The sequence below is a fragment of the Phyllobates terribilis genome, unplaced genomic scaffold (assembly GCF_046119375.1).
Source record: "Phyllobates terribilis strain yellow unplaced genomic scaffold, ASM4611937v1 Scaffold_8__6_contigs__length_399053987, whole genome shotgun sequence".
NCBI lineage: Eukaryota > Metazoa > Chordata > Amphibia > Anura > Dendrobatidae > Phyllobates > Phyllobates terribilis.
In genome coordinates this window covers 180,354,145-180,498,323 of record NW_027362768.1, presented here as the reverse complement: position 1 = coordinate 180,498,323, position 144,179 = coordinate 180,354,145, and the positions used below count along the sequence as shown (strand labels likewise).

The following is a 144,179-nucleotide window of genomic DNA, read 5'->3' as shown; positions in this document are numbered from 1 at the left end:
GTTCATTTGTCGTTCTCGTCCGGATATCATCCTGAATCTAATGGCCAGACAGAAAGGAAAAAACAGGATGTTGAGCAGTTCTTGCGTTGTTTTGTGGCAGACAATCAAGAGGGGTGGTCTGAGTTTCTGCCACTTGCTGAATTTGCTCTGAACAATCATACATCTTCTTCTGCTGGTTGTTCGCCTTTTTTTTGTTGTTCTGGGAGACATCCGTCGTTTGGGTCGTTCTCCAAGTTGGGATCTGCCATGCCTGAGGAGGAGAATTTTTCCGGTGATTTGGAGAGAGTTTGGACGGATGTGCGTGGTAATCTTCAGGAGGCCAACAGAAAATCTAAAGACTAGTTTGATAGGAAACGACAGGAGGTTTTGTTCGCTGTTGGTGACATGGTTTGGTTGTCCTCTAGGAATCTGCGGTTGAGGATTCCTTCTAAGAAATTGGGTCCCAAGTTTGTAGGGCCCTTTAAGGTGCTTCAGGTTGTCAACCAATCTGCTGTTAGGTTGGAGGTTCCTACCTCCTGGAGAATTAATCCGGTATTTCATGTCTCTCTGTTGAAAAAAGCTGTTGTATCGGATTGTGACGCCTCTGCCTCTGTTCCTCCGGTGGTGGAGGACGGGGAATATGAAATTTCTCGCATCCTTAACTCTAGACAGTATAGAGGTAGTTTGCAGTATCTTGTGGCCTGGAAAGGTTTCGGACCCGAGGATAACTCTTGGGTGAGGTCGGATGATGTTTCCGCATCCAGACTTATCAGAGCGTTTCACAGGAGATTTCCTGATAAGCCTGGTCCTAGGGGATCCGGAGGATCCTCTTAGAAGGGGGGGTACTGTTAGAACCTTGCTCTTAGGTTTTTTCCTTTGCTGGTCACATGACCTTGTTGGCCTATTTAATCCTGCTCCGCCCTTCTGGCTTTGCTGGACTTCATTGTTTAACTACTTTCTAGCTAGCCTGTGCTCTGTATCTAACTCTGTTAGTTTGCTTGGTCTAAGGACCTCTATGTTCTATTTATTTTGTTTGTTCGTCTGTCTGCTACTATTTCTGTTAGGAGGTGTCCATTTTCCTCCCAGTCCTTAGTACTTGTAGGGATTCCTTCCCCACATCTATAGGTCTCCGTACAGACTAGTTTAGGACTTTAGCAGGTCTGATCGCAGGATCAGGTCCCCTGTTACATCGTAGGGATTAAGCTGAGTTCTATCGTAGGGACAGATCTCCTCTCTTTCCTTAGCTCTGGTAGCAGAACATAACAGCTGGGGGTTGTAGTCACTGTGGCGGTGACCCAGTCCGTGACCCAGGGCGGTCAATCCAAGGGTAATTTGTATATATGGATTTTATAATGTCTGACTACGCCACCTGTGGAGTGCGGCCAAAGGGGCCGTCGCTGCGGAACAGTCCTCTGAAGCTGGTGGTTTTGCAGCAACGGTATTATTACTCACCACAGGAAGAGTGTAGCTTCAGGGCAGTGTGGGTGGATGATGGTGGTTGTAGTGCAGGGAGTCAGTAATGAACACAGAGTCCGTGTGATGCCGTCTCAAGATATTACTCACAGTTGTTGTAGTCCAGATTACAGGTACCAGAGCAATCTCCCCCGTCATGCTGTGCATACTCAGTGAGGGGCTCAGTCCACCCCCAGATAGCTCCGGAGTACTTAGCAGGACCCCCTTCTGTGTGTCCTTTCTCTGGCCTTCTCCCTGCACCTCACACCCAGTGACACTTCTATCCGGTATCCTCGGGCCTTGGCGGGTGACGTGTGTTCCGTCCCCTGGGTCCTATGTGGCTACCTTCTTAGTGAGACTGGTGTGGACTTTGGCCTGCAGTACATGAAATGCAGCAGCCTCCGGTTTCTAGTTGAGCCTTGCTGTTTCTAGTTGAGGGACCGGTTCCCCTTATCTGGCCTGACCCCTCTACCTCCTGGTAGCAGCGGGAGTACGGGTGGCCTTCTGCACGGCCCGTAGCCGTAGGGTCCCTTCGGTTCCTGGAGCCTTCCAGCTCCCACTCCTCTCTTCTCTCCTTCAGTCCTGGGCCTCCCAGGCTAGGCCCGCCTCCGGAGCAGAGCTCATGCCTAGTCTCTGCTCCTGTCACTTTTCCTCCTCTGTCTGGCTTGCTCTTTCTAAGATGGCTTCCTATTTATACTCTCCTTGTCATGTGCTCCCCTAAGCTGCTCCCCTAAGCACCCACTACATAGGACCCTCAAACCAGCTAGGGACCTGGGACTGTGCTCTCCCTTAGGAGCAATCTCGCCCTACCCCCACTGCGGGTATGTGTTGGATGCAGGAGTCAGGGTCCCGAGCCATACGCCTTCCTTACCTGAGGCTGAGATACCTCACCTCTGGGTGAGATGCAGTTGACGCGCCCCTGGGCCTGTGTCGCGCTGCGTTGCGCACGCGGGAGCTTACCCGGAGCCGGATCTCTTGAGGGTTGTAGTCTCGTGGCGGTGACCCGGTCCGTGCCCAGGGAGTCAAACTGAGCGGCGAGGTAACAGCGGTAGATGCAGGACGACTACGCCACCCGTTGAATGCAGCTATGGAGCTGCCGCTGCAGGACAGTCCGCTGAGGCCGGTGGATGGATGGTGCAGCGTAGATGGTATAACCCCCAACGGGAGGGGTATGGCCTCAGGGCAGCAGATGTGGATGATGGGGGTAGCAGGAACCACTCAGAGACGGTGCGGTGTAATTCAGGGTCTTTACTGGTAACAACGATAGACCCTCCCGGAGTACTTGCTAGTGAACGGGGCCTGGTCAGTCCTTGAGCAGATGGGATCTCCCCTGGCCAGGCGGAGTTGTAGGCCTCCCAAACTGACTGTACTCTTCTGGCTACCTTGCTAGAAGCGGATATAAGTAGCCCACGTCCCTGAGTGTACCGTGTGGTGCTCACCCGTATGGCCGGTGACTCGGGGCCTTCTAATGGCTTCCGCTCCACGATGGCGGTGCTGGTCCCACGCGTGTGACCGTGCCTTCGGGTTTCTGGGCCTGAGGACCTGAAATCCCCTGCCGGTCGGCTTCTGCTGCTGGGTAAGAGTTAGTCCCCACAGCCTCGGACGCCGGGTCCGGTAAGAAAGCTTCTCAGTCAGGGCGAGCTCTGCAGCTGCCAGCCCCTGACTCGTAGTAGTATTGCTCCCACTGAGCTTCTGCTGTTTCTTCCTGTGACTGTTTCTTGTCTCTACTCTCCTTGACTGACTAACCCTGCCTCAGCCCAGGGTTTATACAGGGGAAGTTCTTCCCCTCCCAAGACTGGGCAGGAGGTGTGGCATGCACAGGATCCCTGACCAAAGGACCTCCCACCTGCTCTCAGACATAACATTACATTACTGTGGAAAACCAGACCCCTGGGGTGCCACATTCCCCCCTAGTGAAATTTAGTACTCCGGGACTAAACATATTTTAGAAAAAACATAACAAGATATAACAACAATAATAGTACAATAAGAAGAATCACATAAAGGTGGTCACGGCATGTCCGTAACCGGGTGCAGTCTTTGAAGAAAAGCAAGGTGTCCATTTCACCAAAACAGGGAGACGTAACCAGGTAGGGGTCTGTCCTACCCCGAGTCCTTAACAGTCTCTAGTCCATCCTGGGTTACGCTCCAACTATGTACAAGGATTCCCGGTAAATCCACCAAGGATTCCTAAAAATAACTGGAAACACAAAATTATACACAAGCAACAATACACAGATAAACATAAATAAAACAATTTATACACTTCAAATCCTCCAGCGTGCGGGTAACTGGCCTCTAGTGGCCCTAGTGGACCTACGGAGCTGACTGTCTGGCCCTGAACTACAGGGTGTAGGAGCTGTCAAGGGTAAACTGGGCAGCTGTCTACCGGCTCTTTGTCTCACTAGGGGTACGGCAGGCTCACTATAAGCAGAGGGTTGATCCTCCTGTTCTGCTTGTGTGGAGTCTTCTGCCTCCTGGACCGGCTGTTCTTCCAGCTCTACCTGTTGCTCCGTAGGTGCTTGGGATGCTGGTTGGAGGAAGGTGAGTACGGGTACCACAACTGCACCATTGACTTGAGTCCAAGACCGAGGGAAGTCCCCGAGCACAGTACTAACCATATCTTCCCTTTCCTCTACGGGTCGATGGTCTTCTTGTTCCTCTTCAGGGTTCCTCAGTTGTTCGGGACACTTCTTCAGGTGGTCCCGGGATACAATGGCTGTGGTTTCCCCTCCGTCTTTACTGATGGTACAAACCTTCGGGTTCTCGTGGCTTGAGGGCAGTACGGTGTACGGGTCCTTCTCCCACTGGTCATCCAACTTGTGGAGCCGTCTCTTCCTCTTCAAGACCTGCTCTCCGGGTACCAGGGGAACAGCGGGAGCATACTGGTTGTAAGTTTTCTCTTGTCTTTCCCTAGCCTGACAGAGACTTCGCTCCACGCTCTCCTGTACTCTCCGGTACTGCTGCTGCCTCTCTGTGTCCCAGTCTGTTTCTGGTGAAGTGTCCTCGGGTGTCAGGACTCCCATTTCCAGGTCAACAGGTAACTTACCAGGTCTTGCCCTCATTAGGTAAGCCGGGGTACAGTTGGTGGAACCTACCGGGATGTGGTTGTATAGGTCCACCAGATCGGGCAACTTCTCAGGCCACAGACTGCGTTCTTCCAGGGGCAACGTTTTTAGAAGATCCATTACCACCTGGTTCATTTTCTCACAAAGTCCATTAGTTTGCGGATGGTAGGGTGTCGTCCTTATCTTCCGGCAGCCATACAGATTGCAGAATTCCTGGAAGACCTCCGCTTCAAAGGCAGGTCCCTGGTCCGTCAGCACTTGGTCCGGGTACCCGTGTGGACGGCAAAAGTGCTGCTGGAAGGCTCTAGCTGCTGTTTGAGCCGTTAAGTCCTTGACGGGGACGACAACCAGAAACCGGGAGTAATGATCCACGATGGTTAACGCGTAGACGTAGCCACTTCTGCTTGGGGTCAGTTTTACATGATCCAAGGCTACCAGTTCCAACGGTTGCCGGGTGACGATGGACTGCAGGGGAGTCTTCTGGCTGGCACGGTCCTTCCTTCTCAGGCTGCACGGGCCACAGTCTCTGCACCACTTCTCGATGGTTCCCCTCATGCCTACCCAGTGGAACCGCTCGCGCAGCAGGAACTCCAGCTTCTTCCACCCGAAGTGTCCAGCTCCGTCGTGGTATGCCTCCATCACCATGGCTGCGTCTCTTCGTGGCACCACTACTTGCCAGAGTAATTCATGCGTCCGGGAGTTAACCATTCTGCGGCACAACTTCCCTTTGTAAAGGAACAGTCGACTCTTCTCTGCCCATAGTTGTTTGGCTTCCTCCGGAGCGTCTGGTTCAAGGCGAGCCTCCGGCCGAGTCAGCATCTCCTTCACCAGTCGGACGGCAGGGTCGCTGTCTTGCGTTTCCGCCCAGTTGTAGTGGGGTAAGGGGTTCAACGTAGCAGCCTGCTTACTCCTTACCCGGTGGGAATACTGGATAGTCCCATGACGGTGGAATGCAGGGAGTTCAACTTCTTCCAGTCCCTCCGGATCTTCTCCTCCGTCCAGCAGGTTGGGCATCCTGGACAGGGCGTCCGCGTTGGTATTGGAGCGTCCTGCCCGGTATTTGATTGTGAACTCGTAGTTGGACAGACGGGCCATCCACCTCTGCTCCAGGGCACCGAGTCTTGCCGTGTCCAGGTGTGTCAACGGGTTGTTATCCGTGTACACGGTGAACCGGGAAGAAGCGAGGTAATGCTTAAAGCGCTCGGTGACTGCCCATACTACGGCCAGGAACTCTAACTTAAATGAGCTGTAATTCTCGGGGTTCCTTTCGGTGGGTCGCAGTTTTCGGCTGGCGTAGGCAATTACTCGTTCCTTCCCCTGCTGGATCTGGGACAGTACGGCTCCTAGCCCGATGTTACTGGCGTCGGTGTAGAGGATAAAGGGCTGGCTATAATCCGGGTACGCCAGGATTTCGTCCCCCGTGAGGGCCATCTTCAGCTGGCGGAAGGACTCTTCTTCCAGCTCCTCCCATTTGAAGGGCGGCTTCTGGTTCTTGGCCTTCCGGGACTGGCCTATCAGGAGGTCCTGCATAGGTGCTGCCTTTTTGGTGAAACCGGGAATAAACCTTCGGTAGTAGCCTACCAACCAGAGGAACTGCCGCACTTCTTTTACGCTGGAGGGGCTTGGCCATTCCTTAATTGCGGTGATCTTATCAGGGTCGGGAGCCACTCCGTCAGCGCTCACCACATGTCCCAGGTACTGCACCTTTGGTTTCAGGAGGTGACACTTGGAGGGTTTCACCTTTAGGCCGTAACTTGCCAGAGCTTCGAACACTTCCGCCAGGTGTTTCAGGTGGTCCTCATACGTCTTGGAATATACGATGACATCGTCCAGGTACAACAGGACCGTCTCGAAGTTTCTGTGGCCCAGACAACACTCCATTAGTCGTTGGAAGGTTCCCGGTGCGTTGCAGAGTCCGAACGGCATGCAGGTGAACTCGCTAAGTCCCATCGGGGTGGTGAATGCGGTCTTCTCCCGGTCCGCCTCTGCTACAGGAACCTGCCAGTACCCGCTAGTGAGATCCAAGGTAGAGAAGAAGTTAGCAGATCTTAAAGCAGCCAATGACTCCTCTATCCTTGGTAAGGGGTACGCATCCTTGTGTGTGATACGATTGATTTTCCGGTAATCTACACACATCCTCATGGTGTTGTCTTTCTTTCGGACTAAGACTAGTGGAGCTGCCCAGGGGCTACAGCTATCCCTGATCACCCCAGCCTCCTTCATGTCTCTAAGCATCCCCTTGGCGTGTTGGTAGTGGGCAGGGGGTACGGGTCTATACCTCTCTTTTATAGGAGGATGGTCTCCCGTGGGGATGTGGTGTTCTACCCCCTTGACTCGCCCGAAGTCTAACGGGTGTTTACTGAACACTCTCTCGTACTCCTGAACCACCCGATAGACTCCTTGTTTCTGGTGTGAGGGAGTGGAGTCAGTACCCAGATGTAGTTGCTGACACCAGTCCTCCATGTTTTTCTTAGAGCCGTTACCTTCCTCCGGGTGAGATGGAGGCAAGGGTTCCACAGATTGTATAGAATTTTGGTTAATGGTATATAATTTGGCTAGCGTGGCATACCGGGGCAGGTACACTTCCCTCTCCCCGATATTTATTATGCGAACGGGCACCCTCCCATGGCGTACATCAACCACCCCCCGTGCTGTCAAAATGGTGGGCCTACTGTCCGAGTAAACTGGTTCTACCATTGCCTGGTAATCTCTACCTCTCAGACCAATAGCTGCCCGGCACCAAATCATCATTTCACTTTTTGGGGGCATGGCAATAGGAAAAGGGTCACACATTCTTACGCTACCAATCTCACCGCCGGAGAGTTCCACCTGTTGCCGTCGCATCAGTGCCCGGATCTCTTTCTGGAGCACCCGCTGCTCGCCGGAGCTGGCGTTCTTGGCAACCTGCTGTAAAAGGAAAATCACCTCTGCAAGACAATTTTCAATTACATTAGTTCCTAGAGTTATTTTTGGGTGACTCTCATGTTTGTCAATATCTACAATGATCAGTCCCTGTGCTGCCGTTCGACTCTACCTATTTTGATGGTCACCTCTTTAAATCCGATCTGTGGCACGGGCTGGCCATTGCTGGCGATGATACTCAAGTCGTCGTCAGGGTAGCGGGTAATATCCGAGTCATTCCAGTACTGCTTAAAGAGCACGTACGGGATGGTGGTGACCTGTGACCCGGTGTCCAGTAGGGCACTCATGGGAATGCCATCCAGTACCACAGGCAAGACTGAACGTCCTCCCACATATCTGTCGCGCCAGTTCGATGGGCCTGGTGATCTTTTTCCTGGGGGTTGGCCCTCTACCCCAGGTTGTGCCCGTTTAAAGAACAGTACCTTGCCATATGTCCAGGTTGATTGCAGCGGCGGCAGATGGGTCGCCCGTCCTCGCTGTATCGGTCACTGGGTCTTCCTCTGGCCGGTGGGGTCCTCCTTGGTCGACGCCACGGGATGTCCTCCGGTCCGGATGCCAGCTGGATCTTCCCTGGGGTGGAAGCCTGTAAAGACTGCACAGTTCGGGTTAGCACGGCAACGCTTTTAGCTAGCTCTTGGACCTGATGGTGCAGGTCTGGAGCCGGGTCATTGTTCAAAGCCTGCGCATCAGCTCCCACAGGCCCTGCCGACAAGGGCGCCGCCTCCTGGTGGTAAGTGATAGCAGGGCGCTTGTGGGTCACAACGCCACCCGGTGCCGGTTCTCGGAGCACCCGGATGGCTCTGTCCTTGAACTGTGCAAAGCCCAGATGGGGATCCTGTAAGGCCATTGCCCGCAACTGGGTTCGGTGGGTATTACAATACAGTCCCTCTAAAAACTGTTCGGTCAACAGCCTGTCCTCGTTTCCCACTCCATCAGGGTCGGTCTGCTTAATGGCCCTCAGGGCCTCTTGTAGGTTTAGTGCATAGTCCCTTATACTCTCATGCGCTCGCTGCTTGCACCCGTAGAATCTAAGCTTAATCTCGGCTGAGGTGCGGGTATCAAAGGTGTCCTTCAGCCGGGTTAGTATCCCTGCGACAGTCTTCCTCCCAGGTGGCCAGGATTTTACCTCCCTTTGGGCTGCCCCGGTTAATTGGGCCACCAGGATGCTCACTTTTTGCTCTTCTGTGAGGGGATACACCTGGAAGAGGCTATCCAGCTTTTCTCTAAAGTCATGCAGGGTATGTGACTCCCCTGAGTACTGGGGTAGCCAGGCCGCTCCCGGGATATAGGGCATGGTGAAAGGCATGACTGCAGCAGCGGTGGCGCTGGCGGGGGTTGAGGCAGTGAAGCTCTCCTCCGTATCCGACATCTTCCTCCCCCCTAGTGGACCGTGGCCTACCTTGCGATGATCCTCTTCCGTAGGCCGCGGCTCCGCAGTGGATCGTCAGGGTTGAGGACCTTCCGTCGCGCTCCTGTGACGTCGGCGTCTGTTGGGCTCCTTCCAGGACCTTACGCAACGTCCGGACGTGAGGCGGGGCTTCAGTTCTCGCGCGATTTCGGAGTCCACGCCCCTCTTCTTCCCGCGCGGCGTCTTCAAGATGGCGTCCAACGGCGGGAGAACTCCACGGATGGCGGGAAGAAGGCAGAAGATGGCGCCGGATGGCGGGAAAACATCGCGGATGGCGGGAAGAAGGTAGAAGATGGCGCCGGATGGCGGGAAACCTCCACGGATGGCGGGAATCTTCACCACTGGTAAGTTTGAACAGTCTTTTTCAGGCACGCAGTACCCGGTGGTTGCGGGCACGAGATCCTGCCGACTACGCCAAAAGTTGACGCGCCCCTGGGCCTGTGTCGCGCTGCGTTGCGCACGCAGGAGCTTACCCGGAGCCGGATCTCTTGAGGGTTGTAGTCTCGTGGCGGTGACCCGGTCCGTGCCCAGGGAGTCAAACTGAGCGGCGAGGTAACAGCGGTAGATGCAGGACGACTACGCCACCCGTTGAATGCAGCTATGGAGCTGCCGCTGCAGGACAGTCCGCTGAGGCCGGTGGATGGATGGTGCAGCGTAGATGGTATAACCCCCAACGGGAGGGGTATGGCCTCAGGGCAGCAGATGTGGATGATGGGGGTAGCAGGAACCACTCAGAGACGGTGCGGTGTAATTCAGGGTCTTTACTGGTAACAACGATAGACCCTCCCGGAGTACTTGCTAGTGAACGGGGCCTGGTCAGTCCTTGAGCAGATGGGATCTCCCCTGGCCAGGCGGAGTTGTAGGCCTCCCAAACTGACTGTACTCTTCTGGCTACCTTGCTAGAAGCGGATATAAGTAGCCCACGTCCCTGAGTGTACCGTGTGGTGCTCACCCGTATGGCCGGTGACTCGGGGCCTTCTAATGGCTTCCGCTCCACGATGGCGGTGCTGGTCCCACGCGTGTGACCGTGCCTTCGGGTTTCTGGGCCTGAGGACCTGAAATCCCCTGCCGGTCGGCTTCTGCTGCTGGGTAAGAGTTAGTCCCCACAGCCTCGGACGCCGGGTCCGGTAAGAAAGCTTCTCAGTCAGGGCGAGCTCTGCAGCTGCCAGCCCCTGACTCGTAGTAGTATTGCTCCCACTGAGCTTCTGCTGTTTCTTCCTGTGACTGTTTCTTGTCTCTACTCTCCTTGACTGACTAACCCTGCCTCAGCCCAGGGTTTATACAGGGGAAGTTCTTCCCCTCCCAAGACTGGGCAGGAGGTGTGGCATGCACAGGATCCCTGACCAAAGGACCTCCCACCTGCTCTCAGACATAACATTACATTACTGTGGAAAACCAGACCCCTGGGGTGCCACACAGTAACTCTGTGGCGACTGAACCCTCAGGGGCGCCACACACCCTTCTGCACAGTTTTGAAATGGTGACGAAGATGTTTAGTGCTGACGACGATGCCATTATCGGCATGACTATTCCGGTGATTTACATGCTGGAGCACACATTAAACAGAATTCAGAGTCAGGTGGTGGGACAAGAGGAGGTGGAGGAAGTAGAGGAGGAGTCGTATGCGGAAGGGATAACATCTCCAAGGTCCAGACGGTTGGCAGCACCAAGGCGGCAGGCATGGGAGGGTGGGGGAGAGGGATTAACCAGGGCGCATGGTAGCTGCCAAACTGTTGAGGAAGGTGCAGGAGCCGAGGAAGAAGTGGAGGACGAACTGGCGATGGGCATGGAAGACTCATCAGATGAGGGAGACCTTGATCACATTTCTGTTGTGCGAGGTTGGAGGGAGAGGGCAGAGGAAGGAAGCATGATTCTTACCTCGCTACCAACACAACAAGGACTTGGTACTTCTGGATGCGCAAGACACATGAGTGCCTTCTTGCTGCACTACCTGCAACATGACCCCCGGATTGTCAGAATTCGAAGTAATCCCGACTACTGGGTTGCCACACTCTTAGATCCCCGGTACAAAAGTATATTTGCCAAAATAATTCCTGCCATAAAAAGTTATTGACGAATGCAGGAGTATCTGCAGACGCTGTTGCAGAATCTTACATGTGCTTTTCCACAAAACACCAGTGGTGCACGTAGTGAATCTCACAGTTCTAACTTGCCAACGGTGGGACTGTCGAGTCTTCATCACTCAAACAGTAACAGTAACACAGTATCTGCTGGTAACAGCAATTTTGTGGAATCGTTTCACCACTTTTTTAGACCATCCTTTGCAAGGCCACAGGAGACAAGAAGTCTGACACATAGTCAATGCCTAGAGAGGATGGTACAGGAGAATCTCCAAGTGAACATCGAAGCCATGACTGTGTCACTGGACCCTTGCTCATTTTGGTATTCCAATCTGGAATAATCGCCGGAGCTCGCCACTCACGCCTTGGAGATCTTGTCATGCCCCGCAGCCAGCGTTCTGTCTGAACGTGTGTTCAGCGCTGCTGGTGGTGTGCTGACAGATAAGCGCACGCGGCTCTCCACTGATAATGTAGACAGACTCACGTTCATAAAGATGATCAAATCATGGATTCGCAAGGACATTTCTACCCCTGTGTCATCCTTGGGAGACTAAAAGCTTGGGGATTTGGTAATATCACCTCACCAACCGTTTTAAGCAACAGTGGGGCAATTGATGCCACTTAACCCTAGAACGCATGACCATAAAAATCTACACTTTCACATACCTGGGGCCCTTTAGGCCCGTGTGCAAATAACATGGAATAACTCAAACTCAAATGACAAACAACTATATACATGAAGAATACCTAGAGTTTCAAAATTCTAACTAAAGTAATCTTGCAGAAAATAGAAAACAATTAACTGGGCGGGCCTGCAAGGCCACAGGTATGCGTTCTAGGGTTAAGTGGTGTCTGTGCCACAATTTTGGGAGTCCCCTTGCTGTGTCTTACGTGACGTTGGCATCGTCAATTCCAGGTGGGTTGGGTCGCTCCCCCCCCCTTTTAACTGTAAGAAACTACATACACTATGGCTTGGGGTAACACAGATGGTTGAGTCTGAAGAGCTGTTTACTCAGAGGTCTGCTCCAAATCTTCAGTGTCTGCTAGTCAGCGTAGAATTTTTAACTGCATCTAGCCTAGGCAATACTTTGGGCGTAGTAGCCCAGCTGCGAAGCAAGCTGCACCGCCTGTGTATCTAATAAGAATTTTTAAATGAATCTAGCCTAGGCAGACTGTGGGGACCCCCAACCAAACCCAGACGCTCAGCCCCCCTACCGCCCCCCTTTCATGGACAATACAATAATGTAACTCTTACAACTGGATGGGTGAGGATCGGTCACAGCTTTATTAACTCTTTATACTCATTCCATTAGAAAGGCATTTTATTTCTAAAATAATTCAGCTTGTTGCAGCATGCCCTGGGTCCCCACTCCGGCAAGTTGGCCAACAAGTGTAACTCTCCAACATGTCCTTTCTATTTCCAGGCCACGGAGGATCCAGCGTACTCGTATGCAGGACTCTGACCCCCACCCATCACTCTTAACGCTTGTTCCACTCCGTCCTGGAGTCCTGACAGGAATATGTCCAGTCCAATATCTATTAAGTGAACACCGTTGGGCCGTATGAGGCCTGCTTTATCTCCTTCCAGTTGTCGGTGTCGTATCACTACACCGCCTCTGTCTCTTCTAAATTTTGCCATCCGAATATTTATTACCCGCCTTGTCCATTCGATGGCCGTGATGTCTCGCGCACCTTGCCATACCGCTATCGGCACAATCTCTGACCATACTATAGCTAATTTTGTGAAAAATTCTCTGAAGCGCTCAGTGTCTAGTTTCATTATTGCCATTAGTTATGCGCTCTTGTGATGACCTAGGTTGTTTCCCCCGGCCTGTATAACTAAGATGACCGGACCTCTTGCCTCTCTCCCTACCTTGATTACCTCCATTAGTACCTGTGGCCATAGCAGGCCTCTAATACCTCTCCAGTTGAAATATGTGTTATGAAACTCTAATTTCCTCCTGCCTGGGCGGACTTTCACCCTTTTTTGTGCCCAATATATATACGAGTGGCCTATCACTCACACTGTTGGCTTAGCGTCACCTGTAAAAGAAACAAACCACGTTAGGATAACAAGTCCGGTCTTATGTATCTCGCCAAACACGTGGATCGCCATCTCCCTATCCTCTGAACTTCCGTTTCTGACAGTCCTGCTCTTGCTGCTTCCGTGGCCGCACCTATGCGGAATGAGTGTGTCCCGTAATCTTTGGGGTGGTTCCCTGCCGATGTTATGCATTTATTAAATATAGCTTGGAACAGGTATCTTGATAATGGCGTTCCATCAATGTGTGATAGGAAGAAATTACTTTGTGATCTGATGGTTAGATATGTTTTTACTATTGTTACCCGACTCAGTGTACCGTTTGTGGGTTGTAGAAGTACCCAAGTGTCCCTGCCCGCTGGAACCGTTTTCGATTGGTGTATGCGTAGACGTATTGCATTATTGGCTATGACTACGTCCTGGTGTAATAAGCCTCCACTGGTGGTAATTTTGGATTGAGGGACTAATTCGCTTATACATAGCGCCCCGAAGCAGGCGATCACAAATGCAGTAGACATTAGTGTTGCTTCAAATTGTGAGTGTCATGTTAATGGTGTTAGGGATAAGATGTGAGAAATCAGTTTTAGTGACACGGGACGGGACGTCTACATTCCTGACTTGGCTGACCCCTTTTCCACCCTTTTATGGATTGTCTGATGATGAATCTTTGTCACATCTCCCCAATTCAGTAGTTGGAAGTGAAATGCTACTCCGGTCAGACACCGCTGCGCTGACGCCCCTGATATGCCCCTCATCATTAGCTGGTGGAGAAATTCTATGGTGACTTGTGATCTGGCTTGTTCACATTGGTCAACCCGTCTGCCTGCTACTAGTCGTGTCCACTCTTCCCATGCCTTACCGTATGCTTGCCACGTTGACGGGGCAACTGACGCTCTGATTAATGGCATCAACTATTCGCCACTAGATCCCATAGGGAGGGTGGGCAACTGTTGCCCGATGGGTGGGCATTGTGGAAGAGCTCTGTGAAAATCTGCCAATTGAATTGTTATAAAGCGTTAGCAGCAGCTTTATACCCCTCAGCATAGTGGCTAGCGCGGACCCATACATTGTGTTTTAGGCACAGGAATGCTAGCCTGGGTAGTAGGCCTAGCACTGGGAGAGACGATGATGCCATCTTATTAATGCAGTGCGCTAGGCTGGTGTTTTGTGTTATGAAGAGTATATTTTTGTTAGCCAGGCGCGCGCCCCATATTTCTATTGCTACCACTATTGGGAAAAATTATTTTCAGGGCTAGATGCAGCTAAAAATTATTATTAATTTCAAAGCTGGTGGAGCTTGGTATAGATGGCCTAATACAATGAGTCCCACACACTGCTAGAAGCCCAAATATTTTTTCAGAGCTAGATGCAGAAAAAAATTATATTCAATTTGCAACCTGCTGGAGGTCAGTATAGATGGACTAATAGAACAAGTCCCACACACTGCTAGAAGCCCAAATATTTTTTCAGAGGTAGATGCAGATAAAAATTATTTTTAATTTGCAGCCTGATGGGGTCAGTATAGATGGATTAATAGAACAAGTCCCACACACAGCTAGAAGCCCAAATATTTTTTCAGAGCTAGATGCAGAAAAAAATATATTCAGTTTGCAACCTGATGGAGGTCAGTATAGATGGACTAATAGAACAAGTCCCACACACTGCTAGAAGGCCAAATATTTTTTCAGAGGTAGATGCAGACAAAAAATTATTTTTAATTTGCAACCTGATGGAGGTCAGTATAGATGGACTAATAGAATGATGCTATGCCCAAAAGATTTTACTTCACTAGGTGCAGTAAAAAAATTGGCATTCTATACACAGGTGGTATATCTTGCAACACAGATAGGCTACTCCACTGACTAACACACTCTGCAATAGGCCAAAAAGGATTAGCTTTGCTAGATTCAGCCAAATGCTGTGAAAAAAACTTGCACAGCAGTGGCACAGACCTGCCTGGCAAAAACTGATAGGAACTGATGTAACCTAGTCCTGAAAAGGACTCCAATTACAATTAGTCTTTACTTCCACAATCTATCTATTTAAGAGCACAGACCTGCCTGATAAAAGTCGTAGGAAATGCTGTAACCTAGTCCTTAAAAGGACTGCAATCACAACTATTCCCTACTCCCAAGCTATCTGTAGATTTGTGCGAAAATTGGCTTGAAATTAACAAGGTATAGCGCACACAGCAACAGCGGTGCCGTCTAACACGCAGCTGCAGCAGTGAGAAAATGGTGGCGACAGGGAAAATGGCTTGGTCTTATAGGGCAAGGACATGTGACATACACTGCCAATGACACATGCCCTTGCTTGTGTGAAGAAAAGCACTTCGCTCCGTGTGTGCGCTGCTGATAGGCTGACAGATTGCACCTCCCCACTGCAAATGCGGGAAAGAGGAAAAAAAAATGGAGATCTTCATTGTTCCTGCAGAGATCCATCCCCTGCCCCTCCCCCCGCCCCGCTGTACACTCAAACTGCGTATTAACATTAATTTTCATCATTACTGAGAAAAAATCCAGTTATGATTTTGGTGCACGAACAGTTATCGAACATAACCTCGAACAGCCGAATTTTTCTCAAATCGTTCGTGTTTGCTGAACGGCTCGAACACCGCCCAAAACAGCTCGAATTTGAGATTGGCGAACAGTTCGAGTAGAACAACGCTCATCTCTACCCAGGACATGCAGTCCTTCCTGTAACAGTCACACGTCTCTGCTGGGAACGCTGCCCGCATTCTCCACCAATTGTAGGGGTTTTACTCGCTGGGGTGCGACGGGAGGAAAACAGGAGGCATGTTCCTTTAAAAGTTCATGTGGGTTTATTGCTTCATAAACCCAGAAGCAAAACAGAAAAGTAAATGTCCTTGAGTTCAGGCAAACAAAGAAAACGTCCTTAGCAAATCTCTGCTCACTCAGACCTGTGTGGCACACAAGCTGGGGTAGCGTCCAGTGTCCTGGCTCGGCCTGAAAACAAACACATACAGGAGGCCATCTCCCTCCAAGCACACAGACCATGTGCCAAACAACAGCCTCCATTTTATAGGCTGCCAACCACACCCAGAAGTGAGGTATGTGGGTTGCTGGACCCGCCCATTCTCTCCTACCAACCCGTACCCCGGCTCCCAGGTGCACCAATTAATCCTCTTAGTGCAGGATTGCACTAGAGAAAATACACCGGGTTACATCACAGAGACCAGCCATCAGTGTGATACATACCTCCCATCAACTACACGACCATTAGCCACCTTACAGTGCAAACAATTTTTGGGGGTTTTGTATGAAATTATGTCCAATTTGCCTTTTGGTCTCTGTTTTTTTTTTGTTCCAATACACACAAAGGGAATAAACATGTGTATAACAAAACATGTGAAATTTTCTTGGAGAAAGACTTCATTTTTCTGGAACAATTTCATGGGTTCCAACACTTTCGGCCATGACTGTATCTGCTGGTGGAAGACAAAGTGTATGGAGCAGCCGAAAGGAGTTTTAAAAAAACAAACAGAAATCCATAACAATGAGCATTATACAGAACATCAGGATTCTCTTCGCTGCCCTATAGGAGCAGGGGTCTAATTTACCAAAATTACTGAAACTTCTGTAATAAAAACTAAAATAAGCAGCGAATGTAAAAATATTGCGAGATTTATTCAAGTGAGGACATAAGACAATCCAGTGTACAGACACATTGGATTCGGCCAGGTGACAAGCCTTTACTACGTTCCCCGGGACATCCAACTCTTGTCCTAAGCAGCACTTTATAGGGAGATGAGAGATACAGAATATATTCTGTGCAACTATGAGAATCAGGACAATGGCTAATAATATAATGCCGAATATTAGACCCAGACCCCGGGTGGAAAGAATCATGTTATTGTGTCATTTCAAGTGTAACCTACATAAAAAGTTGAGTCATTTTGGAAATACTTTACTACCCTAAGTTACATCCTGTATTATACTCCAGAGCCGCACTCACTATTCTGCTGGTGCAGTCACTGTGTACATACAACACTGATCCTGAGTTACATCCTGTATTATACTCCAGAGCTGCACTCACTATTCTGCTGGTGCAGTCACTGTGTACATAGATTACATTACTGATCCTGAGTTACATCCTGTATTATACTCCAGAGCTGCACTCACTATTCTGCTGGTGCAGTCACTGTGTATATACATTACATTACTGATCCTGAGTTACATCCTGTATTATACTCCAGAGCTGCACTCACTGTTCTGCTGGAGAAGTCACTGTGTACATACATTACATTACTGATCCTGAGTTACATCCTGTATTATACTCCAGAGCTGCACTCACTATTCTGCTGGTGCAATCACTGTGTACATACATTACATTACTGATCCTGAGTTACATCCTGTATTATACTCCAGAGCTGCACTCACTGTTCTGCTGGAGAAGTCACTGTGTACATACATTACATTAGGAACAGTACATGAAATGTAGAGCATGTACACAGTGACTCCACCAGCAGAATAGTGAGTGCAGCTCTGGAGTAGAGCTAAGAATTTGTACTCAGTGACTCGTCTTTCTATGTAGATTGTTTCTGTATATTAAGTTGTGGGATAATAATTTAATGTTTAATTACAGCAGGAATCCAATGTATAATAATTACAAAGTGCCGTGTGCCTGGTGGGAGTTTTCACAGATTTGCTTTTCAGTGTCAGGTTTATTATTGGGGTCTCGGGTCGGGAATGGATGATGGAGGAATATTCAACAGTTGGACTTCAGATGCTGCAACAAATCCAGCACTTTGGTCGGGTTTGTAAGATCCGGGTGCTGCAAGAGAGGAGAGAAATGAGTTATTCACAAGTCTCCTCACTACGACGGGCAAAAAAATGCCAGAATTGCCGGTTAGGAGGAAAAAAAAAAAAAAATCTTGGCGCCTATTCAGACTGTCACTTTTGCACCAATGTAATCATTATCTACAGTGACTGGGGAGTGATTGGATTGCTGCAGGTCTCGCCCCTCTGGTATAACACTTCTTTAATAAAGGGGTAACTTTTTGTTTTTGGGTTGGAGGAGGTCAGCAGTACTCACCGCAGCCTGCAGTGCTTGGTCCAGGTCCTCTATGATGTCCTCCGCGTCCTCTAACCCTATGGAGAGGCGGATGAGCGTGTCGCTGATGTTCAGGACGGCCCGTTCCTCCTCTGGCACGGAGGCGTGGGTCATAATGGCACTAGAGGGGGAAACAGGCGAGAATTACACGGCCCATAAAGTGCTGGAAACAGACGAGGCACTTACAAGCCCATCTGTCCGCCCGCTCCGTGCACATTGTGCTGGAGGATCTGCGGATGGAGCATCAGGAGCCAAAGTCATAAACTGCTGGATAAGGGGGAAATAAAAGCCGAGCAAACGGGAGGGATAAAAAAAAGTCAACTAAAAACTCCACGAAAAGTTCTGCAAAAAGCTGAATGTAAAAGCAGCGATCAGATTCTGTTCAAAACTTTTCCTGGAGTTTTGATGGCATTTGTCTCTGTTCCTCAGCAGTTATTGCACACGTGTCTGATACAGTCACATCTGGGTGCTGGGGTCAGAGACCCCTCTACTGTATAAGAGGATACCGGCATTAGAAATGGCACATAATAAGCAGAGGCCCCGTTACAGATTTTGCACTGAATACTTACGGATGCTCGGCCAGACTTTCATATCCACCAAGACTTTCGGCAAGTGTAAGTAACTGTGGGGTCAGAAGTGAGAGGGGTTTACAATTAGAAATAATAAAACACAACAGAAGATGCCAAGTATTTCCAGATTAGAAGTCGCAGGGTCACATACTGGAGCAAAAGGCATGTGTATGGCATATAAATGGCGCCCCTCTGTGTCTATAGGTGGCGTCTGGTATTGCAGTTTAGACTCTTTCACGTGACCTCTGCAATTCCAGACGCAGCTGAGGATACCGGTGTCTGCTGATATTTTTTTTCTAGAAACGGCTCCGCTGTCATCTCATTCCGGACAATCGCTTTACTCTTTGGTGACATCCATCGTGCGCGCTCTGCCTGTAGGGGGGTGCCCTCTGCCTGTAGGGGGGGTGCCCTCTGCCTGTAGGGGGGGTGCCCTCTGCCTGTAGGGGGGGTGCTCTGCAGCTGTATTATACAGCCAGTATCCGAGACTCCGATCGCAGCAGTGTAACCGCTTAGATGCCGCTGTCTATCACGACCCTAGCATCTAAGAGGTTATGAATTGGGGTAGGAGAGCCGGGTGTCACTCTCTTCATGGACAGCAATATTAAAGTGATTGCAGGTTTACTTCCTCTATAGAGGATTTTTTATATATAAAACCTTTACAAATCATATACAAAATTCTAAAGGTTTACATCACTCCTATTGTCCAGAAATATAAAATTGGGAAACCAAAAAAAAAAAAAAAAGGATATTTGGTGTGGTCGCGTGCGTAATTGTGCAATGTAATAACATAGAAATATATGTATCCTATAAAGTAAATGCTGAAAAGGAGAGAAAAAAAAAAGGCAGAATTACTGTTTCGTTTTTTGGACATTTCACCTCCCAAAAGATGAAGAGGAAAAAAGAAATCTATAAGAAAGTCATGTGGACCTTAATATGGCGCCAATAAACTCTACAGCTTGTACAGAAAAAAAAAAAAAAAGTCCTGACTCTAGAAGAAAAAAAGAATAGTTAACACTTTGCAATATTTTTAGCTCTTAGAATAAGACGTTTGAAGACAAAGTTCTGAGGTCGTTTTTACTGCAAAGTGAATGTTGAAGAAAAAAAAAAAACAAAACACAAAACACAACCCTCAATAAATCCACCACTGGGTTTTTTTTTTTACCTCAATTTTAATTTCTTCCCACTTTTCTGTACATTATATAATAATAAAATGTATGGAGTCGCCCCCCCCCCCAAAAAAAAACAAAAAACCCTTATACGGATATATGATGGCAGAATATAAAAAAAAAAAAAAAAAAAAAAAAAAAAAAGATGGTGATAAAAAAAAATAACTAAAATAAAAAGTCTCCCCGGGTGGAGCGTCATGTAGGACCTCTATCACCACGTTTACCTTTATGCTCTTCAGGAAGGTCTTGGCGTGTTCCAGGCCGCCTTTAATGTAGAAGGTGATCATCCCCGGCACGCCGGTGCACTGACGCTTGGTGAGCTCGTACTGCGGGTGGGATGGAAGCCCTGAAAGAAAACCGGCGCAACATTAGTAGCCTAAAAGCCCGAGGTTTTGCTTAACAAAAAAAAAACGGAATGCCACAAAATCAGTGAACAGAGGATACGGTCTACGCCAAGTCCTCAGGCCCCATAATCCTCCCAACCCAGAGAGATCGATGGTCTCTATGCACCAAAACTTAGGCAGGGTCAGTCTTACTCCTGGCAGGAGCCACAGTTAGGGTGCAGGTGCTACAAAATAACAGGGCATGGATGTCATACCTGTCTGGTACAGACCTGTAGGGTCCGGGCGTCCTGCCGTGCAGGGTCTGGCCGTGCAGCTTAGCCGGGTATAGGGGGCCATAACATTTTGGAACTAAACTTACATGGAAAAAGTGTCATTACCGGAGTACTGCACTGATTGCTCCGTGGGAAGGAGTATGCACATGAGCTCTCCTGCAGCTAGAAGAAAGCGGTGTCTATAGTGCCCCCTATAGGTAACGTCTCTATAAAGACCCCCAGGAATATCAGCCAAACTAGACTCGGTGCTTTACCTGGAAACAAGACTTTCTCAACACGAGGATCTCTCTCCAGAAACATGGCCACAGCCATTGCATTGTGGAAATGCTGCTTCATCCTGAGGGGTAAAGTCTTCAGTCCGCGGTTACAGAGATAACAATCAAACGGGGAAGGAATGGCGCCAAGAGCTGCGAGAGACAACACCGCTCAGACACGGTCAAACATCTGACATTCGTAGCAAATGTGTGCAACGTCGGTTTGTTTTAGGAATCCACAAAATAAAGGAAAAATTGCAAATCCACAACGTGCACTGGAATCCCTACGGGCGCGTTCCCTCCACATGCGAAGTGGGTGAGGAAGACCCCAATCATTAGCAAAGCCCTGAAATCTGTTACAGAACAGTAGAGGAGCCCTGGGAGCAGGAGATTTATCAGCGGCAACTAGCAAAGAACTAAACGTTTGTAGCAAGACGCACGTTTAGTGCCAAATTTAAGAAATAAAAAATTACTGCATGCCCGAGTTTCATCCAATATTTGGCCATGCGAGTCAATGAGTGAATGGAAAACCTCGGACTGCACTCGGATGACATCTGAGTGCAGTCGGATTTCCATGTATTGACACAATGGAGAAATGGAGAATCGGATCAAACTAGGATCAGCGCGTGATCTGCATAATCGACCCGCTTCTCTTGAATAAGAGAGTACATGGTCACCTGTTCCCAGCATTAGAACTATTTGTACTGCAAAAAAAGGCGCAAAACAATAATAAATCTGCCCCATTGTGTACCTCTGTGCGAGGTGCTCCATTATATTCGGAGATCTTCCCCTACACACCCTGAGATCGCTCACTTCGTTAAACATTTGCTTCAATATCCCAGGACATATACATTATATATATATTTAAACAAGTTTTCCTGACACATATTTTGTGCTGTAGCTCGGTACTGCTCTGCGTTATTGGACGTTAATCTGAGAATATCCCAGTTTTCGGATCTCACAGCAGCTGTCTAATCGCATTGGAAAACTTTAGGAACTATTCCCCCTGCAATCAGAACTACTGTATAAAGTTTGCTTTTCATCTCTAGCTCCCCTAGTGGTGGATTATATGAACTTCAGAGAGTTATCAGAACCAGAAATAAAGTTTCCAATCCTAATTCTGGTAATTAAACTTCATTACATCTACACTCACCATTCTGAAGAAACTTTAACCTTTCATGTAATTTGTCGCAGTTCACAGAAACCAATCCCATGACAACATCACTGTGGCCTAAAATACCAAGAGATAAAAAATTATTAATGCCAATACAATTTCTTGATGAAAGTTAAAGAATATTCAGAATTACACTTTTTTTTCTTTTAAAAGACATTTTCTTTATAGCTTTGGAAAACTGATGAAATTGGTTCATCAAACACACACACTGCCCCCTGGTGGATAAAGCTGATACTCCCTCATAGTACAGCAGATTTGCTTACCATTCATGTATTTGGTTGCCGAGTACATACAGATATCCGCTCCTAGAGCCAATGGCCGCTGGCAAAAGAAAAAAAATGAGAAAGTAAAAAAAAAATGTAATTTGCAGTGTTTACTATACAAAATAAACCACATTAAGCTCTGTGTACAAGTTTTTGGAGCAGAAACTAAGCGGAGACTCTTAAAAATCTCAAAACCTTTGCATTTCCACTCAGTTTCTGCTCCGAAAACTCAGCAAGAAGACTCCATGTGCACACAGACTAAAACAGATAATATTTAGAAATCTTCCAGTAAAAGTTAGGAAACTTTTAAACTTTAGGATTTGCTCACAGTAAAATGCGGAGTTTTCCTTTGTATTTGCAAACATTGGGGAAAGTGCAAACTACGAAAAACTCGTGCTGATGTTTGAGGGACAGTCCGGATTTAGCACATTTGCCGCGCCATCACGTGTGCAGCGCTGTTTAGTCTCTTATCACATCTGACATTCCATGGATTCGATTCGCTACAAATGATTCTGTCTCCGCCCATTTGGAATGCAACTGTATCCACTTTAATTGTCCGGGCTGTTACTTAGCGACAATCACCTGGAAATAGGCGGACATGAAGGTGTTATCCACGGCCAGGATGGCGTCCTGGTGCTTGTGGATGATGTCCGCACAGCCTTGGATATCGATCACCGTTAGGGTCGGGTTCGTTGGGGTTTCAATCCAGACAAGCTTGGGTGCAAAAGAAAATACGTTATTGGGTAAATCCACGTTAATTAGTTCAGCTTTCGCTAATCTCTTCCCCTATGTGATCCGTCCATCAGGTCAGCTGCAATGTGACGCACTTGTCTGGGGTCCAGCAGCTCTGAAATGTCATTTATCAATACTTTACTTTAAACTACGCAATTTTGCCGTTAATTAAATAATAGGGCATTCATGTAAACTCTGGTTTCCCCAATAAAAATATTTTTATTAGTGGAAAGTCATGAGAAATCCAGAATAGAAGTCATATGCAAATTAAGCTAGAAGTGCACTGGGGGTGTGGTCATGCACTTCAGCTGTTTCTCCCAAGGGCGGGGTTCTGGCGGGCCATCATGTAAGGGTTTGCAAGCGGTTGGGTAAATGATGATTGGCTACTGCTAAAAATTTTGGAGGCTAGATTGTTTTCTTCTAAGACTAAGGGTTCAACATGTGCACTTCTTAAAGGGGATTTCCACCTTGTAAAAAAAAAAATAAACAAATTGCAGACCTTTAAAACAACAAACACGGATAGTACTCGCCCTCCCCAGGTCCAGTGCCAGCTCCCCTTCTCTGCTCTGGTCATAATGTATTGGCTACAGCACACATCACCGCTGCAGCCAATCGCCTGAGCTCAACAACTCGTGCTGGCTACATCCCTTTAAAGGGATTTTCCAGGAGAAATTTATAAGAAATATTTGGATGGTCTGGGGCTGACAAATGTCCACTGCCTATTGGTGAGATCAGTAATTGGACTCACGGGGGCAGCCGTCTACTCTGCTCCCGTTCCCTCATTCCTCTCCCTGGGCTCAGGACCGCTGCAGCCCATCGGTCCAGAGTGATTCCAGGTGTGACTACGAGTCACGGAGAGCCGTCCTGAGTCACCACATCTCTTACCTTGGTATCTGGGGTGATTGCTGCTTCCAAACATTTCAGATCAGAGCAGTCAACGAAAGCCACCTTCAGGCCCATTTCTGCCGCGATTCTCCTAAAATATCGGTTTGTTCCTGCAAAGGAAAACAAATTATCGGGTGACTAATCTAATGTTATCCGGATATAGCATCACCTGTAATCAGTGAAGGACCCCATAGTCTATAGACATCAGATAAATGTCGGCCAAAGCCATAAATTTCAGACTGAACTGCCACCATCTTATGCATATGGGGGTACCTCGACTCTTCCCTGGTGTCAAATGTTGGGAGTGAGAAGGATGGGGCATATTGGAAGTAAACATGCCTGATCCCTTGAGCTGTCAGGAGATAAGCTGCTGCCAGAGGTCGGGAAGCTGCTTATTCCCCTCTCCCCATTGGGAAAACATGCACGCTCAGCCAAGCTTAGCATGCATGTGTATGGAGAGGAGAAAAGGAAAAGTGTCGGCTGACAGCTTCCTAAAGTGTGCGGCCAGAAAATGATACGTCCTAGATAGTTCTTGTTTGGCAATCAGGAAACTTTTTCTGATTTTGGACATTAATGTTGGGTGAATAAAGCTGGAAAAGTCTGAAGATTTTACTGAGAACACGATATGCCCCGACTTTAGCAGATCTGACATATTCTGTGGATTTCTGCACCGGGTGTTGGATCTTGGGTCACTTTCGGCATCTCGTACATTATTGTGCTTTAATGAAAGTTGTCCTGAGCCGTTACCTCCGTACACGTCGCTGGTGCAGATGATCTGGTCTCCAGCTTTCAGAAGGTGGGCGACGTTCAGTGTCGCCGCCAACCCGGACGCATAGGCCAAACCTGGACAGAAAGAAACGTCATCGTAACGAAACACCGAGGACGAGACTGCAAAAATACATCCAATATAACATTTCCCCGTCTTGCAAAAAAAGAAGTTGTTAAACATTTTTACAACACGTTCAGAATGTAAAAAAAATAAATCTATAAAGCAGCAATGCTCGCTGATTCCACCGACAGCCTCTAATTCGTGCAGCAGTGATGACATCCTGTGACCACTGCAGCCAATCACAGTGATGCTCTAAAGCAAGTGATTGTTGCAGCGGTTTCAAAAACTCTATCCATGTGTAGTTTTATGTAATTTGAAGCAGATTTCTACTTCTGACACTTCATGTCTGAGCCGTTCCCCTGCACGCCGACATTCATGTGGATGAGGGCACAGAGCTGCACATGGAGCAGGTCACATCTGCAATTTGTAGACATGACGGGTGCGTGAGGTTCAGCATTCGCCGGAGTGTAAACCTTATCGGTGTGAACAGGACATGTGCTGCTGATAACTTGATGCTTGGAAAATGGAAAGACGACGATAGACAGTGCAGAAAGTATATAGAAATAGCAAATTTTATTGTTCAAATATAAATAAGGGGTGGAGAAATGGGGAGCAAACACATGTGTGGGGAAAACTGTGCAAAGGGGGCGCACAAACTGGGAGCAGTGTAATTATATAATTATACATGCATGTAAAAAATCTCATGTACTAATATTCACATATAGTATAATAAGGTATCCTGCCATTTATCTGTAAGAATATGATTGGAGTGACAGGGCAGCATATTGTCATTAACATAAGTCAAGGCAATTTTGGCCGGCAATATGGAATATGCAACATGTAAGTTACCTAAATCACTTTAACATAACTTACGTGTCCACCCCAACGCGCGTTTCGGTAAGGTTTTGTCAGGGGGGCGGGGCGGATGTGCAAACAGTTGGAGCTTCTGCACGTGAGGGTGATTTAGGTAACTTACATGTTGCATATTAGGTATTGCTGGACACAATTACCTTGGCTTATGTTGATGACAATATGCTGCCCTGTCACTCCACTTATATTCTTACAGATAAATGGCAGGATACCTTATTATACTACATGTGAATATTAGTACATGAGATTTTTTACATGCATGTATATTTATATACTTACACTGCTCCCAGTTTGTGCGCCCCCTTTGCACAGTTTTCCCCACACACGTGTCTCCACCCTGTATTTATATTTGAATAATAAAATTTGCTATTTCTATATACTTTCTGGACTGTCTATTGTCGTCTTTCCGTTTTCCATGTATCATATGACGAATAGTCCAATTAGTCCTATTAAATATTTGGCATGATAGATATGTGATACTATGATTGATATATATATATATATACGCAGATATTGAACATGCTGTTTTTCTCCATGAGTTATCTTGATAACATGATACTGCATGGGGAAACAGCACAAGTATCAGAGATGGTTGTGTCCCCTTCATTGTCCGCTGGCCGGTGTAAACAAAAGGTGGCAAACCAGCACCGAACGCACTTTATATAGCTGGTCGGTACCATGGCGAGTAAATGCAGCTTTCGTGTTGGTGCTGAGATTGACGGCACGAGGCGGCCGAGCCCAGTAGTTCGCTGCAGTCGTGTCAATGAAGAGGAGGGGGGCCGCGCTGGAGCCGCAGGGGATCACTGTTATTTTTACATCGAAAAAGACTAGAAAATAAATTATTACTGGAAACACAGTGGAGCCGCCATTATCAGGAGTCTTACAGTATTTGGCACCATCGAGGGTGGCGACAGCTTTCTCCAAACAGTTTCTTGTTGGGTTTCCGCTGCGGCTGTATTCGTAACCCTAAAAAATAATAGGAATACAAAGAAATATTTACTATTGTATTTTTTAGTTTTGTTCACTATAAGGAGCATTTATGCAAGGAATCCCTATTCTATAATGCTAGAGGGGGTCCCCTGCTCAGAGCCCCCCTATATGAGTCAGAATGGAGGATCACTGTGCATATGACTCCTATTCTGGTGGACTGGCCGCCGCCGATGTTCCCGAATGGCTTCTGTGTGATCCTACATTTTTCCTGGCAATATCATCCGTTATCTCGCGGTGTCGGGAACAGGACCATTTAGCTGATCACTCCCGGGGTGGCACTCTGGAAGGGGTGGTCTCCAATAAGAAAATCCCTTTAAATCAGGTAGTCTGAAATTCTTCATCATTAGTCACTGGTTTCCCAGGATTAGGATCCCAGCGGCAGTGTGTGACCTCTCGCTTTTGGGATAACCCCTTTGTCCTGGCGCAGGAAAGTTGGGTATTGATGTCTCTAGTTACTCATGTGCTGTGAAAGGCTTTGTGAATGGAGTGCCATCATCTTAAAGGGGGTGTTCAAGATTAGAAAAACATGTCTGCTGTCTTACAACCACCCCAAATGTCTACATGCCCCATTGCCACATGTAATAAATGTTGTGTGGCCGGAAGCAGTTTACCCTTTTAATACTAGTAGGGTGCAAGGAGCCTGAGCCTCAGGGATGGTCTGATCGCCGGCGAGGGCCTCATTCACTTCTGCATTGTTCTGCATTAAGGATTACTTTCACCTGGTCCCACCTCGTAATAAAACAGTTACCAATGTCAGTGGTAGAAGTTAAACTTTGACTTGTCAGAGCCTTGGTCAAATCTCCAAGTTAAGATAAAGCAAATAGTCAGCGTGTATGACGGTGAAGTATTTCATAACGGCTTATTTATCAGGAATGGCCGCCGCCGCCAAGTGAGAGCTGCGCTGTGATTGACAGCTGGGGGGTTGTGATAAGTGAGGCTGGAGGGGTCCGTCAGGGATGGAAATAGCGTAGGATTTAGTGTTGCACAATCGCTGTGTAAATGTTTAATAACGGACGGCTTCACATCCACAGATTGATGGATGGACGGACACCCTGCGGGGCTGCACATGGCGTCCCTGATCCTCCGGACATCTGCGTTCTCCCCCAGAAGAAAAGCTTCTTGCAGGGAAGGTGAAATCCATGTGTGATATTCACCCCACAATGTAATTTTCTGTCCGAATTTTGGGAGAAATATGAAATCGGAGTCTCGTTATTTGTGCCGTACTACAGCGCGGATCACTAATTTTCCCATGTGCACCAGGACTCGGTGTCTGTTCAATCGTCAGGAGGGAATGTATCGAAACTTTTGGAAAAGTGTTTTTTCTTTCTTTTTTTGCATAAAAATAGTCACATGTCATTTTTTTGTGCAAGAAGTGACTTTTGGATATTTTACAACACTCTCACCTCTTTTAAGAACAGGACGTATGCCAAATACCAGGTATGCCCATATAGTACCAACCGCTGACAAAATCCCAAATCCTGCCACTACTTCCCCACCACGAACTCCTGGAAAGTGCTGATACCCAGTGACTAAGCAGTATCCATGTAAAGTTACATCATCCGCACCCCCAGATCATGGATAAGAAAGCTCCTGAACCTCCCTGTGATCTCCACACAGGGACGCTGTACCCAAAGGAGTGAAGCAAAAGAATGGCAAGGCAGGACGCTGCTGCAGAACCTCTTGATCTCTTCATGGTCCTCTACAGGGAGCGATTCTAGGGCAATTTTATGAATTGTGGGATCACGGAACGTAAAATGAAAGTTTACAGCTTCACGTCACAACTTGTAGAAATTAGCAGCGACAATGAATGTGTAAATAAATGTATGTAGGAAATCCTGGAACAGTTTCCATTGTTATGAAACTCACCGCATGCTCTCCAGGACTATGCTGCTTGAAGGTGGTGGAAAGGGAGATGGGTGGCACCACGGCCATAGAGGTCCATTGCTCAGGCTCCTGCCCTGTGTGGATAGCCTCAGTGGCAAAGTGTTTAAATGCTCCCAGGTAGCCCTGTGTAAGGCACTGCTTGCCCTCCTGGTCCTGCATGCTGCTGGCTGTGGCAGTGGGCTCAGTGCTTACCCCTCCTTATGAGCCAGATCTGGTGACATGGCATTGGTGGAGGACGAAGGCGTTGTCAGCACCATCATCATTGGAGGAGGAGAGCAATGACCTTTTACCCTCTGATGTCACCAGCTTCACAATGGAGGGGTGCACAGTCTGTGATCACCTGTGGAAAAAGACAAGAGAAAGAAAGAAGAAATACACTGATACAATGTAACAATACAGCACTATTCACAAGAGATACAATGTAACAATATAACACTATTAAGAGATACAATGTAACAATAACACGAAGCCCGAGAGATACAATATAACAATAGAGCACTATTAACGAGAGATACCATGTAACAATACAGCACTATACACAAGAGATACAATGTAACAATAACGTGATGCACAAGAGATACAATGTAACAATACAACACTATTAGCAAGAGCTACAGTGTAACAATACAGCACTATACACAAGAGATACAATGTAACAATAACGTGATGCACAAGAGATACAATGTAACAATACAACACTATTAGCAAGAGCTACAGTGTAACAATACAGCACTATACACAAGAGATACAATGTAACAATATCACAGTTCACAAGAGATACAATGTAACAATATACATTTGTATTTCTTCAGATACTTTGTTATACCAGACCTGTTGAAAAGACCCAAAAAGTCTCAAAAGCTTGAATTGTAACATCATTTATTTTATTTTTCTTAGCCATTAAAAGGTATCATAACTACAAGATTATTATTTGGTTTTTCCCACTGAGAGTAATCTTTTTTCAACCGGCTAACACAGTGCCAAACCCCTTTTTTTTTTTTTTCAATAAAACATGATGCACAAGAGATACAATGTAACAATAACACAAGCGCACAATGAAACATGGAGCAGAAAAGGGCAACATGAAGGGACTCCAATATTTAGGATATGAACGTAGTAAGTAGTAAATCATTCTAGAAGGGGCAGCAACGATTGGAGATGCCTAAGTACTATGGGGGTTTGTCTTAAAATAAGCATTAATTACCTTTCTGCACGACCCCCATTAACCACTGGAACATGTCTCCTGAGCCCCCCTGTGTACAGGACAGATACAACCATGTACAAAGCTCGATCCTTTGTAACATCCTTACAAACACCGAATACAGCAAAAGGGCGACCACTGTAGACAAAGATTTGTGGGTCTGGTGACTATGTCATAAGCGGGTGGTTACCAGACCAGGATTCTGCAATGTTCCTCTGCCAGCACTCGAATGCCAGCGTCTTAGGCGCCTGTGGTCTTTACAAGACCCCCCAATAAATCATTATATGACGAGATCCTTGTAAACACCAGAGGCGCCCATGATTGTAGCATTGGAGAGGAAGTTCACAGGTTCTGGTCCGGCTTCCACAGAGAACAGACGTGGTCACTGGTCCAGTGACTCTAATTTGCTCATCTCTAGTGGTCGCCGTTCTGCTCCATTAGTGTTTGTAGGGATGCTGGAAACCGGCGAGCTTTCTACCTGACTTTCTCTGGCTGTCCTGTACACAGCGGAGCTCAGGAGCCCTTTCCAGTGGCTTAATGGGGTCCTGTGGATCGGTAATTAATATTTATTTTGGATTTCCACAAAGTACCAACTGGGTCCTACAAATTTTTTTTGCAACATCCCCACACCGTGCCCATATATACCGCTGTACAGGACCTGTATAATACCGCCATACAGGAAAAATAGAAGAGTTGCAAATTTACAAATACCAGAGTTGGTGTCATGACGGTGGGAGCCCCATGTTTCGGAGGGTCTGGGCAATAATGCAGCCTCATTTCATCAGATACATTTGGTGCCTGAGACAATTAGGGAAGGTCTATTTTACAACCAACAAGTCACCACAATTATAATGCTGATGCGGGGGGTTTACAGGCTTTATGCTGATTCATGAGCCTCCAGGAGAGCAGCGTCCAAAGTCTCCAACTGCATCACGTGGCACATAGCAATAATGCAATAAATGACAGTGAGTTATTCTGGATTATTAGAGACCTCCGGACTCGGCATCGGCTGCTCCTCATAGGGGCACATAAAAGGTGCCCAGATCAGCTGTGGTGGTCTACATGGTGCTGCCATGATGGAATATGTCAGCAGGATTTCACCTCAAACTATTTACATTCACATGTAGCTGTCAGAGACCAGTCCATTCCTGAGAAATCAGCATTTGAATTAATATGCAAAATCCTCCCTTTAGGCCAAGGGTGGGAAACCTGCCCGCAATGTTCTTTTCTGTGGCCCCTGGGCACATTCCTGGGGGCCGTAGTGCTCGGGCCAGTGGCTGCGTTTTGCTGGACGTGGGCTCTTTAATTGCTCTTTACATTGCGAGTACACACATGCAGGCAGGTACACGCATGCATGCATACAGAACGCTGCGGTGCATGCAATGCAAGATTACGTCCTGACGCTGGCCAGTGCCAGCATCAGCATGTACTTTGCGGGCATTGTCAGGGCACTCGGCGCTCCCGTCACACTGATGATGACAGCAGCGGCCTCAGCATCACATGTGATGTAAATATGCCCCCAGCCTGTCATGTGATGTATATATGCCCCCAGCCTGTCATGTGATGTATATATGCCCCCAGCCCTTCCTGTGATGTACAGTACAGACCAAAAGTTTGGACACACCTTCTCATTTAAAGATTTTTCTGTATTTTCATGACTATGGAAATTGTACATTCACACTGAAGGCATCAAAACTATGAATTAACACATGTGGAATTATATACTTTACAAAAAAGTGTGAAACAACTGGCCTGACATGCCGTTTCAAAAAGATGTATGTAGGGAGAACTAAAAGACCTATGAATGTCAGAATAAACGAACATCTAAGGAACATAAAAAATAAATATAAGGAACACCCGCTCTCCAAGCATTACATGGAAAAACATAATGGATGCATAAATGGGACTCAAGTCACAGGCATCCAGATTGTACCAACACACTGGAGAGCTGGTAATTTTATTAAAACTATGTCCAGAACAGAAAGTAAGTGGATATTCCAACTAAACACCCTTAAACCCAAAGGGTTAAATAGCGATATCGAGTTGTTTGCATTTAATGACTGACAGACCTGCGCATGTTCAGAAAACATACACATGACTGACAGGTAGTTATCAAGACCATTCCCGACTAGAGTATATAAAGGCACTATCGATGGGTAGGACTATCCCTGAGGAAGAAAGACGAGTCTTTCGAAACGCGTAGGAACTGCCCTCCCCTAGCTCACACTAGCGCTAATTGGCCTCTGTATCCTGTGTGTCACGTGTTAGCGCGTCACACAGGTCTCGCGCGCTTTCTGCAGGAAGTGCGCGCTTTCCCTATCCGAGATTACGCGAGAAGCGGAAGTCACCGGCCGGGACTCTGCTCTCGCTCCGGATAATAGCCACGGTACCTGCCGACAGGACGCCACCGACCCTGGGACGACTGTCCTATTAAGATTCACGTAAGACCTCTTCAACTGTAAGTAACCGGACGCTGCGCTGCTCCGCCAGCATAACACAGCTTTGCCCTCTATTGACTAACCGGCCGGTTCTCTCCTAGAACCAGGCCTATCTACACACAGAGGCTACCACTCTACCCCTACAATCCACTATTGTCCGCAATACTACTCCTATTTGGCACCCACCGGCTCAAGGACCTAGGGAGAACCACCGTGCCATAAACATCTTGCCTGACAAAGTATACTTATTAAGGCTTCTCATACCTCGACTCGGTTGACACCTTGCTTCACCTGACCCATGTGACTTACCTAATTACAGGTATATCTGTTACAACCACCAGGACGTACAGGGCCACCACTGTATGGTATCAACCAGACCTCCCCTTGACTGCAACAGGTCACCTACTGGACCACACCTGCATCATCAGGTAATTATACATATTAATAGCCCCTACCAGGGCAAAAAAATCGCTCTCTACCTACTCCCTACCTCTGCACCGCAGGTAGACTGAAGTGATAATCGAGGACACCAGATCTACGGGAAGCTTAGAGCCTCTGGACCTCTCCCTACCAGAAACTAATATCCACCCGGACCACAGTAGGTACATACAATCTATCAACTTTGCAGTACCTCTCTATTTAATTAATCCTCCAAACCTATCATCTTGCCCCGTAGGTTTTCCCACCACGGAGCAAGATCACCTACCTAGCAAACTAAAACCCCTGGCACTTGTCCACCAGTGCAGGAATAAGAACAAGGACCCTATAATAGGTACATCGGTTACCATCTATCTCATCTAGGCCTAATTAGATAATCCCATTAATCTAATCCCCTTTACCCTTTTCTATAGGTTTTACACCTCTGGACCACGTTAAGTAGCATCTTCTATCAAAATATATAATGCTACTCCTATCCTCTAAGATTTACTGGCCTTTGGTTCAGAGACTTCATCATCTTTTAACTGGTTTTAAATATTTTTTATCTATTTATTCTAAATAAAGCTTATATTTAATTTTTATCTAACCTACGACTAGTCCTTAGTAACGCCTTCATATTGGTATCTCCATATTTCCCTTCCCCCACTACCCAAGCGCGAATTATACACCTACTTACAACTGAAAATATGTCTTATATTCTAGGTTACTCAAAGTAGCCACTTTTTCCTTTGATGACTGTGACTCGCCCCCTGGGCTGTGGGGCACTTGGATCCGGGCAATAGGGAAACGGTGGGAGTAGTAGTGGCAACCCGGTTCCGTGGCTCAGGGTGGTCAGGCCAGTGGTAGTCCGTTATGTGCTGATGTTTATGTCCGACTACGCCACCCGTGGATTTGCGGTTATTAGGAACCGCCGCTGCAAGGCAGACCGCTGGGGCTAATGAGGTGTGCAGCTAGGGTAGTGTGACTCCCCACGGGAAGAGTGCGGCCCCAGGGCAGTATAGTGGATGGTGGGAGTGATGGTAGTGAGGGTCCCAGTGCCGGTAGTGCTGGAGACGCGAAGGAGCACACAGACAATAGGTTGCAGTCCAGGGTCTTTACTGAAACAGGTAAACTGACCCATAAACAGTCCCAGCTAGGAGGGGACCTGGATGTCTGAGAGCAACGGGGAAATTGGCCCTGGTCAGGGTGAGGGTGTAGGCCTACCGTGCTTTCTGCGCTCCTTCTGGCTATCTCCTCGTTATAGGGTAACAGCCCACGTTTCCAAGCTTTCCGTGTATTCTCGCCTGTATGGCCTGCGACGTGGGTTCCTTTCTGCTCCCAGCCTTGTACGGCTTTACTGGTCCCTTCGGTTGTGGCAGGGCCTCCAGGCTTCTTAGGCCAAGGAATATACAGTCCCTTGCGGACTGGTTATCTGCTGGAGGATGTAGAATCCTCTCAGCCTCAGACACCAAAGTCTGGTAAATTAAGTCCTCTTTCTGCCAAGACAGGCTCTCTTCGCCTCACGTCTCTGGCTGGTGGCTCTCCTCCTGCCACACTTCCTCTTAGGTGCAATCAACTTTCTGTCCCTGCTCTGCTCTGGGACAAGTCTCAATGCTGAGACAGGCCATCCAGTTCTCCCTAACCCTGCCCCCAGCACCAGCTTTTATAGGGGCAGCCTGCTCCCCCTACTGGCCTGAGACAGGAGGCATTGCATGCTAATGTTCCCCTGACTAGAGAACCTCCCCCTTGCTCTCAGACACAGCTTTAATTACACTTGTGGCATCCAGGCCAGGGTGACACAACTGCTTTGCACACTCTTGGCATTCTCTTGATGAGCTTCAAGAGGTGGTCACCGAAAATGGTCCTCCAACATTCTTGAAGGAGTTCCCAGAGATGCTTAGCGCTTGTTGGCCCTTTTGCCTTCACTCTGCGGTCCAGCTCACCCCAAACCATCTCGATTGGGTTCGGGTCTGGTGACTGTGGAGGCCAGGTCATCTGGCGTAGCACCCCATCACTCTCCTTCTTGGTCAAATAGCCCTTACACAGCCTGGAGGTGTGTTTGGGGTCACTGTCCTGTTGAAAAATAAATGATGGTCCAACTAAACGCAAACCGGATGGAATAGCATGCCGCTGCAAGATGCTGTGGTAGCCATGCTGGTTCAGTATGCCTTCAATTTTGAATAAATCCCCAACAGTGTCACCAGCAAAGCCCCCCCCACACCATCACACCTCCTCCTCCATGCTTCACGGGGGGAACCAGGCATGTAGAGTCCATCCGTTCACCTTTTCTGCGTCGCACAAAGACACGGTGGTTGGAACCAAAGATCTCAAATTTGGACTCATCAGACCAAAGCACAGATTTCCAGTGGTCTAATGTCCATTCCTTGTGTTCTTTAGCCCAAACAAGTCTCTTCTGCTTGTTGCCTGTCCTTAGCAGTGGTTTCCTAGCAGCTATTTTACCATGAAGACCTGCTGCACAAAGTCTCCTCTTAGTTGTTGTAGAGATGTGTCTGCTGCTAGAACTCTGTGTGGCATTGACCTGGTCTCTAATCTGAGCTGCTGTTAACCTGCGATTTCTGAGGCTGGTGACTCGGATAAACTTATCCTCAGAAGCAGAGGTGACTCTTGGTCTTCCTTTCCTTGGGCAGTCCTCATGTGAGCCAGTTTCTTTGTAGCGCTTGATGGTTTTTGCAACTGTACTTGGGGACACATTCAAAGTTTGCCCAAGTTTTCGGACTGACTGACCTTAATTTCTTAAAGTAATGATGGCCACTCGTTTTTTTTTACTTAGCTGCTTTTTTCTTGCCATAATACAAATTCTAACAGTCTATTCAGTAGGACTATCATCTGTGTATCCACCTGACTTCTGCACAACACAACTGATGGTCCCAACTCCATTTATAAGGCAAGAAATCCCACTTATTAAACCTGACAGGGCACACCTGTGAAGTGAAAACCACTTCCGGTGACTACCTCTTGAAGCTCATCAAGAGAATGCCAAGAGTGTGCAAAGCAGTCATCAAAGCAAAAGGTGGCTACTTTGAAGAACCTAGAATATTAGACATATTTTCAGTAGTTTCACACTTTTTTGTTAAGTATATAATTCCACATGTGTTAATTCATAGTTTTGATGCCTTCAGTGTGAATGTACAATCTTCAAAGTCATGAAAATACAGAAAAATCTTTAAATGAGAAGGTGTGTCCAAACTTTTGGTCTGTACTGTATATATTTTCCCCGGCATCTCCTGTGCTGTATTGATGCCCCAGCTTTTCTTGTGATATATACAGCAGTCTCAGTGTCTCCTGTGATGTGTATACAGCAGTCTCGGTGTCTCCTGTGTGATGTAAACAGTAGTCCCAGTGTCTTCTATGTGATGTATATACAGCAGTTTCGGTTTCTCCTACGTGATTTATATACAGCAGTCTCGATGTCTCCTATGTAATGTATATACAGCAGTCTCGATGTCTCCTATGTGATGTACATACAGCATAGTAACATAGTTTTTAAGTTTGAAGGAAGACTAAGTCCATCTAGTTCAACCCATAGCCTAACATGTTGATCCAGAGGAAGGCAAAAAAAAAACCATGTGGCAAACACTAAGCTCCACATTGGGGAAAAAAATTCCTTCCTGACTCCATATTGCAATCAGACTAGTTCCCTGAATCAACGCCCTATCAAAGAATCTAGTATATATAACCTGTAATATACTTTTCAAGAAAGGCATCCAGACCCTTCTTAAATTTTAGTAGTGAATCACTCATTACAACATCATGCGGCAGCGAGTTCTCGATGTCTCCTATGTGATGTGTATACAGCAGTCTCGGTGTCTCCTGTGTGATGTATACAGGGCCACCATTAGGGCATTACTGCCCTTACTGCTGTATGGGGCCCCGTGAGCAGCAGTACAGGGAGGGAGCCTGGGCCCAGTCAGGGCCCCCCCTCTTGTGCTTCTGCTCACGGGGCCCCATGCTGTAGCAAAGTGGCGATTGCCGGGGCGCCACCTTCCGCGGCGCACACCCCGTGCTGAGTACCTTACCAGAGCTGCGCCAGCAGCTCCCTCATATTTCTCCTGACTTCTGGTCAGGTAACATCGCGTACGTGCTGTCACCTGACCAGAAGTCAGGAGAACCCGGCTCGCGTACCTCTCCTGGTGCAGGGACCTCCCGGAGCGCTCATACCCTTCAACACCGAACAGATGTGCAGTAGCTCCAAGGGAGTCCCTCCTCCCCTGTGACGCGCTGGTGAAGGTGCGTATGAAATGACTCATCACATACGCGCCCGCAGAGAGCGGAGCGGGAGCCATGACAGGATGCCAGCACAGCTGCAGGGATCATATGAGAGGTAAGTATGAAAACTTTATTTTTTAAAAATTAATTAATAGTCTTGGGCATGAGCACATGGAGGGTGGGAAGAGCACATGGGGAATTTGGAGTAGAGGGTGGGAAGAGCGCATGGGGATTTGGGAGTGGAGGGTGGGAGACGCACATGGGGATTTTGGAGTGGAGGGAGGGTGGGAAGAGCACATGGGTAATTTTGAGTGGAGGGTGGGGAGAGCAAATGGGGAATTGGGAGTGGAGGAAGGGTGGGAAGAGAGCATGGGGAATTGGGAGTGGAGGGCGGGTGGGAAGACCACATGGGGAATTGGGAGTGGAGGGCGGGGAGAGCTCATGGGGAATTGGGAGTGGATGGAGGATGGGAAGAGCATGGGGAGTTTCGAGTGGAGGGAGGGTGGAAAGAGCGCATGGGGAATTTCAAGTGGAGGGAGGGTGGGAAGAGCACATGGGGAATTTCGAGAGGAGGGAGGGTGGGAAGAGCACATGGGGAATTTCAAGTGGAGGAAGGGTGGAAAGAGCACATGGGGAATTTCAAGTGGAGGGAGGGTGGGAAGAGCACATGGGGAATTTTGAGTGCAGGGAGGGTGGGAAGAGCAAAAGGGGAATTTCAAGTGGAGGGAGGGTGGATAGAGCACATGGGGAATTTCGAGTGGAGGGAGGGTGGGGAGAGAACATGGGGAATTGGGAGTGGAGGAAGGGTAGGAAGAGCGCATGAGGCATTGGGAGTGGAGGGAAGGTGGGAAGAAAACATGGGGAATTTCGAGTGGAGGGAGGGTGTGAAGAGCACATGGGGAATTTCGAGTGGAGGGAGGGTGGGAAGAACACATGGGGAATTTTGAGTGGAGGGAGGGTGGGAAGAGCACATGGGGAATTTCGAGTGGAGGGTTGGAAGAGCACATGGTGACTTTCAAGTGGAGGGAGGGTGGGAAGAACATATGAGGAATTTGGAGTGGAGGGAGGGTGGGAAGAGAACATGGGGACTTTCAAGTGGAGGGAGGGTGGGAAGAGCACATGGGGAATTTCGAGTGGAGGGAGAGTGGGAAGAGCGCATGGGGAATTTGGAGTGGAGGGAGGGTGGGAAGAGAACATGGGAATTGAGAGTGGAGGGAGGGTGGGAAGAGCACATGGGGAATTTTGAGTGGAGGGAGAGTGGGAAGAGCACATGAGGAATTTGGAGTGGAGGGAGGGTGGGAAGAGCACATGGGGAATTTCGAGTGTAGAGAGGGTGGAAAGAGCACATGGGGAATTTCAAGTGGAGGGAGGGTGGGAAGAGCACATGGGAAATTGAGAATGGAGAGTGGGAAGAGCACATGGGGAATTGGGAGTGGAGGGAGGGTGGGAAGAGCCCATGGGGAATTGAGAGTGGAGGGTGGGGAGAGCGCATGGGGAATTTCAAGTGGGGGGATGGTGTGAAGAGCACATGGGGAATTTCGAGTGGAGGGATGGTGGGAAGAGCACATGGGGAATTTCGAGTGGAGGGAGGGTGGGAAGGGCACATGGGGAATTTCGAGAGGAGGGAGGGTGGGAAGGGCACATGGGGAATTTGGAGTGGAGGGAGGGTGGGAAGGGCACATGGGGAGTTGAAAGTGGAGGGAGGGTGGGAAGAGCCCATGGGGAATTGAGAGTGGAGGGAGGGTGGGAAGAGCACAAGGGGAATTGGGAGTGGAGGGAGGGTGGGAAGAGCCCATGGGGAATTGAGAGTGGAGGGTGGGGAGAGCACATGGGGAATTTCAAGTGGGGGGGATGGTGTGAAGAGTACATGGGGAATTTCGAGTGGAGGGATGGTGGAAAGAGCACATGGGGAATTGAGAGTGGAGGGAGGGTGGGAAGAGCCCATGGGGAATTGAGAGTGGAGGGTGGGGAGAGCGCATGGGGAATTTCAAGTGGGGGGATGGTGTGAAGAGCACATGGGAAATTGAGAATGGAGAGTGGGGAGAGCACATGGGGAATTGGGAGTGGAGGGAGGGTGGGAAGAGCACATGGGGAATTGGGAGTGGAGGGAGGATGGGAAGAGCACATGGGGAATTGAGAGTGGAGGGTGGGGAGAGCGCATGGGGAATTTCAAGTGGGGGGATGGTGTGAAGAGCGCATGGGGAATTTCGAGTGGAGGGATGGTGGGAAGAGCGCATGGGGAATTGAGAGTGGAGGGAGGGTGGGAAGAGCCCATGGGGAATTGAGAGTGGAGGGTGGGGAGAGCGCATGGGGAATTTCAAGTGGGGGGATGGTGTGAAGAGCATATGGGGAATTTCGAGTGGAGGGATGGTGGGAAGAGAACATGGGGAATTGGGAGTGGAGGGAGGGTGGGAAGAGCCCATGGGGAATTGAGAGTGGAGGGTGGGGAGAGCGCATGGGGAATTTCAAGTGGGGGGATGGTGTGAACAGCACATGGGGAATTTCGAGTGGAGGGATGGTGGGAAGAGCACATGGGGAATTTCGAGTGGAGGGAGGGTGGGAAGGGCACATGGGGAATTGAGAGTGGAGGGAGGGTGGGAAGAGCCCATGGAGAATTGAGAGTGGAGGGAGGGTGGGAAGAGCACATGGGGAATTGGGAGTGGAGGGAGGGTGGGAAGAGCCCATGGGGAATTGAGAGTGGAGGGTGGGGAGAGCACATGGGGAATTTCAAGTGGGGGGATGGTGTGAAGAGCACATGGGGAATTTCGAGTGGAGGGATGGTGGGAAGAGCACATGGGGAATTGAGAGTGGAGGGAGGGTGGGAAGAGCCCATGGGGAATTGAGAGTGGAGGGTGGGGAGAGCGCATGGGGAATTTCAAGTGGGGGGATGGTGTGAAGAGCACATGGGAAATTGAGAATGGAGAGTGGGGAGAGCACATGGGGAATTGGGAGTGGAGGGTGGGGAGAGCGCATGGGGAATTTCAAGTGGGGGGATGGTGTGAAGAGCACATGGGGAATTTCGAGTGGAGGGAGGGTGGGAAGGGCACATGGGGAATTTCGAGAGGAGGGAGGGTGGGAAGGGCACATGGGGAATTTGGAGTGGAGGGAGGGTGGGAAGGGCACATGGGGAATTGAGAGTGGAGGGAGGGTGGGAAGAGCCCATGGGGAATTGAGAGTGGAGGGAGGGTGGGAAGAGCACATGGGGAATTGGGAGTGGAGGGAGGGTGGGAAGAGCCCATGGGGAATTGAGAGTGGAGGGTGGGGAGAGCGCATGGGGAATTTCAAGTGGGGGGATGGTGTGAAGAGCACATGGGGAATTTCGAGTGGAGGGATGGTGGGAAGAGCACATGGGGAATTGAGAGTGGAGGGAGGGTGGGAAGAGCACATGGGGAATTGAGAGTGGAGGGTGGGGAGAGCGCATGGGGAATTTCAAGTGGGGGGATGGTGTGAAGAGCACATGGGAAATTGAGAATGGAGAGTGGAGAGAGCACATGGGGAATTGGGAGTGGAGGGAGGGTGGGAAGAGCCCATGGGGAATTGGGAGTGGAGGGTGGGGAGAGCGCATGGGGAATTTCAAGTGGGGGGATGGTGTGAAGAGCACATGGGGAATTTCGAGTGGAGGGATGGTGGGAAGAGCACATGGGGAATTGAGAGTGGAGGGAGGGTGGGAAGAGCCCATGGGGAATTGAGAGTGCAGGGTGGGGAGAGCGCATGGGGAATTTCAAGTGGGGGGATGGTGTGAAGAGCACATGGGGAATTTCGAGTGGAGGGATGGTGGGAAGAGCACAAGGGGAATTTCGAGTGGAGGGAGGGTGGGAAGGGCACATGGGGAATTTCGAGAGGAGGGAGGGTGGGAAGGGCACATGGGGAATTTGGAGTGGAGGAAGGGTGGGAACAGAACATGGGGAATTGAGAGTGGAGGGAGGGTGGGAAGAGCGCATGGGGAATTGAGAGTGGAGGGAGGGTGGGAAGAGCGCATGGGGAATTGAGAGTGGAGGGAGGGTGGGAAGAGCGCATGGGGAATTGAGAGTGGAGGGAGGGTGGGAAGAGCGCATGGGGAATTGAGAGTGGAGGGAGGGTGGGAATAGAACATGCGGAATTTCGAGTGGAGGGAGGGTGGGAATAGAACATGGGGAATTTCGATTGGAGAGAGAGTGGGAAGAGCACATGAGAATTTTGGAGTGGAGGGAGGGTGGGAAGAGCATGGGGAATTTGGAGTGGAGGGAGGGTGGGAAGAGCGCATGGGGAATTTCGAGAGGAGGGAGGGTGGGAAGAGCACATGGGGAATTTGGAGTGGAGGGAGGATGGGGAAAGCAGATAGGGTATTTCGAGTGGGTGAAGGGTGGGGAGAGCACATGGGTAATTTGGAGTGGAGGCTGGGGAGAGCACATGGGGAATTTGGAGTGGAGGCTGGGGACAGCACATGGGAAATTTCGAGTGGAGGGTGGGAAGAGCAAATGGGGAATTTCGAGTGGCTGAAGGGTGGGGAGAGCACATAGGGTATTTTGAGTGGAGGGAGGGTGGAAAGAGCACATGGGGAATTTCGAGTGGAGGGAGGGTGGGAAGAGCACATGGGGAATTTTGAGTTTAGAGAGGGTGGAAAGAGGACATGGGGAATTTCAAGTGGAGGGAGGGTGGGAAGAGTACATGGGGAATTGGGAGTGGAGGGAGGGTGGGAAGAGCACATGGGGAATTGGGAGTGTAGGGAGGGTGGGAAGAGCCCATGGGGAATTGAGAGTGGAGGGTGGGGAGAGCGTCTGGGGAATTTCAAGTGGGGGGAGGGTGTGAAGAGAACATGGGGAATTTCGAGTGGAGGGATGGTGGGAAGAGCACATGGGGAATTTCGAGTGGAGGGATGGTGGGAAGAGCATATGGGGAATTTCGAGTGGAGGGAGGGTGGGAAGGGCACATGGGGAATTGAGAGTGGGTGAAGGGTGGGGAGAGCACATGGATAATTTGGAGTGGAGGCTGGGGTGAGCACATGGGGAATTTGGAGTGGAGGGTGGAAAGAGCACATGGGGAATTTGGAGTGGAGGGTGGGGGAAGCCCATGGGGAATTTGGAGTGGAGGGTGGGGAGAGAACATGAGGAATTTGGAGTGGAGGGTGGAGGGAGCCCATGGGGAATTTGGAGTGGAGGGTGGGGAGAGCACATGGGAAATTGGCAGTGGAGGGTGGGGAGAGCTCTTGGGGAATTGGGAGTGGAGGCTGGGGAGAGCACATGGAGAATTGAAAGTGGAGGTTTGGAAGAGCAAATGGTGAACTGGGGGTGGGGAGAGCAAATGGGGAATTGGGAGTGGAGGAGAGTAAATGAGGATGAATAGAGGGTGGGGGTGAGGAGAGCACGGACATGACATGATGAATTGGGGCAGAGAGTGCATGTAAAAATAATAAATCGGGGGATCAGGAGGTACAGAGTAGGGGGCATTGAGAATGCAGGAGTGTGACTGGTAATAAATTGGGTGAAAGAGTACAAGTTCTAATTTATATATTTATTAGATGGGGAAAGTGGCTATTTACAGTTAGTGGGGGCACAGTGGTGGATTACAATTTATATTTGGAATGGTGGGTTGCATAATAACTAATTATATAATAATGGTGGGTGCACGTCTGTATTCAGCTGCGGAGTGTAGAAGTTGGGGAATGTGCTCTAGATAACTGTGTGTTATTTTATGCAGACGAATCCTGGCTGGAAGAAGTGATGGCGGTCTGTGCTAGATGAAGGAGAAAAGCGAAGATGAAGGACTTCACCTAGAGACGTCACCGGTGAGTCAGTGTGTTATCTGTACACTAACACTATATACTATGTACAGGGCTCCTGTGTATAATGTCACTGGTGATCACTGTATTACCTGTACACTGAAACTATATACAGAGCTCCGGTGTATAATGTCACTGGTGATCACTATATTACCTGTACACTTACATTATACACTGTATACTATGTACAGAGCTCCCGTGTATAATGGCCCTTATGGTAATATTAGTATTGTGTTTTTTTATTAATGATCAGTATTGTAGTATTCGGTCACTATGTGGTGGTAATATGTGGTCTGGTCATGGTGTGGCTGTTTTTGTCCCTTGTATGTGGTATTATTCGGTCACTATGTGGTGGTAATATGTGGTCTGGTCATGGTGTGGTTGTATTTGATCCTTGTATGTTGTATTATTGGTTATTTAAAAAAATGTATATGACACCTTCCCCTAAAGAAAAATAAAGAAAAATATACCTAAAAAGAGTATTGGATATTTTAAGAAATTCTTAATAGCTTAGAGTAGAGTAGGATCTGGCCAGAAGAGTCTCCTTATCGTAGTGGCGGCTATAAAAATCTTTTAGTCAAAACAAAAGCTGATGGCTATGTGTGTGATCTAGTGTTCACTGGGAACTAGTAAAGTGTGATTGGTGAGGACTTGGTGCAGAAGTGGAGTTTTTCCAAGAGTGGGCGGTGGGAATGTAGAAGGTTTGAGGGATGGAGGCAGAGCTGGGGTGGAGCCTGGGCGGAATTTCAAGGGGGCCTGAAAATTTTGACAGTATGGTGCTCTGAAATTCCTGGTGGCAGCCCTGGATGTATACAGTAGTCCCAGTGTCTTCTATGTGATGTATATTCAGCAGTCTTGGTTTCTCCTATGTGAAGTATATACAGCAGTCTCGATGTCTCCTATGTGATGTGTATACAGCAGTCACGGTGTCTCCTGTGTGATGTAGACAGTAGTCCAAGTGTCTTCTATGTGATTTATATACAGCAGTCTCGATGTCTCCTATGTGGTGTATATACTGTAGACCTCCCACTGCTTGAGTACTATAAATGTAACGCGAGCAGTGATGAATTTTCCACTGTCAGGAGACCTGCAGTATAATATACCTGTGTTACTGTTAACTGTGTTACTATTACGAGTTCTTTTCAAAATTCATTGCAAAGAGTCACCTGTGCTCCAGACCGACACAAATCTGGAAAAGTAGTTGTAACAACATCATCACTACAACCTCACATCATCACACCAAAGAGAAGCAGCTCTGGCTGTTAAATTATGGCTGGGTTAATTAATTGTTTGACCAAATAGAGTAGAATGAATTTCAAGTATTTCCTGCTCTCCTGTCTCTATGTAGCACATGTTGAGAAGCAGCAGCAGCATGAAGGACAAAATACCTGTCCTCCTCACCTGTCACCCATGTCCAGCAACTAGCACACCCCCGCAGAAACCTTGCACATCTAGACACTCACACACTCTCTGACTCTGTTCTACCACTGACATCCATATCCTCACTCCATGACACAGACAGCGCCACTGCTTTCCACAATGCCACTCTCGCATCAACTATTGACTCGGTCGCCCCTCTTATGCATGGCAGAGAGCGACGAGTCAATAGGCAACCCTGGCACAACAACCTCACTAAACAGCTTCGACAAGCATCCAGGGTTGAAGAGCGGCGTTGGAAGCAAACACATTCACAAGATGACTTCACTACATTCAAACAAGCAACACTTGCATTCAAATCAGCACTCACCTCTGCTAAACAGGCCTACTTCACAACCCTCATATCTTCCCTATCCTACAACCCCAAACAGCTATTCAACACTTTTAACTCTCTCCTCCGCCCTCCACTGCCCCCTCCGACCACCGTCATCTCTGCTGAGGAGTTTGCCACACACTTCATAAACAAGACTGACCAAACACGGCAAGTCTTTACTGTCCGACCACCACAACCCCTTTGCTTTCCACACCATTGCCCTTCCCCCATAACCTCCCTTTCCAACATCACGGAAGGAGAACTCACTCATCTCCTCTCCAAATCACACCTCACCACATGTGCACTCGACCCCATCCCATCCTACCTCCTCCCCAACCTCACCCCCACACTCATCCTCTTCAACCTTTCACTAACTTCTGGTACCTTCCCCGCTGCCTTCAAACATTCCACAATCACGCCCATCCTCAAAAAGCCATCCCTCGACCCAACCGCCTTCTCCAGCTACCGTCCCATATCTCTGCTCCCATTTGCCTCCAAACCCCTTGAGCAACACGTTAATGGTGAACTTTCCTTTAACTTCTCATCTAACTCTCTCTTCGACAACCGACAATCCGGCTTCCGCCCCCACCATTCCACCGAAACTGCCCTTACCAAAATCACCAATGACTTACAGCCAAAGCTAACAGACAATTCTCTGTACTCCTTCTTCTTGACCTGTCCTCTGCCTTTGACAGTTGACCACTGCCTCCTACTACAGATCCTCTCCTCCTTTGGCGTCAAAGACCTTGCCCTATCTTGGCTTTCCTCATACCTTTCCAACAGCACATTTAGCATCTCCCACTCCCACACTACCTCCTCACCCCGCCCCCTCTCTGTTGGAGTCCCTTAAGGCTCTGTCCTAGGACCACTACTCTTCTCAATCTATATCCTTGGCCTGGGACAGCTCATAAAATCCCATGGCTTCCAATACCATCTGTACGCTGATGACACCCAGATCTGCCTCTCTCGCCCAGTTGTCACCTCTCTGCAGTCCATAATTCCAGCATGTCTATCAGCCATATCCTCCTTCTCCTCTCGCTTCCTCAAGCTCAATGTGGATAAAACTGAACTCATCATCTTTCCCCCATCTCGCGTCTTTCCCCCACCTGATCTTTCTATCACAATAAATGACAGACACCACACTTTTTCCAGTACCGGCAATCCGCTGCCTCGGAGTAACCCTTGACTCTGCCCTGTCCTTCAAACGCCACATCCAAGCTCTCACCACCTCCTGTCGTCTCCAACTCAAAAATATTTCCAAAATCCGTCCTTTCCTCAACCCTCAATCTGTCGGGGTAAAAGAGAATATATATTTTTGTAACTTTTATACTTTTGTAACTTTTATACGCTTTTTTGCTAATGTACTAACCACCATTTTGTGTCTTATAACAATAAGCTTTCCTTGCTACGTATTACTCAAATCGAAACTTAAACTAAGACAGTTCCAGTGTTGCCAAGACTTATTTCAGAGAAACGAAACAAGATTATAAGCTGACGGCTGCAATATCTGCCCAGAGACTGAGATAAGGAGATGTGGACCAATCAGGAGTGGCCAGACACTGGACTTTCATGGCTTACCCCGCTCCGGACAACCCCTATCCCCTCCCCATTATGTAGTGTATTTAGGTTTATGCATGTAAAAAATAAACTCAGAACATTGCTGAGAACGTTGTCTGTAGTAGTCTTTTGAGCGTGCTCTGAGTTTGAACCAGCTTGTTGTCTGACTCATTCTTTGAATGGTTGACCCATGCTCATAGTTTGAATTTGGAGTGACTGGAGGACGAGTGGAATGTCATCACGACCCTCACAAATGGCGCCCAACGTGCAGCGTGGCTAGCGGTACGCCGCCCTCCCGGACCCATATCGCTGATTTCCCTGGTGGTGACCGCGGTGGCTGAATTTGAGGCCTGATCAACCTCCATCGAACACGGTAAGTTGAGATATATATATTATATATGTTTCACTTGCCTGTGTGTCAGCCGCAGTGGTTTCTGTGGGGCTGTCAGGTTGGATCTGGGTGGGTGATCGGTCGAGTGGTGAGACCTCAGGCGTCCCGCACCACGTCCTGAACCAGCAAGTGTTAAAACGAGTGACGTCGCATGCCTGCGCGTGCTCGTGTGAACACCATCTCCTCCTCCTCCGGTCACTGAACTCTCTTTAGATAGCTGCCTCCCGTAACTGATAGTCGAGGTTTCAAAGCATTCCTGAATTGTAGTGTAATGGAGAAAGAATCTGTGACGAATTGAGGTGTACTCTTCGTCTTATACAGAGAAACCTCATAAGGAGGTGTTGTGCTGTCAGAATCTGTGACGAATTGAGGTGTACTCTTCGTCTAACACAGAGACTGCTGTAAAGTCAAGGTTAGGAAACAGTGTATTGAGGTGTCTCTACACTGTCGGGTGGTGCTGTGGTAGGAAAGGAGATAGATTGAGGTGTCTCTCTATCTCATCAGTGTATTGAGGTGTCTCTACACTGTCGGGTGGTGCTGTGGTAGGAAAGGAGATAGATTGAGGTGTCTCTCTATCTCATCAGTGTATTGAGGTGTCTCTACACTGTCGGGTGGTGCTGTGGTAGGAAAGGAGATAAATTGAGGTGTCTCTCTATCTCATCAGTGTATTGAGGTGTCTCTACACTGTCGGGTGGTGCCGTGGTAGGAAAGGAGATAGATTGAGGTGTCTCTCTATCTCATCAGTGTATTGAGGTGTCTCTACACTGTCGGGTGGTGCCGTGGTAGGAAAGGAGATAGATTGAGGTGTCTCTCTATCTCATCAGTGTATTGAGGTGTCTCTACACTGACAGGTGGTGACCTGTAGTCAGGGTGCCGTGGTGAGTCGCACTGTAAAGTCGCCATTCAAGGCTAGGAAAGGAGTTAGATTGAGGTGTCTCTCTATCTCATCAGTGTATTGAGGTGTGCTCTACACTGAGGAATGGCGACCTGTGGACTGCACCAGTGATCTGAGTCGCGACAGATCATTGCATTCTATAAGAAAATGTTGCGTATATTCAAATTTGAAAGATCTCGTAAGTTGCGGAATGCTGCTGTGGGAGTTAAGCCAATTAGTGGAGTTACGGGAAGGCAAGAAGGCAAGAAGAATGTTAGGAATTTGTATAACATGATAAGCTTATCCAGTACAGGCAGGCTTTAGTTTTCAGTGTAGAAAGAATATGTTACACAGAAATTGGGAAAGCTGGGTGAGGACTTCTGCACCAGGCTCAAGCACATCTTAGAGTAGCGAGTGATTTGAAGTCTGAAGGCTGGAAAGAAGTAGATAGTGTGGGGGGGACAGAGAATGCCGAGCCTTTGTTCGGATACATGAAAGCTGCAGATTGTGATTTGTTATGTGCCCCCAAAATGGCCGTTGCACCTTTGATGCCTGTCACTACACCGAGCCCTCAGCCACCGCCCTATAATGGTACCAACAACAAATCACCGGAGGGGTGGATGTGTCGGGTGTGTGGAGAGCAAAACCCACCCTGGGCGGAGTTCTGCTGTCTGTGGGGCGGGCCGCCCATGGCACGATGCCCAGCCTGCCTCCAAGAACAATCCCACTTCCACTCCACCTCCTCCCTCCAACGGCCATCTTACTACACCTTTTCCTGCCTCCAAGAACAATCCCACTTCCACTCTAACTCCTCCCTCCCACGGCCATCTTGCTACACCTCTTACTTGTTGTGAAAAGCCCCAATCCGGCCTATATCCACTACTAGATCCGTCCGGTGCATATTACCAGCCACCAGCACAGGTGGAAAAGCCCGCAGTCCCAGAGCACCCATCTGAAACTAATGTGACAACGCTTCCCCTGTTTCCTATGGGAGTCACCCACAACCCTGGGGATATCCTTCTCAACTCCCCAGAATTTCAGGCCAGACTGCTCTCCCTCCGCCAACATACTGTTACTCAAGACGATACGGAGCCAGATGAGGGATGGGCTCAAGATACTCCAGCCCCCCCCTCCTTTACCCCATACGTCTCCTATGGCATCCTTCACCCCACATCCATTACCCGTACTCCGGCCCTTGCTCCAAGCAACTGCTGAAAGAACACCACCCCCCAGCCCCTCAGAAGTCTGGGACCCCTGCCGCTCCCGGAATCTAGTAGACCCATCAGGACGCCCTGTCACTCTGTAAATAGGCTATGGTGACATCCTTACACATCGGGTGGGGGCCATAGTCAACCCTGCAAACACCTATATGAGCCATGTTGGAGGATTGGCTCGCAAAATTTCCCTTGCTGCTGGTTCTACTCTGGCTGCAGAATGCCAGGCTCACTTAGCCGAAAACGGAGAGCTTTCACAAGGCCAGACCTTAGTCACCCGTGCGGGTAAACTGCCCGCTGATGTCATCATACATGCAGTGGGTCCTGTTTATGACTCCCGGAACCCTGAAGAGTCACGTTCCACTCTCGCATCTACCATCCGTTCAGTACTCCTTCATGCAGGAAAATTGAGTCATCAGGATATGCCCAGACGCACTTTAGCGATACCACTCATATCTTCTGGAATTTTCAGCTACCCACTCGGGCCGTGCATGGAGGAACACGTACTGGCCCTCAAGGAAGGCATAGAGACCCTCCCTCATGGATTGGACTCGATACGCATTGTCTGTGTCCGTAGTCCTGCAGTTCATGTTGCTATGCCTTTGGCCCTTGAGCTACTAGTGGCAACCTCCTCCCCGACACCGATTCCCAATGCGGTTCTGTTGCCTGAAGAATCCTCCCTAACTGCCACCCCAAACACCACCAAGGAACATGCGACGCTGCCCGGTCCTCAACAAGTTCCTGGACCTTTAGGGATGATCAAATATCAACCCTTTACCCCAGTACAAGTAGACACTCTGGTCTCAAAGCTTCCTGATCCCGATAAATCTCCCATGCAGTATGCTAGACGCTTGGACACAACCAGAGCCATTTATGGTGCAACCTGGGCTGATTTGGCAGGTATCACATCTGTGAAGGCCAAGGAATATTTCTTGCCCACTATCGAAAAGGCCATGGATTCCACAAAAGCAGGATCTCTTAGTACGTATGAATCCGGCCTAGAATACGTGAAACAGTTAAAGGCCTGGGCTCAGGATCGCTTGTCAGATCAAGCTGGGTCTGTACAAGATGTTCAACAAGACCCTGATGAATCTGTGGAAAGATATGCTGCAAGACTCAGCATGCATTTTGAGGATCTCGGATACAGTCCTCACGTCAAGACGCAGGCCGCCCTGTTGGTTCAGGCCCTAGTAGATGGCCTACAAGACGCTCTCGGAGATGAAGTCCTGAGAGTACGGCCCGAGATTCGTTCTTCTTCTTTCAACGACGCGGTGGACATCGTTAAAGCTTTCCAAAAATCAATGCTAAAAATGGAAAAGGATACTAAGCCAAAGAAGAAAACCGCTCCTGCCATGGTATATCAAGCTTAAGAAAGCTACCCACCCCCTGGCAACCAACATGGAATCAAGTGGGTAATGGTTAAAGGCACAGGTGATGATACTCCTCCCACATATAGAAAACAAGACAGAAGAGATGACAAGGGACCATCTAGAAACAGAAGACAATCTCATGATTCTGGAGGACGAATGTTGTGTTGGGAGTGTGGTAGCCTTGACCACATCCTCAGAGACTGTCCAACCCGCAGACAGTACCATGACCGGTCGTTCCGTGACGGTCCACACAACCATGGACCTTCCCGTGAACCATCTTATCCACGCCAATGACGGCTCGGTCAACCAGTGTCCACTTTCCCGGCTACGCATCTCACGGCCGCCTGTGGGACTGTCACTTTACAGGTGGACCATCAACCACTGGAGTTCCTGGTGGACACTGGGGCGGCCACATCTGTCATTTCCTCTGCACAGCTCCCTCCTTCTATATCCCTATCACCGGATACCCTCACCTGTGTTGGGGTGGAAGGCCAACATATTTCCTCTCCACTCACAGTCCCTGTGTCTGCAGGACCGTTCACCGGAGTACTCACAAGATTCTTGGTCTCTGAAACTTGCTCTGTCAATCTGTTGGGAGCCGATCTCTTAGAGCGGATGAAGGCAACAATTACCTTCGGAAACCATGGTATGGAGCTTCTTTTGCGGGACCCTCATTCCGAACAAGGGACTAAAGACCGCTGTGTTCTTAAAGCCTTCCCTCTCATGATGATGACCATACAACCTCACACTCTTCTGGATATCTCACAGTTCCCTCACTCTCTGTGGTCCAGTGGGCCAGAGGACGTCGGCCTCCTACAGGTTCCCCCGGTCCGAGTACACCTCAAGCCTGGACACAGGTACTCACGGTTGCCACAATACCCCCTCAAGGCTGCACAAGAACAAAGCTTGGGTACCCAAATCGCTTCCCTCCTGGAATCAGGAGTCCTTGTCAGATGTGTATCTCCATGCAATACACCCCTCTTTCCTGTAAAAAAGAAAACCGCTCCGGGAGAGCCTCCAAGATACCGGTTGGTTCAGGATCTCAGAGCCGTCAATGCAGCTACCATTTTAGAAACTCCAGTGGTACCCAACCCAAACACCCTTTTGTCTCAGGTGCCTCCAACGGCTACCTTGTTTACGGTGTTAGATCTGGCCAACGCCTTCTTCAGTATACCCTTACATGAAGATTCGTGGTTTCTTTTTGCCTTCACCTTTCAAGGAGCACAGTTTACATGGACCAGGACTCCACAAGGAGCCCAGAACTCTCCTAACCAATTCACTCATTCTATGAAGTCTATTCTGGAGCCATGGGTTCAAGAGAACCCTCAGGTCACCCTTCTACAGTATGTGGATGATGTTTTACTCTGTGGCACTGAAGAAAATTTGCCAGAGATGTCAGCATCCCTTCTCTGGTTTCTTCACTCAGCTAACTGTAAAGTCTCGAAAGGCAAAGTCCAATGGTGTCTGCCCAAGGTCATTTTCCTCGGACATTGTATTTCACAAGGTGCTAGACATCTGACTGAAGAAAGAAAGCAAGCCATCATGGATATCACCTTCCCAACCACCTATTCCGCTATGCAGACTTTCCTTGGCCTCATCACTTACTGCAGGCAATGGATCCCTGATGCCTCAAAGCTCATGCAACCTCTGTACGACTGTCTCAAGAATGAAGGCTCAGTTTGGCTTCATGCTGAAGATCCACGTGTTTCTCATCAACACAGACTATGTTTTGACCGCCTTAAACAGGCTGTTGTCTCTGCCCCGGCCTTGGACTTACCAGACTATACTCAGCCATTTCACCTTTTTGTCTCGGAATCGGAAGGTCATGCCTCTGGAGTTCTAGCACAACGTTATGATCATAAGTATCGGCCTTTGGCTACTACTCAGCCCGCCTGGACCCTGTCGCCCGAACTGCCCCTACGTGCCTTAAGGCGGTCCACGCTGCTCACATTCTCCTTGACAAGTCAGCTGATATCGTCCTTGGACATGATCTAGTTATACAGGCTGGCCATGATCTCTCGGCTGTTCTGCAACAAACATCTCCGAAACATCTCACCAACCAAAGACACCTGCGGCTGCAGTGTTCCCTATTGTTGCCCTCCAATATAACATTTACCAGATGTCTGACTATCAACCCTGCCACTTTGCTTCCACCTTCTAGGGGGGAAGGTGAAGAGGGTGAAGGTCCATTGGTGGAACCTCATGATTGTATAAAAATTTTGCAGGAAGAGACTTCTGCTCCAGAGAATTGACTAACACCCGCTCTCCAGTATCTGCTTCTCTCCCAGAATCTACAGGTGATGCAGTACATGATTTCATCCCAGGCGATCTAGTGTATGTGAAGAAGTTTGTCCGGAAAGACTGCCTCCAGCCGCAGTTCGAGGGACCGTACACTGTGCTTCTCACCACCCCGACGGCTCTGAAGCTTGAGGGCAAGAGCACCTGGATTCACGCCTCCCACTGCAAGAGAGACAGAACGAGTCTATAAAAGATGACTACCTTCTTCTATATCCTTTCCATATGCTTACTGTCTGTCCCAGGGTGGACAGCTACCACACAGGGGTAGATACCTCCTTCTTCTCAGGTTGGTTGGGAGGGCTGAAGGGATTCCTCCAACAAGTTTGTCTAGTAATGGGAGGTCTACTAGTATTGGGCCTGGTGGTCCTGTGCTGCATAGTCCCCTTATACAGGAAAGCTATAACCAATGCTGTCCCAACCTCCGGGACCTTTCTGAATCAAGAGAAGATATGGAGAAATACACTCCTTTGAACAAGCCTGACCAGCCCCCCCATGACAAAGTTCAATTGAGAGATTTAGTTTAGGGACAGTTGGGAGAACTCCATGTGTCACCCAGGATAGGGCTCGATTGTCTGGGGGCGTCCCATGAGGGGGCAGCTTCTAAGATGATTGGGTGAAGAAATCCACCTCCCCTCTCCCCACACATGGACAGTCTCAAAGGCCCCGAAGCAAGGGAAAGCTTAGTGTTTAGGGGGGAATGTCGGGGTAAAAGAGAATATATATTTTTGTAACTTTTATACTTTTGTAACTTTTATACGCTTTTTTGCTAATGTACTAACCACCATTTTGTGTCTTATAACAATAAGCTTTCCTTGCTACGTATTACTCAAATCGAAACTTAAACTAAGACAGTTCCAGTGTTGCCAAGACTTATTTCAGAGAAACGAAACAAGATTATAAGCTGACGGCTGCAATATCTGCCCAGAGACTGAGATAAGGAGATGTGGACCAATCAGGAGTGGCCAGACACTGGACTTTCATGGCTTACCCCGCTCCGGACAACCCCTATCCCCTCCCCATTATGTAGTGTATTTAGGTTTATGCATGTAAAAAATAAACTCAGAACATTGCTGAGAACGTTGTCTGTAGTAGTCTTTTGAGCGTGCTCTGAGTTTGAACCAGCTTGTTGTCTGACTCATTCTTTGAATGGTTGACCCATGCTCATAGTTTTAATTTGGAGTGACTGGAGGACGAGTGGAATGTCATCACGACCCTCACAAATCTACTAAACTGCTTGTGCATGCCCTCATCATCTCCCGCCTCAACTACTGCAACATCCTCCTCTGTGGCCTACCTGCTAACACTCTCGCACCCCTCCAGTCCATCCTTAACTCTGCTGCATGACTTGTTCATCTCTCACCTCGCTACTCCTATGCTACCCCCCTTTGCAAATCCCTTCACTGGCTCCCAATTGCCCAGCGTATCCAGTTCAAGCTACTAACACTGACCTACAAAGCCATCCATAACCTCTCTCCTCCGTACATCTCTGAACTAATCTCCCGATATATTCCCTCACGTAATCTCTGGTCCTCCCAAGACCTCCTTCTCTCCTCCTTCGTTCCTCACCCAATCGCCTCCAAGACTTCTCCCGAATATCCCCCATCCTATGGGATTCTGTGCCCCAATACGTCCGATTATCCGCCACATTTGGATCCTTCAGACGGAACATGAAAACCCATCTCTTCAAACAAGCCTACAGCCTGCCATGACCTACCTTGCTGCCACCTCAACAACACTGGAGCTACTGCAACCCCCCAACCTACTGTCTCCTTCCCAATTCTTGTAGAATGTAAATCCGCAAGGGCAGCGTCCTCCTCCCTTTGTATCAGTCTATCATTGTTAGTTTTGTTTACTGTAAGTGATGTCTGTATCTGGTATGTAACCCCTTCTTATGTACAGCACCATGAAATCAATGGCGCCATATAAATAAATAATAATAATACTGAGTAGTACAGATGTGAATCCAGCTCTAGGGTGAAATAAACACTTACTAGAAAGTGTTACGCACACGCCCAGACAGACTGGCGTGAACGTGGTTAGTGATCCCACTGGACCATGAACTGAGGAGTGCCTGGAGGGGCGTGACTAAGTATCAACTCAGTCCGACCAAGGTCGCACGGTGGTTCAGTCGACTCCGTGAACCAGGGAGGAAAAGAGCAGAGGGACCAGGTGCTACTCCAGGTTAGAACCCGGTCACAGCTGTTGACCCACACCGGGGAATGCAGGAACAGGCAGGTTAGGCTGGCATACTGACAGGTGGGTACTGGCAGGCACGGCTGGTATGCAGACAGCTGGGTACTGGCAGGCACGGCTGGTATGCAGACAGGTGGATACTGGCAGGCACGGCTGGTATACAGACAGGTGGGTACTGGCAGGTAAGAACGCAGGCAGGATAGGGACCAGTACAGACTGGGATACAGGAACAGAGCCGCAAGTGCGGCAGATATGCAGGGCAGAGCAAAACCCGCAGGTGCGGTAGACAAGCAGAGCAGAGCAAAACCCGCTGGTGCGGTAGACAAGCAGAGCAGAGCAAAACCCGCAGGTGCGGTAGACAAGCAGAGCAGAGCAAAACACGCAGGTGCGGTAGACAAGCAGAGCAGAGAAAAACCCGCAGGTGCGGTAGACAAGCAGAGCAGAGAAAAACCCACAGGTGCGGTAGACAAGCAGAGCAGAGCAAAATCCGCAGGTGCGGTAGACAAGCAGAGCAGAGCAAAATCCGCAGGTGCGGTAGACAAGCAGAGCAGAGCAAAACCCGCAAGTGCGGTAGACAAGCAGAGCAGAGCAAAACCTGCAGGTGCGGTAGACAAGCAGAGCAGAGCAAAACCCGCAGGTGCGGTAGACAAGCAGAGCAGATACACACAAGGTACTTACAATGAAGTAGCGAGTGGACACTAAACTCACAAACAGAAGTACTGACACAACGAGTTGGAGTTAGGTGTAGGTTCAGACACTGCAGAAAAAAGAAAGATACGAACATAGAGACAAACAAGTAACGGGCTAGGACACTGTTCAGACAGGAACAAGATACAGAAACGAGCCTAGAAGTCACAGATACAGGTAACAGGCCTGGGTATACAGCCCCCAGGGTGGCGGAAACAGACAAGATACAGAACAGGACCTGGCAACTCAGTTGCACAGAACACACTGAAAGAAAGTGTTGCTCAGGCACCTCCTACTGGGTGGAGGGGGTTTAAGTATCCAGTGACTCACAGCAATAGGCTGGGGACGCATTAGGAGTGCGCACACTGTAACTTTAAGAATCAGGCAGTAACCGCGCCGCTGCCCTAAGCAATCAGACAAGAGACATGCACACAGCAGGTACTGGAGCCAAGTGTGCAGCCTGGACTGATAGGTAAGATGGCGGTCTTGCATGGTGGGAGGTGGTAAACCATGCCAGCACGCCGCCAGGGATGTTACAGAAAGCAGCAACATGTTGGACATTATACAGCAATACTGTGTAGTATAGCTATGAATATACCACTTACTTACTAGAATACAGTAGGATAGAGAATATTATTCAGCAGTACTGAACAGTGTAGCTGTGAATCCAGATATGGGATGGTGATAAACACTTGCTAGAAAACAGCAACATGGTGGACATTGAACAACAGTACTGAGCAGTGTAGCTATGGATCCATTTCTGGAGTCATATAAATTACTAGCATCATGGAGCACATTATACAGCAGTACTGAGCAGTGTAGATGTAATTACATCAATGGACTAAAATAAAACACTTATGAGAACATTATTCAGCAGTACTGAACAGTTAGCTGTTAATCCAGCTCTAGAGTGAGATAAAACACTTACTTAAGAACAGCAACAAATCTGTGTCTCTTTCACTCTGCTCATCCTTCATCCTCCTCCCTTCTCCATAGACTTCATTAGACAGCTGCAGTTTAACCCCTCGTGCTCCATCTTGCTTTGACCAAGACAAGTTTTAGCAGTTTTTCATAGTGGATGACGAGTTCAGGAGGCAGTGGGGAGAAAAGTGGCTCCTAAGTGTAGAAAGTAGATTTCTCTGATAAGATATTACAAAGAATTATTTATTTATGTAAAGTTGAATGAAATGTCTATCACCATTTAATGCATGTGGAGGTATTGCTTCATCCGAACCTTCCTGTGGGAATAACCGCTATGCCAGCAGGATTACCCACGGATATGATTTAGTCATTCGTGTATTGAGATGCATTAATCTGTAATGATTGTGGCACCAATGATAATAAAAGAGAATAAAGGGATTGGGCAGCCATCGCCATTATAACGTCAGACCTGATGGTTTTATATGGACAGTCCGAACTCTAACAAAGGATTGTCCAGTGAGATCGACGGTACAACGCACATCTGAGATACGGCCAAACGGACGCCGGTCAGGGTCTTGTACAGGGAATAATGCATGCTCATACTGAACCTCACTGTATATATAATGGAAAGCATCCATAGCATGTGAAAACAGCCGCAGGATCAATCATTAATCATCTTCATAATCTTTATGGCCATGGTACTTTGCAAGGTTTTCCAGGAATGCACATTGATAGCAGACACTTACATTGATTGGGTTCATCCCCCGGATCCCAGCGATTAACAGAACAGAGGTGATGCAGACCTTGGTTAGCGTGAATTATTTTTTCCTGGGTGATTATTTCACTGACTTCAGCCGCTCTGATTCATTTCACTTTAAGTTCTGAAGTTTATCTGCAGCACTTGTCACTTTATATCTCACAATATACTTTCTAATCAGTAATTTATTATTATTCAGCCCCATCCATTCTCACATCTATTTCCTGGACATTATTCATTTATAAATCAATTATCATTTATTACCCATTTTTTTTTGTATCACAAATATGTTGTGGCACAATTAATTATGGATACAGTATCATATTAACTGCCGGTGTTCATTATTTCTATTGAATTATGTTACCTTTAGTATAACTGACATCATTCTTGGCCTGTGTATCCTCCACCTGTTTTTAACTTTTTTCTTTCGGTGTCTAATATATATTTTTTTTATTGTGTAGCCGTATTGTGATAAATAAACTCAATCTTTTGTATTTGTTTTTTTTCTTCTTTTGGGCTATTATTGACATTTTGTAAATGTATTATTAGTTTTTGGTTTCATCATTTCAGTAACTAATGCAGTCCCTTTCTCTGACAAAGAAGGAGACTGGCTTGGCTATTGTAATGAGCATTCAGCCGGTCCCCTCAAACACTTCTCCAGTAGGCGTACACGCCCGAAAATGAGGCATGACAGAGTGCACGCTCACTCTGTCGGCATCATTATAGTCTATGGCCCCGTCTGCGCATATGCCCAAACCTCATTTTGCAGGGGGGTTCGGATGTAAGCCCCGAATGGACCACCGAGTGTGTGACAAAAAGCAATGTGAAAGCATCCTTAGTCATCACTGTCTTCTCCCGTTTCCAGCCTCTCATGTGATGTATATAGCAGTCTCGATGTATCCTCTGTGATATATACTACAGTCTCAGTGTCTCCTCTGTGATGTATACAGCAGTCTCGGTGTTTCCTCTGTGATGTATATAGCAGTCTCAGTGTATCCTATGTTATAATTACAGCAGTCTCGGTGTCTCTTATGTGATGTATACAGCAGTCTCCGTGTGTATCCTCTGTAATGTATACAGCTGTCTCAGTGTCTCCTATGTGATGTATACAGCAGTCTTGGTGTATCCTATGTGAAGTATACAGCAGTCTCGGTGTACCCTTTGTAAAATATACAGCTGTCTCAGTGTCTCATATGTGATGTATACAGCAGTTTTAGTGTATCCTCTGTGATGTATACCACCATCTCAATGTCTCCTATGCGACGTATACAGCTGTCTCTGTGTCTCCTATGTGATATATACAGCAGTCTCGGCGTCTCTTATGTGATGTATACAGCAGTCTCGGTGTCTCCTCTGTAATGTATACAGCTGCCTCAGTGTCTCCTATGTGATGTATAAAGCAGTATTGGTGTCTCCTATGTGATGTACAGTACAGACCAAAAGTTTGGACACACCTTCTCATTTAAAGATTTTTCTGTATTGTCATGACTATGAAAATTGTACATTCACACTGAAGGCATCAAAACTATGAATTAACACATGTGGAATTATATACTTAACAAAAAAGTGTGAAACAACTGAAAATATGTCTTATATTCTAGGTTCTTCAAAGCAGCCACCTTTTGCTTTGATGACTGCTTTGCACACTCTTGGCATTCTCTTGATGAGCTTCAAGAGGTAGTCACGGAAATAGTTTTCACTTCACAGGTGTGCCCTGTCAGGTTTAATAAGTGGGATTTCTTGCCTTATAAATGGGGTTGGGACCATCAGTTGTGTTGTGCAGAAGTCTGGTGGATACACAGCTGATAGTCCTACTGAATAGACTGTAAGAATTTGTATTATGGCAAGAAAAAAGCAGCTAAGTAAAGAAAAACGAGTGGCCATCATTACTTTAAGAAATTAAGGTCAGTCAGTGCGAAAAATTGGGAAAACTTTGAAAGTGTCCCCAAGTGCAGTTGCAAAAACCATCAAGCGCTACAAAGAAACTGGCTCATATGAGGACCGCCCCAGGAAAGGAAGGCCAAGAGTCACCTCTGCTTCTGAGGATAAGTTTATTTGAGTCACCAGCCTCAGAAATCGCAGGTTAACAGCAGCTCAGATTAGAGACCAGGTCAATGCCACACAGAGTTCTAGCAGCAGACACATCTCTACAACAACTGTTAAGAGGAGACTTTGTGCAGCAGGCCTTCATGGTAAAATAGCTGCTAGGAAACCACTGCTAAGGACAGGCAACAAGCAGAAGAGACTAGTTTGGGCTAAAGAACACAAGGAATGGACATTAGACCAGTGGAAATCTGTGCTTTGGTCTGATGAGTCCAAATTTGAGATCTTTGGTTCCAACCACCGTGTCTTTGTGCGACGCAGAAAAGGTGAACGGATGGACTCTACATGCCTGGTTCCCACCGTGAAGCATGGAGGAGAAGGTGTGATGGTGTGGGAGGGCTTTACTGGTGACACTGTTGGGGATTTATTCAACATTGAAGGCATACTGAACCAGCATGGCTACCACAGCATCTTGCAGCGGCATGCTATTCCATTCAGTTTGCGTTTAGTTGGACCATCATTTATTTTTCAACAGGACAATGACCCCAAACACACCTCCAGGCTGTGTAAGGGCTATTTGACCAAGAAGCAGAGTGATAGGGTGCTACGCCAGATGACCTGGCCTCCACAGTCACCAGACCTGAACCCAATCGAGATGGTTTGGGGTGAGCTGGACCGCAGAGTGAAGGCAAAAGGGCCAACAAGTGCTAAGCATCTCTGGGAACTCCTTCAAGATTGTTGGAAGACCATTTCCGGTGACTACCTCTTGAAGCTCATGAAGAGAATGCCAAGAGTGTGCAAAGCAGTCATCAAAGCAAAAGGTGGCTACTTTGAAGAACCTAGAATATAAGACATATTTTCAGTTGTTTCACACTTTTTTGTTAAGTATATAATTCCACATGTGTTAATTCATAGTTTTGATGCCTTCAGTGTGAATGTACAATTTTCATAGTCATGAAAATACAGAAAAATCTTTAAATGAGAAGGTGTGTCCAATCTTTTGGTCTGTACTGTATATAGCAGTCTCAGTGTATCTTATGTGAAGTATACAGCAGTCTCGGTGTATTCTCTAATGTATACAGCTGTCTCAGTGTCTCACATGTGATGTATACAGTAGTCTCGGTGTCTCCTATGTGATGTAAACAGCAGTCTTGGTATCTCCTATGTGATGTATATAGCAGTCTTGATGTATCCTCTGTGGCATATACAGCAGTCTCTGTCTCCTATGTGATGCATACAGCAGTCTCAGTGTCTCCTATGTGATGCATACAGCAGTCTCAGTGCCCCCTATGTGACGTATAAAGCAGTCTGTGTCTCCTATGTGATGTATACAGCAGTCTCAGTGTCTCCTATGTGATGTATACAGCAGTCTCTATGTCTCCTATGTGATGTATACAGCCGTCTCAGTGTCTCCTATGCAATATATATACAGCAGTCTCTGTGTCTCCTATGTGATGTATACAGCACCCTTACCCATCACTGTCTTCTCCCGTTTGCAGCGCTGCTCAGCTCCTCTATTGCATCATGTGACCACAGCTCTTGCTTATTGGATCTCACCACGGACTGTTAGTTCCTCGATGAGAGCTGGTCACACAAAGGACAATGGATGGGCCGGCTAGTCGCAACTGTGGTCATATAGTCCAGGAGTCGAATGGAGCGGCGCTGGAAACGGCAGAAGACATCAAGCAATAAGTATCTTAACGCAGGCACTGTACATACATTACTGCTATCTAACCGACAGAGAAATAAAACATAACGCTGGAGCAGTCCTGTAAATATTTTACATAGAAGAAAGTCGAAGATTATTAGTATTAAGCAGATAATCCTCAGAATTGTACATTGCTGCAGAATATGTTGGAGCTATGTAAAATTATTATTATAGAAGATAATATGATCTTAACATTTGCAGCAGCCTGGGCGATATCTGTATGGCATGGAATATACTACCACCGTTCACAATACAACGCGGTGACATTTGGTGCCCGTGTGCGTCACTACAGATGGCATTCTCTCTCTGATTCCAGGAGCCCGTGTATTCTTCTGCCTCAGTAAACTCCTCCGTCATCTTTTCATGCGGGCAGAATAAAAGGTTTGCGGAAGCTGCCGCCTGCTGCCATCTGCTGCTTACCCAGCGTTGCCACCTTCTCTTCTCGTGTCTCGTGCTATCTCACTAAATGTGTTTGCACATATATAACACTGACTCCTGCCCGCGCCCGCTGCCACATGCCTTTCTGAGTTGTTTGATTGCCCACATATTCTGGCTTCTTTTATGCCGATTTTCTTCTTGTCGTTATTTTCTCATTTTGCTGCCATATTGCACCCTAGGTAGTATCATTGTCCGACCTTATACCATTATCCCCTTAAGGACGCTGCCATTTTTCTTTTTTTTTTTATTTTTCTAAAAGCCATCACTTTTTTTAATTTTCCATCAACAGGCTTGGTTTTTTTTTGCCGGATGAGTAGTCGTTTTGATTAACATAATATATTTTACCATACAATGTACTGAAAAACGGGGGGGAAAATATGCAATTCCACTATTGTTTTAAGTTTTATTTGGGCAGAAAAAAAAAAAAATGACCTTGTAAAATGGTTTTCCAGGTCAATACGATTACAGCAATAGCAAATTGGTATATTTTTGTGTTTAGAAATGGCAGCCTATATCCGCTGTCACCCAGTTTTCCCAGTAATGAGGAAATGTTGGTAGTTTTCCCATGATCTGGAACTTTGGGAGGTCAACTATGGAGAAGCCTGGAAAGCTTCGGGGCATAGACCATGCATCCACCACAGGTGCCCCTGGCACAAAACGAAGGCGCCCCCCCAGACACATATCTAGCCTTCTCTTGTCAAGTCCACCCACCAAGCCCAAGGAAGGTCAGAAGCTGCAGATAATGGTGGGGTGCCCAAAGGGAAAGCACAGCTGATTTCGGCCGCTCAATATCAGACCCACCTGACGTAATACAATAAGGTCACCTGAGTGCCCCGCCATTCTGGCGTCAAAAGGGAGACTTCTAGGTGGAAAGCAGAAGTAATTAGGACGGCATGGTGGTGCAGTGGTTAGCACTGAAGCCTTGCAGCGCTGGGGTCCTGGGTTCAAATCCCACGAATGACAACATCTGCAAGGAGTTTGTATCTTCTCCCCATGTTTGCTGGGTTTCCTCCGGGTTCTCCGGTTTCCTCCCACACTCCAAAGACATACTGATAGGGAATCTAGATTGTGAGCCCCGATGGAGACAGTGACGATAATGTATCTAAAGCGCTGCGGAATATGTTAGCGCTATATAAAAAATAAAGATTATTATTATTAATCTTGACCCCAACAATCACTGTTATCACTCATCCTGTGAATAGGTGATAACTTTTCTTCACTGGATAATTCCTTTAACCTCTCCGTAGACTCTGAATTGATTGTATGTCACAATCAGGGTGTGCGTGTGTCAAAGCTGAGACCACCCCATACACATCAGGTGCGGACTGAGTTATACAGCCGCCACCTGCCTCTAACAGCAGCGACCCGAGGTAGCTTTGATCACTGCTTTTTAACAATTTAGATGCCACTTTTAAAAATACTAAAAAAAATATATATGTATATAAAAGTTTATATTACCCTCCATTTCTAAATCAAAACATTATTCGTTATCGCCGTGTCCGCAAAAGTCAGATCTATCAAAACTATAAAATGATTTAACCCCCATGGTAAACATTGACCAAGAAAATGAAACATAAAAATTGATTTTATTTTTGTTGCCAATGTTTCGACAAAAATGTACCCCAAAATTGTATCTATAAAAACCCACAAAAGTCCAGGCTCATACGACTCCAATTAGGAGAACAAAACAAATTAGTTATTTTTTTACCAAGTCCTATTTTTTTAACCTCTAAACTAATAAATAAGGGTGGTAGACAGAGATGAGGAGATAAAGCTCCTACAAAATGAAAGAGTCATGCATACACCAACTATATAAAATGACACATTTTATTAGAATAACAAAAAGATCAATAATAAGCAGAGTGGTAATAAAATCCGAAACAAAGGTGAAGACTCAACAATAAACACCACCGTAAAATGCACAATGTATGGAGGGGCAAAGGCAGCAGATAAACCGAATACAAATCAATTTCAGGGATTGAGCTCATAATAATAAACATAGTTGAAAAAGGAGCAAAAATGACCAACGATCAGTAAGTGATATGGTAAATAGTATAAAAATGTAAAGGATCAGTATATGGTCATTAAACTGTTGTTTGCCCCCATTACTCATTGTGCAAATACCACATGTGTACATTTTGATTCAGATTTTATTACTTTTTTATTATTGATCTTTTTGTTATTCAAATAAAAACTAGTAATTTTATATAGTTGGTGGATACACGACTCCTTGATTTTGTAGGAGCTATATTTGGAGTCCCTTCTAGTGTTGAGTGAGCATGCTCGACACTGCTCGGTACTCGCCCGAGCATCTCACTACTCGGGATGTTCGGCGAGCACCGAGCATTTTTGGGTTACTCGGGTGAGAGCTCGGGTCTCCGCCCTGCACGTTTGGCGCTCTTTACACAGTCAATGAACATGCAGGGATTGCCAGCCAGTCACTGTAATGCCGCAGCCATGTTGTTTGTGGGCATTACAGTGATTGGCTGGCCGCACAGAGTCACCTCGAGTATTTAAAACCGGGCGCCGCCATCTTGGACACAGTCGCTCCGGATCAGACAGTGTAGGGACAGCGCTGCTGATTTAGGGAGAGATATATCCTGCAAAATAGTTAGTGTAGGGTCTGTAAAGGCTGCCAGAACAAACAAACAGTCCTTCTCAGGACTAATATCCATCCCAGATACCAGGCAGGCAGGCTGTATAGGAGACGCAGTGGTTATACCAGCAAACGCTGCATTACAGTCCTGCGTGCTCCTGTTGCTGAAATTGCTGGACTTAGCTCCAGGTCTCAGGGGACAGGAAAAATCCTTTTTTTTTTTATCTAAATCCTATATTTTTTTTTTCCTCAGTCAGACTGTACAAATACGCATCTTATTAACCTTTTGGTATCCCCCCCCCCCCAAAAAAAAAAAAAAACTGAGTGTGTCTGTGACTGTTCAGACACCAATATATCTGTTTAAAAGAGTCTGGTGTAGGCCAGAAAAATAGAACTGTGGTTTTCCTCTTCCACGGTTCAAATCTCTGTATTATTCAGCTTTTTGCCTTTTTTACATAAAAAATAAAAAAATTGAGTGTCTGGCTGTGTGCCCACGTAGCGTTTTTCAAGCGTTTATGCTGCGGAATTTCCGCAGCGGAAACGCTTGTAAAACGCTAGGTAATCCGCACCCCATGGTCCCCAAGGGGATTCCGCATGTTCTATGCACATGCTGCGGATTTTTCCGCAGCGTTTATGCTACGTACAAAAATCCGCAGCATGTCATTTAATTTTGCGGAAGTGCAGCGGAACTCCCGCCATTGACTTGCATTGAGACGCACAGAAACCGCGACTGTACATTTTTACAAGCGGCTTCTATGCGTCTCTATGTGCGGATGGTACCCAGTTCTGGAGGAGAGGAGACTCTCATCCAGACCTGGGTACCATTCTACCTGTAAAAAAAGAATAAAATAACAAATAAAGTTTATACTCACCTGTCCGGCGTCTTCTCTCTGAATGCCAGCAGCGCTGAAGGACCTTCGGTGACGTCACAGTCATGTGACCGCAGGCCCTTCACCGCTCTGTCTCGCGATATGCCGGCAGCCGGGAACCAGCCAGGAAGCAGCGCTGCAGCCACGCCGGGGCCTCGGGGGTGAGTATAGCTTTATTTGTTTCAATTTTTACGGTTCACACTGTATCAATCCATGCTGTTTGCATGGATTTATACAGTGTGACCTAGTTGTCAAGCACTTTCCAAGTGATGCTATCGCCTGGAAAGTGCTTGTCAATCTGCATGCGGAAACGCATGTGAACCCGCATGTGGATCCGCATGTATTCTGCAGGAAAAACGCATGCACAATCTGCATGCGTTTTTTTCTGCCAGGGAGATGCAGAAATGCTGCAGAAATTTTCTACTTCATTTCTGCATCGTGGGCACATAGCCTCTCACTCGGTGTTCAGACACAAATATATCTGTTTAAAAGAGTCGGGTGTAGGCCAGAGAAATAGAACTGTGGTTTTCCTCTTCCACAGTTCTAATCTCCTTTTTATTACCCTTTTTCCATTGATAGTGCAAGTGTAAGCTATTTTACTTCCTTTACAATGGGCAAGGCGCGTGGCAAGGGACGTGGAACTGGACGTTCTGGTGATGGTGCGTGCAGAGGACGGGGCCGTGGCCAAGGTGAAAATGTGCCACAACCAACAGCCACATCTTCTCGCTCCCACTTCTTGACCGAATTACTAGGGAAGCACACTACAACACCAGTATTGAGAACTGATCAGTGTGAACAGGTTATTAATTGGATAGCAGATAATACTTCCAGTCACCTGGGCACCACCACCTCCGGTCTGTCTTCCACACGGTCAAGTTTTAGTAACCGTGAGTCTCGACTGCATACTCCTCCTCACCCTGATGCTCCTTCCTCCCACCATGCAGAGTGTCGTCAGACAGCAACTGATCCCACAGTTGGACACTCTGAAGAGCTGTTCACTGGTCCATTTCCATATTTGTGCCCCTCGCCCGCTCCGCTTGAAGTGGTGGAAGAGGAGATCCCATGTAGCGATGGCCAAATATTTAAACAGCCACGGCCAGAGGAAGTCGACGCTGGCAATTTGTCACAAGAGGTGGACGATGACGAGACACAAGTGCCACGAAGTGAGGAGGAGGATCGTGGTGCGCAAGTGGAAGAGGAGGAGGTGGTGGATGATCTAGTAACTGACCCAACGTGGCTGGAGGACACAGGGGGAGGGAGGCAGAGTACCCCAATAGGCAGGAAGAAGCAGTGTAGTGGCGGCACACAGAAGGTGGGCAACAGTTCCCCGTAACACCAACACGAGGGACGTTGCCAGTACAACCGGTAGGTCTTCCAGAGTCTGGAATTTTTTTAAGACTCTGCTGATAACCCCAAAAAGGTCATTTGTACTACGTGGCATGCCAGCATCAGCAGGGGTGACAAAACTACCAGCCTGACCACCATCAGCATGATCAGGCACATGTCAGCAAAGCACCCGACTTTGTGGGGCGAACCCCAGGGTCCACGACCAGTGTCAGCGGGTGTCACCACTGCTTCTTCCGCTGTTGTGCGTGCAAGGCAATCCCCTGTCCATACTGCATACAAAGATGCCCCCTCCTCTCAGTCTTCACTTGTTATGGCAGTTTCTCAAGAAACAGCATCAACGTCCATGCCCCACCGCAGCGTTCAATTGTCCATATCCCAGAGCTTTGAACGAAAGCGCAAATTTGCAGCCAACGCCCCACAGGCCACAGTCCTAAATTCGCACATTTCACGACTGCTTGCGTTGGAAATGCTGCCTTTAAGGCTGGTGGAGACGGAATCCTTCCGCAACCTTATGGCGGTGGCCGTCCCTCGGTACTCAGTCCCCAGCCGACACTATTTTGCCCGGTGTGCCATCCCCGCACTACACAAGCACGTGTCCCAAAACATCTGCCGTGCCCTCAACAACGCAGTTACTGGGAGAGTCCACCTGACAACGGAAATATGGACAAGTGCTTGTGGCCAGGGACGATACATCTCCCTGACGGCACACTGGGTAAACATAGTGGAAGCCGGGACCCAGTCGGACCTTGGGACGGAACACATCCTCCCCACACTGAGGATTGCGGGCCCTATGTCAGTCAGAGTTGCCCCCACAGTGTACAGCTCCTGCGCATCCTCCTCATGTTCAGCCTCCATCTCAGATATCACCACATCAGTTACAAGCTGGAAGCACTGCAGTACTGCCTCAGTCAAGCGGCAACAGGCTGTGCTGAAACTCATAAGCTTAGGTGATAAACCTCACACTGCTTGTGAGTTGTGGACAGCTGTGAAAGAGCAGGCAGATCTGTGGTTGAGACCACTGAACCTACATCCAAACATGGTCGTGTGTGACAATGGCCATAACCTGGTGGCGGCTCTGAGGCGAGATCACACACGTACCATGCCTGGCTCATGTGCTTAACCTCGTGGTTTAGCGGTTTCTTAAATCGTACCCCGAGTTGCCAGATCTGCTCATCAAAGTACGCCGCCTGTCAGCTCATTTTCGGAAGTCGGCTACAGCTTCCTCCGCCCTTGCTGTGTTGCAGCAGCGTTTGCAGCTTCCGGCACACCGACTGGTGTGTGATGTGCCCACACGTTGGAACTCTACCCTCCACATGTTGCAAAGGATTTGTGAGCAGAAGAGAGCAGTTGTGGAGTACCAGCTGCAACAAGGCCGTTGATATTCAGGACTCAACATATAAGACCTCAGGAGTGGACCTGGATGTCTGACATATGTACCATCCTGACAAACTTTGAGGAGTCCACCAAAATGGTGAGTGGCGATGACGCCATCATTAGCGTCAGCATTCCACTTGTCTGTCTTTTGCAACGCTCTCTGCAGAGAATTAAAGAGGAGGCATTGCAGCCAGAGTATGATGAGATGGATCAAGAAGCCGTAGCGGGCGATTACACACAGCCCAGCCTCATCTCATCCCAACGTGCATTCGGGACAATGAGGGAGAGGAGGAGGAGGAGGAAGAACAGGAGCTGGTATCATGCGCTGTAGACGGTAGTACCTGTACAACTGTCATACAGTCCGTTCAGCGTGGGTGGCCTGAGGACAGGGGGAGGAGGAAGAGGAGGAGGAGAGCATGGTCAGTCGTCATCTTGGTGAGGACACGGAAGTCTTGCCCATTACCAGTCTGGCACGCATGGCTGACTTTATGTTACGCTGCCTTAACCGTGACCCTCGCGTTGTCAAAATGTTGGGTGACAGTCATTACTGGTTGGTGACACTTTTAGACCCCCACTACAAGGAGAACTTTCACTCTCTTATTCCTGAGGTGGAGAGGTCTACAAAAATGTGGCAGTACCAGAAGGCCCTTGCTGCAGAACTGTTAAAAAAATTCCCATCTGAACACGCTAGAGGCAGAGGTCACAGTTTGTTGACCAACCAAGGCGTACAGGCGATAGAGACGCAACTCCAATCCAGCAGAGGCAGGGGAACACTGTCAACATTCTGGGACAGTTTTCTGAGACCCGCCCAGCTTACAGGCCCTGAGGCGTGGGGTACTCTCACAAGGAGTGGAAAGTTTCAAAAGATGGTGAGGGAGTACATTGCCGACCGTACCAGCGTCCTCAGTGATTCCTTGATTTCTCTGTGCCTTTTAATTATTGGGTATCCAAGCTGGACACTTGGAATGAACTCGCTCTGTAAGCCTTGGAGGTCCTGGCCTGCCCTGCCACTAGCGTGTTATCGGAGCGAGTTTTTAGTGCCGCTGGGGGAATTATAACTGATAAGCACACTCGCCTGTCAACTGACAATGCTGACAAGCTGACCCTTATCAAAATGAACAGTGTCCAACTGTGTCCCGGCTTCCACAATATTAACCCAGTGTGAAGGTGTCAGTCAGATGGACCATCCCTGGCCACATTCACTTGTCCACGTGTTTGTGGTTAGGCTGTCCTTCAAATAGGGGCGGCTGGGGACCGTTTATGGACACCCGACCGCCCCCAGGCAGCTGGGGACCGTGTGTGGGCACCCGGCCGCGGGGCGGCTGGGGACGGAGTATGGACACCCGGCCGCCCCCTGGTGGCTGGGGACCAAGCGTGGACACCCGGCCGCCGGGCAGCTGGGGACTGAGTATGGATACCAGGCCGCCGACGCAGCCATGACGTGGTGGCCAGATTCCGCCTCCAGATGCCTAAAAGGCCCAATTTCAAGTGCAAGCAAGCTAGCAGTATGGTATTGCAGCCTGGGGGTGGGTGGGTGGCAGGCTGCATACTTGCGCTTGCATTGCAAGGAATGGGGGAGGTACAATTGAACACTGCCCTGGGACAAGGATTTGCACGGGGATAGTTGCAAGTCTGCATCTTCTGATGCGGCAAGGATCACTTCTGATGGGCACACTTTTAGGCAGTGACCTGGGTGTCAGAGATGCTTCCAGGGGTCTTCCCCATGCTGTTCCCATGTCTTTTCAGCACTGTATGCATGTGTCACACAGCACATGGCCAGATAAAGTTGTAAAATGTTAAAATGGCATTTCCCGGTGAATGCATTTGTCACGGTTGAAAGCAATACAAAAGTGCAAAAACGCATAAAAAATGCTACTTGAGAACATAGCCAAAGGTGTGGAGGAGTATTTTTGTTTTTGGTTATTTATTTTACCTTATACACAAGTCTTTACCCTGGAAAGGATGTTCCTTAACATATTTCACAGGAAAACAGTTTCAGTTTAGCTTTTGAACGGTTTATTGTGAGTCCGTAAAAGTGGCTTAATACCTCTGACCACATTGTTGACAGCAGTGACCTGGGGGTCAGAAATGCTTCCTGGGGCAATCCCCATGCTGTCCCCATGTCATTTGAGCACTGTCACTATCGTTTTGGGCATTTTTTAGGCTTTCTACAGACTGCCAGGGGTGCCGCCGCAAAAATGCTCGGGTCTCCCATAGACTAACATTGGGCTCGTTGCTCGGGTCGAGCACCCGAGTATCACGGCGAGCTCGGCCCGAGTTTCGAGCACCCGAGCATTTTAGTGCTCGCTCAACACTAGACTCCCTTCCCTTTACATAATTGTGTTATATTATTTCATTTCAAGGTTTCCTTCACTTTTTCAGTTTTGATTAAATTGATTGAAGAGATGTAGGGCAGTGCAGCACTGTGGAGAGGTCATATAGGGTGGTACAGTAGCTTGCAAAAGTATTCACCCCCTTGGCATTTGTCGTGATTTGCTGCCTCACAACCTGGAATTTCACTGTTTTTTTGAGGGTTTGCATCGGTTCATGTAAAGAACATGCCGACAACTGTGAACATTTGCCTTTCTTTTTATTGTGAAGCAAAGAACTAGGACAAAATTACTGAACACTTCATTGTGCATAACTATTCACCCCCCCAAAGTCAGTACTTTCTAGAGCCAATGACAGCTGCAACTCGCTTTAGATAAGTCTATATGAGCTTTTCACATCTTGTCACTGGGATTCTTGCCCATTCCTCAAGGCAAAACTGCTCCAGCTCCTTCAAGTTAGATGGTTTCCTCTGGAGAACAGCAATCTTTAAGTCTGACCACAGATTCTCCATTGGATTAAGGTCTGGGCTGTGACTCGGCCGCTCCAGAACATTTACACGTTTCCCCTTAAACCACCTGAGCGTTGCTTTAGCAGTATGCTTTGGGTCATTGTCTTATTGGAAGGTGAACCTCAAGTCCCAGTCTCAAAGCACTTACAGACTGAAACTGGTTTTGCTCAAGAATATCCCTGTATTTCGCACCATTCATCCTCCCGTCGGACCATTTTCCCTGTCCCTGCTGCCGAAAAACATCCCACAGCATGATGCTGCCACCACAATGTTTCACTGTGGGGATGGTGCTCTTGGGGTGATGAGCCATGTTGCTTTGGCGCCAGATATAGCGTTTAAATTGGTGGCTAAAAAGTTCAGTTTTGGTCTCATCTGACCACAGCACCTTCCTCTATATATTTGGGGAGTCTCCCACATGTCTTTTGGCAAACTCGAAACAAGCCTTACAATTTTTTTGTGTATGTAAAGGCTTTTTTTCTGCTCACTCTTACATATAGGCCACCTCTATGGAGTGTATGGCTTATTGTGGTCGTATGGACAGATATCTCAGTTTCTGATTGGAAACTTTGCATCTCTGTCAGGGTTACCTTTGGTCTCTATGCTGCCTCTTTGATTAATGCCCTCCTTGCCCGGGCTGAGAGTTTTGGTGGTTGGCCCTCTCTTGACAGGTTTGTTGTGGTACCATGTACACTGCTCAAAAAAATAAAGGGAACACTCAAATAACACATCCTAGATCTGAATGAATGAAATATTATCATAGAATACTTTGTTCTTTACAAAGTTGAATGTGCTGACAACAAAATCACACAAAAATCATCAATGGAAATCAAATGTATTAACCAATGGAGGGCTGGATTTGGAGTCACCCCAAAATTAAAGTGGAAAAACACACTACAGGCTGATCCAACTTTGATGTAGTGTCCTTAAAACAAGTCAAAATGAGGTTCAGTATTGTGTGTGGCCTCCACGTGCCTGTATGACCTCCCTACAACGCCTGGGCATGCTCCTGATGAGGTTGCGGATGGTCTCCTGTGGGATCTCCTCCCAGACCTGGACTAAAGCATCCGCCAACTCCTGGACAGTCTGTGGTGCAACGTGACGTTGGTGGATGGAGCGAGACATGATGTCCCATTTGTGCTCAATCGGATTCAGGTCTGGGGAACGGGCGGGCCAGTCCATAGCTTCAATGCCTTCATCTTGCAGGAACTGCTGACACACTCCAGCCACATGAGGTCTAGCATTGTCCTGCATTAGGAGGAACCCAGGGCCAACCGCACCAGCATATGGTCTCACAAGGAGTCTGAGGATCTCATCTCGGTACCTAATGGCAGTCCGGCTACCTCTGGCGAGCACATGGAGGGCTGTGCGTCCCTCCAAAGAAATGCCACCCCACACCATTACTGACCCACTGCCAAACCGGTCATGCTGAAGGATGTTGCAGGCAGCAGATCACTCTCCACGGTGTCTCCAGACTCTGTCACGTCTGTCACATGTGCTCAGTGTGAACCTGCTTTCATCTGTGAAGAGCACAGGGCTCAGTGGCGACTTTGCCAATCCTGGTGTTCTGTGGCAAATGCCAAGTGTCCTTCACAGTGTTGGGCTGTGAGCACAACCCTCATCTGTGGATGTTGGGCCCTCATACCACCCTCATGGAGTCGGTTTCTAACCGTTTGTGCAGACATATGCACATTTGTGGCCTACTGGAGGTCATTTTGCAGGGCTCTGGCTGTGCAAGGAGGAACAGGAGGAGCACTAAGGCGGAGGTAGTGGTCCTGCTGCTGGGTTGTTGCCCTCCTATGGCCCCCTCTACGTCTCCTGGTGTACTGGCCTGTCTCCTGGTAGCGCCTCCAGCCTCTGGACACTACACTGACAGACACAGCAAATCTTCTTGCCACAACTCGCATTGATGTGCCATCCTGGATGAGCGGCACTATCTGAGCAACTTCTGTTGGTTGTAGAGTCCATCTCATGCTACCACGAGTGTGAAAGCACAACCAACATTCAAAAGTGACCAAAAGATCAGCCAGAAAGCATTGGTACTGAGATGTGGTCTGTGGTCCCCACCTGCAGAACCACTCCTTTATTGAGGGTGTCTTGATAATTGCCAATAATTTCCATCTATTGTCTATTCCATTTGCACAACAGCATGTGAAATTGATTGTCAATCAGTGTTGCTTCCTAAGTGGACAGTTTGATTTCACAGAAGTTGGATTTACTTGGAGTTATATTCTGTTGTTTAAGTGTTCCCTTTATTTTTTTGAGCAGTGTACTTTCCATTTGATGATCATGGATTTGATGGTCCTCTGGGGGATATTCAGAGATTGGGAGATTTTTTTCATTAACCCAACCCTGACTCCTGCTTCTTAACAACTTAGTCCCTGACTTGTTTGGAGATCTCCTTGGTCTTCATGGTGTTGTTTGGTTTGTGGTGCCTCTTGCTTAATGGTGTTGCAGCCTATGTGGCCTTTCAGAAAATGTAAAGTGTATAAAGTGACAGACATGTGACACTTAGATTGCACACAGGTGGACGTCCTGTCACTAAGCATGGGATTTATGATGGGAATTGCTTGCACCAGAAATTTTCAGGGGCTTCATAGCAAAAGAGGTGAATACATATGCACATGCCAATTTTTTACTTATTTGATTGTAGGGCGATAGACAGAGATGAGAGAGGAGATATAAGGTGGTGAAGAACTGTGGAGAGCTTTGTGGATGAGAGCGATGAGTTTATATTGGACCCTGTAGTGAATGGGTAACCAGTGCAATGACTGGCACAAGATGGAGGCATCGGTGAAGTGGCTGGACAGAAATACGACCCTGGCTGCCGCATTCAGGACGGATTGGAGAGGAGAAAGTTTGGTAAGAGGGAGACCGATCAGAAGAGAGTTACAGGAGTCCAGACGAGAACAGACGAGGAGTCCAGTGAGAACAGTGCGGATTCTGGAGACGGTTTTGAGGTGCAGGAACCTGTTACAAGTTTAGTATCGCTGTAATAGTTCTGATCTGGAGAATCGCGTTTTCAGGTAATTTTTACTGCACAATGAACGCTGTAATATCAAAACCCAATAAAAAAATGATGGAATTGCGTGTCTTTTTCACAATTGCGCCGCCCTTGGAATCCCCCCCCCCCCAGCTTTTTCAGTCCATCATGTAATACAATGAATAGTGTCACTCATAACTACAGCTCGCCCTGCAGTAAACAAGCCTCACACGGCTACAGGGACGGAAAAATAGGAGCGCAAAAAAATGAAAAGTCCCCAGATGCTAAGGGGGTGAAAGGGTCTGGTGTCGCCACGTCAGAGCCTGCAGCGACGTCCAGAGCAAGAGGCCCAGGAGCCACCATGTCCTGCGGGCTGAGCGTGTGGCTCCAGAACACGCAGGGGGCCCATGCATCTTATTCCAACCAATCACATCACTGCTCTTATTTTGAAAGATGCGTTAGAAATATAAGAGCTTGAATCTCATAGGTTGCTACAGTAACGTCTTGTTTAGGGCACATTATAATGGCCTCCTGTCTTTTTTTTGGCTCTAAGTAGTACTAAACGCCCAGCAGATCTGGTGAACACCGGAATATATACAGTACACAGCCTCAATAACCGCCAGTGACCATCATCACAACCTATGACGTCAGTAAATTGCGACCGCCCATCCCGGTAAGGAGAGAGCGCAGACTGCGCATGCCTATTACGTCACTAAAATGCGTTCGCCCCCTCGAGCTCGCTGTGGGAGAGGATTGCGCAGGCGCGGCCGCTCTCCTTACGTCACTGCGTGTAGTCCCCGCCCACTGATGTAGCAGAGTTGTCGGTGCCGCGGGTGTTGTGTCGCTGAGGAGGATGCGCGGTGTTCGCTGTCGGACATCCCGGGTGTGAGCCGCATGTTCGGGGCGGCCCGTGTTCTTGGCCCTTGGTTTTCCCCGTCCTCGCTGTTCCAATGACCGGGGAGAAGATCCGCTCCCTCCGCCGGGACCACAAGCCGAGCAAGGATGAGGAGCTGCTGGAGCCGGACGAGGAGGCGACGGCCGGGGGCACCTTCACCCGCAAGAACCGGAACAGCAGAAGCTTCAGCAACCACCGGCTGATCCGCGCCCCCTCCAACCCGGCCATAGCCCCCGGGGACGGCGAGGCCAAGCCAGGCACCTGCCACCCGGTGCACGAGTGCGTGTACAAGGCCGACATCCGCCGCCTGTCCTCCCTCATCCGGAGCCACAGCATCGGCCAGAAGGACAACCACGGTCAGTGCCGCCGCCGCTGCTGCAGAACCTCCGAGGGCGGGGAAGGGGAGGGGAGCTGTCAGTCACCGAGGGAGGGTGGAGGGGTAGGAGCTGTCAGTCACCGAGGGAGGGTGGAGGGGTAGGAGCTGTCAGTCACTGAGGAGGAAAGGGGGGTAGGAGCTGTCAGTCACTGAGGAGGAAAGGGGGGTAGGAGCTGTCAGTCACTGAGGAGGAAAGGGGGGGTAGGAGCTGTCAGTCACTGAGGAGGGAAGGGGGGTAGGAGCTGTCAGTCACTGAGGAGGAGGGGGGCTAGGAGCTGTCAGCTATGTACCTGAGGAAGTGGACAGGACGTCCACGAAACGCGTAGTAATCGTAGCTTTTAACAATAAACTACAAGATTGTTTAATTATACAATCTCTCGTCATATTTCTTCACTACGGAGGAGCGTGGATTTTTTACCAGCACCTACTTCATCCTACTACAGACTACCTACAAGATCCCTAGGGATTCTGTGCTGTCTGCAGCCCTTCGTCACTAATTCTTACATGAGTTGTGCATTTCACAACTCATAAAGGTGAGCACATTTTCTTTTTACCCACTTGGTTGTTGTTGGATAACAGCGCTATTGCGCCCCTATCTTTCTACTTATTTAAAGTCACTGAGGAGGGAAGGGGGGTAGGAGCTGTCAGTCACTGAGGAGGGAAGGGGGGTAGGAGCTGTCAGTCACTGAGGAGGGAAGGGGGGGTAGGAGCTGTCAGTCACTGAGGAGGGAAGGGGGGGTAGGAGCTGTCAGTCACTGAGGAGGGAAGGGGGGGTAGGAGCTGTCAGTCACTGAGGAGGGAAGGGGGGGTAGGAGCTGTCAGTCACTGAGGAGGGAAGGGGGGGTAGGAGCTGTCAGTCACTGAGGAGGGAAGGGGGGTAGGAGCTGTCAGTCACTGAGGAGGGAAGGGGGGTAGGAGCTGTCAGTCACTGAGGAGGGAAGGGGGGTAGGAGCTGTCAGTCACTGAGGAGGGAAGGGGGGTAGGAGCTGTCAGTCACTGAGGAGGAGGGGGGCTAGGAGCTGTCAGTCACTGAGGAGGAGGGGGGCTAGGAGCTGTCAGTCACTGAGGAGGAGGGGGGCTAGGAGCTGTCAGTCACTGAGGAGGAGGGGGGCTAGGAGCTGTCAGTCACTGAGGAGGGAAGGGGGGTAGGAGCTGTCAGTCACTGAGGAGGAGGGGGGCTAGGAGCTGTCAGTCACTGAGGAGGAGGGGGGCTAGGAGCGGTCAGTCACTGAGGAGGAGGGGGGCTAGGAGCGGTCAGTCACTGAGGAGGAGGGGGGCTAGGAGCGGTCAGTCACTGAGGAGGAGGGGGGCTAGGAGCTGTCAGTCACTGAGGAGGAGGGGGGCTAGGAGCTGTCAGTCACTGAGGAGGAGGGGGGCTAGGAGCTGTCAGTCACTGAGGAGGAGGGGGGCTAGGAGCTGTCAGTCACTGAGGAGGAGGGGGGTGGCAGCTGTCAGTCACTGAGGAGGAGGGACGGGGGGTGGGAGCTGTCAGTCACTGAGGAGGAGGGACGGGGGGTGGGAGCTGTCAGCCACTGAGGAGGGACGGGGGGTGGGAGCTGTCAGTCACTGAGGAGGGACGGGGGGTTGGAGCTGTCAGACACTGAGGAGGGACGGGGGTGGGAGCTGTCAGTCACTGAGGAGGAGGCGAGGTAGGAGCTGTCAGTCACTGAGGAGGAGGCGGGGTAGGAGCTGTCAGTCACTGAGGGATGCAAGGGTCGTAGCTGTCGTCACTTAGGGTTAGGATTGTCAGCGGCTGAAGCTGCTGCAAACCTCTTAGGACAGAGCAGTCAGTTGTGAGGGTTTGATCTGTCAATCATGGTGGTCAGGGGGGCAGAGCTGTCAGTCACTTAACGTTACAGATGTCAGTTAATAGAGGCAGCTGCGGAGCTGTCACAGCGGGGTATGAGCTGTCAATCATTCTGGGTTAGCGAAGTCGGATCGGCGCTGTTGAACAACCGGGCAATGCTGTCAGTTACGGGGTCTGATTTGTAAGTCACAGGAAGTTTGCCGGTCTGTCGTTCATCTTTGGGTGGTCAGCGCTGCCGGAAAGTCGATCATTTATGTCTGGGGGCGGAGCTGTCAGTCATATTGGCTGCAGAGCTGTTGGGTCAGTGATACCTGCCGCAGTTGCCGGAGCTGTCAGTAAATGTTGATAGTTTTACCTCTGTCGATTATGGCGGGACGTGGCTGATTTATTATGTCAGCTGCTCGTTACCTAGAGCCATGATCTCCACCCTGTGCTAATGACAACAGCTGGAGAGCCGCAGGTCAGAGGTCACTGAGACAGAGGATGATTGGAGTTGTTATCCCAGCATCACGTGATGTTTTCTGTAATGAGACACGGCCCCACATTTCTTCCGTCCTTCAGGTATTGATGTGTCCGTCGCTGTAGTAACCTCTAGGTCGTTTCCTGCCCCCATCATTGAGAGCAGCTGAGGATGATGGGGGTTGCTATACATGTCTCCTCCTTTCTCCGTTATGGTGTGATTAGTGCACAGTCCTTGGCTATTAGTACCGTGCAGATCAGTAATCGCAGGGACGTAGGATTGTATGGGGCCCATTATTTCACTAGTCTGTTAGCTGTGTGGTATTTTGTGGCGCTCATCACTAGCTGCAGCGTCCTTTAACCAATTTGTGGCAGAGGACGTCCATCCTACTTATCCTCTGGGTGTGGGGGTCTGGAGTGGGTGGTCTTACACAGCTAGCATCCGCCTCTGACAGCAGTGACCAGAGTTGGCTCTGATCGCTGCTACTTAACAGTTTAAATGCCGCTGTCAATATTTATGTGGTGCGATTCATGGAGCTGGATCCATTCTGTTGCTCTTCACCCCCTCTCTCTCTGCGACGCAATCATGGATCGCCATGGCAGCCGGAGGCTTTCTGTAGAAAGTTTTTAAAAATACTAGAAAAAAAATAAAGTGAAAGTTTTAATCAAACCCCTTTTCCCAATGCTAGAAAAAAAAAAAAAAAAAAAAAAAACTATTTGATTTCGCCAGATCCACAAAAGTCCAATCTAGCAAAATATAAAATTGTTTATGTAAATGTCATAAAAAAATCTAAGCTCCGCAATTGCAACGTATCCTCCACTCCACAGATATGTAATAAATAGTATCAGCAAAAACTCATCTCAGGCGGAGTCTTCCCAAATGTCAGGACACGTTCAGAGCTGGGTATGATCCTTAAAGGGATTGTCCAGCGCTTCTCTCTTCCCCATGGGGAGTGAAGAGCCACTGCTGATGGTGGCGTCCATCGCCAGGTGTAGGCAGGTATCATGCTGCCTGGGGGGCAGGTCACGGACACCACGTCTACGGTGTCTGCTGATGTGGAAGCAGGAGCTGCTGGGTAACCCATTTTCAAAAGGTTTTCTGGGTCTAAATATTCTATGCGCCCATACTCATTAAATATGATGTTCACATTCTGATTTTGCCAGGTCCTACCATTTACTGTATGTGGAATATGGCAGAAGTTGGGGGGAGAGAGAAGGGGATCAGGATGTCGTGTTCGATAAGCTCCTCTGCGTATGTACGGATGGGCGGCGCTGGGCCGTGAGCCGCTGGACGCGTTCTCTTAGTGACGGACCCCGATACAGCGGCGTTTCCTCTGTTGTGACCTGATGTGGAGCCGATCAGCGTCATTTTCTGACTTTGTACAGTTGATGCTTCTCCGTTTTGCGGCTCTCAGTGACCTGATCGCTCTGTGGGGTTTGGAGGTGGCAGCAAAGTCAGAGGGTAAAAAAAATCCAAGATGTCCAAATAAATGTACTGGTTATAGGGGGTCTCCTGGATTAGACAATTGATGGCCTACTCTTTGGAGTAGACTTTGATATTTGATTTTGCTCTAAATTATTTTGGCCTCCACTTCAGAGGATTTCTGTCCATCCCCCCGATATCGACCACACAAAGAGGAGCTGCAGCAGTTACAGCTGTATACGTATATATATATGCTGCAGCAGCTGTATACGTAGAAATAGTGGGAAGTGGCAGGAAAGCTTCCGGGGATGGGAAGCTCATCCGGCCCCCGCAGGTAAAAGTACAACCGCTGCCATGGGAATGGCCGCCTAACACCGAGTGCAGCAGCCTGAGCCCGGCACACCCATGTGTGCAGATATGTGACATGTAGAGGGACGGGGGGGCAGGGACTCAGTCGTTGCATTGATGGATGGCACAGTTATTCACTCCCTACTGAAGTGGCTGATAACAGAGAACAACAGAATACATAATTTCCATTTGCTTCAATGTTGAATGCAAAGTTTTGCTTTCATGTTAGCTATAGATTGGTGGGATTTGCTAATTTTTGGCTTAAATGTGTGACTAATGTGTATGGGGGTCTCGCGACTTTGCCCCTGTAGTAGATATCAGGGGAGATCACAGAGCAGCTGAGCTTGTCTTCGGTCACCTCTGGGCGCCGCTTATCTCGGTAGCAAACAACAAACTGGACATTTAACAGCCAATGATATCGGGGGAGAAAAGGATCTGGGATCTTGAATTATTGTAACATCAGATCCCTGTGGTTCTGCAGGAGATCAGCGGCCGTCTGGGGTGTCACTGATCCGAGATTAGTAGTATGCAAAGTGTCACTGTCCACGGAGCCCACCGGACGCACTACTGACCCTATAAGAAACTGTAGCATCTGTCATTTATTGAGACCCCCCTGGGCCTGAACAGAGACAGGAAGTGGAATAACAACTTCACAATCTGGCCACATACAAGTTTTGTTTGTTGTATGTAACCATGGAGTCGCATGGGTCTGCATAGGAGCTGTATACGCAACAGGTAGAGGAGGAACACCTGGCCGTCCTTCCCTTCCCCCAGCTGTTTGCAGGGTGCTGTAAGTGAGACTCGGGGCTATCATCTGCTATCATCAAAATCAACACTTGTTATATATCTGGGACATTTATGAGTTGTCGGCAGGCTTCATTGCATGATATTAGGAATGGCGAGATAGCCGCGCAGGTGCTGCCCTCCATTCATTTCATTAGAAGCTCACAAAACTGCCGACGGCTATTAGCTGCATGGAAATTGCTTCAATTTTTTTCCTATCTGATGCCACCACTAGGGGGAGCCGCACACTGTTATTGAATATGTGTATGTCCGGAGCTCCCTCTAGTGGTGGCCTCAGGATTTATCGTTTACGTGTGTGTTTGGGATCCGGAGCATCATGGGCACTTGTTATAAAGCTGCTGCCTTTGCTGTGGGGTCCGTCCATCGCTGGATTCCAGCCCCTTCCTATGAATAATGTATTTAATACATTATTTCTAGATGCCAGGATTAGTCACAGTCTTTTTATATCCTCTGCTGTCCGTCAAAACCTTCTGTTCATTCAAGGCTTTGCTCTCGAGGCCGCGCTCCCACGTTCCCATTGAATCCATGCCGCTAATTTTATCTGCTAGCCGCATTACAGAAAGTATTACAGAGGTTTATTTATTTATTGTTTCTGCTAATTAAGTTGTTGGGGGTTGTAGTACCCTCGAGAGAAGCCGGCCGTTAGCGCCTGCGAAATTCAATAGCTGCAAGTGTCCCATGGGGAATATTCCAGATTAAAACGTAATGGATGTACTGTCGCCCGCAGTGTTACACGAGCAACACAGGAAGGGAGCAGAGCGCGGTGCGGCCGAAGGCGCGCGTCAGGGGGTTCATAACCAGGAGTAAATGACGTCCAGATCAAGCCTTACGCCATAGAGCAGCAGTCTGTAATCAGGGCTCTCCAGCTGCTGCAGAGCTACAACTCCCAGCAGACGTGAGCATGCTAGCTGCTGTAGAGCTACAACTCCCAGCAGACGTGAGCATGCTAGCTTCTGCAGAGCAACAACTCCCAGCAGACGTGAGCATGCTAGCTTCTGCAGAGCTACAACTCCCAGCAGACGTGAGCATGCTAGCTGCTGCAGAGCTACAACTCCCAGCAGACGTGAGCATGCTAGCTGCTGCAGAGCTACAACTCCCAGCAGACGTGAGCATGCTAGCTGCTGCAGAGCTACAACTCCCAGCAGACGTGAGCATGCTAGCTGCTGCAGAGCTACAACTCCCAGCAGACGTGAGCATGCTAGCTGCTGCAGAGCTACAACTCCCAGCAGATGTGAGCATGCTAGCTGCTGCAGAGCTACAACTCCCAGCAGACGTGAGCATGCTAGCTGCTGTAGAGCTACAACTCCCAGCAGACGTGAGCATGCTAGCTGCTGCAGAGCTACAACTCCCAGCAGACGTGAGCATGCTAGCTGCTGCAGAGCTACAACTCCCAGCAGACGTGAGCATGCTAGCTGCTGCAGAGCTACAACTCCCAGCAGACGTGAGCATGCTAGCTGACCTTTACCTGTGGCTCTCCAGTTGTTGCAGAACTACAACTCTTGTCTGAGCATGCTGTGGGTTGTAGTTTTGCAATAGCCGCTGGTTTCAGACTGTCGCAGAGCTTTGTCCCCGGTCTCTGGTGATGAGAACCTTTTTGGGCTCTTACAGACACCGTATTCACAATACCGTAACTACCGCTACTTATTTGTCTGCTGGCGGTCAGCGCTCATCTTGTAAAGCTGTGTCCACGTGGGAGCAAGTCGTTGCACAATTTTCCACCAATAAAATCTGCCCGATTTGGTTGTGTATTTTGTCGTCCTCGGAGCGACTTTATACCTTAAAATTATGTCAATTTCTTCCTGTATTCTCCACTTCCCTCACTACATTTCCTCTGTGTTGTGTATTTTAGCTCTGAAATTTCAATTCGGGGCCCCCCGGGTGAGTTTGTCATCTTATCGATTGATTCAGATGATATCAGCTGCTCCTCTTCGGGGGTAACAGCTTGTGAACGCACCTGGGTTGGATTTTCTTTTTCGGATTACCGCTGCCGCCCCGTCCATACTCTGCACTTTTTTCCCACCACTCTCGGCCCCTTTATAATCTGTTGTACAGTAGTGCACCACCCCTTTAATGAGCCCTTTTTACCACCACATAAGGCCCCGTAGCGCGAGCTGATCGTACGTCTTGTTTTCGCCATTACGCCGGCGACGTCTTAATTTCCTGCACCTAAAATATTCATATAAAACACTGTTTAAAGTTTTATCACGGTAAGTTGCGCGTTTGCTGCCCCAGATCTGTCAGCCTCAATCTGCCGCTCGTCCTCGCCGGCTTTCATGATTCCTTCGATAACATTTTCTCGTTTTCTTTTTAAGTGGTGACCCATTAATGGGGATGTGCGCTCCTCACCGCTGACACGTCGGCATCACAGGAGATCAGAGAGCTTGTTATCCCATAATATACGATATCCACGTGACGGTGGAATGAGTTCATTCCTCTACAGCGGTGCTCTCCAAACTACAGCTCCCAACATCTCCTGTACAGGCTGCTCTCCAAACTACAACTCCCAACATGTCCTGCCGTCCCGTACAGGCTGCTCTCCAACTACAACTCCCAACATGTCCTGCCATCCCATACAGGCTGCTCTCCAACTACAACTCCCAACATGTCCTGCCGTCCCGTACAGGCTGCTCTCCAACTACAACTCCCAACATGTCCTGCCGTCCCGTACAGGCTGCTCTCCAACTACAACTCCCAACATGTCCTGCCGTCAAGTACAGGCTGCTCTCCAACTACAACTCCCAACATGTCCTGCCGTCAAGTACAGGCTGCTCTCCAACTACAACTCCCAACATGTTTTGTCCTGTGTAGGCTGCTTTCCAAACTACAACTCCCAACATGTAGTTCCATCCGGTAGATCCGTGATCTCCAACGACGGCTTCCAAGCACTGACAGCCCCGCATTGGGCATTGTAGCTGCGCTGTTGTGTCCAGGTCAGAGGCGATCTCTGCAGCAGCATATGGCGGCATTTTCAGACACTGACTGTGTTTTCAAAAACTCTGCTCATTGTGAAACTGAAACGCGATGTACATTGTACGATGATGAAATTTTAGGCTCCACTGTGTTTTCTTGCAATCGTCACACGTTGCCCAAATTACCCCGGAGAGAAACATTGTGTCCGCACAACGGTTGTGTGACCCTCAAATGTCGCCTTGAATCCACGGTCACATTCACATCGATACAAAGTCTCATTTATTGCAGCGGTTTCCTGCGAATTGCATTTATCACCTCGCGGTGGAATAGATTATCAGTGTCTGATCACCAATTGTGGAACCCCCTCCCTTGTGTGTTGTGGGACCCTCCATTGTGTGTTGTGGGACCCCCCCACCCTCCCTTGTGTGTTGTGGGACCCCCCCCCCCTTGTGTGCTGATGTGCGCCGTGGCTCCATTCACACAGGGAGGTTTCTCGGCCCAAAGGGGCATCATTGTTTGGTTTCCCCGTCTGCCTGCCCCACATGCTGCACAACTTTGTAAGGTTTCTCCCCTGCGGTGACTGCAGCTGACTCATCTCTTCTTTTCTCCTTCCAGGTAATACCCCGTTACACCTTGCCGTGATGTTGGGCCATAAAGGTATGTGCTGATATAGATAGATATATAGATATAGATATATATATATATATATATATATATATATATATATATATAATGCTAGACCATCTATCTCTGTCCTCTGTGGCTTTGTATGTGCTGTAGAACTATATATATATATATATATATATATATATATATATATATATATATATATATATATATATATATATATATATATATATATATATATATATATAATGCTAGACCATCTATCTCTGTCCTCTGTGGCTTTGTATGTGCTGTAGAACTACAACCCCCAGCCTCCATCTGTCAGGTCATGCAGGAAGCTGCTGTGGGAGAAGAAGCTTCTCAGGGATGTAGGAATATTCCTGGATTGTAAGGGACCGGATTTCTCCATTGTTGTTGATGCCAATCCTGAGGTGTGACACACTGGACATGGCTGCTTTCCACAGCAGCGCCACCCCTGCCTGCTGGTTGTGTCTGGTATTGCAGCTCAGATCTATTATAGTGAATGAAGCTGAGGTGCAGTACCAGACATGGACGGGGATGAGGAAGAGTTTGGAGGAAAGTAGTCGACTTATGTAATACCAGGTTCATATAAGGTCATGTGTGACCCCATCCTCCGGGCATGTGCGGCCGCAGGGTCTGCTGATTCAGCAGGAGGGTGGAGGTGGCGTCGTTGCTCTCAGGACGCTGGTTCCTCTCCAGTGACCGCAGACTTTACCCCTCCGGCCGTCTGATGTTCTGCGGTGGTCTCGTGTCCGGGGCGCTGCCGTCCAGGGATCATAGTGGTTTGTGAGCGAAGGATGAGCCCCGAGATAATGACATCTACCCCCAAAGTCTACACTGGGCAACAATAATCCCTTCTGTAAAAATCCCTATTCCAGACTGCAGCCAATGGCAGGATAACAGCAGCGTGCCCCTCACTACAGGTCCAAAGACCCTCTGTACACAGCCCACCACCATGTGGCAGAGGCGTTTTGTTCCCTTCAGCAGGGGGCGCACTATTCCACCCATTCAGCTTTTCACGCTGCCCATTCTTCATTCAGACACTACATTATCAGTAAATGGTCTCTAACGCTTCAATACTTTACATAAAGCAACAGTAAAACCAATGGAAATGGAAGAAGCTTTGTGATCAGAGAAATCTTCTTTCTCCACACATGAGCCACTTCTCCTTTCATCCCTCTCTCCTGAATTCATCATTCACTCTGAAAACCTAATAATTTCAGTTTTAGTCAAAACAAGAGGCGTTGGCAGCTTTCTGAGGGGTGAGAGTGCAGCTGCCCGCTGAAGTGTACGGAGAAGGGGTGTGGGGAGTAGAGAAGAGTAAATTGAGAGGCCGGCGCACACAGATCAGGCTACAGCTTTCTAGTAATTGTTTGTCTATACCCTTTGTCAGTTCGCAGCTACACTGCTCAGTACTGCTGTATTATGCCCTCCATGCTGCTGCTGTCTAGTAAGTGTATTATCTCACCCCAGTGCTGGATTCACAGCTACACTGCTCAGTACTGCTATATAATGTCCTCCATGCTGCGACTTTCTATTAAGTTTCTCACCCCCCGTGCTGGATTCACAGCTACACTGCTCAGTACTGCTGTATAATGTCCTCCATGCTGCGACTTTCTATTAAGTTTCTCACCCCCCGTGCTGGATTCACAGCTACACTGCTCAGTACTGCTGTATAATGTCCTCCATGCTGCTGCTGCTGTTTCCGAACATGTACTACATAGAGACAGGAGAGTAGGAAACTCATGTCTGTAAGCCGTGTAAGGGAGACGTCATCATTTACACCCACTAACTCAGAGACGACTGCAAGTTGGAGATAAAGCCTGTAGAGGGGAGAACTGGTGAAAATGGAGTGTAACAGGCATATAATAGTCACAAACAGTGTTATCCCCCATGTACACACACCTGACTAATCCAAGTATCCAAAATTCTTTGCTCTATTAGTCTATACGTGTTTTTTTTTTGTGATCTGCGCTTATTATTAAATGAATGCATTTCAATTATTAAAAAAAAAAGTAAAAGTGGACAATCCCTTTAAATCAGAAAAATCTGCCTGACCGCTGCAGCTTGATTTTTACTGTGCAGGGAAACAGTCTGCTGTGAGCTCCCCCTAGTGGCAGCCAGAATGTTATTGAACGATGAATATGAGTAGGTCAGCAGAGGGTTTGGAGCTGTGTCCTAGCGCAGCTCTGATCCATATAAAGAAATGTTCTGAAATTAATTTATGCAGAATTTTGTTGCATTTGGAGATTAATAATCTAGAGGCGAATAAGACGCGTAAGAGAAGAGGAAATGTCTAAATCAGCGTATCTTGTGCTTTTTGCAGAGTGCGCTCATCTGCTGCTGGCGCACAACGCTCCGGTGAAGGTGAAGAACGCGCAGGGCTGGAGCCCGCTGGCTGAGGCCATCAGCTATGGAGACAGACAGATGAGTAAGCGGCGCCTCCTATGTCTCATCCTCACAGGACACTCGTCCCCTCGCCTGTCGCATGAAATGCTGGCAGGTGGAGTCATGCCTCTGTCCACGGCCCCCGGGCACAGCTACACCGTGGAGATCACACACTGGGGATATAGCTATATACTGTCCACGTCCCCCAGGCACAGCTACACCCCGGAGATCACACACTGGGAATATAGCTATATACTGTCCACAGCCCCCGGGCACAGCTACACCCCGGAGTCACACACTGGGGATATAGCTATATACTGTTCACGGCCCCCGGGCACAGCTACACCGTGGAGATCACACACTGGGGATATAGCTATAAACTGTCCACGGCCCCCGGGCACAGCTACATCCCGGAGATCACACACTGGGGGATATAGCTATATACTGTCCACGGCCCCCGGGCTCAGCTACATCCCGGAGATCACACACTGGGGGATATAGCTATATACTGTCCACGGCCCCCGGGCTCAGCTACATCCCGGAGATCACACACTGGGGGATATAGCTATATACTGTCCACGGCCCCCGGGCTCAGCTACATCCCGGAGATCACACACTGGGGGATATAGCTATATACTGTCCACGGCCCCCGGGTACAGCTACACCGTGGAGATCACACACTGGGGATATAGCTATATACTGTCCACGGCCCCCGGGCACAGCTACATCCCGGAGATCACACACTGGGGGATATAGCTATATACTGTCCACGGCCCCCGGGCACAGCTACATCCCGGAGATCACACACTGGGGGATATAGCTATATACTGTCCACGGCCCCCGGGCACAGCTACACCGTGGAGATCACACACTGGGGATATAGCTATAAACTGTCCACAGCCCCCGGGCTCCGCTACATCCCGGAGATCACACACTGGGGATATAGCTATATACTGTCCACGGCCCCCGGGCACAGCTACACCGTGGAGATCACACACTGGGGATATAGCTATAAACTGTCCACAGCCCCCGGGCTCCGCTACATCCCGGAGATCACACACTGGGGGATATAGCTATATACTGTCCACGGCCCCCGGGCACAGCTACATCCCGGAGATCACACACTGGGGGATATAGCTATATACTGTCCTCGGCCCCCGGGCACAGCTACATCCCGGAGATCACACACTGGGGGATATAGCTATATACTGTCCACAGCCCCCGGGCACAGCTACATCCCGGAGATTACACACTGGGGATATAGCTATATACTGTCCACGGCCCCCGGGCACAGCTACACCCCGGAGATTACACACTGGGGATATAGCTATATACTGTCCACGGCCCCTGGGCACAGCTACATCCCGGAGATCACACACTGGGGGATATAGCTATATACTGTCCACAGCCCCCGGGCACAGCTACATCCCGGAGATCACACACTGGGGGATATAGCTATATACTGTCCACAGCCCCCGGGCACAGCTACACCCCGGAGATCACACACTGGGGGATATAGCTATATACTGTCCACAGCCCCCGGCCACAGCTACACCCCGGAGATCACACACTGGGGGATATAGCTATATACTGTCCACAGCCCCCGGGCACAGCTACACCCCGGAGATCACACACTGGGGGATATAGCTATATACTGTCCTCGGCCCCCGGGCACAGCTACACCGTGGAGATCACACACTGGGGATATAGCTATATACTGTCCTCGGCCCCCGGGCACAGCTACACCGTGGAGATCACACACTGGGGGATATAGCTATATACTGTCCACGGCCCCCGGGCACAGCTACACCCCGGAGATCACACACTGGGGGATATAGCTATATACTGTCCACAGCCCCCGGGCACAGCTACACCGTGGAGATCACACACTGGGGATATAGCTATATACTGTCCACAGCCCCCGGGCACAGCTACACCGTGGAGATCACACACTGGGGATATAGCTATATACTGTCCACGGCCCCCGGGCACAGCTACATCCCGGAGATCACACACTGGGGGATATAGCTATATACTGTCCACAGCCCCCGGGCACAGCTACACCCCGGAGATCACACACTGGGGGATATAGCTATATACTGTCCACAGCCCCCGGGCACAGCTACACCCCGGAGATCACACACTGGGGGATATACCTATATACTGTCCTCGGCTCCCGGGCACAGCTACACCGTGGAGATCACACACTGGGGGATATAGCTATATACTGTCCACGGCCCCCGGGCACAGCTACACCGTGGAGATCACACACTGGGGGATATAGCTATATACTGTCCACGGCCCCCGGGCACAGCTACACCGTGGAGATCACACACTGGGGGATATAGCTATATACTGTCCACGGCCCCCGGGCACAGCTACACCCCGGAGATCACACACTGGGGGGATATAGCTATATACTGTCCACGGCCCCCGGGCACAGCTACACCCCGGAGATCACACACTGGGGGATATAGCTATATACTGTCCACAGCCCCCGGGCACAGCTACATCCCGGAGATCACACACTGGGGGATATAGCTATATACTGTCCACGGCCCCCGGGCACAGCTACATCCCGGAGATCACACACTGGGGGGATATAGCTATATACTGTCCACGGCCCCCAGGCACAGCTACATCCCGGAGATCACACACTGGGGGATATAGCTATATACTGTCCACGGCCCCCGGGCACAGCTACATCCCGGAGATCACACACTGGGGGATATAGCTATATACTGTCCACAGCCCCCGGGCACAGCTACACCCCGGAGATCACACACTGGGGGATATAGCTATATACTGTCCTCGGCCCCCGGGCACAGCTACACCGTGGAGATCACACACTGGGGATATAGCTATATACTGTCCTCGGCCCCCGGGCACAGCTACACCGTGGAGATCACACACTGGGGGATATAGCTATATACTGTCCACGGCCCCCGGGCACAGCTACACCCCGGAGATCACACACTGGGGGATATAGCTATATACTGTCCACAGCCCCCGGGCACAGCTACACCGTGGAGATCACACACTGGGGATATAGCTATATACTGTCCACAGCCCCCGGGCACAGCTACACCGTGGAGATCACACACTGGGGATATAGCTATATACTGTCCACAGCCCCCGGGCACAGCTACACCGTGGAGATCACACACTGGGGATATAGCTATATACTGTCCACGGCCCCCGGGCACAGCTACATCCCGGAGATCACACACTGGGGGATATAGCTATATACTGTCCACAGCCCCCGGGCACAGCTACACCCCGGAGATCACACACTGGGGGATATAGCTATATACTGTCCACAGCCCCCGGGCACAGCTACACCCCGGAGATCACACACTGGGGGATATACCTATATACTGTCCTCGGCTCCCGGGCACAGCTACACCGTGGAGATCACACACTGGGGGATATAGCTATATACTGTCCACGGCCCCCGGGCACAGCTACACCGTGGAGATCACACACTGGGGGATATAGCTATATACTGTCCACGGCCCCCGGGCACAGCTACACCGTGGAGATCACACACTGGGGGATATAGCTATATACTGTCCACGGCCCCCGGGCACAGCTACACCCCGGAGATCACACACTGGGGGGATATAGCTATATACTGTCCACGGCCCCCGGGCACAGCTACACCCCGGAGATCACACACTGGGGGATATAGCTATATACTGTCCACAGCCCCCGGGCACAGCTACATCCCGGAGATCACACACTGGGGGATATAGCTATATACTGTCCACGGCCCCCGGGCACAGCTACATCCCGGAGATCACACACTGGGGGGATATAGCTATATACTGTCCACGGCCCCCAGGCACAGCTACATCCCGGAGATCACACACTGGGGGATATAGCTATATACTGTCCACAGCCCCCGGGCACAGCTACACCCCGGAGATCACACACTGGGGGATATAGCTATATACTGTCCACAGCCCCCGGGCACAGCTACACCCCGGAGATCACACACTGGGGGATATACCTATATACTGTCCTCGGACCCCGGGCACAGCTACACCGTGGAGATCACACACTGGGGGATATAGCTATATACTGTCCACCGCCCCCGGGCACAGCTACATCCCGGAGATCACACACTGGGGGATATAGCTATATACTGTCCACAGCCCCCGGGCACAGCTACACCGTGGAGATCACACACTGGGGATATAGCTATATACTGTCCACAGCCCCCGGGCACAGCTACACCGTGGAGATCACACACTGGGGGATATAGCTATATACTGTCCACGGCCCCCGGGCACAGCTACATCCCGGAGATCACACGCTGGGGGATATAGCTATATACTGTCCACGGCCCCCGGGCACAGCTACACCCCGGAGATCACACACTGGGGGATATAGCTATATACTGTCCACAGCCCCCGGGCACAGCTACACCGTGGAGATCACACACTGGGGATATAGCTATATACTGTCCACGGCCCCCGGGCACAACTACATCCCGGAGATCACACACTGGGGGATATAGCTATATACTGTCCACAGTCCCCGGGCACAGCTACACCCCAGAGATCACACACTGGGGGATATAGCTATATACTGTCCACGGCCCCCGGGCACAGCTACATCCCGGAGATCACACACTGGGGATATAGCTATATACTGTCCACGGCCCCCAGGCACAGCTACACCGTGGAGATCACAGGCTGGGGGATATAGCTATATACTGTCCACGGCCCCCGGGCACAGCTCCATCCCGGAGATCACACACTGGGGGATATAGCTATATACTGTCCACGGCCCCCGGGCACAGCTACACCGTGGAGATCACACACTGGGGGATATAGCTATATACTGTCCACGGCCCCCGGGCACAGCTACATCCCGGAGATCACACACTGGGGGATATAGCTATATACTGTCCACGGCCCCCGGGCACAGCTACACCCCGGAGATCACACATTGGAGGATATAGCTATATACTGTCCTCGGCCCCCGGGCACAGCTACACCGTGGAGATCAGACACTGGGGGATATAGCTATATACTGTCCACGGCCCCTGGGTACAGCTACATCCCGGAGATCACACACTGGGGGATATAGCTATATACTGTCCATGGCCCCCGGGTACAGCTACATCCCGGAGATCACACACTGAGGGATATAGCTATATACTGTTCACGGCCCCCGGGCACAGCTACATCCCGGAGATCACACACTGGGGGATATAGCTATATACTGTCCACGGCCTCCGGGTACAGCTACACCCCGGAGATCACACACTGGGGGATATAGCTATATACTGTCCACAGCCCCCGGGCACAGCTACATCCCGGAGATCACACACTGGGGATATAGCTATATACTGTCCACGACCCCCGGGCACAGCTACATCCCGGAGATCACACACTGGGGGATATAGCTATATACTGTCCACGGCCCCCAGGCACAGCTACACCGTGGAGATCACAGGCTGGGGGATATAGCTATATACTGTCCACGGCCCCCGGGCACAGCTCCATCCCGGAGATCACACACTGGGGGATATAGCTATATACTGTCCACGGCCCCCGGGCACAGCTACACCGTGGAGATCACACACTGGGGGATATAGCTATATACTGTCCACGGCCCCCGGGCACAGCTACATCCCGGAGATCACACACTGGGGGATATAGCTATATACTGTCCACGGCCCCCGGGCACAGCTACACCCCGGAGATCACACATTGGAGGATATAGCTATATACTGTCCTCGGCCCCCGGGCACAGCTACACCGTGGAGATCAGACACTGGGGGATATAGCTATATACTGTCCACGGCCCCTGGGTACAGCTACATCCCGGAGATCACACACTGGGGGATATAGCTATATACTGTCCATGGCCCCCGGGTACAGCTACATCCCGGAGATCACACACTGAGGGATATAGCTATATACTGTTCACGGCCCCCGGGCACAGCTACATCCCGGAGATCACACACTGGGGGATATAGCTATATACTGTCCACGGCCCCCGGGCACAGCTACATCCCGGAGATCACACACTGGGGATATAGCTGTATACTGTCCACGGCCCCCGGGCACAGCTACACCCCGGAGATCACACACTGGGGGATATAGCTATATACTGTCCACGGCCCCCGGGCACAGCTACATCCCGGAGATCACACACTGAGGGATATAGCTATATACTGTCCACGGCCCCCGGGCACAGCTACACCCCGGAGATCACACATTGGGGGATATAGCTATATACTGTCCTCGGCCCCCGGGTACAGCTACATCCCGGAGATCACACACTGGGGATATAGCTATATACTGTCCACGGCCCCCGGGCACAGCTACATCCCGGAGATCACACACTGGGGGATATAGCTATATACTGTCCACGGCCCCCGGGTACAGCTACATCCCGGAGATCACACACTGAGGGATATAGCTATATACTGTTCACAGCCCCCGGGCACAGCTACATCCCGGAGATCACACACTGGGGGATATAGCTATATACTGTCCACGGCCTCCGGGTACAGCTACACCCCGGAGATCACACACTGGGGGATATAGCTATATACTGTCCACAGCCCCCGGGCACAGCTACATCCCGGAGATCACACACTGGGGATATAGCTATATACTGTCCACGACCCCCGGGCACAGCTACATCCCGGAGATCACACACTGGGGGATATAGCTATATACTGTCCATGACCCCCGGGCACAGCTACATCCCGGAGATCACACACTGGGGGATATAGCTATATACTGTCCACGGCCCCCGGGCACAGCTACATCCCGGAGATCACACACTGGGGATATAGCTATATACTGTCCACGACCCCCGGGCACAGCTACATCCCGGAGATCACACACTGGGGGATATAGCTATATACTGTCCATGACCCCCGGGCACAGCTACATCCCGGAGATCACACACTGGGGGATATAGCTATATACTGTCCACGGCCCCCGGGCACAGCTACATCCCGGAGATCACACACTGGGGGATATAGCTATATACTGTCCACGGCCCCCGGGCACAGCTACATCCCGGAGATCACACACTGGGGATATAGCTATATACTGTCCACGGCCCCCGGGCACAGCTACACCCCGGAGATCACACACTGGGGATATAGCTATATACTGTCCACAGCCCCCAGGCACAGCTACATCCCGGAGATCACACACTGGGGGATATAGCTATATACTGTCCACGGCCCCCGGGCACAGCTACACCCCGGAGATCACACACTGGGGATATAGCTATATACTGTCCACGGCCCCCAGGCACAGCTACATCCCGGAGATCACACACTGGGGGATATAGCTATATACTGTCCACGGCCCCCAGGCACAGCTACATCCCGGAGATCACACACTGGGGGATATAGCTATATACTGTCCACAGCCCCCGGGCACAGCTACACCCCGGAGATCACACACTGGGGGATATAGCTATATACTGTCCACGGCCCCCGGGCACAGCTACATCCCGGAGATCACACACTGGGGGATATAGCTATATACTGTCCACAGCCCCCGGCCACAGCTACACCCCGGAGATCACACACTGGGGGATATAGCTATATACTGTCCACAGCCCCCGGGCACAGCTACACCCGGAGATCACACACTGGGGATATAGCTATATACTGTCCACGGCCCCCGGGCACAGCTACACCCCGGAGATCACACACTGGGGGATATAGCTATATACTGTCCACGGCCCCCGGGCACAGCTACACCCCGGAGATCACACACTGGGGGATATAGCTATATACTGTCCACGGCCCCCGGGTACAGCTACACCGTGGAGATCACACACTGGGGGATATAGCTATATACTGTCCACGGCCCCCGGGCACAGCTACACCCCGGAGATCACACACTGGGGGATATAGCTATATACTGTCCACGGCCCCCGGGCACAGCTACACCCCGGAGATCACACATTGGGGGATATAGCTATATACTGTCCTCGGCCCCCGGGCACAGCTACACCGTGGAGATCACACACTGGGGGATATAGCTATATACTGTCCACGGCCCCCGGGCACAGCTACATCCCGGAGATCACACACTGGGGGATATAGCTATATACTGTCCACGGCCCCCGGGCACAGCTACACCGTGGAGATCACACACTGGGGGATATAGCTATATACTGTCCACGGCCCCCGGGCACAGCTACATCCCGGAGATCACACACTGGGGGATATACCTATATACTGTCCTCGGCTCCCGGGCACAGCTACACCGTGGAGATCACACACTGGGGGATATACCTATATACTGTCCACAGCCCCCGGGCACAGCTACATCCCGGAGATTACACACTGGGGATATAGCTATATACTGTCCACGGCCCCCGGGCACAGCTACACCCCGGAGATTACACACTGGGGATATAGCTATATACTGTCCACGGCCCCTGGGCACAGCTACATCCCGGAGATCACACACTGGGGGATATAGCTATATACTGTCCACAGCCCCCGGGCACAGCTACATCCCGGAGATCACACACTGGGGGATATAGCTATATACTGTCCTCGGCCCCCGGGCACAGCTACACCGTGGAGATCACACACGTGTGTGTGTGTGTGTGTGTGTGTGTGTGTGTGTGTATGTCTCTAACGCCCGGTCCCCTTTTGCTTCTATTTCAGTCACTGCGCTATTGAGAAAACTAAAGCAGCAATCCAGGGAAAGTGTGGAGGAGAAGAGACCTCGTCTGCTAAATGCCCTTAAAGAGGTAACGTGCCCATATCACCCGGAGTGTAACCTACACTGTGTCTGCCGGCTGATATAACCTGCTATTCCTCTCTGCTTGCAGCTTGGAGACTTCTACTTGGAGCTTCACTGGGATTTTCAAAGTTGGGGTAAGTAGTCACCGACTTCATGAGAGCAGCCCCTGCCCCGAGCGTGAGACCCTCTCACCTGTTCTGCCTGGAGGACCCAACACTTTCATGCATTGCACATTGAAATATCCCTCGTTAAATTCTATGTAATTACCAGAAGTTTTCTCGCCTAATGACCGAAGTCCCTGAAGTGAAAGCATTATTGGGGGAGGATTGCGGGTGTATTTGCCCCTCAGAGGTCCGGACGTGTGGCCTGTCCGGACCCCGTATACAGTGTCCGTCTGTCTGTACCGTGCTGACGCCTTGTGTCTCTCTCCGTCCAGTGCCTTTACTGTCCCGTATCCTGCCTTCTGACGCTTGCAAGATCTACAAACAAGGTATTAATATCAGGTGGGTGCCATCGCTGCCGCTGCTGGATCCTGCAGGTATTTCCAGCATTGCAATAAGTGTTGTCCTGTGTATTGTAACATCCAGTTATTTCAACGGATATCCCAGCAAAATCCTGTATCAGCTATTCTAAGGATTGGAGGTCTGATGTCTCCCGTGTGCGTGACCACTGCTCCCTCACAGTCTATGGGAACGGTGGGCATACATAGACCATAAGAAGTAAATATCATGGAGGACACGCGTACCGTTGTCATCCTGGGGTCGGATCTGCAGCAATCACACATCGTGTAGATGGATAATAAATGTTTTTTCTTGGCCATCACCTGTAAGAAGGGTATGAGCGTGTCCATTCACGGTGGTAATGGTTACACATATGAAGGTGGCCAAAGTTAAAGGGAGGTTTCCCGGCACAAAGCCTTGTAAAGCCTACGAGAAATAAAGACAATTTATAATTTACTTTCTGTTAAAATTGTGCTCTGTTCCTGAGCTGCTGCTTGTCCTCACTGCCTGCGGCACGCTGTGCACCGCAGAGTACGGAGATCTCCTGTCTGTGCCCTGAATGCTCAGCCAGCAGCTCTGAGCGGTAAGGGCTTGGGGGCGTGGCCTATGGTTCTCAGCCAACAGCTGTGCAGTGATGTCATGGGGGCATGGCCTATGGTCCTCAGCCAGCAGCTGTGCAGTGATGTCATGGGGGCGTGGCCTATGGTTCTCAGCCAATAGCTGTGCAGTGATGTCATGGGGGCGTGGCCTATGGTCCTCAGCCAGCAGCTGTGCAGTGATGTCATGGGGGCGTGGCCTATGGTTCTCAGCAGCTGTGCAGTGATGTCATGGGGGCGTGGCCTGTGGTTCTCAGCCAGCAGCTGTGCAGTGATGTCATGGGGGCGTGGCCTGTGGTTCTCAGCCAGCAGCTGTGCAGTGATGTCATGGGGGCGTGGCCTGTGGTTCTCAGCCAGCAGCTGTGCAGTGATGTCATGGGGGCGTGGCCTGTGGTTCTCAGCCAGCAGCTGTGCAGTGATGTCATGGGGGCGTGGCCTGTGGTTCTCAGCCAGCAGCTGTGCAGTGATGTCATGGGGGCGTGGCCTGTGGTTCTCAGCCAGCAGCTGTGCAGTGATGTCATGGGGGCGTGGCCTGTGGTTCTCAGCCAGCAGCTGTGCAGTGATGTCATGGGGGCGTGGCCTGTGGTTCTCAGCCAGCAGCTGTGCAGTGATGTCATGGGGGCGTGGCCTGTGGTTCTCAGCCAGCAGCTGTGCAGTGATGTCATGGGGGCGTGGCCTGTGGTTCTCAGCCAGCAGCTGTGCAGTGATGTCATGGGGGCGTGGCCTGTGGTTCTCAGCCAGCAGCTGTGCAGTGATGTCATGGGGGCGTGGCCTGTGGTTCTCAGCCAGCAGCTGTGCAGTGATGTCATGGGGGCGTGGCCTGTGGTTCTCAGCCAGCAGCTGTGCAGTGATGTCATGGGGGTGTGGCCTGTGGTTCTCAGCCAGCAGCTGTGCAGTGATGTCATGGGGGCGTGGCCTATGGTTCTCAGCCAGCAGCAGTGCAGTGATGTCATGGGGCGTGGTCTGTGGTCCTCAGCCAGCAGCTGTGCAGTGATGTCATGGGGGCGTGGCCTGGGCAGTGATGTCATGCGGTGTGCTCCATGGTAATAGCTGCTGATTGCTGGGGGTTCAGGGAGCCTGACACCCGCTCCATGCTGACACCTTATGTAGGAGACTATTGCTGCTTATTGGGAATATTTGCTACACTGAGAACCTTTTAGCTCGGTTACTTTTTTTTATCTGAATATTTCTGTACTAAGTGCCGACTTCTCCTCCTCCTCCAGGCTCGACACTACTCTCATAGACTTCACAGACATGAAGTGCCAACGAGGGGACCTCAGCTTCATCTTCAATGGAGACGCCATCCCCTCGGAGTCATTTGTAGTCCTAGACAACGAGCAGAAGGTTTACCAGAGAATACACCACGAGGTGAGCAACGGCTCCGAGTACGGGGGGATCAGCGCTGCCCTGTGACCTGCGTAGTGTGGGGGCTATTGCAGGTTCCCAGGATATGTGATCTCTTTTATGCCCAATGGGGGTCCGACCTCTGGGACACCCCCCGATCCCCATAATGTGGTCACTGCCCTGAAGAAGCGCTGCTATCGCTTTTAAGTTGAATGGGACTGCGGTGCTGCATCGCCACCCGGTGCCTGTGCTGCAGGGGAGGTGGTGGGCAGCTGCGGGGTCGGACCTCCTAAATGCCACTTGATTTGATAGCAGCATGTAAGTGGTTAAACAGCAGTGACCAGATCTTGTTCTAGTCGCTGCTGATAGACCGGAGGGATCAGCAATATCTCTGTACGTGGACCGGGGTAGGACAGTACTAACCCTTGTGTGCTCATCTGGAGTCCACACATGGCGTCTCTCCCCGGGTTTATGGCGGACGCTGCACTCTCCCTCTTTGGTAACGAGCGCTCCGAATTTCTTGTATTGCAGGAGTCTGAGATGGAGACGGAGGAGGAGGTGGACATCCTGATGAGCAGCGATATCTATTCTGCAACCTTGTCGACGAAATCCATCACGTTCTCTCGCGCCCAAACCGGCTGGCTATTCAGGGAAGATAAAACGGTATGCGGGCGGACGGGCGCAGGAAAACTGAGTCACACAATGGGTTAATCGGTCAGAAGAAAGGACCCTCAGGATATTAATAAAATGCTTCCACTGATGACAGCGGAGCGCCCCCTAGTGGAGGGAATCCACAGGACTTCTGTGCTCCAGGAGGCGGCGGGAGATTTTAATATTTGGGGAGTATTTCTGCCATTTAGGGGGGAGGTTTTACTACATTAATGACCCTGCGCCTTGTCAGGACGGCGGTGACTCCTGGAGTCACCGTTCATATTTCTGGATTGAAGACATATTTGGTTGTTTGTTTTATTTTTTTTTTATTTTTATTTTTTTTTAGCAATGAACGTTAATATTTTTTGCACTATTTTCAAAATAGTGAAATATGATCTTTGTTCTGATGTCATAGTTCACAAATATAATTTCAATGGGCGTCCAACACCCGGCACCTCCACCGATCAGACGTCTGCAGCTCCTGCAGGGCTGCGTGTGCACAGGGTGCGGAGCCGCAACAGCACCGGAACCTCCGCCCGGCCGCCATCACTGACCTCAGCTAGAAATGAATGACTTTAATGTCAGGGAGGTCTGCAGAATATATATATATATATATATATATATATATATATATATATATCTCCTTCCTGGTACTGCTCATCGTCCGCAGAGGAAGCGTCAGAGGATGAAGACAGTGCAGGATAGTTTACTGTCGCTGCTCTGTGCTTTTTTGGGTACAGAGTAATAAAGATCTCTGCCGCGCCGGAGGTTGCACGTACTCAGTCATCGTACCCACAGCCAGGTCTCTGCTAAAGAAATGTCTTCCCGCCCTGCTTGTCAGGAGAGGAGCAGAGACTGTGCAGCACATGGCAGATATAAACGGTCAGCTGCCAGATGGGGAAGGAGACTGACCCAGCATCACCTAGTGGCAAAAAAAAATTATGAAAAGAGTATTTTTATGCTAAAAGCTGTAAATAACTTTAAAACGGCCATTAACCAACTATTAAAAGGTCGCATCTAACAGAGTCCTTTGCTTCTCTCTCAAGGAACGTGTGGGAAACTTCTTAGCCGACTTCTACTTAGTGAATGGATTAATATTGGAGTCTCGTAAAAGGAGAGAACATCTCAGTGAAGAGGACATCCTGCGAAACAAAGCCATCATGGAGAGCCTGAGCAAAGGGGGGAACCTGATGGAGCAGAATTTTGAGGTACGTCCTCGGCGCCCCTTGACCTGCAGACTCTTATGGATTGGGTAAATGCTGCCATGGTTTTATATGGAGGGCCGTAGGATGATCCCTATGGGGGTTGTTATATTCACAGCTGCCTCCTGGCTTTCTTCTTGCTGGGGGTGCAGTGTGCTCCTTATTGACAGTCCGGACAAGTGGCATGATTACGCCGCCGCTCCGGCCTCCCCGCTGCTCCGGTCTCTCCGGCCCCCCCGCCTCTCCGGCCCCCCCGCCTCTCCGGCCCCCCCGCCTCTCCGGCCCCCCCGCCGCTCCGGCCCCCCCGCCGCTCCGGCCCCCCCGCCGCTCCGGCCTCTGCACTTTCCCGTGCGCTTGTATGAATTGGTTTTACCTCCAGCAACTTGAGGAGCGCAGGGGCACTGAAGCTGCTGAAATGAGCAATCCCACCAGCCTCGCAGCAGCTGTTACAGACTTCTTAGGAAAGCGTTTGTAAGTGCTGCATTGTGTACGAAACCAACCACCTCTGTTAGACTGCAGAGGTGGCCGGAAACTGAGACAACGAGCAGTAAACCATAGAATAAAAGATGCCTCTGCTTTTGAGAATGGGGGGGAGGATTTTTAATAAGAGGCAAATTGCAAAGTTCCTGGTTTTTACAAGAACTTTGCAATTTTAGATGAGAATGACCCCATAATTCATCACCGTGCTCCTCTAACATGTGTTTCCATTGCAGCCGGTCCGGAGACAGTCACTGACCCCTCCGCCCCCCAACACCATCTCATGGGAAGAGTACATGTCTGCCGAGAACGGCAAGTAAGTATCAGACGGCTGCGATGGTTTCTAACGTTTATATACCCCGGGCAAGAAGCAGGAGCCATTGCTGATAATACCCCCACCCCTCTATATCCCGACCACCTGCCTATGAGCTGTGCACAAGTGTCCCCGATAGCAGAGCTGGCAGCAGACTGTCGGCCACACCAAAAAACTGACCGCACCTTCAGACAGAATAAGACAAATGTGAACTAGTGCCACACTCTAGGACCTTATGGTACCACCACCATGTCGCCACCTCCTGCCATTTCTCACTGCTGCATGATTTCTAGGGGTGCGGGGGCGCGTGTGCACACGGGGTCCTCGGTGTTATGTAATGCTGCTTCATTCATTTTCTCTCTTCTTGACCCCAGAGCCCCACATCTTGGAAGGGAACTCGTCTGCAAAGAGAACAAGAAAACCTTCAAAGCCACCATCGCCGTCAGCCAGGACTTCCCTCTGGGAATTGAATCGTGAGTTTGTGTACAGTAATTTGATGCCGCACTCGTACCGCCGCCACCCCTCTCTTCCCGGGCGCACTCGTACCGCCGCCACCCCTCTCCTTCCCGGGCGCACTCGTACCGCCGCCACCCCTCTCCTTCCCGGGCGCACTCGTACCGCCGCCAGCCTGGGCGCACTTGTACCCCACTGAAAATGGACAGGATTGTGCTGCAAGTCCAATACCCCCTTTGTTGGGAGCGGGGCCATATTGGTCGGGTCGATGTATTGACTCTCCTAGCATCTCCCCCCAGACATTTTGTCCATGTCTGATGGGTGTAGTAGTTCTTGCTGCTGAGAGAGGAGGAACGTGTCTATTCCTGCAGATTAGTAAAGATTTCACGTCCTAACAATAAGTTCATGTAGAGCTGGAGAATCCTTCAGGAGGGCGAGGGTGAGGCACGGGGTGACATTTCTGAGGGCAGGTGAGTAACATGTCGTCTCTGTCTTCCAGACTGCTGAATGTCCTCGAGGTGATTGCACCGTTCAAGCACTTTAATAAACTCCGAGAATTTGTACAGATGAAACTTCCCCCAGGATTTCCTGTAAAACTAGGTATGTGACGGGGATTGTGAAATCAGTGAGCTGTCTGTAGATGGATGGGGCCTGACTCTGATAACGGACCTCTCCCCCCTGTCTGTAGATGGATGGGGGTCTGACTCTGATAACGGACGTCTCCCCCCTGTCTGTAGATGGATGGGGTCTGTCTCTAATAACGGACGTCTCTTCCCCTGTCTGTAGATGGATGGGGGTCTGTCTCTGATAACGGACGTCTCCCCCCTGTCTGTAGATGGATGGGGCCTGACTCTGATAACGGACTTCTCCCCTGTCTATAGATGGATGGGGCCTGACTCTGATAACGGACGTCTCCCCCGTCTGTAGATGGATGGGGGTCTGACTCTGATAACGGACGTCTCCCCCTGTCTGTAGATGGATGGGGGTCTGACTCTTTTATAACGGACTTCTCCTCCCCTGTCTGTAGATGGATGGGGGTCTGTCTCTGATAACGGACGTCTCCCCCCTGTCTGTAGATGGATGGGGCCTGACTCTGATAACGGACGTCTCCTCCCCTGTCTGTAGATGGATGGGGATCTGTCTCTAATAACGGACGTCTCCCCCCTGTCTGTAGATGGATGGGGTCTGTCTCTAATAACGGACGTCTCCCCCCTGTCTGTAGATGGATGGGGCCTGACTCTGATAACGGACGTCTCCTCCCCTGTCTGTAGATGGATGGGGGTCTGTCTCTGATAACGGACGTCTCCCCCCTGTCTGTAGATGGATGGGGCCTGACTCTGATAACGGACGTCTCCTCCCCTGTCTGTAGATGGATGGGGGTCTGTCTCTAATAACGGACGTCTCCCCCCTGTCTGTAGATGGATGGGGTCTGTCTCTAATAACGGACGTCTCCCCCCTGTCTGTAGATGGATGGGGTCTGTCTCTAATAACGGACATCTCCCCCCTGTCTGTAGATGGATGGGGTCTGTCTCTAATAACGGACGTCTCTTCCCCTGTCTGTAGATGGATGGGGGTCTGTCTCTGATAACGGACGTCTCCCCCGTCTGTAGATTGATGGGGTCTGACTCTGATAACGGACGTCTCCCCCTGTCTGTAGATGGATGGGGGTCTGACTCTTTTATAACGGACTTCTCCTCCCCTGTCTGTGGATGGATGGGGGTCTGACTCTGATAACGGACATCTCTTCCCCTGTCTGTAGATGGATGGGGGTCTGTCTCTGATAACGGACGTCTCCCCCGTCTGTAGATTGATGGGGTCTGACTCTTATAACGGACATCTTCCCCCTGTCTGTAGATGGATGGGGGTCTGTCTCTGATAACGGACGTCTCCTCCCGTCTGTAGATTGATGGGGTCTGACTCTTATAACGGACATCTTCCCCCTGTCTGTAGATGGATGGGGCCTGACTCTGATAACGGACGTCTCCTCCCGTCTGTAGATGGATGGGGCCTGACTCTGATAACGGACGTCTCCTCCCGTCTGTAGATGGATGGGGTCTGACTCTTATAACGGACGTCTCCCCCCTGTCTATAGATGGATGGGGCCTGACTCTGATAACGGACGTCTCTTCCCCTGTCTGTAGATGGATGGGGGTCTGTCTCTAATAACGGACGTCTCCCCCCTGTCTGTAGATGGATGGGGTCTGTCTCTAATAACGGACGTCTCCCCCGTCTGTAGATGGATGGGGTCTGTCTCTAATAACGGACATCTCCCCCCTGTCTGTAGATGGATGGGGTCTGTCTCTTCCCCTGTCTGTAGATGGATGGGGGTCTGTCTCTGATAACGGACGTCTCCCCCGTCTGTAGATTGATGGGGTCTGACTCTTATAACGGACATCTTCCCCCTGTCTGTAGATGGATGGGGCCTGACTCTGATAACGGACGTCTCCTCCCGTCTGTAGATGGATGGGGTCTGACTCTTATAACGGACGTCTCCCCCCTGTCTGTAGATGGATGGGGCCTGACTCTTATAACGGACGTCTTCTCCACTATCTGTAGGTGGATGGGGGTCTGACTCTGATAATCGACGTCTCCTCCCGTCTGTAGATGGATGGGGCCTGACTCTGATAACGGACTTCTCCTCCCCTGTCTATAGATGGATGGGGCCTGACTCTGATAACGTACGTCTCCCCCGTCTGTAGATGGATGGGGGTCTGACTCTGATAACGGACGTCTCCCCCTGTCTGTAGATGGATGGGGGTCTGACTCTTTTATAACGGACTTCTCCTCCCCTGTCTGTAGATGGATGGGGGTCTGACTCTGATAACGGACGTCTCCCCCGTCTGTAGATGGATGGGGGTCTGTCTCTGATAACGGACGTCTCCCCCGTCTGTAGATTGATGGGGTCTGACTCTTATAACGGACATCTTCCCCCTGTCTGTAGATGGATGGGGCCTGACTCTGATAACGGACGTCTCCTCCCGTCTGTAGATGGATGGGGTCTGACTCTTATAACGGACGTCTCCCCCCTGTCTGTAGATGGATGGGGCCTGACTCTGATAACGGACGTCTCTTCCCCTGTCTGTAGATGGATGGGGGCCTGACTCTGATAACGGACGTCTCTTCCCCTGTCTGTAGATGGATGGGGGTCTGTCTCTAATAACGGACGTCTCCCCCCTGTCTGTAGATGGATGGGGTCTGTCTCTAATAACGGACGTCTCCCCCGTCTGTAGATGGATGGGGTCTGTCTCTAATAACGGACATCTCCCCCCTGTCTGTAGATGGATGGGGTCTGTCTCTTCCCCTGTCTGTAGATGGATGGGGGTCTGTCTCTGATAACGGACGTCTCCCCCGTCTGTAGATTGATGGGGTCTGACTCTTATAACGGACATCTTCCCCCTGTCTGTAGATGGATGGGGCCTGACTCTGATAACGGACGTCTCCTCCCGTCTGTAGATGGATGGGGTCTGACTCTTATAACGGACGTCTCCCCCCTGTCTGTAGATGGATGGGGCCTGACTCTTATAACGGACGTCTTCTCCACTATCTGTAGGTGGATGGGGGTCTGACTCTGATAATCGACGTCTCCTCCCGTCTGTAGATGGATGGGGCCTGACTCTGATAACGGACTTCTCCTCCCCTGTCTATAGATGGATGGGGCCTGACTCTGATAACGGACGTCTCCCCCGTCTGTAGATGGATGGGGGTCTGACTCTGATAACGGACGTCTCCCCCTGTCTGTAGATGGATGGGGGTCTGACTCTTTTATAACGGACTTCTCCTCCCCTGTCTGTAGATGGATGGGGGTCTGACTCTGATAACGGACGTCTCCCCCGTCTGTAGATGGATGGGGGTCTGACTCTTCTATAACGGACTTTCCCCCCCCTGTCTATAGATGGATGGGGCCTGACTCTGATAACGGACGTCTCCTCCCCTGTCTGTAGATGGATGGGGCCTGACTCTGATAACGGACGTCTCCTCCCCTGTCTGTAGATGGATGGGGCCTGACTCTGATAACGGACGTCTCCTCCCCTGTCTGTAGATGGATGGGGCCTGACTCTGATAACGGACGTCTCCTCCCCTGTCTGTACATGGATGGGGCCTGACTCTGATAACGGACGTCTCCTCCCCTGTCTGTAGATGGATGGGGCCTGACTCTGATAACGGACGTCTCTTCCCCCGTCTGTAGATGGATGGGGGGTCTGACTCTTATAATGGACGTCTCCTCCCGTCTGTAGATGGATGGGGGGTCTGACTCTTATAACGGACGTCTCCTCCCCTGTCTGTAGATGGATGGGGGTCTGACTCTGATAACGGACGTCTCCTCCCCCGTCTGTAGATGGATGGGGGGTCTGACTCTTATAACGGACGTCTCCTCCCCTGTCTGTAGATGGATGGGGCCTGACTCTTATAACGGACTTCTCCTCCCCCATCTGTAGATGGATGGGGGTCTGACTCTGATAACTGACTTCTCCTCCCCTGTATCTTTGCCCCCTGTCCTTGTACCGTGTCCTAATGATGTTCCGGGGTCTCAGCAGTCGGCCGACACAGATCTGAGCGCTTTCACTCTCGCTTCCCATTGACCACCCGCACTCTCCTCTTGTGCCCGCAGATATCCCGGTGTTCCCGACCATCACAGCCACTGTAACGTTTCAAGAATTCCGCTACGGAGAGTTCGAGGAGTCCATCTTCACGATACCGGACGACTACAAAGAGGATCCAAGTCGCTTCCCCGACTTATAATTTCCGTGGTGTCCTCTGTCCTCACTGACCTGTCAGCGCCCACCGTAAAAGTGGCCGCACCGGACACAGCATTGGCCAGGGGGCTTCTTAAAGGAAAAGCATAACCGGTTCCCTGTGGTCGTCTGCCTCCGTGAAGCACCCGGTGTAGCAGATCCCGCTCTCCAGCGCCACTAGCTGCAAGATGGCGGCACTACAGGCCCTGGGTCCTCACCTTCCTCCACTTTCTGGTCTTACGTTTCCAGGGGGGTTATTTTTCCATTCCTCGCTGCAGTCAGGGGCCATTCAGCCAAATTCTGGGATTTTACACATCAAACTTTTAAATCAATTTTTTTTTTTTTTGTTCCCCCGTAAATTATCCACGATGTAATATTATGTATAGATTCAACTCGGCCGGATATATCTCTATATATGTACAGAAGAGAAGGGATTTCCTTCTGTCATTAATCACGTCCGTTCGTTAAATCGTCAGCAGTCACCACCACCCCTCCTCCACCACGTGGAGACAATCGCTCGGCCCGTGCGTTGATTATCACGGTGGACGCCATTTTTTAACCTTTCTCCATCTTAACGTTCTGTTTTGTCTTTTTATGGTTTAATTTTTTATTTTTATTTTTTTCTCATAAACGTCTCGTTTAATTTTGTAGATTTTTATTTTTTACATATTTAATTGAATTTTTCCATTGCTTACGTTTTGACGCAAGAACTATCTTAAAGGGGATGTTCGGGGAAAAAAAACAAAAAAAAAAAACATGGCTGCTGCTTTCATTTAGAAATTGCTCCAGCGCTTCCAATATGGATGCTGCCTAGATATCTGCCCACCAGCCATCGCTGGTGCAATCTCCCAGAAACAGAGCAATGTTACTTTTCATACTATTATGAACACTAGATGGCGACCTGTGGATATTTTTGTTTTTTTCCTATAATGCTCCTCCGTTCTGTATAGTTTTTGCTTCTCGTACGTCACAGGATCAGTCGCGTCTGTTCATCCATCAGTTATGGGGGGTTTTTTTTGTATCGTCCATAGCCGCAGAATTGGCTTTTTCTTTCCTGTAGGGCGAGTTCCCATGATGCAGCAGCTGGTGATAGAAAGCTATAAGGGGCCCCTTTAAGGCTCCACATAAAGGGATGACCTGAGGCAGCGCTGTCGTTTTTTGTACAAGCCGCCGTCCCCTCTTCTCATTTTTAGTACCGCACTATCTCTGCATCTCAGCGAGCTGAGGTTTTGTATATACCAAGATTCTACATAAAAGGGGGCTTTTAACTGAATTGGGGGGGGGGGGGCTAAAAACAGACGGCATTTACCGTGGTGGCGGCATTTCGTTTCGCCACGCCGTGCACCCTGGGTAATATGAAGCAGATCTTCAGGCTAAACATTCAGGTCTTCCAAATCGCTGCTTTATACTGAAAGGGAACAAAAGCGTCTTCTCCCCTCCCCCCCGGCATCACCAAACACGCTGGGCCGCGTACAGATTTATACTGGAAGCCGTCAGACTTCACTCGTTTTATGCCTTTTTTTTTTTTTTCTGTTTTTGTAACTCATTAATTAATGACCATTTCTTGCTGGATCCACAAATAGTACTGGTTTAATTAAAGAAAAATCAGTCTCTGCTCCTGTGTCGCTCTGTTTTTCATATATATCTATATAGATCTATCGCGCGATACACAGATCTATCGCGCGATACACAGATCTATCGCGCGATACACAGATCTATCGCGCGATACACAGATCTATCGCGCGATACACAGATCTATCGCGCGATACACAGATCTATCGCGCGATACACAGATCTATCGCGCGATACACAGATCTATCGCGCGATACACAGATCTATCGCGCGATACACAGATCTATCGCGCGATACACAGATCTATCGCGCGATACACAGATCTATCGCGCGATACACAGATCTATCGCGCGATACACAGATCTATCGCGCGATACACAGATCTATCGCGCGATACACAGATCTATCGCGCGATACACAGATCTATCGCGCGATACACAGATCTATCGCGCGATACACAGATCTCTAAGGGGTGGCCTGGATGGGAAAAAATGTTCATAGTCCATTGCTGCCGCACCAGAGCCCTGTGGACCTCTCCTACCTGCCGGCTTCCCCGGCACCTCCTGTGACGCACACGTGTTGTTCTGGATGGCACCACGTTGGAGGTGGTACATGGCTATGCTCCAGTGGCCACGGACTACTGATGTGGCCGCTAGACCGGGGCCCTTTCAAATCTTTTTACTCAACTATTTTGAACAAATGGCATTTTCTATCCTAGTATCAGAATCAGCCTGCGCCGGACACTTTATCCCCCCCTCCCTGCGGGTTAGGTGCTAACTTGCTCATCGCTGGGATCGATCCGCACCAATCGGCAGATCGGGGAGCATTTATCTGGTTACAAAATGGTGCAGCAGGTCGGACCCTCAATTGCCGCTCCGTTCTATCCCTATGGAGGACGCTGAACGCAACGGCCCCATAGGAAATAAATGGAGCATGTGCATTGCTGCTTTCTGTCGATTGGTACCAGTCCCAGCAGAGGGACCCCCCACCCCCCGATCAACAAGTTTCTCCTTTACACAGGAAAGGGGGGAAACAAGGGAAAATCATCTTCTCAAACCATTTCCAATGCATCTAAACTGCATCCGGTCAATTGCAAATTGTCATAAGAACATCCAGTTTTTATAATCAGATCTGTGAACGTCCCAACACCCCACAGAGAGTATGAACTGGAGCTGGGGGGGGGGGGGGAGGTGTCAGACCCCCACCGATCGGATATTACTAAGAAGACATTGGCCATTGTGCCCGGGCCGGGCTCTGCAGGCCGCATTACACGACTGTCTCCCCAATCTATGTATTGCACCCATGTTAGGGTGAACAGTTTAATATGTTCACTAGTTGCCTGATGGATATGATCAAGTGCAGGCAGGAAAGAATAACAGACACACACAGGCGGATGTAAGCTCTCCTTGATCAGCTATGGCACAGCTCCAAGTGTCTATTAGTGATGAGCGAGTATGTTCGGATAACCCTTTCGCTGAGTATACTCAGCCGAGCACAGGGTATTTATACAATGCTCGGGCTTTACGTTTTTGTCGCTCCCTGAACATGATTTGCAACTGTTTGACGGATTTAATACATGTGAGGAATGCTGGAAAAACAGGCATTCCTCACATGTATTAGGTCTGTCAAACAGTTGCAAATCATGTTCAGGGAGCGACAAAAACGTAAAGCCCGAGCATTGTATAAATACCCTGTGCTCGGCCGAGTATACTCAGCGAAAGGGTTATCCGAACATACTCGCTCATCACTAGTCTTTATTCAACCCGAACATAGACTTATATAAACTGTAAATAGGGGCTCGGTTAGCCCTAGAATGTGAGTAACCAGATGTATTCATTGGTTAGTCCAGGGGGCGTGGTCCATGTGATGTGTCGCTCTGTGGTTGGTTAGTCCACGACTTTATTCATCTCTAAGCCAAGGCAGCAGCTTAACCTGGTGGCTCCTGGGTTAAAGTAGTTAGCGGAGGACAATTCAGGATGTACAAACAAAGCCGAGAAGCTGCGACTTCTCCTTTTCATACATCTTTCACTTTAACCCTTGGGATACTGGGGAGAACACAGCTTCAGGGGGATCTAAAAGGATTGTCCATGCAGTATTGTGAGGAAGATCACCACTAGGTGGCAGCATGATGTGGAAACAGATCAGTTTCCTATATTTGTGATGCATTTTGTAAAAGTGAAGTCCTGAGCAGCTTTGTCATATTTGTAGCCTTTATTGGGGTCAGTGCACCAGATCCCCCCAACCATTACCTCCCAGCTGAATATGGCAGTGTACGGCCACATGGAGCCTGAGCTCCCCCTAGTGACGGCTACAGGGAGTCAGACTAGAGAATTACTGTGACAAAAAGTTGTAAGAATTCTAAAGGATTTGGATTTTTTTTTGTACCTTTGCTGCAGCAGTGCGACCCTAGTTAGGTTATGTTATCTCGCTGTGCCCCATGTGGCGTGAAGGACTAAATGATTGGTAGAAAGCAAATAATTCCTACCATAAAATATACTGCTTGTTGCCTAGGTCATCTCTGTAGTCTATCAGTGGTAGCTTGTTTCCAAGGCAATTATTCTGATGAGCACGGCGCCCCGCCGGGGGGAGAGAGAGAGAGAGAGAGAGCGCGGCGCCCCGCCGGGGAGAGAGAGAGAGAGAGAGAGAGAGAGAGAGAGAGAGAGAGAGAGAGAGAGAGAGAGAGAGAGAGCGCGGCGCCCCGCCGGGGAGAGAGAGAGAGAGAGAGCGCGGCGCCCCGCCGGGGAGAGAGAGCGAGAGAGAGCGCGGCGCCCCGCCGGGGAGAGAGAGCGAGAGAGAGCGCGCGGCGCCCCGCCAGAGAGAGAGAGAGAGAGCGCGCGGCGCCCCGCCAGAGAGAGAGAGAGAGAGCGCGCGGCGCCCCGCCAGAGAGAGAGAGAGAGAGCGCGCGGCGCCCCGCCAGAGAGAGAGAGAGAGCGCGCGGCGCCCCGCCAGAGAGAGAGAGAGAGCGCGCGGCGCCCCGCCAGAGAGAGAGAGAGAGCGCGCGGCGCCCCGCCAGAGAGAGAGAGAGCGCGCGGCGCCCCGCCAGAGAGAGAGAGAGCGCGGCGCCCCGCCAGAGAGAGAGCGAGAGCGCGGCACCCCGCCGGAGGGAGAGAGCGCGCGCGCGGCGCCCCGCATTTGGTCTGAACAGTAAATCTTCACCTGAAGAAAGAACCTATCCTTCCGGTCTGAACGGATCAGGGATCATCAGAGACAACAACTTCCTTTTATATATTTTATTATCAAAGTTTCTCATAAAACAAAATTTTATGAACTGTACATGGAGATGGCACAGATTGGAGCCTACAACTGTTACTGATAATGAACCAAAGTGAAGCCTCGGCGGAAAATAAAATGCACCAACTACTCAGCGTATAATATAATGGACTCACAGCACTGGGGAAAAGGAGAAGGGCACAAAAAAATATATATAGGTAGGGTGGAAGAAAGAAAAACCCAGAAAGAGCATCAACATCCAACTAAAATGCACAGATATCTCTCCACTCATTTACAAAAAGCAAAAACTAATTCTTGTGAACATTGTAGAAAACACAATGCGACCGAAAAACTCCCATTACTGAGTATGGAAACTACACTCCTCAGCGTGTCCTGACAGCCTATGGCTGCTGGGAGTTGTGGTTTTGCAACAGCCAGTGAATGCTGCCCTAATGGAAATCATCATCTGAAGGTAAAAGCCGAGCTGGATCAGTAGAGGGTTTTCCCATCGCAGACTATTGGCATATGAAGTGTACGTGTCCTCGGTGGGGCGGACTGCTGGGAACTATCCACAGTAGATTACACACGGCCGCAGCTCAGCGACAGGCCACGGGCGGCCATATCTCTGCCAGGCACTGTCCGACAGGCCACGGGCGGCCACATCTCTGCCAGGCACTGTCCGACAGGCCACGGGCGGCCATATCTCTGCCAGGCACTGTCCGACAGGCCACGGGCGGCCACATCTCTGCCAGGCACTGTCCGACAGGCCACGGGCGGCCACATCTCTGCCAGGCACTGTCCGACAGGCCACGGGCGGCCATATCTCTGCCCGGCACTGTCCGACAGGCCACGGGCAGCCATATCTCTGCCAGCCACTGTCCGCATCGCCGTTAACCCAACCAATACTGTAGAGCGCATGCACTCAAGATGACGACAAAGTGTATGCTGGGAAACCCCTATAACCGATCATCATAGTCTTAAGAAAAAGGTAGCGACCTATTAATGAAAACATGAAGGAAGCGCACAGTGTGGCGCAGTACGACGGGGAGCAATCGACCTACGTTAGGAGGAAGCGTTTTGAAACCTGTGACTTTCCCCGCTGATCGCGCGGACCACCATTAGTGGAGGGCGGCCATGGCTCTGGATACTGTGAACTACTTGGGGTCTAGCACACGAGGAAACTGGGCATCTAAATAGCAGAAGATACAACACATGCGAGGTGGGAGACGCATGCAATGTATTTGTTAAGTTGCGTCACATTAAATAATTGGGGGATTATTTATTTCATTTTTTTTTTTTTTTTTTTTTTACAGTTTTTCTTTAAAACCACACGACTGGTTATATTCACTGTCAGACAAACCCTCCGGTACAAATCTAATGACTTCTGTAGTTTTACATTCACCAATAAGCTCTGTGCTGCAGACGACCAAACCTTAAATAAAAAATGAAAATCACATAGTAGAGCGGGATGGGGGAGGGGAATCTCAATCGCTCATATCCATGTCTTCCTCGTGATGGTCGTCGCCGTTCACTTTGGAGTCCTTTACCAATTCCGCAATCGACCTCTCTACTACGTCCTCGTTCTCCAGCGGGGGGCTGGCTTCGGTCACCATATATTCTTCCCTCTTGTCTTTGTCACTGTCGTATCCCTGCTCCTCCTCGTCGTAGTCTCGCGTCACCTGCTGTGCAGAGAAAGAAGTGGCGAGGTAAAGCGTGTGGTCAGAGACCGGAGGGCGACACCACGCGGGCGGCGAGGAAGTCAGGAAGCTTACCTTCACGTCTTTCTCGCTTTCTGATCTTCGTTCTTTCTCCTTGTCTTTGCTTTTCTTCTTCTTGCTGGAAGATCTCTCCCTTTCGTCTCTGCTCTTCTCTCGGTCTTTATCCTTCTTCTTTTCTTTTTTATGTCTAGAATGCAAAAGTTACCAGTCAGTGCAAAGACAACAGATACAAGATGTTACTTTAGGTATCATACTGTCAAAAGGGGTTTACATGAAAGAGACAGAAGCTCCCGCCAGAGAGGAGGAGGACAACGACAGGCCCCACCAGAGAGGAGGACGACAGAAGCACCCACCATCTCACATATTCCTCGATTTGGAGACTTTAAAGAGAATCTGTCACCCCCCTGGGACTTATCTGACCTCTAATATGGGCATACAGGTGAGGAAGACGACAGACAAAAGCCCCCGCCGGGGAGGAGGAGGACGACGGAGGAGGAGGACGACGAAAGCCCCCGCCAGAGAGGAGGACGACTGAGGAGGAGGACGACGAAAGCCCCCGCCAGAGAGGAGGACGACTGAGGAGGAGGACGACGAAAGCCCCCGCCAGAGAGGAGGACGACTGAGGAGGAGGACGACGAAAGCCCCCGCCAGAGAGGAGGACGACTGAGGAGGAGGACGACGAAAGCCCCCGCCAGAGAGGAGGACGACTGAGGAGGAGGACGACGAAAGCCCCCGCCAGAGAGGAGGACGACTGAGGAGGAGGACGACGAAAGCACCCGCCAGAGAGGAGGACGACTGAGGAGGAGGACGACGAAAGCCCCCGCCAGAGAGGAGGAGGAAAAGGACGACGAAAGCCCCCGCCAGAGAGGAGGAGGAAAAGGACGACGACGAAAGCCCCCGCCAGAGAGGAGGAGGAAAAGGACGACGACGAAAGCCCCCGCCAGAGAGGAGGAGGAAAAGGACGACGACGAAAGCCCCCGCCAGAGAGGAGGAGGAAAAGGACGACGACGAAAGCCCCCGCCAGAGAGGAGGAGGAAAAGGACGACGACGAAAGCCCCCGCCAGAGAGGAGGAGGAAAAGGACGACGACGAAAGCCCCCGCCAGAGAGGAGGAGGAAAAGGACGACGACGAAAGCCCCCGCCAGAGAGGAGGAGGAGGAGGAGGACGACGACAGCCCCCGCCAGAGAGGAGGAGGAGGAGGAGGACGACGACAGCCCCCGCCAGAGAGGAGGAGGAGGACGACGACAGCCCCCGCCAGAGAGGAGGAGGACGACGACGACAGCCCCCGCCAGAGAGGAGGACGATGATGAAAGCCCCCGCCAGAGAGGAGGAGGAGGAGGACGACGACGACGAAAGCCCCCGCCAGAGAGGAGGAGGAGGACGACGACGACGAAAGCCCCCACCAGAGAGGAGGAGGAGGACGACGACGAAAGCCCCCGCCAGAGAGGAGGAGGAGGACGACGACGAAAGCCCCCGCCAGAGAGGAGGAGGAGGACGACGAAAGCCCCCGCCAGAGAGGAGGAGGAGGACGACGAAAGCCCCCGCCAGAGAGGAGGAGGAGGACGACGAAAGCCCCCGCCAGAGAGGAGGACGACGACGACGAAAGCCCCCGCCAGAGAGGAGGAGGAGGACGACGACGACAGGGAGCAGGGATCTTGTGTGACTCGCCGGCGCCTGGGCAGAAGGTCTCTGCTCTACAATGATACATAGATGGCAGGAAGAAGTGCGCCTTCTGTAAAAGGTGAAGTGCGCAGACGTGGGATCTGGACACAACGGCTGCATGTCACAGGGGACTGCGACGTGCAGGGGAAGGGGGAAATATTTTAATTAAAACAGTAGGCGAGATTTCTCCTCTTCCCCCGGACGGGAACACATCATAAACCAGATGGAATAAAAAGCAATTTCACACCAACAAGACCTCTATACCTACCTGTATGCCTCATATTAGATTTACATTTCTATTACCTGTATGCCCATAATTAGAGGTAAATAAGTGCCAGGGGGGTGACAGATTCAGTTTAATAATTACTGTCCTAGGATAGTCGAGAAATACTGGAACCAAAAGGGGCCTTAGTGCTCAGCCAACAGCTTCTGTCCCTAAAGGTGTTCTCATCATCATACATGGGTACATTGGTACAATCCTTGTATAAAACACACAACTATGCAAAAATTGTCAATAATGGAGGGAATTTTGTTTTCTATTTCTAATTCAATAGATTGTACAGGTGGCTGGTAACCTAGGTAACGAGCAGTGAAAGGACCTGGAGAACCCCTTTAAACAGAAAATGTACAAAACTGGTCTAAATTAATACACAAGTCAGGGGTTCATCACAAAACTACAGCAAAAGCTGCAGCCTGTACAGTTATGTCGGAGCTGCTGCTTTTATTCCCATCGCCAAGATCCTATCCCAATATGTAGTAGGTGTAATCATAATTTTAGAAAATACATCCAATTCGAAATGTAGTATAGTTCTTCTGATTTGCTAAGTTGCTTACCCCATGTACAGGGCATTGCAGCAGTTTAGGTATCCATGGTTACGACCACTAACTTCTAACTGTCACTATGAGTGGTCGTAGCTATGGATACCTAAGCTACTGCAATGCCCAGCACAAGGGGTAAGCGACATAGAAATGTAGTATAGTTATTCTGATTTTCTAATATTATTATTATTATTATACCTACTACATATTGGGATATGATCTTTGAGATAGGAATACCGCTTAAACTAAAGGAGCAAGAGTGCGCTTCACTTATCCAGCTAATACCTTCTAGGCGATGGGGAGCGAGACGCTTTCCTCTTCGGCGATCTCATTTTTTTGGGGGATCGAGACGCGCTGCGACTCTTCCTGCGCCTCTTGTCCCTGCAAAGGAAAGACAAATGAGAACCGAAGACAGGAGAGGATTTAAAGAGAACACAACAGAGGGTCGTCTTCATGGTGATGGGTCGGCTTCATGGTGATGGATCGGCACATGACCGGCCCGGGGTATCAGCGACCTGCGCCAGTACCTGCTTGTGCTTCGGGATCGCCGGCTTGTGCTGTAGCTCTTCGGTGGGGTTTTCGATCGTTTTTTCTCTTTTTCTTCGCGCTTTTTTTCTCTATAAAAAAAAAGTGAAACCAGGATGAGATTTTTTTTTTTTTGGCATTGATGAGTGAGTGGATTGTTCTGGGAATGGAGAAGTGTAAATGACTAACCTGGATTTAGATCGAGAACGGCGGCTTCTCTCTCTCGAGTGGGAGCGCCTCCTTCTGGGGCTCTTTGATCGTCTGCGGCTCCTGGACTTTGATTGAGATCTTCTTCTTGACCTGCTTCTTGAACGTCTAAAATGACAAAAAAAAAATTAAAAAATTAAAAACTATTAAAGAAAAACAGAAAGAGCTGAAAGCAATTCACAGACTGTACTTAGCCTAGTTATGTAGAGACGTGTTCAGGGTGCGCACGTCCGCTGCGAGCTTCTTACTACACCCCCAATATAACGATGAGTACCCGGCGTGCTACACTGAATGCTGCTCTACTGCACAGGACACACGTGCACGTCTGGATTTAGGAGGCCCAAACATTTATTACGTGCGCTCCTCTTTGTGCAATTAGATAAAAAGTATGTGTCATGGGCATAATGGGAGGTTTAACCTCTTGCAGCCATCCACTTGCATGTAGAGGAGATGTCGGGTGCACGTGTTTTAACCCCTTCATCTCAGGACAATTTTCAGTTTTTGTGTTTTTTTTTCCTCCCCTTCTTCCAGACTCATAACTTTTCTATTTTTCCCATCATTATAGCCATGTGAGGACTTGTTTTGTTGCACTTTTGAACGACACCATTGATTTTTACCGTATAGTGTACTGGAAAATAGAAACAAAAATTTCCACACGAGGTGAAATTGCAAAAAAAAAAACAAGTGCAATTCCACAATTGTTTTTTTATTTTTTTTTTTTTATTTATCATGTTCACTATATAGTAAAACTGACCTGACAATAGGATTCCCCAGATGTTTATTTTTTAAGTGATCAAAAAAAATAATAATCCAAAATTTGTATGAAACAAAGTTTTTGCTTTTGTTGCCATTTTCCGAGACCCGTAATGTTCTCTTCTTTTGGGGATCTGGTATTGGGTGAGGGCTTATTTTTTGCACACTGTGCTGACATTTTTACGGATACCATTTCGGGGTAGATCCGATGCTTTGATCACCTTTTATTGCAAAGCTGCGGTGACCAAAAAAACCCCCATAATTCTGAGGTTTTGACCTTTTTTCTCGCTATATCGTTTACCAAACATATTTTGACAGACTGGACATTTCTGAACGCAGCAATACCAAATATGTATTTTTTTTTTTTATTGGTTTTATTTTTACGAGCAGCACCTGCTCCATACACAATGGCTGCCGGTAGTGGGAAGGATAGCAGGGAGGCGACCGTCGCTGTCATACTGCAGTATGTGATCTCTCACTGGACTAATAGAAAAATAAACTAGCCCTCACGCAGCCATGCTGCCAAAGAGAAACAATAAAATAATTTTAGGCTCAAAAATTACGATGCAAAAAATGAAAAACTGATCCGCTAGGAAGGATCTGTTATAGAGCTGGAGCAGTATATTCCTATTGTCAGGACTATAGGGACATTTCTCACCTGTGTCTGGAGGTTGAGGGTGTTCTCCTTCTCCTGGAATGGGAACGTGACCGCGAACGCTTTTTAGATTTGTCATCCTTTTTATCTTAAAAAAAAAAAAAAAACGGGTGAAAAATACAAATTTTAAAAAAAATAAATAAATAAAAGAGCAAGAAAAAAAGAAAATGTGAATATCAAGGAACATACCGGGCTCAATGGCAGCAGAAATCAAGGACTGGGCTTCACGGACCCTCTTCATGGCTTCTTCGATGTCTTTGTTAGATGCGTCAGATTTCAGACTTGGTGACACCAGTCCAGCCGTCACGTGATTCAGTCTAGAAAACAAATGTACTGATCAGTCACAGCGGCCGGGGGTCCAAACCTGCCACCTAGGGGGGATATTACTGACAAGTGGGAGGTCACTTACTTTGGATCGACTGTGCTCATAAGTTTTAATAACTGGTCTGCGGCAAGTGACTGGAGAGAAAAGACGACACGTTAATAAAGCGGACGGTTGTTTGTCAGCAGCAGACATCGGAGGTCAGGTCTGTCACATTCCCCAAGAATTCTCACATTACCACACAACATGGCCGTACATATATTTGGGCCATCTTGGTTTCTATAACCTGTGTGTTATACAGCATTACTGAGCTCACCGAGAATCCTTCAGTAAGCTCGTCTGCAGAGGTGGCCGGTAACCTAGGCAATGAAATGTACCTAATAGAATTAAAAATCCCTCTCTTTTTGAGAACAAAGGATTTTTTAATAAAAGGAAAATTGCAAAATTGTTTTTTTTTTTACAAGCATTTTGCAATTGAACCCATTTAGGAAGATGAGACAACTCCTTTAAATACAGAAAACATTGTTTTATAGACTGTGGATGGTTATTTGGTACCTGGGAGTTTAGGCTGGCTCCAGGAAGAGTAAGGGCTGCAAGTGTAGGATCCAACGCAGGAGCTCCCAGAGCAGCGAGCGGTACAGCACCGAGCTAAGGGCCACATAGAATTAGGAAAAACAGAAAAATCAGTATATAAAATATACAATAAAAGAGAAAATATACTGTGGCTCTACAGCTGCTGCAAACATACCCTAATAGCTGTGGGCATGCTGGGAGCTGTAGTTTTGCAGAAGATGCAGGAACCTTTCTGTGCATACACTCATGGCCGAAAGTGTTGGTAAACTTGAAATTGTTCCAGAAAAAAAGCATTTCCCCCAGAAAATTCCCAATGTTTTGTTATACACATAGTTATTTCCTGCATTATGTGCATTAAAACAACAACAAAAAAATAAATAAAAAATAAAAAAACACAACAGGAAAAAAAAAGGAAAATTGGACATAATTTCACACTAATCCCCAAACATGTTGTCACCCTCAACCTAATATTTGGCTGCGACCTCTGGAATAAATAACTGCAATCAATCGCTTCCTATAACATCAGCTTCTTACTCCTTAGCTGGGATCTTGGAATCTTCTTACAAACTGCTCCAGGTCTCTCATACGTGAAGACGTCTTCTCCCAACAGCAATTGCAAGATCTCTCCACAGGTGATCAATGGGATTTAGATCCGGACTCATTGCTGCCACTTCAGAACTCTCCAGCACTTGGTTTCCATCCATTTCTGGGGGCTTCTTGAAGTATGTTTGGGGTCATTGTCCTGCTGGAAGACCCATGACCTAGGACGCACACCCAGCTTTCTGACACTGGGCTCTACACTGCGACCCAAAATCCTTTGGTAATCTTCAGATTTGATGATGCCTTTCATACAGTCAAGACGCCCAGTGCAAGAGGCAGCAAAACAACCCCAAAACATCTGTGACCCTCCACCATATTTGACTGTAGGTACTGTTAATTTCCTTGTATGCCTCAGTTTTCGGTAAAAAGTAGAATGATGTGCTTTACCAAAAAGCATCTGTCCACAAGACGCTTTCCCAGAAGGAGTTTGGCTTACTCATGTACATTTTGGCAAACTAGCTTTTTAAGGTCTGTGCCAGAAGTGGGGGTCTCCTGGGTCTCCCACCATAGCATTTCATTTCATTCACATATCGACAGATACTTCACACTGTTCTGATGCCTCCTGAGCCTGCAGGACAGCTTGGATTTCTTTGGAACATAATTGGGGCGACTTATCCACCATCCAGACTATCCTGTGTTGCAACCTTTCATTAATTTTTCTCTGCCGTCCTCGTCCAGGGAGATTAGCTACAGTGCCATGGGTTGTAAACTTCTTGATTATGTTGTGCTCCGTGGACAAAGGAACATCAAGATCTCTGGAGATGAACTTGTAACCTTGAGATTGTTGATATTTTTCAACAATTTTGGTTCTCAAGTCCTCAGACTGTTCTCCTCTCCTCTTTCTGTTCTCCATGCTCAGTGTGGCACACACAGACACACAATGCAAAGATCAAGTCAACTTCTCCCCTTTTTATCTGGTTTCAGATGTGATTTTCATATTGCCCACAACTGTTACTTGCCACAGGTGAGTGTGAACGAGCATCACTTGCTTGAAACATAGCTGTTTACTCACAATTTTGGAAAGGTGCCAACAATTTTTTTCTGGCCCATTTTTGGGGTTGTGTGTGAAATTATGTCCAATTTTCCTTTTTTTCAGTTTATTTTGTGTTGTTCCAATACACACAACAGAAATAAGCATGTGTATAACAAAACATGTAGAATTGCAAATTATTTTCTGGGACTATTTCAAGGGTGCAAACACTTTTGGCTATGACTGTATACTGCAGATGGAAGCAAAACCCTAACACACCAAATAAATCCCATAACTTGTCATCTCGCACTCACCTGACCCAAGGGGTTCGGAGTCGGCAGAAGTCCTCCGCCAGGAAGCAGACCTGTGACTGCATTTGCCGGAGCCACAAGTGACAGGGCTTTAGACTCATCAGGAATTATTCCTGTAGAAAAACCACATCTGCATTAGACACATGGATCAGAGAACAATAATAAAAAAAGAAAAAAAAAACAAAGAAAAAAAGAAAAAAAAAAAAAACACACAAAATACAAAAATAATAAAATGCAGAAAATAAAAGGAACACCCAGATATTCTGCCACTGCTCCACCACTTATCTGACTGCCATAGTCTACCATTACAGAGACATCATTGCACTTGCAGATTTTCTCTACACAAGGTTAAGAGATTCTAGATTAAGAATAAAGATACTGCACAATACACACTACTTTTTTTTTTTTTTGTTTTATTTTATTTTTTTGTGTTAACACTGCCAAGATTTCATCACCTGTACTCGATTTTTAATTCATGAACCAAACGTAAGCAAGCACAGTCGGCTCTCCGGGGGTGTGCTCTCTGATTAATGAACAACGACTCGTGTCGGCCGCTTCACTATAAAGCACACAGAAAAATCAAGATACACAAGACAAAAAAAAAGGTTGGTTTAGGAGTTAATCATATGGAACAGTTCACTAGCTGTCTTAGCATACCTACCATAGAGTGGTGTACAGAGAGATTGTGAGGAGGTGCGGAGGAGTGGGAGCTTTATATCGGGCCTTTTCCTTACCTGTGCAGCAGCCATCTGGGATCTGCCACCGTGAACCAGAGCCAAGGACACTCCACAAGCGGAAGGCGGCCATGTCTGCTGGCTGAACTGCAATACTGACTCTCCAGCCTCTGATATATGGCGCTCCCCATCTTGTAAAGTGACGGCAGGTAGCTGGTGACGAGCCGTCACTTTATGGGGGGTGCGACCTCTAGGACAACTAATGATCACTGGTTACGTGCTGCCTCCGCTTCATGGTTTTTTTCTGCAGACAGAGGTCCAGGCAAACAACCGCACAAGTCTCATTGAGGTGAATGGGGCCCAGCAAAGCCTAGAGCGCTGCTGTGAAGGAAAAACTAAAGTCGGCAACTGCATGACCCTCCATTCTCCGGATCAGTGGTGGCTGCAGAGGTCGCATCCTCACCGATTATAATCACTTCACATGATGGGAGGCACCTTTTAACGTGCACCTCCAATTATACAGAGTAGTGACAGCGCACATATATATATCCAGATCCGCTCTGAACAGCGTCACGTTCCAACCTGCGCCATGTCCACGGTTTCCGTTTCCAGCGCTGCTTCTGCACGGGAGACCACACGGACTATGGCCGGTCCCTGCCGCCATTCAGAGCAAACAATGAGCTTACTCTGTGCTCCTGAACGGATTTTGCTTGTATATATTGGAGGTCCACTTTATATTCTACTTAAATAGTTAAGTTATTCTCTAGTTTGATGTAAATGGGGTGAAAAAAAACTGAGCGTGTCCGGAGCTCTAAGTTACCGAGAGATTGCATGGTCTGGATGTGACCCCACAGTCCTCAACTGCAGCAGCCTGGATGTGACCCCACAGTCCTCAACTGCAGCAGCCTCGGTGGGACTGCAGCCTCGGTGGGACTGCAGCCAAAACATTGCACATATCTAAGCTTAGTAACTCTCCAATAGTCGCTACAATAAAGCTCAACCTCTCAAACTTTCCATTGTAGGGGGTCACGTCATCACAAAAAGCCCCTTTAACCCCATCACTAGGATCTGGCTTCAGACATATTTGGATGATTTGGGAATACTTGGGGTGGTAAAAAATGGACAAAAAATGTTCTACAAACTGGTCCAGGGCATATGAACATATTTCACGTGTTAACCCCTGTGTGGGGGCTGCTCATCACTAATCAACTACACTACTCCACTGCCAGTAACTAATGGAAATAATGCACCGACAGTGTGCACATATTAATGGCCCGGTGCACTTGGAAAAAACAAACTGTGTCTCAGCACTAATGGCAGGAGACCGAGCTGGCTAAAAAAAAAAAAAAAATATATAAAATACTGGGAAGGATGAGGCTCAGGGAGGTGCTGCATGTGGAGTCCGTGTAGAAATCTATGTGTAAGCTGCTCTGTATGAAATAGATGCATGCAGACCAGCAGCCAATATAAAAGGACTGGCGTATAGACAATCATGTGTCCGCCCTGCCACCAGGCTTCTAATCAGCACCATCCAAGGCCTGCAGTGTCCGCCCTGCCACCAGGCTTCTAATCAGCACCATCCAAGGCCTGCAGCTCAATGCAACTTAGAACTGTAGAAACACTCAGTCCTTTCCGCCGCATTTCACACAGTCCTTGCAACGAGGAATATTAGCAGAGCGATCAGGATCAGTACTGATCACATCAGCTCTGACACCCAGCAGATACAGAACTACACAGCGCCGTCCACTGAGCAGTGGTCGTTCTTGGTACTGCAGTTTAGATTACATTCACTTCCATAGGAGCTGAACTGCAGGACCTGAGTGCGGCCATTACCCAGTTCCTGCTCCGTATATTGGGTAATAGTTGATAGCTGGGGGTGCCGGACCTTTAATAATCACATATCTTTAGTTCAGACATCAGAACGGTTGCCTTCCCTTTGTGGAGAACAAGGCTATTTTGTTTTTCTCATTACCAGGATTGTCAGTAAGAGCTACGCTAACTCTGAGGAAAAAAGGATTTGTCTGTTCAAAGCCCCCACCCAAAAAGAGGAGAAAAAACAACAACAAAACAATAAATCAGATCGTGAGCAAAGCAATGAAAGAAAACAAAAAGTAAATCAAAGAAACAAAAAGAAAAACCAAAATGTAACTAGAGATTTGCAAATACCAGTAATATTGTCTTGGCTTAACAAAATGCATGTCAGCATTAAACATACAACATGTACAGGGCACTTAAGAGAAACTGGACAAGCTGGAGAAGAAAACGGTTGAGTGGTATTTTCAGCAGGGCCTGGTATATAGTTCAGGCTGAACCAGGGAAAAGAACTGTAAAACACAACAACAAAAAAGAAAAACCACTGTTAAATAAAGGTCATGGTTCCTTCCACCTAAGCTGCGAGCTGTAGACTTTAAGCAAATAGATATTACACCGCGGGCGGCAGAGAGCCGATGTACGGAGGCCGGGGGGGAGGGAGTCGGAGGACCCTGGGGTCTTCTGGTGTCTCACCAAACATTGCATAGGTCTATGGTATACCTCACGGGGAGGGGGGCGGTCATGCATATGTCTGGCATAGAACCAAAATTGGTCATAAAGTAATAAGAAATAAAAATAGTATAGGAGGCCCTTATGGAGAGACAGCATCTAACAGATCATGCACTGGATTCTCCAGTTAGGACAATTGTAAAGCGCAATTTATATATATATTAAAAAAATAAAAAAGAAAATACAAATTAAAAAAAAAAATGAAAAAGCAATGAGGACCCTCACCAGGTATTTTTTCATGCGTCATGGTTTATATTTTTACACTGCCGCTTTGTTAGAACCATGAAATACTGCGTGGATATGTAGAAATGAAAAGAAACAAAAAAGAAACAGACAAAAGAAACAAACATTAACCAGTGCGCCTGCAAAATCCGATCATTCCCTCCCCGGCCACGCGGCACACCCGATGACAGAGCATGTAGTCCGGACGAATGAGCGGCGCCACTGGTGCTCTTCAACCGGTGGCAGCACTACAACTCCCAGCATGCTCCTGTAAGCAGCTATCACCTATCCACAGGGGGTGGGAGTAGAGTGCAGAGACCCCCGCAGATCACCAGCAGACAGAATGTGAGCTGAGCGGCCTCTGCAGTCACTCTAGTCTGGTGATCATGGGGGTCTCAGCGGTCGGACCTCCACCAATCTAGGCGTTACCACTTATCCAATGGATAGGTCATAGCTGCTTCTTACTTGAACCCCTCCCCATCCTTTAAGTAATGCCAAAAAGCCACAGATTGGAGACCACTAGAGACGCCAAAATCTTAAAGGGAGTGTCACCACCAAAACATTTACATAGGGGATTTAGCCCCTATAAGTGTCATACCGATAGTAGATAATTTAGTGTTTTAGTGGTAGAGAAATTGACTTTCATATCATAAGCAAATGATAGCACTTTAGTGCTCCCTCCACGTGGTCAAGTGCTCAGTGCACAGCTAATCCTCCAACAGGAAAATCCCTTTAAATAAGAGGACAGGTAACCCAAACACCTGGAGGGGCAAATCTGGATGAGTCTGGTCCGTCATTCACATCACACCAGGGTACATGACATTTCGGCAAACGAGGAGAGAACTGGTGAATGGATCTGGCCCATAATCATGGAGGTCCCTTTACCCCTCCGGTCTTATCACTACAGGTACAAAGCATTTACTCGGCTTGTGTCAACCTCTTTAGAGAAGTCAGGACTGGATACGCCTCGGCTGCTAATAATAATAATAATAATAATAATAATAATAATAATAATGTCTTATCGCATCTGAATTTTAGGGAAAATGATACTAAAGTGCCGAGCCAAGAGCATCAACAGCAGACATGGTATTGCCTGGCAGGAGGCTACAGGTGGGGGGTACGGACAGAACAATAATTAGGGACTTCTGAGACATAAATGTGAAGGGCCGGCGTAGGGGGAAGCTTCACGTACATGGATGTCAGGATTGTGGTCAGGGATTACTGATGATGAAGGGAAACCCACTGGTACAAGTTGTGTAAGGCTATGTGCCCACAATGCAGAAATGCTGCAGATTTGTTCCGCTTCTCCCTGGCAGGAAAAACGCATGCGGATTGTACATGCGTTTTTCCCGCCAGGTAGAAGCGTTTGTCAAGCGTTTTTGCATGCATTTCTGCATGAGGGTTATCAAGCGCTTTTCAAAGCGATTTTAGCATCACTTGGAAAGTGCTTGACAACTTGGTCACACTATATAAATCCATGCAACCGGCATATATAGTGTGACCAAGTTAATAGTTAAAAAAAAAAAAAAAAAATGGTAAAAAATAAAAATAATACTTACCTTCCAATGGCCCCCGGTGTTTTCTCCGCTGCGTCCGGTCTGTTGTATGTGTCGCGGTGGTGTAAAAGGACCTGCGATGACGTTGGCGGTCGCATGACCTGTCACATGACTAAATGACGCCATGGCAGGTCCTTTCACACCACCGCGACCCATACAATAGACCAGACGGAGCGGAGAAAACACCGGGGCAATTGGAAGGCAAGTATAATCTTTATTTTTTATTTTAAATTCTTTTTTTAACAGGTTCTATGGTACCAGAGTCTTGACGAGAGTCTCCTCTCCTCCAGACCCGAGTACCATCCGCGCACAGAATCGCATAATATCCGTATGTGCAGATGTGCTCACACAGATAATATGCGTTTCAATTCAAGTCAATGGCGGCAATTACGCTGCGTGTCCGCAAAATTAATGGACATGCTGCGTATTTTTCCGCAATGAAAATCGGAACTTTCCGCAGCATGTGCACAGTACATGCGGATTATCATTGGGGACCATGGGGCACGGAATACCAAGCGTTTAAGCGTTTTCGCTGCGGGAAATTCCGCAGCAAAAATGCTTGAAAAACACATAGTGGGCACGCAGCCTCAAACTGATGGAAACCACAAGAGTTTCACAATAAGTCTAAACCTAAAATGTGCAGCTAACGGCATTAAATATTTCTTTTTTCCTACAGCCACAGAATACATTTAGCTTCACAGTGGAAATAGGACACAGTGAGGGCTGTAAATGCCACGAGCTGGAGCGGCACCACCCGCGTGATATTCTGGACGACCTTACTCTAACAGCAGCTGTGGGGTCACAGTCACAACCCCATATGTCAGCATACCCAAACCGCACAGCACGGCCCTATAGGTTTCAACCTGCTGTAAAGAGGAACCGATCAAGGTCCCCCCTCCCCACCCCCACTTCTCGATTAGAAAATGTTGGATTTTTAGCAAACGATCGAGTTTATCTAAACTTGAGCATCCCTTATAAGTATTGTAGACCTGTGACGGGCACGATAACGCCAAGACGTGGGCCAGGATCACGTGGTGCCGAGCGACGGTCTCATTGGGTTGTGGAGTACGTAAACGCAGCCTTAGGGAAGAGCTGGACAGTGCGGTGTCTGTGAGACCAAACCTCTGCCAAGACGTGAGCAGGTCACAGAACGCACAACTGTGAAACAAAATCGTGCGCCAACGGGCCGTAGCCTTAAATAAGGTGCACATGGTTTTGTAACTGTACCTTCTTATCTGCAGTAAGGGTCACAACTCCAGGCCGGACCGTGGGTCCCGTGACAGCTCGTTTCCCCAAGATCCAGGCTTCATTCAGACGTCCATTTTCCCACATACGTGCCCTAGCCGTGCGTTTCATGGATAAAACATGCACCCACTAAAGTCTACGGTGCATTTCACATGTCCGTGTTTTCCTTGCGGAAAGGGTCTGCTTTAATTTGGAGTCATGGATCAAAATGACCCACACAAGTCTATGGGTCTGAAAACCATGGACAGTACATGGATTGCATCAGTAAATTACCCATGTGCAATGACCATTGCAAAGTATATGTACACACAAGAAGCTTTGTAAGTTATCCATATGTAAAAAAATGTCAGCCGTCTGAATGAGGCCTAATCTGGATATGTGAACCTTCCCTTGTTATATGCAGTATACAAGTATTATGGAGTAGGTGTCATACGGAGGGTCTGGCACATGTGTTCCCCATTAGATTAGTAGTTTGCATGAAGTCCGTTATCTGCGTACAGGCAGCACCCACCACTCATTCACAAAGCTGCATTTATCTGTAAGTCCACAATGACCGAGCCATAAATACGACTGTGCGAATGAGATAGTGCTCAAAAACTGGTCCGCAACAGCAGACCCCAGGCATCTCCACCACAAGGACTTCATCCATAGACCGGCATGTACTTTCCCCTCACCCGTAAACACACATCATGTAATGAGATAACAAATCACAAGTTATAGGATAAGTGTCCATATAATAACAGTGATACCTATTCAGGCAATTATCCATCTGATCAATATGGCTGCAAGGAAAACTGGATAAGTCAGTGGAGAACAATTCCCCCAAAATCATGTAAGATATAAAGAAAAGCATCTAAAACTAACATGCCCAAAAGGAAAGAAAGAAAGAAAGAAAAAAAAAAAAAAAAAAAAAACACAAGAAAAAACAACAGATAAAGCCATACATGTAGGTGTAAAGAAAGAGCACGTCAGTAACCAGTAGTTACACCGTGAAAAACACTTGGGGACGCGAGTGCTTGCTGGCGTCTAGTTTATGTCTACAATCCCCTGAAGCAGAAGAGGACCCAGTTTTTTCTGCCATCAGGAAGGGCTTTGCAATTGCCTTCTCCACTACAAAAATCACACACACAAATAACAGAGAAGAGAGTTTATTATATGGCAAATACTGTGAGGCATAGAAGGATGCAAAACTTGAAAGGGAGAGAGGAGAAGTAAACGCCCTGAATGCCCATTCTGCACCGGGAAAAGTCACAGACTTACAAAATAAACCACGGCTGATCCGTGGTACACCCTCCTCATCCGCTTATCGTCATTGCAGGCGGCGCATGTACAGCAAAAATAGCGTTAAATTATCTAGAATTTGACTAATGGGCTTTGCAAGTCAGACCAGGACTCCTGCAGAGACAGATGTAAGGGAAGGCTCGTAGTGTACCAGGGATCAGCAGTAAAACACTGAGGCTGAAAGCATGCAGACTGCGCTCACTCAGAGCCTACGAGACGCCCTCTACCTCTCCTCGTGTGGCAATGTGAATAAGCAAGTGGGGTACAAACCTTCTGCGTAGGGCACGACGATCAGCGCTCGGTCCACGAACACCGTGTTGGTCAGATGCTGAGCGACCACGGCAGAGTCTGGATCATGGAACTTTACAAAACAGACACGAGATGTTACAGGCAAAGGAGAATCACTAAAAAAAGGAAAAGGAAAAACCAAGGTGAATGTATGATCACAGCAGTGCGACACGGGAGGTGAAAAGTACTATGTATGTAACAAGCGAGGCATCCGCCCCAATTACAGGGGAACACGTGGCACGTTACTCACCTTCCAGCACAGATTTCTATCTTACGCTAAGACACAAGGAGAAACAGCCCTCCGGAGTGATGACGGGTGGACGGGACACATTCATAGAAAGCAACGATTGCATCACATCCACAAACTGACACCGTCTTACACGTCTTGAACCACATTTGCTTTGAGTTGAACGCTTTTTCCAACTCGCTCAACAAAGGTGGTGTGGATTGATAGGAGATTCTATGCAACAGAACGTTTGTTGGTTCAACTTTTAATCAAGACGACATAAAAAATTGCACCAAATTTATCACAGCGTGAGCCGATGCAATAAACGTGGAGAATTCTAAGGACTGTCTGCTCCAAGCTTACACTGCCGAAAAGCAAGCGAGATAGCTATTGTAAATCTGCCGTGTTGTGGAAGTGGGAGATCCTTTGCAAAATGCTTTCACCTCCTACACATGTATGCAATGCAAATCTAGGGTGGAAAGACTGCAGCTTTTCCACCAGTATGAACAAACCTGTGAGAAGAAAAAGCTCAACAATCTGACGATCCACTTCGGGAGATGCGTACACTATATACAGGGCAAGGAGTCAGCCCGGGATCTGAAGAAAGCTTTCTCAATATAAAACGAGGTCTGGCACCGGTGAACAGAGGGCGGGAGCATTGCTGGCACACACGTCCTGACTGGCACGGCCGCCCTCCGCTCTGTAACACCGTGTACCTTGGCTCATACTACAGCAGGTTCAGGCCCAGCGTGCAGGAGCACACACATCACTGCCTTCCTACATTTACACATCACTGCAATTACATAACAATCACCATCACCAAGATTGTCCGGGATTAACCCGTTTCAGACCAGAACTGTTTGATTGCTCTCTCGAATCTGAGGAGAACATAGGATTCCTAATTTTGGTTTGACCCAGCTGTCCCGCTGCAGATTTTATTCAAGGAAACATTATAAATACTATATTTATTGTACACCTTGTTAGGTCATGATAGCACAAAGTACATGTAATTTAATGTTCTGAGGCTGACATTTATTAAAGTTTCATTGTTGTATAGAAATTGTATTATTTTTCATGAGGTTTTTTTATTCTTCTTTAAAAAAAGGGGGTAGTCTCATGTCCATTCATGGTTAAAATTGCAAACAGCTTGTAAAAGCAAGCAACTTTGCAATTTAAGTATTAGTAAAAATCCTTTCTGTACTACTTGTTGCCTTGGTTACCAGCCACTTAAGTGGTTGGTTTCCTAGACAAGGAGCATGTGCTTGCGATCTGTTTGCTATACAGCTTGTAAGCGCTGCTGTGAAGCTGGAAGGCCGCCTCTTCGGTCCTCCCATTAGATTCAATGTAGCGGCACACAATAAACCTCCGCTCCATCACTCGGGAGCTCATCAGATCACTGGGAGCCCCAGCGAATGGAGTGTTATTTCCTAGGGGATAACTTTAATCCTTTAAAGGGGTACTCTCAAGAGTTAAAGCAGAGGAGAGTAAAACCCTGACCATAAAGGAAAAAACGATCTGTGCAGAACTGAGGCCTTGCCGCAAATCTTCATTGACTTCACCCATAAACCAAATTCAGGTTTTTTTTTTTTCTTACACAAAACAAAAGAACCAATTTTCTAATTTCTGGTCCGTGTTATAATTCAACATATTTGAGAAGCCCAACTTATTATACTACAAGGTGCAGAGGCCTATCTCTGCGGCAGGGGCCTCTCACGCCACGGTGACACAAGTCCAAGCAAATTTGCTCTTTGGCCAATTTCACCTTTTGTGCGGTCTAATAATCACGGCCGTCCAGGGCTGTGGAGTCGGTAAGCCAAACCACCGACTCCTCAATTTCCCTGACTCCCGACTCCACAGCCCAGCCTCATTACTGAGCGTGTACATAAAGTGCAGCACAGATTCATCTCAACAAAAAGCCGAGATCCTTAGATCAGGAATAGAACGGACATTTATAGGACATTTCATAACTTTCCCAAATTCTTATGCAAACATTTACAGCACATAATGCATTGAACTACAGTACCAATTTGTTGTATATTTTAGGAGTTGGACCATTTTAGACAGATTCCACCAAATTGGTCACCAACTCCACAGCCCTGCTGTCGTCAGCACTTCTCTCCGTGCACACGACGTGCTGCCGACATTATGCAAACTGAACATGGACTAAGTGATCTCATTAACCATTGCTTGTCTCCTCACAGTTTGCATCAGTTCATACATTATAATTTTTATCTCCGATTTTAAAAATAATCCCATGGAGGGATCACGTACAGGACCACGCTATTGCGCCACACGGCCACCTGTGTCCCGCACCGGTCTTTGCTTCCTCTCCCAGCAAGAGCAGTCAGGTGGCTGCAGAAGTCATGAGCCAGTCAAGCCAAAAACAGTCTCCATGCTTTCTCTTCTAGGTCAAGTGCACATGACCGTTGCAGCCACATAAGGGGAGACCAGCCGACAAAGGCAGCAATACAGAGGAAACGGTGAGAGTCAAGCCCCTCTAATATGGGGGCATCTGATTCTATCCCGACAGTGGATGTGAGAAGGAATAAGGACCAGATTGTTCGGGAGATGAGCAATCACTGATTGAGTCGGTAAGGAATCCATAAATAGCGAATAACTAGTAATAAACCATGTATAATAAAATGGTGCCATCGCTGTATCACGTTCTGCTTTATACACAGGGGCCTTAAATGCTTTGCTCCAGGTAGAAAAACGCCCGCCACATTTGAAACTCAGCACCGCCTGATGGGACCACCACCGGACACAGCGGAGGACCCCAGACGTGGTGTAAGTCATCTCCCTGCAGCCACAAGTTAACAAAATAACGTCTGCTGACAAATCATCACAAGGGATACAAACCTAGGGGACCACCACTATCTGGGGGAGACAGGTGGGGGTCCAACCTTTGGAACCACCTATTCTTTGGATTAAGTGGCACAGGAGGGGGTCTGCCCTTGGGGACCACTATCCTGAGAATGAAGGAGGCACAGAGCTGTGTAGAGCTGCAGCCTCTTCATCTGGTGCTCTGTTTACAAGAACTAAACCAGCTAAATGCGCCCTCCCGATGCTACCGCTGCCACCGGTCTCACCCAACGCTCCTGTGCTCTGAGGTAGAAGTTACAGATAATGGCTTATGGAACAAAAGGATCTACAGTCCAAAACCAGCCATGACGGATCCTTATCTCGCCCAGTACTCAGGCTGCCGGCAGAATCTGTCAATATCAGTGGGTTTGGCCAAAGTTAGTCTAATGTATATGGGGGACGACGACTTTGAAATCAGTGATGGTCCCAGAGGTCAGCCCCCCTCCTGCATCCCCTTCTTTCTCAGGATATTGGTGGTCCCTGAGGTCAGCCCCCCTCCTGCATCCCCTTCTTTCTCAGGATATTGGTGGTCCCTGAGGTCAGCCCCCCTCCTGCATCCCCTTCTTTCTCAGGATATTGGTGGTCCCTGAGGTCAGCCCCCCTCCTGCATCCCCTTCTTTCTCAGGATATTGGTGGTCCCTGAGGTCAGCCCCCCTCCTGCATCCCCTTCTTTCTCAGGATATTGGTGGTCCCTGAGGTCAGCCCCCCTCCTGCATCCCCTTCTTTCTCAGGATATTGGTGGTCCCCGAGGTCAGCCCCCCTCCTGCATCCCCTTCTTTCTCAGGATATTGGTGGTCCCTGAGGTCAGACCCCTCCTGCATCCTCTTCTTTCTCGGGATACTGGTGGTCCCTGAGGTCAGATCCCTCCTGCATCCCCTTCTTTCTCAGGATATTGGGGGTCCCTGAGGTCAGACCCCTCCTGCATCCCCTTCTTTCTCAGGATATTGGGGGTCCCTGAGGTCAGACCCCTCCTGCATCCCCTTCTTTCTCAGGATATTGTGGTGCCCTGAGGTCAGACCCCTCCTTTCGCAGGATATTGGTGGTCCTTGAGGTCAGACCCCTCTCCTGCATCCCCTTCTTTCTCAGGATATTGTGGTCCCTGAGGTCAGACCCCTCCTGCATCCCCTTCTTTCTCAGGATATTGTGGTCCCTGAGGTCAGACCCCTCCTGCATCCCCTTCTTTCTCAGGATATTGGTGGTCCCTGAGGTCAGACCCCTCCTGCATCCCCTTCTTTCTCAGGATATTGGTGGTCCCTGAGGTCAGACCCCTACTGCTTCCCCTTCTTTCTCAGGATATTGGGGGTCCCTGAGGTCAGACCCCTCCTGCATCCCCTTCTTTCTCAGGATATTGGTGGTCCCTGAGGTCAGACCCCTACTGCTTCCCCTTCTTTCTCAGGATATTGGGGGTCCCTGAGGTCAGACCCCTCCTGCATCCCCTTCTTTCTCAGGATATTGGGGGTCCCTGAGGTCAGACCCCTCCTGCATCCCCTTCTTTCTCAGGATATTGTGGTCCCCTGAGGTCAGACCCCTCCTTTCACAGGATATTGGTGGTCCTTGAGGTCAGACCCCCCTCCTGCATCCCCTTCTTTCTCAGGATATTGGGGGTCCCTGAGGTCAGACCCCTCCTGCATCCCCTTCTTTCTCAGGATATTGGGGGTCCCTGAGGTCAGACCCCTCCTGCATCCCCTTCTTTCTCAGGATATTGTGGTCCCCTGAGGTCAGACCCCTCCTGCATCCCCTTCTTTCTCAGGATATTGTGGTCCCCTGAGGTCAGACCCCTCCTTTCACAGGATATTGGTGGTCCTTGAGGTCAGACCCCCCTCCTGCATCCCCTTCTTTCTCAGGATATTGGGGGTCCCTGAGGTCAGACCCCTCCTGCATCCCCTTCTTTCTCAGGATATTGGGGGTCCCTGAGGTCAGACCCCTCCTGCATCCCCTTCTTTCTCAGGATATTGTGGTCCCCTGAGGTCAGACCCCTCCTGCATCCCCTTCTTTCTCAGGATATTGTGGTCCCCTGAGGTCAGACCCCTCCTTTCACAGGATATTGGTGGTCCTTGAGGTCAGACCCCCCTCCTGCATCCCCTTCTTTCTCAGGATATTGGGGGTCCCTGAGGTCAGACCCCTCCTGCTTCCCCTTCTTTCTCAGGATATTGGGGGTCCCTGAGGTCAGACCCCTCCTGCTTCCCCTTCTTTCTCAGGATATTGGGGGTCCCTGAGGTCAGACCCCTCCTGCTTCCCCTTCTTTCTCAGGATATTGGGGGTCCCTGAGGTCAGACCCCTCCTGCTTCCCCTTCTTTCTCAGGATATTGTGGTCCCTGAGGTCAGAAAAGAATTTAATTATTAACATTTGCAGGGAAAAAATAATCTGCTTAAAAAAAAGGAGCAAAACCAAAGGGCCTAGAGGCGGCAGCAGGTGCTCGATGCTGAGGTGGTCGCCGCCCGCCGCCGCCATCTTGCCCCGCCATCTCCTCCCCTCTCCGCCGCCTCCTCCGGTCACTTACTCTGGCGGGAAGAGTCTCAAGTCGTCGATTTTGCCCAAGAACCCGAAGAGGGTTTTCATCTGCTCGGTGCTGGTGCTGGGAGACACGTTCGTCACCTGGATCACGTCTGTGCTAGAAGCCATTTTCCGAGCCTCCTGCTTTAACACATTAAATACGGAAACAAAAAAAAAACAAGAGTAACACACAGGATTAGTAATCTGAGGACGAGTGTGGCGGAGTCCCCGACGGGAATGGCGGGAGCGCGGCCGGTCACAGCGACGACAACGGAACCGCCGCCATTAAAACTACGACAAGGAGCTGACTGGGCCGCACTGTCCCACAATGCACCGGGCGCGCCTGCGCACTGCACGGCTCTCTACACAAACCACTCCTCCTAGCGCTTCTCGCGCACCGCCTTGACCACGCCCCCTCCTGACTAGAAAGCAGAATCCATCTCTGCGGTCAGTGATCGGTCGTGTTGTCCTGCTGGGAGTTGTAGTTCTCTCATAGCCGGAGAGGATGGAAACCATTATAATGACCATTAATAAAAAATATATATATATATATATATATATATATATATATATATATATATATATATATATATATATGTAAAGTAGTAAAAAGCTGTCAGAATTCAATACAAACACCTCAAAATCCACGTCGGAAACCGTGTGACCGTATCCATGAGGTGTTTCTGAGAGAAAAAATGCTCCAAATTTGACTACTGAATCCACCGACCGCTCTGTGCACAAAACATTTATTTAAAAATATATTTTTTTATTTTTATCTTATTTTCCAGACCGAAAAAAATCCTAAAAAAAAAAATATGTCGACCAGAATCATTGAGCGCATTTATTTATTATTTCATCTTGTGCTATTTGTTGAGGTTTTTTTGCATCACGATTGTCTTTAATCTTTTCAGTGCAAAATAAAGTCGCATTTTTCCCACTAAAATGTCACAAAAATTTGGGCAAATAAATTTCAGATGGAAAAAAAAAATAATAATTCCAGGGAGCGACGGGAGGAGATTTGGGGAATAAATATGACAATTCATAGCTCCGCAGAAACCTCTAGGAAATAACAACTGCACCCACAACGATGAACATTAAACCAAAAAAGGCGAACACATAAAATGGACATCAAAAAAAGGAAGAAAACTGACAAAAAGGCATAAATGTGAACACTCCCCAAGGCCGGGTTCACATACAGTCATGGCCGAAAGTGTTGGCACCCTAGACATTGCTCCAGAAAATGAAGTATTTCTCCAGAAAATGAAATATTTCTCCCAGAAAGTTATTGTAATTACACACATTTTGTTAGCACACGTTTATTTCCTTTGTGTGTATTGGAACAACACAAAAAAAAACAGAGAAAAAAAAAGCAAATTGGACATAATTTCACACAACCCCAAAAATGGTCCGGACAAAATTGTTGGCACCTTTGCAAAATTTTGGGTAAACAACTTTGTTTCCAGCATGTGATGCTCGTTCAGACTCACCTGTGGCAAGTAACAGGTGTGGTCAATATGAAAGTCACACCTGAAACCAGACAAAAAGGGGAGAAGTTGCCTCAATCTTTGCATTTTGTGTGTGCCACACTAAGCATGGAGAACAGAAAGAGAAGAGAACTGTCTGAGGACTTGAGAACCAAACTTGCTGAAAAATATCAACAATCTCAAGGTCACAAGTCCATCTCCAGAGATCTTGATGTTCCTTTGTCCACGGTGTGCCACATAATCAAGAAGTTTACAACCGATGGCACTGTAGCTAATCTCCCTAGACGAGGACGGCAGAGAAAAATTGTTGAAAGGTTGCAACGCAGGATAGTCCGGATGGTGGATAAGCAGCCCCAATCAAGTTCCAAAGAAATCCAAGCTGTCCTGCAGACTCAGGGTGCATCAGTGTCAGCACAAACTATTCATCCACATTTGAATGAAGTGTAACGCTATGGCAGGAGACCCAGGAAGACCCCACTGCTGACACAGAGACATAAAAAAGCTAGACTGCAATTTGCCAAAATGTACTTGCGTAGTCAAAAACATTCTGAGAAAGCGTCTTGTGGCTAGAGGAGACCAAGATAGAGCTTTTTGGTAAAGCACATCATTCTACTGTTTACCAAAAACAGAATGAGGCCTACAAGGAAAAGAACACAGAACCTACAGTCAAATATGGTGGAGGATCACAGATGTTTTGGGGTTGCTTTGCTGCCTCTGGCACTTGGGGGCTTTGACTGTGTGCAAGGCATCATCAAATCTGAATATTACCAAAGGATTTTGAGTGGCAATGTAGTGTCCAGTGTCAGAAAGCTGGGTTTGCGTCATGGGTCTTCCAGCAGGACAATGACCCCAAACGTACTTCGAGAAGCCCCCAGAAATGGATGGAAACAAAGTGCTGCAGAGTTCTGAAGTGGCAGCAATGATTCCGGATCTAAATCCCATGATCACCTGTGGAGAGATCTTACAATTGCTGTTGAGAGAAGACGCCTTCACATATGAGAGACCTGGAGCAGATTGTAAGAAGAGTCCAAGATCCCAGCTGAGGAGTAAGAAGCTGATGTTATAGGAAGCGATTGATTGCAGTTATTTATTCCAAAGGGTGTAACCAAATATTAAAGTTGAGGATGCCAACAATCTTCTCCACACCATTTTTGAGGTTTTGTGAGGAATTATGTCCAATTTGCATTTTTTTCTGTTGTTCCAATACACACAAGATATAAACATGTGTATAACAAAACATGTGTAATTGCAATAATTTTCTGGGAGAAATGCTTCATTTCCTGAAACAATTTCATGGGTGCCAAAACAGTCGGCCATGACTGTAGACTTTTCTGATGTGGACTTTGAAATGAATCTGCTTTAAAATCAACTTCAGTAAACTCTGCTTTAACGCGGCCATAGAGCTTTTGTTGTCTAGGATTTTGGAACAGGTTCTGCACCAAAATCCACAGCAAAAACCTCATCAAGTCCCATAAGGAAAATAAAAAAAATATAAGTTTAAATCACCTCCTTGTTTTGCATTTGTAACGGTGTCAAATAATTATGTTTTGTGGCTGTAAACTTGGCAAACTTAGAACCGAGAATGTTAGGATTTAAATTGATGTTACATCTGCTTCCGTTCTGTGCCCCAGAGGCTCGAAGGTAACCCTGGAAAAAATCGTCTGATAGACTAGCTTGACTGTCCCTTCTTTCTGGAAGATCCCCCAGTGTTTAAAAGGACGGGCGGAGGACCTTATTTCTGGAAGAGGGTCACACAGTTGCACCTCAACAGTTTGAGTTATTACCCTTGCGCTGGAGGATGTCCTCCACATACAGCAATAAGGTAGTTATTCTCCAGGTGTGTTAACAGTCAGACCCACTGGTTCTGCCAGTCCTGTGCGCTGGCCTGGGCCTGTGGTGGGGTGCACCTCTGGATAGTTGCCCACATAAGCTTCTCGATTAGAGAATGCATGCTACTGAATGAAAAAAAAACGTGTATGTGTTCGTGAGCATATATTTTATTAGTACATTTAAATATTCCAAGTCATAATGTGTTGCAGTAGAATATAATATCCCCTTGCAGTAAGGACGGAGCATCAGGGATAAATCCACAGAAGAGAGATACAGAGAATCAGGAAAACTAACCTAACATTTTGCTATCCACAGTGCAATAATTCCAGATAATAGGTCTGTGTATCAGCATATGCTGGAATAACGGATGGTACCTGTGCTGTTACTGCAGAGAACAGTGACACATCATTGTAGCAATTGCCTCTCTCCTATGTTACATGCAATGTATCCACAATTCTCTCACTGCTCTGCTGTTTTTACATGAAGGAAAAACAATATGAAAATTATCTAATTATATTATTGTCCCATTATGGCACCCAACATATAGATGTCTTAAATGTCTCAACGTTTTTCTGGCAGTGTGTATCCACTGGGCACATAGGGAGGCTAATTCATTATGCTTAAGGCTATGTGCACATGATATGCTTTTAATGCGTTTCCGCAGCGGTTTTTCCACCGCAAAAACGCTTGTTAATAGGTCTGCCATGTATAGCAATAGTAATCCAGATGTGCTGTGCATATGATGCGGAAATTTCCATTGAGCTCGCGCCCCACAGTGTACCGAGCTGCCAAGATCTGCAGTGACGTCACTGATCAGCTGATGGTCACATGACCAACTGCTGATTGCTGCCGGCACTGAACAGCTGATAGTCACGTGACTGATCAGCTGATGCTCACCCTGGGAACATTCACAAGAATGTTCCCACGGTGTTAAATTTACTGGGGCTGATCAGCTGATCAACTCCAGTGACCTCCTGCAGCAATGTACACTGACGGGATGATTTTACATCCCTATCAGCGTACATTGCTGTCTTCTAAAGCAGTGACATCAGTGATGGCTGATGTCACTGCTGTAGCAGTGACCCGGATCGCCGCGCGACACTCTGCGTAATCGTAGACTGCGTCGTTGACAGCGGACAGGTGAGGGATATGGTTGTTTGTTTTTTTACGTTTTTTTCAGAAGATCGAGGGCTTCGTGGACGGATGATAATAAAAAAAAATTGTATAACAGTGTGTTTTATTCTGGCCGTGTGTTTTATTGAAAAAGCGCCGACCACTTTACTACGCGGTTAGTAATGGGGGCGTCTTATAGACGCCCTCTATTACTAACCTGGGCTTCATGTCAGCCGCCAATACAAGGCTGACCTGAGCCCCAACCCTATTGCCCCACTCGCCACCGCTATGGATGCGCCATTTCTGGGACTGCTGAGGGGTGATATTAATAGCGGCGGAGGGGGCTAGTATTCATGTCCCCTTCCCTGGCTATTAATATCAGCCCACAGCTGTCTAGTTTAGCCTTTGCTAGTTAGATTTTAAATGGGGACCCCACATAAAAAATTCTCGGGTCCCCCTGTAATCTCGCCAGTAAAGGCTAAACAAACAGCTGTGGGCTAATATCAACAGCCAGGGAACATTGTTGGCTAATGGCCCCTTCCCCGGCTACTAATATCAGCTCCCAGCGGTTGGCTTTCCCTCTGCTGGATATAAAAATGACGCATGAGCCCATGCCATTTTTTTATTTTAGGCTCTGTGCCTATAATTCAGACGTAGCAGCCCTTTGGACGCAATTTTTTTCTGCATCCAAAATGTTGCATTCTATTGAATGCAGGTAAATCCACATGTGTTCACTGAACCATTCGGATTTATTGCATTCAACTCTTTCTAGTGGTCAAATTTCTGTTGCGGAAACTAGCGACTCCGCAAGAGAATTGCTGCGGTCCAGAAAGACGCGCCCTATGTCAATATCCGCAGGTGATCCGCAGCCTTAGATGCATGCATAGTGGACATGAGATTTCTAGAGATCCCACCCACTATGCTGTAACATTTGGATGCTGCGGGTTTGACGCTGTATAAACACACAGCGTCAAACCTGCAGCGGCTCCTGATCGTGGCCACGTACCCAAATTCACTCGCAGCATGTCAATTTCTGTAGTGGACACGCTAGTCTCCGCTGCAGATTTTGACCGATTGAAGTGTAATTATATGCGGTGGATTCACATGTACCGACAACAGAACACAGCGTTTTGGACGCAACAAAAACATTAGGAAATAGATGAGAAAAACTCCAGCACCTTCTCCGTATCCATCACAAGAAATGTAAAGTTAAAACATCCATTTTATTAGTTCCATTAAAAAAGCGCCATATGTAAGACAGAGCTTACGCGTTTCGAACCAAACAGGGGTTCTTAATCATAGTTACATTGCTATGGTTAAAAGACATATACAGGGTGGTCCAAAAGGAGGTGGCCAGAAAATACTAACATTTATTTTGATTTATATATAAAATTATATTTACTAACACAAGCATAACATTGACAATTAAATTTTATTCTGAACAATAATACAAAATCCCTTAAATTTTATCAACGCAGGGGCTCACACTGTTTTCCATTACAATTTGCACAGCTTTGAAGTCGCCTCTTTCGCTTCGACAAACTCTTTTGCACAAGTCTCTTTGGGTATTAATTTCTTGAAATGCATCTCTTATGTAATTTTTCAAATCACTGACACTTTTTAATTTTCGACTATAAACTTTGTCCTTGAGTACTCCCCAAAAGAAAAAATCCATTGGGGTCAAGTCTGGTGAAAGTGCCGGTCAATCAAGTGGGCCTCTTCCGTTTATTAGGAAATGTTTCATCAAGATAATCGCGGACCATTCTTGAATAATGTGGAGGGGCCCCATCTTGTTGGAAATAAAGGTCATGTGAATTAAGCTGTTGCTGTAACTGGGGAACAACTTGATTCATTAGAATTTCGAGATACTTATCTCCTGTGATTGTTCCATCAAAAAATATTGGTCCTAAAACACCAAAACTTGAAATACCACCCCAAACATTGACACCAGGCTCATTTAGTTTTTGCTCTAATGTTAAATGCATGTTCTCATTATACCAGGAAATACAATTATGTCTGTTAATATGGCCGGAGAATGTGAAAGAAGCTTCATCACTCCACATAATGTTATCTAAAATGACTGGATTTTCTTCAATCGTTAAGCATAATCTCACTAAATTGCAGCCGCCAGTCTGGATCATCCTCCAATAAACCATGAATTAGACGTGGATGATAAGCTTTCCACCCAATAGATTTCAGGATTCGCATGATAGAAGCTCGTGAAAGTCCCAATTCCAAAGAGGCTCTTCTGTGGACTTTTTTGGACTCTGAACAAATGTTTCAGCAACAAGTTGTTTATTATCTTCTGTACAGACTGTTTTGGGTCGACCAGTTTTTGGAGCATTAAGGATTGAGCCAGTGGCATTGAATTTGTCACGAATGCTGTAAATGGTTTGTCTCTTTGGGGCTTGAGTACCAAATGTTTACACCCAATTTGCTCTAACGGTTTCAGCATTTTGAGATTTCCAATACTCTGTTAAAATCCATTTTCTTTGATCTGTATTTAAATTATTTGCTATTATGTGTTATCTGAATTATCTGAAAAGAAAACAGATTTAGGGGAGATCTATCTGTGAAAACTAGATCTGTGAAACTGGCTCAGTTGCCCTTAGCAACCAATCAGATTCCACCTTTCATTTTCCAAAGAGTCTGTGAGGAATGAAAAGTGGAATCTGATTGGTTGCTAAGGGCAACTGAGCCAGTTTCACTTTACACCATGTTTGATAAATATCCCCCTTCATATCCTTATTACACTTTCTGTCCACCTACTTTTGGACCACCCTGTATATACATATGGACTGAAAACAAAAGAGAAAATAGGGTGGAGACAACAAAGAACAGGAAGTTCATTAGTGACTTAAAATCCTCCTGAGGATAATTGCTCAGTAATATACATAAATTAAACTTATGTGCATGGTATGCTGGCAAATTAAGTACACCATTAGAAAAAAAATATCAAAAAATTTACATTAGACCATTGCGAAAATTGAGACCATTGGGAATGCTATCTGTCTCCCAGTACATCATCTGACCCTACCTGCAAACCCCATGCTGCATATCTGACTGTCTTTCCAGACTGTTTCTATCTGTCTCCCGGTAGGTTCCCTGTATCATTCATTATCAGCTGTGTACCCACTGATCCCTGCTAATTTCATTCATTTTATCTGTCCAATCTGCATGTTCATCACCTCAATCCTTTGATCCCAATACACACTGGTCCCTATCTGTCTGTTTCCTGAATACATTTAAGGCCCCGTCACATATAACGAGATCGCTAGCGAGATCGCTGATGAGTCACGTTTTGGTGACGCAATAGCGATCTCGCTAGCGATCTCGCTATGTCTGACAGGTAGCAACGATCAGGCCCCTGCTGTGAGATCGCTGATCGTTACAAAGCTTCCTGGACCATTCCTGGGTCGTTGCGCTCCCGCTGGGCAGTGTGCATCGCTGTATTTGACACCTTGTCAACGACCTCGCTAGCGATTCAGAACTGAGACACGTAGAGGTGCATAAATTGGACTTTTCTGCGTTCATCGTCCCCGATTGGTGGTCGCTACTGCGTCCTTGTTTTTTCAGATCCCACCAGCGTTCTCCGGCTGTGACTCCACTTTGAACAAATCAGATATCTTTAGTGAAGTAGGTATTGTTTGGGGTCTAAAATGAGTTTCCATTTTTAATTCATTTATAGGACATCTACCAATTATCTGCTATCATTGCTCTTCAGGGAGGGAGGGCTTGGCTTCAATAGCGATCTCGTTATGTGTGACGGGGCACCAGGACCGTTAAAATACTGGCAGCAGTTGTCGCAGCAGGTCTTCGCATCATGGGTGTTTCTGCCATGTCCCACTGGTTGAAGGCCTGCAATTGCAGGATAGTTTGCACGCTATTCACCGAGCTCCACTTCCCCATTGGCTCGGTCCACAGAGTCCACAAAGCCAGGTGGACAGTACGTAATTGCATCACGTCGACGAAGAAAGTTTTGAAGCGTGCAACAGGCCAAAAGAACAGAGTCTATTGATTTAAGCTTCATGTTAATTGGCGTATGAAAATCTCTGAAGCGGTTGGCCACGACAGCGTGTCAGAAAACGTGCTGTGTGGGTGTGTGTGCACGAGACCCCTAAAATATCTGCCCATGCAAAAGCATATATATACAGATAGAAGCCAAGCCCTCCCTCCCTGAAGAGCAATGATAGCAGATACTTGGTAGATGTCCTATAAATGAATTAAAAATGGAAACTCATTTGAGACCCCAAACAATACCTACTTCGCTAAAGATGTCTGATTTGTTCAAAGTGGAGTCACAGCCGGAGAACGCTGGTGGGATCTGAAAAAACAAGGACACAGTAGCGACCACCAATCGGGGATGATGAACGCAGAAAAGTCCAATTTATGCACCTCTACGTGTTTCAGTTCTGAATCGCTAGCGAGGTCGTTGACAAGGTGTCAAATACAGCGATGCACACTGCCCAGCGGGAGCGCAACGACCCAGGAATGGTCCAGGAAGCTTTGTAACGATCAGCGATCTCACAGCAGGGGCCTGATCGTTGCTACCTGTCAGACATAACGAGATCGCTAGCGAGATCGCTATTGCGTCACCAAAACGTGACTCATCAGCGATCTCGCTAGCGATCTCGTTATGTGTGAAGGGGCCTTTAGCCTCTGCGTCCTAATTACTCCCCCCTCCACCCATGCTTTTGTGAGCAGTGTCCCTGCGACTCCTCCCCTCCTGCACACCTGACCCACCTAATGTGTTGGCCAGAGCTCGATAAATCAAGCAAGCCTAGTCTGGCTTTTAAAGGTTTGCTTTTTAAGGGGCTGAAAATGAAATATGCCAGAAGTGACCAGAAGGTACGGATAACTATCTACTATTTGTACTTAGATTCTCTTTCTCATTCTCCCTTACACTTTCATCATGCTTACATATGCCCTTACTGTTTTTGCCCCACTAATCCTCACTCTCCTTCGCTATCCCCAAACCCCAGCACCCTCTAACCAAATCATCATCTCTCCTTCCCTCCTACCTCCCCACCTAACCTCATTTACAGACCTGCTACTCAACCTCAGATCGATCCTCCCAAAACATAAAACAAGCCGGACACTCTACTTCTCCCACCTGCTCTCCCTCTCTCTGCTTCTCCTCACTGCTGGAGACATATCTACCAATCCTGGACCCCCACAGCTTGCACCCTCCATCAATTCCCCCACCTATCGCATAAAACCAACTGCAAACTACCACAACCTCTCTTACGCAAAACCGGTCCCCCTGACTCCCACCCCGCTGCTCCCTCTCTCTGGAGCACTGTGGAATGCACGCACTTTCTGCAACAAGCTCCATTTTGTCCACGACCTCTTTACCTCTTGTCATCTCTCCTTCCTGGCCATCACATGGCTAACACCCTCTGACACTGCCTCCCCTGCTGCGCTGTGTTACGGTGACCTCCACTTCACCCACACTCCTCGCCCTGGAAACAGACATGGTGGAGGAGTGGGTCTTCTCCTCTCTAACAACTGCACCTTTAGCCCTACTCCTCCTCTTCCTTCCCTTATTCTCCCTTCTTTTGAAGTCCACTCTATCCGCATTTACTCTCCCTCCAACCTCCAAGTGGCTGTCATATACCGACCCCCGGGCCCGATCACTGCCTTTATCGACCAATTCTCCGCTTGGCTTCTTTACTTTCTCTCTGCTGACATTCCCACAATGATCATGGGCGATTTCAACATCCCCACTGACACTCGCCAGTCAGCAGCATCCAAACTCTTGTCGCTTACTTCATCCTTTGGACTTACTCAGTGGTCCTCCTCAGCCACCCACACAAACGGACACACACTAGACCTGATCTTCACCCGACTCTGCTCCCTATCTAACCTCACAACCTCCCCCCTACCCCTATCTGACCACCATCTACTCACATTCTCATCCCTGTCCTCCCCACCTGTCACCCATGTCCGGCAACTAGCACACCCCCGCAGAAACCTTGCACATCTAGACACTCACACACTCTCTGACTCTATTCTACCACTGACATCCATATCCTCACTCCATGACACAGACAGCGCCACCGCTTTCTACAATGCCACTCTCGCATCAGCTATTGACTCGGTCGCCCCTCTTATGCATGGCAGAGATCTACGAGTCAACAGGCAACCCTGGCACAACAACCTCACTAAACAGCTTCGACAAGCGTCCAGGGTTGGGGAGTGGCGTTGGAAGAAAACACATACTCAAGATGACTTCACTGCATTCAAACAGGCAACACTTGCATTCAAATCAGCACTCACCTCTGCTAAACAGGCCTACTTCACAACCCTCATATCCTCCCTATCCTACAACCCCAAACAGCTATTCAACACTTTTAACTCTCTCCTCCGCCCTCCACTGCCCCCTCCGACCTCCGTCATCTCTGCTGAGGAGTTTGCCACACACTTCAAAAACAAGACTGACCAAACACGGCAAGTCTTTACTGTCCGACCACCACAACCCCTTTGTCTTCCACAGCATTTCCCTACCCCCATAACCTCCCTTCCCAACATCACGGGAAGAGACCTTACTCGTCTCCTCTCCAAATCACACCTCACCACATGTGCACTCGACCCCATCCCAGCCCACCTCCTCCCCAACCTCACCCCCACACTCATCCCATCCCTAACCCATCTCTTCAACCTATCACTATCTTCTGGTACTTTCCCCGCTGCCTTCAAACATGTCACAATCACGCCCATCCTCAAAAAGCCATCCCTCGACCCAACCATCTTGTCCAGCTATCGCCCCATATCGCTGCTCCCATTTGCCTCCAAACTCCTTGAGCAACACGTTCACGCTGAACTTTCCTCACACTTTTCATCTAACTCTTTCTTCGACAACCGACAATCCGGCTTCCGTCCCCACCAGTCCACCGAAACTCCCTTACCAAAATCACCAATGACTTACTTACAGCCAAAGCTAACAGACAATTCTCTGTACTCCTTCTTCTTGACCTGTCCTCTGCTTTCGATACAGTTGACCACTGCCTCCTACTGCAGATCCTCTCTTCCTTTGGCGTCAAAGACCTTGCCCTATCCTGGATCTCCTTATACCTTTCTAACCGCACATTTAGCGTCTCCCACTCCTACACTACCTCCTCACCCTGCCCCCTCTCTGTTGGAGTCCCTCAAGGCTCTGTCCTAGGACCCCTACTCTTCTCAATCTATACCCTTGGCCTGGGACAGCTCATAAAATCCCATGGCTTCCAGTACCATCTGTACGCTGGTGACACCCAGATCTACCTCTTTGGCCCAGATGTCACCTCTCTGCTGTCCAGAGTCCCAGCATGTCTAGCAGCCATATCCTCCTCCTTCTCCTCCCACTACCTCAAGCTCAATGTGGACAAAACTGAACTCATTATCTTTCCCCCATCTCGCATATCTTCCCCACCTGATCTTTCTATCACAATAAATTACATTACTCTTTCCCCTGTACCGACAATCCGCTGCCTCGGAGTAACCCTTGACTCTGCCCTGTCCTTCAAACCCCACATCCAAGCTCTCGCCACCTCCTGTTGCCTCCAGCTCAAAAATATTTCCAGAATCCGTCCTTTCCTCAACCCTCAATCTTCTAAACAGCTTGTGCACGCCCTCATCATCTCCCGCCTCGACTACTGCAACATCCTCCTCTGTGGCCTCCCTGCTAACACTCTCGCACTCCTCCAGTCCATCCTCAACTCTGCTGCACGACTTGTTCATCTCTCACCTCGCTACTCCTCTGCAAATCCCTTCACTGGCTCCCATTCCCCCAGCGTATCCAGTTCAAACTACTAACACTGACCTACAAAGCCATCCATAACCTCTCTCCTTCGTACATCTCTGAACTAATCTCCCGATATATTCTCTCATGTAACCTCCGTTCCTGCCAAGACCTCCTTCTCTCCTCCACACTTATCCGTTCCTCACGCAATCGCCTCCAAGATTTCTCCCGAATATCCCCCATCCTATGGAATTCTGTGCCTCAACACGTCTGATTATCCACCACACTCGGATCCTTCAGATGGAACCTGAAAACCCATCTCTTCAAACAAGCTTACAGCCTGCCATGACCTTGCTTGCTGCCACCTCAACCAACAACACCGGAGCTACTGCAACCCCCCAACCTACTGTCTCTTTGCCCACCATCCTGTAGAATGTAAGCCAGCAAGGGCGGGGTCCTCTTCCCTCTGTACCAGTCTGTCATTGTTAGTTTGTTTACTGTAAGGGATATCGGTATTTGGCATGTAACCCCTTCTTATGTACAACGCCATGGAATCAATGGCGCTATGTAAATTATTAATAATAATAATAAAAATGCGAGAGTTAAGTTTAAGAATCCATGAGGCTTCTCTGGCAAGGAGCAGCTTGTCTCTATCTCCTCCACGTATTTGTCTTTCCACCTTGTCTATACCAATAACCTATTAGTGTGGAAAGATCACCACAGTGAAAATCAGCAAAATGTTTGCTGAGCCCTGACATGGAGGACTCCCTGCATTAGGATCTGGAGTCCTCCAGTAACATGCTCTGCGATGCGTCTTTTGAGCATGCGGCTGGTGTAACCCACATAAAAATTTTTGCAAGATGTGCACAATGCTTGATAAATGACATATGTACTAGAGCAATTAATAAAGTGCTTGATATTATATATTTTGCCTGAACGGTTAGTAAATGTCTGGGTCTTAAACATAAATTTGCAAATATTACACTTGGTGCCTCCACATTTATAGGATCCATTAATATGAAGCCATGTGTCTGACATTGGGCTTGCTTGGTGGGAATTATTTCATATTCAATTCACACTATTGACAATCCTTTTTTGCCTTACATCAGGTGGTACGGCACATACATTGATGAGGTCATCATGATCTGGCGTACCCCTGATGATGTCAT

General features: G+C 48.7%; 3 protein-coding genes across 3 annotated transcripts; 1 reads left to right on the top strand and 2 right to left on the bottom strand.

The window, feature by feature from the left end:
* Positions 1-16,577: 16,577 nt before the first annotated feature.
* Positions 16,578-28,496, bottom strand: CTH (cystathionine gamma-lyase). Its single transcript, XM_073643888.1, has 12 exons — positions 28,239-28,496; positions 26,267-26,348; positions 24,431-24,526; positions 23,684-23,793; positions 22,649-22,780; positions 22,067-22,124; positions 21,783-21,860; positions 20,630-20,782; positions 19,984-20,105; positions 18,594-18,646; positions 18,007-18,145; positions 16,578-17,745 (listed from the first exon to the last, which is right to left on the bottom strand). The coding sequence occupies exons 1-12, from the start codon at positions 28,413-28,415 to the stop codon at positions 17,680-17,682; spliced, it is 1,266 nt and encodes a 421-aa protein (XP_073499989.1). The 5' UTR covers positions 28,416-28,496; the 3' UTR covers positions 16,578-17,679.
* Positions 28,497-73,247: 44,751 nt separating this feature from the next.
* On the top strand, positions 73,248-105,192 carry ANKRD13C (ankyrin repeat domain 13C). Its single transcript, XM_073643887.1, has 13 exons — positions 73,248-73,754; positions 82,141-82,182; positions 84,500-84,604; positions 93,230-93,315; positions 93,397-93,442; positions 93,745-93,811; positions 95,628-95,772; positions 96,280-96,411; positions 97,446-97,607; positions 98,315-98,394; positions 98,766-98,864; positions 99,344-99,444; positions 103,454-105,192. The coding sequence occupies exons 1-13, from the start codon at positions 73,454-73,456 to the stop codon at positions 103,582-103,584; spliced, it is 1,497 nt and encodes a 498-aa protein (XP_073499988.1). The 5' UTR covers positions 73,248-73,453; the 3' UTR covers positions 103,585-105,192.
* A 3,176-nt stretch (positions 105,193-108,368) lies between these two features.
* SRSF11 (serine and arginine rich splicing factor 11) lies at positions 108,369-131,212 on the bottom strand. Its single transcript, XM_073643885.1, has 12 exons — positions 130,871-131,212; positions 125,264-125,397; positions 117,478-117,587; positions 115,576-115,668; positions 115,108-115,157; positions 114,888-115,015; positions 114,702-114,786; positions 113,273-113,398; positions 113,086-113,175; positions 112,844-112,939; positions 110,132-110,264; positions 108,369-110,041 (listed from the first exon to the last, which is right to left on the bottom strand). The coding sequence occupies exons 1-12, from the start codon at positions 130,990-130,992 to the stop codon at positions 109,844-109,846; spliced, it is 1,365 nt and encodes a 454-aa protein (XP_073499986.1). The 5' UTR covers positions 130,993-131,212; the 3' UTR covers positions 108,369-109,843.
* Between the last annotated feature and the right edge of the window lie 12,967 nt (positions 131,213-144,179).

Bases quoted from the DNA above. Each gene is read 5' to 3' on its own strand.
- CTH (XM_073643888.1), bottom strand. From the start codon at position 28,415: ATGCAGGACCAGGAGGGCAAGCAGTGCCTTACACAGGGCTACCTGGGA. The intron at 26,349-28,238 runs GTGAGTTTCATA...ATTATTTTTTAG, and splicing joins ATAGTCCTGGAGAGCATGCG to GGTTACGAATACAGCCGCAG. The intron at 24,527-26,266 runs GTAAGACTCCTG...CTTTCTGTCCAG, and splicing joins CCTCGATGGTGCCAAATACT to GTTTGGCCTATGCGTCCGGG.
- ANKRD13C (XM_073643887.1), top strand. From the start codon at position 73,454: ATGACCGGGGAGAAGATCCGCTCCCTCCGCCGGGACCACAAGCCGAGC. The intron at 93,812-95,627 runs GTGGGTGCCATC...CTCCTCCTCCAG, and splicing joins AAACAAGGTATTAATATCAG to GCTCGACACTACTCTCATAG. The intron at 98,395-98,765 runs GTAAGTATCAGA...TCTTGACCCCAG, and splicing joins ATGTCTGCCGAGAACGGCAA to AGCCCCACATCTTGGAAGGG.
- SRSF11 (XM_073643885.1), bottom strand. From the start codon at position 130,992: ATGGCTTCTAGCACAGACGTGATCCAGGTGACGAACGTGTCTCCCAGC. The intron at 115,016-115,107 runs GTAAGTGACCTC...TTTGTTTTCTAG, and splicing joins ATGAGCACAGTCGATCCAAA to ACTGAATCACGTGACGGCTG. The intron at 114,787-114,887 runs GTATGTTCCTTG...TTTTTTTTTAAG, and splicing joins TTCTGCTGCCATTGAGCCCG to ATAAAAAGGATGACAAATCT.